The 132,328-nt window shown below is 41.0% G+C and overlaps 3 protein-coding genes across 3 annotated transcripts; 1 reads left to right on the forward strand and 2 right to left on the reverse strand.

The window, feature by feature from the left end:
• The first annotated feature begins 1,510 nt into the window (after positions 1-1,510).
• On the forward strand, positions 1,511-78,053 carry USP7 (ubiquitin specific peptidase 7). Its single transcript, XM_082772698.1, has 31 exons — positions 1,511-2,314; positions 37,754-37,858; positions 43,691-43,889; positions 45,266-45,404; positions 46,133-46,221; positions 46,873-46,981; positions 52,419-52,549; positions 55,473-55,527; positions 56,054-56,134; positions 56,222-56,312; positions 57,175-57,257; positions 58,259-58,368; positions 58,683-58,839; positions 59,923-60,067; positions 60,657-60,787; positions 61,858-61,992; positions 62,167-62,268; positions 62,918-63,023; positions 63,409-63,501; positions 64,464-64,531; positions 66,499-66,599; positions 67,982-68,135; positions 68,860-68,927; positions 70,128-70,236; positions 70,328-70,405; positions 70,689-70,789; positions 71,301-71,400; positions 72,254-72,373; positions 73,657-73,728; positions 74,625-74,715; positions 77,431-78,053. The coding sequence occupies exons 1-31, from the start codon at positions 2,230-2,232 to the stop codon at positions 77,535-77,537; spliced, it is 3,315 nt and encodes a 1,104-aa protein (XP_082628824.1). The 5' UTR covers positions 1,511-2,229; the 3' UTR covers positions 77,538-78,053.
• Positions 78,054-86,455: 8,402 nt separating this feature from the next.
• LITAFD (LITAF domain containing) lies at positions 86,456-90,144 on the reverse strand (the record flags this gene model as incomplete). The annotated part of the gene is made up of 4 exons (XM_082772605.1): positions 86,456-86,564; positions 86,997-87,156; positions 88,276-88,341; positions 90,039-90,144. The coding sequence occupies 4 exons, from the start codon at positions 90,142-90,144 to the stop codon at positions 86,456-86,458; spliced, it is 441 nt and encodes a 146-aa protein (XP_082628731.1).
• Positions 90,145-122,322: 32,178 nt separating this feature from the next.
• LOC309883995 (lysosomal dipeptide transporter MFSD1-like) lies at positions 122,323-125,558 on the reverse strand (the record flags this gene model as incomplete). Its single annotated transcript, XM_082772606.1, is given in 6 exon segments — positions 122,323-122,438; positions 123,987-124,142; positions 124,616-124,759; positions 125,247-125,302; positions 125,394-125,483; positions 125,485-125,558. Coding segments are annotated over 6 exon segments (636 nt in total).
• Positions 125,559-132,328: the final 6,770 nt, after the last annotated feature.

Below are 132,328 nucleotides of genomic sequence, written 5' to 3' on the forward strand. Positions count from 1 at the left end.
TAATGCTTATGATGAATTAGCTTGACTGTCTTTAGGGACTTGCTCCTAAACAGTGAAATTGTTTTTGCTCAGTTGGTCCTTGCTTACAACCTCACTGTCTGTGGCTGAAGAATCAGGTAATAATCTGTAGCGATCTCCTCGTTGTGACATACTCGTTCATCCTGTATTGGGAATCACTTGTGGAGGAAGGACAGAGGGATGAGTTTAAACCTGCATATGATTTAGGAGGTTGGAATGGAAGTCATTAGGAAAGAACAATTGTTCAGGGAGGTAACGATAGGGAAAGGCTGCAGTGCGGAATTCAAAGCTTAGGACATTCAGAAATGAAAGATCTGTGCATAGACCTCTGTCCTAAACCGGATCCCATCTCCCTCTTTATCGGTAACCTGGGTTTTGTAGATTTTCATGTTTTTGCCCAGGTCAGTATCAAGAAAATGCTTGTAAATGATTTTTCTTTAAACAGCTTTTGAGAATTGAGAGGAACAACAGGATGTCGTCAGAACGTCCTATTTAGAAGGCAAACTATCAAACTGTTTTCAGAAGCTGATCTTCCCACTAATATCTTCAGCCTCCATTATTTTTCCACATTCTAGCTCTGGATTTTTACTACTTAAGGCAAGGCTTCAGATGTGGGACATTATTTTCCTGTCCTGCCCACCCTGCAGAGTCCTGTGTTGCTGAAAAGGGACCAGCTGGAGCTCAGACAGACTGGGTTTGTCCCCCAGATTGGGTGTGATTTGCTCATTTTATAAACTGGAAAAATAAACAAACTCATAGATCACTTATCCACTTGCAATCAGAGCAGCACTGCCCGCTGGGGAACATTTTCAGTCCCTTCAGGAAGCCCAATCTTGCACGTCCTGGGCATTTCCCTTCAGGCTATCCTCCTGCCCCGTTTTCCCACTGCTGCGAATTAAATCCTGCTCGGCTAACGCCACGCGTTACAGGGCCCTCTCTGCAGTCTCCCACCTACTCTTCCACACCTCGATGAATTTGCTTCCTCCGCCGCCCTAGCTGTGGGCTGCCCAGGCGTTACCTGTTCATCCGCACCCTTCCCTGCCCTTTCCAGCGTACAAAAACCAACTCCACGCAGGGCCCGTCCCCCGCGCGGGGCCCACGAAACGCAGCGGGCCGCAGGCAGGGCAGGGCCGGGCCCCGTCCCCAGGCCCCCTCCGGTGCCCGCTCCCCCCGCCGCCCCCAGCCCCCCGCCCGCTCCCCCCAGGCCCCGCAGCCCGGAGCCGCGCGGGCCGGGGGGGGCCGAGCCCTGAGCCGGGCCCGCCTCGGCCGCAGCTTCCCCCGCGTGCGGCCGTGCCCCGAGCCCCGACCCCCGGCGGCTCCCCCGAGCCCCGGCGCTCCCGAGCCGCCCGCGGGGAGGCCGCGGCCCTGCCCTGCCCTGCCCGGCCCGGCCGGGGCGCGGGGCCGCGCGCAGGTGGCGGCGGCCCGCGGGGAGGCCGCGGCGGCGGCGGGGCCCCTGTGGCTCCGCCTCCCCGGCCTCCTGTGGCGGCGGCGGCGGCGGCAGCGGCTGCTGTTCCCGGCGCGGCCGCGGCGCTGCCTCCCCCTCCCCGGCTCGCTGGGCCGCCTGCCCCTCATGCGGATGTGACATTTCACGGCGCTTACCGCAGCCGCCATTTTGAGGCGCAGAGCGCTGGCGGCGGCCGAGCGGCACCAGCGCGCCGGGCCACGGGCGACGGGGGCGGCCCGCGGGCCGGGAGCAGCGAGCCGGGCGGCGGTGCCGGGGCGCTGGGGGGGCCGGGAGGGCAGAGGAGGGGCCCCGCGGCGCCTCCCCGACTTCGCAGCGCCGGGGACACCTCGCCGGGGGAGGGGGAAGCGGCGGGCGCAGCCGCCGGGCCCTGACTCCTGATCTCCCGGCTCCCCCCCCCCCTCCCCTCCCCCCTCCCTCGTCCCGGTCCCCTCCCCTCCCCGCCGGCCCCCGGGGAAGCCGCCACCCCCGGCCGGTCCCTCCTCCCCACCCCTTTCCCCCGACCGGGTGCCGCCGCCGAGATTGGGCGAATAGCGAGCAAATACGTGCGCGTCTCGCTGCCTCCCCCGGCTGCCCGCTCCCTGCCCGCCGGAGCCCAGCCGCAGCCCCCCGAGGCGGGTGCCCAGTCCCGGCCGCTGCCCGGGCCCCGCCGCTCCTCCGCCCCTGCCCCTCCCGACGCAGGCCCGCAGCCCCCCGCGGGAAAGGCCCAGGCCGCCGCCGCCGAGCCCCAGCCCCGAGCGCAGCCCGACATGAACCACCATCAGCAGCAGCAGCAGCAGCACCAGAAGCCCGGGGAGCAGCAGCTGAGCGAGCCCGAGGACATGGAGATGGAAGGTGAGGCTGGGCCCCGGGCCCTCAACTCCGCGCCGAGTTCCCCCCCGCTCTCCCCCAGCCTCGCCGCGGGCTCCCGGGGCTCCCCCGCAGCCCGGCTCCCCCCCGGGAGCTCCCCTCCTCGGCCCCCGGCGCCCGGCCCCGGTGCACGGGCGCCCGGCCCTTTCTCTCCTCTGCAAACATGGGCGGCCGGGGCCGGGAGAGCTCGGGCGGGCGAGTCGGCGGCGGGAGGCGCCGAGCGAGGAAAGTTGAGGCTGGGAGCAGCGTGCGAGGGGCAGGGGGGCGCAGGGGGAGCGGGGGACTGGGGGGGGGCTCGCTGCAAGAACGCGAACCGCCGGGGGGGAGCGGCCGGGCAGCAGGGGCTCGGCTCCCCGGGCCGGCTGCGCGGGGCTCCGGGCTCGGCGGGGCCCCGGGAGCCTCCCGCATGGGCCGGGGGCGCTGCGGGTGCCCGGATCCCTGCGGCTCGGCACGGGAACGGGGGGGGGGTCGCGCTCCCGCGGGAGGCGACGCCGATGCCCGGCGGGAGGCTGGGGGGGGGGGGGGGGGCGGCCCGGGGCCTGCTTTGCAGCGGGGCGGGGGGAGCCGGAGGGGGCTCCGCGTTGGCCGGGGATGAATGGGGGGGGGCCGGGGCCTCCCCGCCGCCCCCCTCGGGGCGGGCTCGAGCAGCGCCGGGCCGGGGCCGGGGCCGGTGCGGGGCCGCTCATTGTATGCGCGCAGCCACGCTGCTCGCCATTTTTAATTAACCCTCCTCCCGGGGTTATTTACAGCAAACGCGCCCGGCCGGGCCTAGCGCGGGGTCGGCGGGGGCTGAGCGCTGCCCATGTGTAGCGCCCGCGAGCCGCCGGCCCTCATCCTGCACCGTCATGCAGCTGCGCCGCGCTCGGGAAGGAGGCACTGCGTGTGCGGGCTGCTCCCGAGCGGTCCCCTCGGCCTTTCTCGCCTGCTGCCCTTGTTTTTTTGTTTTGTTTTGTTTTTTGTTCCCCCTCCCCCCTCTTGCAAACTACGAGCTCAGCCCCGTGCAGCTCTTTTGGGCAAACAGCACGTCGGGGGTCGCTCCGTCGGGCAGGGCAGGCACGGCGCTGCGTGTGCCCATGGGGTTTGGCTTGGAGGTCAAAATATTGCCTAAATCTTGTTTAGGGTGGCTGGTCGTGAATGCACACGTCTTGTTATAAGTATTTGGATTAGCAGTAAGGTAACTCGACACAGGGCATTCCACTTGTGAACCACGGAAATTGACGTAGCAGATGTATATTTCTACTAAATAACAGGCCTGGAAATTACAAGTAGCAAAGGTGTTTTAGTAGGAGTTTGTCACAGTAACTGTGTGGCTCCCTTTCAAGATTAAAAGGTCATTACAGGAAGCCTTGCTTTTTTGAATGTAAATCTCTATTTCCTAAAATTATAGCTAAAACCTATTTGCTATTGAACTGATTTTTTTTTTTTGAAAAATCTCCAAATTGGCAATTATGTACTCAGTGACCAATACAAAAGATTTTAAAAATGCTTCATATTTGTTTGTGTGCATGCATGCGCGCACATTAACATTTTGTGGGATATATTTTCCGGCAAACTTTGATAGCCTTTAGCAATCTGCTTTCTCAAAATCCTTTTCAAGTTCATAATGCTATTGACTACCTGATGTTTTTATTTTGATTTTTTTTATGGGTTTGGTGTTCTACCATGCTGGGCATGCTGTGAAATGCTGAACACCTTCATTCAGTTAAAGGTGCCATGCACCTCTAAGGATTGCATCCCCTGTGTCAGTGGGGAAACAGAAGCCCAAAATGCACGTGGAAGTCCCTCTGATGGTTGTGCAGACCTTATGCTCCTTTGGAGGGGCAAGGAAGCTGTCTGTGTACATCAGCACAGCATCCCTAGGAATGCAGCGTTGCCTCAGAAGTCTATTTGCAATCTATTAGGCTGTGCTCAGCTGATTCAGGATGATACTATGAGCTCGCTAATTTGTGAGAGTTTACTGACCTGTCTGTGTGCAAAACAAAAATTGTTCAACCTTTGGAGGCTCTTTTTAAATGCTTTTTTCCACCCCTTGAAATGTGAAGCTTACCAAATTGCTGAGATCAGGTTATTGCTAACTTTTATTAAAAGTAGATATCCTGGGTATACATTCTATTTTGTGTAAAACATTGTTCGTCATCTTATGTATGGGTGGTCATGCTTCCACAGGAGAGATGTTTTCAAGCAGTGAGGAAAATATTTAATAGTATGTATTTAGCTTAATTTTAACGTGCATAAAACAGTGTCAGATGCCATTCTTCACTGAGTGATCACACTAGATTTAGGAGGTATGTGAAGAATGCACAGTGGAAAATTGCACTTCTTGGCTTCAAGCTATGTGAAGGCATGCTTGTTCTCTGTACACCTATACTAGATGAACAGTTCTTAATGAATAAAATAACTATCAAGCAGTAATAAAAGCATGGAATTAAATTCTTCAGGATTAAGCGGATATGATATTCTGAGCGTCTGCTCTCTTGTCCAGGGTTTTTCTCCCTTCCCTTTCCCTTGTGAATATTGTACTCTTCATTGATCTTGTGGACACTAAGTGAGAGTAGCGTGCACGGGGCTGTCAGACTTCAGGAGTGAGGGAGACGTACCCTCTAGAAAGGAAAGCTGCTTAATCTCTGCATCATGAACTAAAGAAGCGATGACAGCCTGGATGAGGGGCAGGTATCTACTCCAGACGACCATGTGTGATACAGGCTCACCTTCCTCCAATTTGGCTAGAATAATGTGATGTTGTGAATCACCTCTATGTATATGTAGTCTTCATGTGGATGTTGTGTTTGAAATCAGCTTTAGCCTTACTAAGGTACAGTGGTAGTGATGCATGGACAGAGAAGCACCAAATCTATGTGAAGTGTAGGAAAACATTTTGTCCCTTCAGCTAAACACGAGAGCTTCCTTAGCTAGAAAACAGCATTTGCTGCTGATGATTCTCTTCTTGTACCCTTCCCCAACATTTGTGCTAGCGCAACTTCTTGTCATCATAAAGTGATTGGAATTGATTTTTTTTTTTTTTTTTAACGTAGCTTTGTTCTTTGCTTTTTAACTTGGTTCTCCCTGCAGCCTTGTTTAGTGTTATATTAATACGGTGAAGGTTTGGCATCGGGATGGGAAGGAACAAGAAAACTGCCACCTCAAGCAGCCTGTCTTTACCAAATTATGTCAGTAGTAATGGATTTTGCCAGCACCCCTCAGCCACTGCTGCATAAAGCATGTGATTCTGGTTCAGCGGCTGCCTTTGCACTGAGACATCCTGGGAGTGTGCGCGTTAGCCATCAGTGCCCGACTTTGAGATAATTGCCCTCTCAAGATGTTAATTTAGTGAATTATTCCACAGAATATTTTATTTGTTTATATACTAGATAAGTTTAGTGGAAAAAAACAAATACTATTTTTTTCTGTACTGAAGGTAGGCTACGTAGGCTGCTTTATCATGCAAAGAGTTAGGGCTGCTCAGTTGCTGGTGAGCTGCTCTGTGAGGTGTAATCAAACCCAAATCCCCCTGTGTTCTGTATGCCTCCTTGGGAACTTCTTTGCACAAATGTGTCTCGTTGAGCTTCAAAGAACTTGGCTTAATACAAATCTACAGTTACGTATTTCATAAGGTTCTTTCATTGCCTCCATGGAAAGTCTCATTTGCAGCTTAATAACTGGAGGTTTCCCTTGTTTATAGTTTGAATTTGCCTCTTTGTAGTTTCAGCCTCTGCCTGTAGTTGTGTACATATGTATGTTTCGCATTAGGGCTGCTTCGTTTCAGATGTAGCAGGCGTAGTGTAGCCTTTGGACACGTGGTGATGGGTAGCTGAGGTTGCAGGCTTGTATTTTCCTTGTGCAGCCCTGCATCCTCCCTGGTGCTGCTGTCCTCTGAGCATTTCCCTACTTAGGCTAGTTTAATGCTGAGATTTGGATTCCAGGTGAAACGATGCAAGCTATTTAGAAAGGAGGAGATGTCTGTGTGTGTGTAAGAAAAATTTAAAATCATGCTTTTTCGCAGCGTCCACGCAACGGCAAGTTTGCGGCCCTTGCTGTTCATCTGTGTTTTGTTGGCTGCTGACAGCATTTACTGGATTTCTGTCCCATTGTAGGAGATTGGACACAAATCCATAACGCTTTTTTTGCCCGTCTTCTGAATACTCTAGTATTTTGTCCTCATTAGTGTTCTCCATCCCTGTCACTTTGGTATCAGCTGCTTACATAATACGGGGCTCAGTCCTTTTCTTGCCTGCCCTGGTGTGCCTTGCTCCTGATGGCCCGTATCCCTCTTCCCTGAGCTCCTCCACTGTCCTCGGCACTGCTTCCAGCCCCGTGCTGAGGAAGGGGGCTGTATGTTCGCAAGGAGAACACGCAGGCCAGGTTCATCATGTGAACACAAGTACCTGCTCGTTTTTCTCTTCTTCCTGCCCCCTCCCCTCTCCAGCCTTCATGTTTTTCCAAGAAATGGATGATGCTCAAGTGAGGGGTGATAAAAGCGCTGATGCAGCAGACAACAAGCAAAATTAAGTTAATTCCGAGGTTATGGCTAGAGTGAAGAACCAGGCCTGGTCTCTTATGCCCTGTAATGATAATGTGTAGTGCCTCTGGAAACGGTGAGCCTGGCCTTGGGAAGTGGCGTGCATTGCATCCCTCCTGGAGAGCTGCTCCGTGCCAGCTGTGAGGAGATGGCACGGAGGGGACTTCAGAAGAATGCCGACTATCTCTGGTTCTCTTCTGTGCTTTCTTTGTCAAATAAGTGCTTAAAAAGCTCTCAGATTTAGTAAACTTTCTGTGAAGGAGAAGTGAACTAAATCAAGTAATGGTAAATGCACGTAAAATGCAGAAGGAAACAGGTAGCGCTCTTCAGGATGCAGCACGTCCCAGTACGTATCAGAGCTCCTTGCTCTATCCCAACTGTTGCTTGCTGCTGGTTGAATTCAGAACAGACGCAAAATCTGCTGCCTATCGGACTCGGTCGCTGTATTTAGTGATGGAGCAAGTTGTGTGTAAAAGCAGCATAGCCCCGAACTCTAAAACCGCAGATGGAGATGGTTGATTGAGACTAACTGAATGGGTTTCAGAGCTGCAGAATAATTTATCACAAAAAATCTGCGCAGTGCATCCAGCCTGTGGCAGTTAAACCAGTTCAGCCAGTACATCTTGCATGACATCATTCAATATTTGGGCTAAGGGTGAAAATGAACTGGTTTAGAGCTTGTGAAGCACCCACTTTTTTCTTAAGTGATTATACATTTAAAACAGGGCATTGTTTGCTTTAGTTTATGCTTTGAGATGTCTTAGATGAGTTGTTTTAGCTTAACTTTGTATCTCGTGGCTGTAAAATGTTGATTGTGAAGGAGGAAAGTACTGGGTAGCTTGCAATAAAAGGTATGAGTAAACTGCAGCGTCTTTTTTTTTTTTTTTTTCTTTTCAAACACAGATTTATGCATATTAGTATATATAGAAAATCTGTTAGGTGCTAGTTTGATGTAACCAGCAGATTAACATTTAATATAAAATGCCTTGGTGTGTAGATTGGGGGCTGTAGGCTGGTTATGTTATTTATCAAGTTATTAAATACTCAGGGTAGTTCTTTAAAATCTTCCTTTATTAGTACTTCAGATACTTAGTGCATTTTGCTCAGATAGTTTTAGTATTGTATCCTGATACACTAGCAAAAAGCTGTATGTGCAGAGTAAAAGTGCACCCAATCAGTGGCAACAGCTGTAGCATAATGTATCTGTGCACAGTGTTGCAGGTTTGAACTTAACACTTGCATTTCAATATTTCTGCTAACCCCTTTTTTGACCTATGCTTACTGATTGTAGTAAAACAAGCTCTGTGGGTTTAGAAATGCTGAGAGATCAGAATAGGTTTTGAATGAATTGCCAGCAAAATGAGGAATGGTCAGCTTGGAAATCCCGTGTGGTTCTGCTTTATATTGCGTACTTTCACTAGGTGGTTGAGCTTTTGTTGACCAGAAACAATTCAGATGGAAATAAGTGGATAGACTTGGAGAACAGCTAAACTGTACTGAATATTTGCAGCTTGGGGAAGGCCATTTCACTCTTCCGCATCTCTCACTATGATGCCTAGGTGCTCTTTGGAGTACTTTTCAGAGTACAAAAGCACACCTGAAGACTGGTTTGTGCTGGACTTAATGTGCATCCAGAATAACACAGCTTGATTGTTCAGTGTAACAGCATGCGTGTATTTGTCAAGCAAAATCACTTAAAATAGCATAGAATAAAAAGATGGTAAATTTTGGTAAAACTAAAATCCTGTGATGTAAGCAGCATAGCATGTCTCAGTTTGGTTTTAATTGGTGTTTGGCATTAGTGCAATAAGTCATTCCTGACCCGTTTAATTGTGAAGATTTAAGCAAAGCCATGACAGTTTGTTGCACCAAGCATCTCAGGAGGCTGGGACACCCAGCACTGGCAAGTCCAGCTCTCCTTGCCTGCTGCCACAAAGCGAGCTCCAGAGCGCTGCCCTGCAGAGATGTGCCCGGAGCATCCCTTGGACCGGGGCAGGGAAGGCACCAGCGTCTCAGCTTGCTCCTGTGTGGACGCTGGTGTGCGAGGTGGCCTTCCAGGTGGCCTGAACACCTGGGGTCCCACAATGAAACCAGCACCTTGACAGCTCCAAAGCGTATTGCAAGCCAGTGGAAGACAGTGTGAATAATGAGCTGAAATGTCCTGTGAGAGGAAAGCTCCGAGCAGGTCTATAGCAGGGCCACAGTAGTTTGTGGCCTGGGAGATAGGATTCATATTATTTTTTAAATGCAGTCAGTTTTTATATGTAACTCCCTAAAAGAGGTGGAAAACAGAACTTCTGTGTTTTGTATGCTAAGGGGTTGATTGCATTCCTATAATACTTGATTTAAATGTAAAGTCTGTGAAAAATCTTAATGCTGTTTTTCCTAATTTCCCTTTTCCTTCTGTAAATCTGAAAGGATGTGTAGGAGTATCATTGATAATAGTGTTTGCCATAGCTCTAAGCTTGATTGTCTAGTGATTTCGCAAGGTGCAACTGAAATAGTGTTCTTGAAAAATACATCTCTAGCTGTCCATGTGCGTTTTTATCAAGATCTAAAGAAAACTTTTCTTTAGGGCTCTAACTGCAACGTTATACGAGTATAACAATTGGATGGACTTCTTTTGAGCTCTGTTTAAAAAAAAAAAAGAAAAAAGGAATAGTTGTGTTTCCCCAGTAGAGACTTTGCTTCCTGTATTTTTCAGAGGTCTGTTTTCTAACATCACTGGCATTGGCCAGCAGAACTTGGATGGAGGTTTGGATAAAAGCAGGAGTGTGTGAAAGTCTGTTCAAACTTAGTGGCAGTTCTAAATTCCAAATCCATCTCTGTGAGTTAATATTCTTCCTGTTAAATAGATCAGGGTTCAGTAGTGGGTATTTCTTTGTTAAAATGGCCAATTCTTCAGTTAAAAAGGCACAGAATTTACATGTATAGTAAGTGCATTGGTAAAACACTTAATATGCAGAGACATTATTTAAGAAATGATGGAAATTTAGGGAATTATATTTTTAAGAGTCTCCGTGTAAGATCAATGCATTTTTCTTTGCCTTGATAGGAAGTTATTGGTGTGAATCTTGCGCTGAGGCTGCAGGCAGGATCTCACCTCTAGGCCATGCGATGATCCTTCTGCACTCCTGAGCATCTCCCACATGGCTGCTGTGGCCATGGGGGGGATTGGTGCTGTGTCTGGGCTGCTCTGCTCCAGGCAGGGTGCTTTCAGCTTGTGTTCTGCACCTCTCCGCTGCGCTGGATGTGGGGGTAACACATGGGGTAACACGTGGCTGTGGCCTGTGCCGGTATGAACGGTCTGGTGTGCAGGTCAGGTCGCAGGAGCAGGAAGGCTGTGGCTGCCCTGCTGCTGGTACCTGGATTTGCAAGCATCACGGGATGCACATTGCTGTTTTGTCCAGCAGCTGTGATGCTGACCATCACTGATCCCGTTCCTGTTGGGGTGCCGCAGCCCCTGCAACTGGATGGGTATTTGTGTGGAAGTGCATTAAGGACTCTGCAGTATTTCAGCAGTGACCTGTTGTGTTTCTTTGTATCACTGCTCTCTGATTCTTGGAAAAGAATGAAGAGGTTACTGGTCAGGTGATGGTAAGTTGCCCCCCCAACTCTTTTTTTTCTTGCCTAGAAATACATTTTGTTTTGGGCAGTCAAGGCACAGTTGGCAGTCCTGGTAGGCAAGGTGGTTTCTGCATCTTCTGTGTGTCTTTTTAAGAACAGAAGCATTACATTTGGATGTAGAGAAAAAGTTGCATTCTTCCTTCAGGCCTGTAAGCCCAGGCTGTTCTGCTGCAGCCAGCTCCTCGTGGTTGCTGTTTAATAGTCATGCAATACATCTCAGTTACGTACTGCCAGGATATTTCTGGTAACTGTAATCAGCTAACAGTTTTTAGACACAAGTTTGCCTTCACAGCATGCCTTAACTATTCTATTTAGATAAATGGCTGTTTTGCTTCTGTTATGGATTTTAGAGATGTCTAGACGCTCAGATGCTGTTATATAGGTTTACAGGCTTCAAATCTGAAGACAACGTGAGATGTAATTTTTCTTAAAGGGAGTTTTGAATTCTGGATCTGCTTAAGCACAGGCTGTGTGAATACTATTTAATTGTTCATTAAATCAAGCTATGGAGAGCTGCATTTCCTTCTTCTTTGGGAAAGAGCTAACCTATTCTGAAGAGTTGTTCACCTAGTCAAGTGTTACTTAATGACATTGAAGGTCGAAGGTAATTTCTGGAGGAGAATAGATACTATTCACAGTTTGAACACAGAGGTAACTCAAGTGTGTCTGTAAATTATATGAATTAAAGAATGGGTCACAAACCACATGCAAAACCCTCCTTGCTAGTAGCAATTGCAGCAGTGGTGTTTCACAATTCTCTTCTGCTTTCCTTTCCCTCTGCTCATTCTTCCTGTGTGGTTTTCAGCTCCTCTATTTCAGTGTGACTGTTTCAGATGCTACTTGGATTTCAACCCTGCACCTATAATGCGATCCCCTTAAAAACTAGTACAGTGCTGTGCAGTATCTCAGTCATGCCACAAAGGTGGTAACCATAAGCATGTGCTTTTTTTTTCTTCCTTTAAGGTGTCCTTACAGCTGAGGAATTAAGTAGTAGTTAAATCAAACCGGAATCTGCCAGAAATAGCAACTTAATGATTTTTTTAAACGTTGTATTTTAAAATCTCGACCGCAGAATTTGATAACTGCTTGTTTCTTCAAATGTGTCATGTCAGTTTCGTACTGATTTTAAGATACTTTATTGTTCTCAGCAGATTTGTCTTGTTCTTCAACTTGTGTACATCAGCTTATGCTTTGGCTTACACCCTCCGCCCTGAAGTGTAGCTTCCGAAGTAGGAAAGGGTTGGCATGGGAGGGATGGGATCTGTTTTGGGAAGGGATTATTGGGGTTCCTCTCTGGAGGAAGGAGTGCTCTGTAATTCATCTGCCTAGCAATGCATCTCTGCTGGGGAAGGAGTCTCGTGATCTTGGTAATGGCACAGAAGGAAGGGAAGAACATGTGGGAAGCTGTGCAGCCATGGATCTTGTTTCACCTACTGCTGCCCCTAAGCAGCCCCTGATCATCCTTGTCTTTGCATGCAGACCCACAGCATGTATCTGCAGACCTGCAGTCTCAGCATGAAACCTCAGCTGCTGTGGTCAGTGACCTCTTGCTGGGTTAAGAAGACATTTCAACTAATTCATTAAGACCTTTCGTCAGCCTTCAATATAACAAACTGAGAGGTGCTGACACTAATGCAGTGAGAGACCGTGCCTCCAGTGGTTCTCGTCAGCAAGTGTCTGCTGGTCATCTTACAAAAGCATTCCTGCACTGGAATCATTTGTATAAATGGACCTTGATAACTTGAATTCACGTTGAGTCAACATTTAGATACTTTGTGGCACCTGTGAAGAACAAAACCCATGGGGAATTGCAGTACTGGATTGATTGTAATGAGCAAATTGTCTGAGCGTGAGCCTCAGCGTGCACACATCCCTCTGTGAGTCGAGCTACGCTGGTAGCACTGACTTCAACACAGAGCACACCATCAAGGCCCACTTCTTCAAAAATACCATTATTGGGACCTAACTTTTGCTTAAACGAGTACAGCAGAAGCCTGCTCGCAGTTAGCAGATGTGATGTGCATGCTGCCAGACCTCGCTGCGCTCAGCGATGCTGAACATCTCCTGCGTGCAGCTGCCCACTGGACACCAGTGTCTATAAGGATGAGGAGCCTGACCCAGTACTGGGCAAAAGCTGCAGGGAAAGGTTTGGATTTTCATCTGGGTGCTAAACCTGACTTTTTTTTAAGATTACTATTTACATGCTACTGAGGGCCAGGAGAAGAGTTTGTGTACAGTTCATGCTGACCCTCCTGCAGAGAACAGGTATCTTCTGGAGCAGTGTTTCACCTCTACACCTCTCTTTTGCCCCCCTCACTTGCACTGTCACAACTGTATCACTGGGGAGGCAGAAATCTCATACATTTGGCAACTCAATTTTCAGCTTGATGAAGAATATACACCTAATGCAAATTGTACAGTAGAATGTGACGCCAGGTCATTTCCTCAGGAGCATAGGCCCTGCCAAGTACAAAAGGTGTCCTATAAAGAAGCACTAGACTCAGCAGAGCTAGAGCTTGTCTGAAGAGACTCACAGAAGCCAGCTGAATTCTTCTAGCAGGTACTCTCCAGAGTGAAGGGGTAATACAGTGGAGAAGGCTCTAACAGATACTTCTGCTTTTCTATTCAGCTTAGTTATAGAACCCAAGTAAACATAAAACCTTATTTTTATAGAAAAATACTGACGGCAGAGCTGAATCTCCCTTGTTTTGCAAAGCCGAAAAGAGCTATTGTTTTTTTCCATGGGAAATACTAATGAAAATGTCAATATACCTCTACTGATAAAAAAAAAAAAAAAAAAAAAAGAAAACCAGGCACGGCGCGCTCTCCAGAAAGTCGGTACACACGCAGACCGACTACCCGTTAAAAGATGCAGCAGTTCAGGTCAGCGGATGCAAGGAGTGTCTGAGCCTGTTGCTGCCATCGGCGGGAGGCAGAGAAACTGCGTGCGTGAGGTGCGAGCAGGTGGATGATCTGGTCCGCATGGTGGCGGAGCTCAAGGAGGAGGTGGAGAGGTTGAGGGCCATCAGGGAGTATGAGCGGGAGATAGACTTCTGGAGTAACTCCCTGCAAGGCCTCAAGGGGAGGTGCCGAGGTGAGACTCCTCAAATGGGGGCGGACCCCCCGCCCTGTCCCCGTCGGGCAGAGGGAGGGGATCTGGGAGCTGAGGAGGAATGGAGACAGGTCCCTGCTCGACATCGCAGGCGATGCTCTCCCCTTCCGGCCCCGCCTTCCCAGGTGCCCTTACACAACAGGTTTGAGGCCCTGGAGCTCGACAGACCAGTAGCTGAGGAAGAGGTAGCAAGTGTTCCCAGGAGGATGCCTAGGGCGAGGAGGTCGACTCCGCGCCTCAGGACTGCCTCCACAAAGAAAGACAGGAGGGTTATTGTTGTTGGTGACTCGATTCTTAGGGGAACAGAGGGCCCTATTTGTCGGCCTGACCCTACCCGTAGGGAAGTCTGCTGTCTCCCTGGGGCCAGGGTCAGGGACGTTGCCAGGAAGCTTCCTAACCTGGTACACCCCTCTGATTATTACCCCCTTTTGATAGTCCAGGCGGGCAGTGATAACATCGAAGAGAGAAGCCTCAAGGCTATCAAAAGGGACTTTAGGGGAATGGGTCGGTTAGTGGATGGAGCGGGAGTGCAGGTGGTGTTTTCGTCCATCCCTATGGTGGCAGGGAGGGGTTCAGAGAGGACACGGAAAGCCCACCTGTTAAACACGTGGCTCCGGGGCTGGTGCCAACGCAGAAATTTTGGGTTTTTTGATCATGGGGCACTTTACTCAGCACCTGGCCTGATGGCCGCAGACGGGTCCCTATCTTTTAGGGGAAAAAGGATCCTGGGCCAGGAACTGGCAGGGCTCATTGAGAGGGCTTTAAACTAGGTAGGAAGGGGGATGGGGCTGAGGCTAGGATTGTTGGGGCTGTGCCAGGGGGAACAATGGCAAGGCCGGAGGATAAGGCAATGGCCCAGCTGAAGTGCATCTACACCAATGCACGCAGCATGGGTAACAAACAGGAGGAGCTGGAAGCCATCGTGCGGCAGGCAGGCTACGACTTGGTTGCCATCACGGAGACGTGGTGGGACCAGTCTCATGACTGGAGTGCTGCAATGCCTGGCTATAAGCTCTATAGAAGGGACAGGCAGCATAGAAGGGGTGGTGGTGTGGCTCTCTATATTAGAGAGTCTTTCGAGGTTGTAGAACTCGAGGTTGGGAATGACAAGGTCGAGTCCCTTTGGGTTAGGATCGGCAGGGACAATAAGGCTAGTGTCCTGGTCGGGGTCTGCTATAGACCGCCGAACCAGGATGAGGAGACGGATGAGGAATTCTACAGGCAGCTGACAGAGGTTGCAAAATCATCAGCTCTTGTACTCGTGGGGGACTTCAACTTCCCCGACATATCCTGGAAGCACAACACAGCCCTGAGAAAGCAGTCTAGGAGGTTTCTGGAGAGCGTGGAAGATAGCTTCCTGACGCAGCTGGTTAGTGAGCCTACCAGGGGAGGTGCCCCGCTAGACCTTCTCTTCACAAACAGAGAAGGACTGGTGGAGGACGTGATCATCGGGAGCTGTCTCGGGCAGAGTGACCACGCAATGGTGGAGTTCACTATTCTTGGCGAGGCCAGGAAGGGGACCAGTAAAACCGCTGTATTGGACTTTCGGAGGGCTGACTTTGAACTGCTCAGGACACTGGTTGGTGGAGTCCCTTGGGAGGCGGTTCTGAAGGGCAGAGGGGTCCAGGAAGGCTGGGCGCTCTTCAAGAGGGAAATCTTAATGGCGCAGGAACGGTCTGTTCCCACGTGCCCAAAGACGAGCTGGCGGGGAAGAAGACCGGCCTGGCTCAACAGAGAATTGTGGCTTGATCTTAGGAGGAAAAAGAGGGTTTATAAGCTTTGGAAAAGTGGGCAGGCCACTAAGGAGGACTTTAAAGAAGTAGCGAGGCTGTGCAGGGACAAAATTAGGAAGGCCAAAGCTCATCTGGAGCTCAATCTGGCTACTGCCGTTAAAGATAACAAAAAACGTTTCTATAAATACATCAACACAAAAAGGAGGACTAAGGAGAATCTCCATCCTTTACTGGATGCGGGGGGAAACTTAGTTACAAGAGATGAGGAAAAGGCGGAGGTGCTCAATGCCTTCTTTGCCTCAGTCTTTAGCGGCAATACTGGTTGTTCTCTGGATACTCAGTACCCTGAGCTGGTGGAAGGGGATGAGGAGCAGGAAGTGGCCCTCATTACCCATGAAGAACTGGTTGGTGACCTGCTACGGCACTTAGATGTGCACAAGTCGATGGGGCCGGATGGGATCCACCCAAGGGTACTGAGGGAACTCGCAGAGGAGCTGGCCAAGCCACTGTCCATCATTTATCAACAGTCCTGGCTATCGGGGGAGGTCCCAATCGACTGGCGGCTAGCAAACGTGACGCCCATCTACAAGAAGGGCCGGAGGGCAGACCCGGGAAACTACAGGCCTGTCAGTTTGACCTCAGTGCCAGGGAAGCTCATGGAGCAGATCCTCCTGAGAGTCATCATGCAGCACTTGCAGGGCAAGCAGGCGATCAGGCCCAGTCAGCATGGCTTTATGAAAGGCAGGTCATGCCTGACGAACCTGATCTCCTTCTATGACAGAGTGACGCGCTGGGTGGATGAGGGAAAGGCTGTGGATGTGGTCTACCTTGACTTCAGCAAGGCTTTTGACACCGTCTCCCACAGCATTCTCCTCAAGAAACTGGCTGCTCTTGGCTTGGACTGGCGCACGCTTCGTTGGGTTAGAAACTGGCTGGATAGCCGGGCCCAAAGAGTCGTGGTGAATGGAGCCAAGTCCAGTTGGAGGCCAGTCACTAGTGGCGTCCCCCAGGGCTCGGTGCTGGGGCCGGTCCTCTTTAATATCTTCATCGATGACCTGGACGAGGGCATCGAGTGCACCCTCAGTAAGTTTGCAGATGACACCAAGTTAGGTGCGTGTGTCGATCTGCTTGAGGGTAGGAAAGCTCTGCAGGAGGATCTGGATAGGCTGCACCGATGGGCTGAGGTCAACTGCATGAAGTTTAACAAGGCCAAGTGCCGGGTCCTGCACCTGGGGCACAATAACCCCAAGCAGAGCTACAGGCTGGGAGAGGAATGGTTGGAAAGCTGCCAGGCAGAGAAGGACCTGGGAGTGATGGTGGACAGTCGGCTGAATATGAGCCAGCAGTGTGCTCAGGTGGCCAAGAAGGCCAACGGCATCCTGGCTTGTATCAGGAACAGCGTGACCAGCAGGGCTAGGGAGGTGATCGTCCCCCTGTACTCAGCTCTGGTGAGGCCGCACCTCGAGTACTGTGTTCAGTTTTGGGCCCCTCGCTACAAGAAGGACATCGAGGTGCTTGAGCGGGTCCAGAGAAGGGCGACGAAGCTGGTGAGGGGCCTGGAGAACAAGTCCTACGAGGAGCGGCTGAGGGAGCTGGGCTTGTTCAGCCTGGAGAAGAGGAGGCTCAGGGGCGACCTTATCGCTCTCTATGGGTACCTCAAGGGAGGCTGTAGCGAGGTGGGGGTTGGCCTGTTCTCCCACGTGCCTGGTGACAGGACGAGGGGGAATGGGTTTAAGTTGAGCCAGGGGAGTTTTAGGCTAGATGTTAGGAAGAACTTCTTCACTGAAAGGGTTGTGAGGCACTGGAACAGGCTGCCCAGGGAAGTGGTGGAGTCACCATCCCTGGAAGTCTTCAAAAGACGTTTAGATGTAGAGCTTAGGGATATGGTTTAGTGGAGGGCTGTTAGCGTTAGGTTGAAGGTTGGACTCGATGACCTTGAGGTCTCTTCCAACCTAGAAATTCTGTGTGTATGGGGGAGTACGTGGTAAATAAGATGAATGAAGAGAATGAAATTTAAAGTAACTTCCTTATTCTGGGTTTATTTTTAACCTAGCTCAGTTCACTGGTCTAGCTTATTGTTTGGCCTAACAAACAAGTGGGCCAGCTTGACTGGGGAGGCAGGAGAGAGACAGAGAGAGAACTCCTAAGCTGTTGATAACTGCTATAACTTCTTTAACTTTCCCAAGAACCTTTGTTTGACACTGGGACCTTTCTCCCCCAGTAAATGCATTAGGAGACAGGGCTGTAGCAAGGTGACAAGGATGAGTAGTAAATCAAAACTTAGTTCTTACTACTGACACCTGCTTTTACCATTATAAAAATTGAATGTTGTTCAGATGCGAACCACGTCTGGGGATGAAATTGTTCCCATTATAGGTCTGCTTCTGAATATCTTTTTTTTTTTTTTTTTTTTTTTTGCACAAGGGCATTCCTTGGAGCTAAAAATACTCCTGAATTCTCCAACTTGAACATACATCTGAAGGATCTTCAGCTTTCTCACCTATACTAAATGGGTTACTATTTTTAGATTAAAGTACGTATTAAGATCTCCAGCAATCACAGTGTAATATTTGGGAAGGAGGGAAACCTCCTGCCCAAGCCAGCTCTTCTTCTAATACAGTGATTAAAAAATTTTAAGGTCATATTCAGACCTGGCATTAGTGCTTACTGTGGCTTTTCCATGAGCCTAGCTCTCTGGCCAGTTTAATTGTCCTCACCTAAACAAGACCTGCCAGTTTCCAAAATGTGGTTGGATCTTACAAGTTTGTAGCAGGCTGTTTAGGAGAGTTCAGAGTTAAACATTTCTCAGAAATAAACAGGTTATAGGAGGAGATGCATGTAATTTTGGTCATTTTAAAGTTAAAGTATCTTTTGCTGTTTGCACCTTATTTACAGGTTAGATTTGGGAATACAAAACTATCTTAATGCTAGACTGGGTCTAGTTAGTGTAGCTTGAGTAAAATATTGGCAGAGGAAAACGAGGCTAATGTTCATTTTTGATCTCTTGTCTTAATATACCTTGAAATGCACATTAAGCACCTCAGCTGCATGCTTTATTAAATCAAAGGATGGGCAGACAGTAAAAATATTTGAGATTTTGGCAGAATACAACTCTGTCAATAAAGAGATGTTTGTGTGTTCTGATCTAAGACATTTTTTTGAAGCTATTGGAATTGTAGAGCAATTAATGGGTCATTTCTGCCCTAAATATCAGAGTGCTGTATACCATGAGAAGCTAGTTAACTTCTGAGTGTTAAACCCATTCTTGGTGGTGTTTCACTTTTGTGTTTCACTTTTGTTTTCTATATCATGCTCAGACATTTGGTGGGGGGCTAATTTGGTAATGTGGCTCTCCAGCTGGGGGTGCCTCGCTTGCCCATAGCTGCCTGGTGTGCAACACCAGTTAACCTGCCCATCACCCTGCCTCTGGCAGCACTCTTTCCTTAGGAGCAGTCTCTAAGCTGGGTGAATTGTTCTGGGGATGGCAGAAGCCTACTTTAAGCCACTGTTTCCTAGATGAGGGTGCCTTGGGAGAACAAGCTCTGAAAATAGGTCACTACTTTGAAAATAATAATTTTGGCCTACATCCTGGTTGAGTTCAGAAGAGTGCCTGGTGAAGTGGGCAGCCTGGGATCTCCTGCTTTTATTTTATGGGCAGAGTCCCTCGGTTTTGGTGGCAGCCCTGTCTAGGTGCTCTTCAGACCCAAAGAGAGAAGAGGCTAGAGGGGTATCAGTTCCTTCTACCCTGCTGCCACTCAGATAGTGCCTTGATCCCCTGCCAGGCTAGGAGTGGCATCTGTGCTCGGACGGATAACGCCGAATTTCTAGCGCTATAGAAACCCAACTCGTCAAGTTAACATATTTAAAGGACTCCTGATTATATTGGCTGAGGCATTCGTTTTCTGGGAGCTGGAACACTTTCCTTGCCCTACCACATTTCTCTGCCATTTATTGGGATCTGTAACTGTAGGTCATGTGTTGGGGGGTGAGGGTATGCAGCTGCCTGCTGGTCTGCTCAGGAGTGTTCAGATTGTGTCTCTTCTATTCACCAGCAGCACAAGTTGTTTTAAAGTAACATTTTAATGGTAGTTCAGTACCTGGACACACCTGAATAATTTAGGTTTTTGGCCTAGCCAGGTTGTTTAACTGTCTTGTGAGATTTAAGAGAAAATAAAATGCTATAGTTCCACTTGTTGCAGTAGCGAGAGATGCATCTCCCATTCCCCAGGGCCCTGCCGGTTATCTTGAATACATTTTTTTCAAGCAGTGATCAAATATGAGGATTGGAGTTAGGCTGCTACAGCTATACTGAAATGTAGATTACTACTGAAGAAGTTTACAGTACCAGTGTAGCCAGCAACAGCTCTTCCGGGGATGTGTGCGTGCCTTGATTTCTACCAATCCTCTCCTCCTTTCTAATCAAAGCTCAAAAACACAATCTGGTCTCAAAAATACTTAAATGACCTAGAACTAACATGCTTTTTGTCTACTGCTTTCCTCCCCCTGACTTCATTTTCACCCTACGATAAGGAATCACAAGGATTAGGAACCACATAAGTGGATGCATGAGAGTTGGGTGTTGAGAAGCTCTGGCTGGCTCCTGGGCTGCTGCCAGGGAGCTCTGCTGGAGACCTGACAAACCAAGTGCACCAGCACAGGAACTGAAGGGTAGCGGTCTCGGCTTTCGTCCTGGATAAAGGATTCATGTAAAGGACCATTGCAAGAATAGTAGTAGTAATAGTAAAATAATACTAAAGAAAAAAATCTTGCTGTTTCTGGTTTTACTCCCTGCTTGCAGAACAGACTGAAAAAGCTACCTCTTATCTGCTCCAATCTTTGACTTACTTGCATCTTTATTAAAATTGGTAACATAAATCAAATGAAAACTTTGCGTGCCCAGCAATGCTCAAAATGGTATTCCTTAAAAACAAACAAAAGTACATTCAATAAACTAAATAGAAAAATGACATATAAAGCCATCCCTAGAGCAGGGCTTGCATCGTGCAATTAATCCAGCACATGCAATGCTACCATGGAACTGGAGGTTGTCACTTAATACAGGTTCTTAACTTCCCACATAGAAGGATCCCATAATTTTGCCAGAGTGCTTTGGACACCAGTGTCATGAATTTTAGTTGGCATGTGTGCAAATGGATGGGCTGGGCTGGAAGGGGAAGCGTTTGGTGGGTGGATCTGGGACAGCCTTTCTGGTTCCCCTGCAGCTGGGCTCCCATGTTCAAGTGGATGCTCCCTGGGGAACCAAAGCTCAGGGGGAGTTAGGAATCGGTAGATCAGGGAAGGAAGGTTGTGGTGACTTGAAGTGCAGTTGGACTTCAGGAATGCTGGATTGGACTGAGTGCTAGGAAGTAAGTACTGCTGCAGTTCCAGCATTTCTGTGTGCCTGTGGAACTCAGGAGGAGTTTGTTGCTACTGATATTTGCAGAAGAGGGAAGAATGAAAATAAAGAACTTTAAAAAAAAAAAAAAATTGGCTGTGAACACTGCAGCTATTAGGTAGGGACGATGGTAGGACTGATAATAAAATCTAGAAACAAAGCGTCTAATAAGTGATATTGGAAGGATTCCCTTTGTGTTCTGGGGTCATGCATTCTGTTTCAATACTTACCAAATACTGTAATAGGGCAGAGGGTGGTACTGGCAGCGGTTTGTTTGATGAAGGCACGCTATTTTTGTCCTGGATCATCCAGCGCAGTACTAATGAGCAGGGTATCTGTGTGCAGCATGGTCCTTGCGGTGGATGACTTCTCTTCTGCCATACAACAGTGTATGGGATAAATCCCAGGGCCTTGCTAGAGAGGCAAGTTCCTAGAGCACAGTAGACAGCCTAATAAAGTCCAGGAGATGTCTAGCATCCCACAGGTTATCATTTGGATGTTTAGAGCTGTCTCTTGTTTACCAAGACAATCCAAGCCCAAGTGAGACAGACATCTGCTCACTCATCCTTTGTCTCTCTCTTCTTGTTTTGGGGGGTTTCTTTGATCTTAAAATGTGCTGAAAATGCATCAGGAATAAAGCATCCACAGGAGTATTAAAATACATAAACTTAGCCATATGAGCTAATCAAATGGCATGTGTGTTTATTTCTTTATTTTAACATTTTAATGGTCAAAGGATGTAGTAGGAAAAAAACAGGTGTATCTGCTAGGTAAAACTATAGACGGTGTATCATGTCTGTTGGCCTTAGTGAACAAGCTGAAACAGGTAAAGAAAGGCTCTCCTGTTACATGTGCACAGATGAATTTCCTTTTGTGTAGCTTAGCTGTTAAAAGTATGCCAGTGTTGTGTTGCCACACCAGTAAACACAACATATTGCCACTTACAAAAACCCAGGTGCTTATAAGGAGGTGAAATAACTGAATATCATATCAAAGGGTTTGTTTTTGCTGGTTCTTTTGCAGGTCTGAGTGCTCTGCCCCAGAGTGCAGCTTCTCCCCCCAGTAACCTCCAGCAAAAAAAGCATTCTCCTTTCAGCCTCAAGTCTATCTTGTCTTAATTCTTTTTCTCTCTTATATCTTCTTATTCTTTACTGCAGAAGCGTGGCATGGCATGTCTTTTCCTTGCAGAAATGGAATAGAGTATCCCATAGAAATGGAAGAGTACTTCACTGTGAATAAAAGTTGCAGCTAAACTATTGCTGCTTCTGCAAATCTACTCTGTAATCCTTCATAAATCCGTATCTTACTCTGACTTTGACCCATAACGTCTGGGTTTTGTTTCCTTTCCTTTTCCCAAACTTGAATGTAATGGCATTCAAATTGGAACTCTTTGCTTCAATTCTGTTATTTCATGGTGTTAACAAACAAACAAAAAACTTGTAGATGAGAAACCTTCAAAGGATTTATACTAGCTGTCGATGTTTTTAATGAACTTTATTTCTTAAGGAAGATTCCTTATTTTGTGTCCTGACTGCTTCTGAAAGGAGAAATAAATCTGTATAGATTCTTAATTGAATAATACGTTTTTGTTGTTGTTGTTGTTGTTGTTGTTTTTAAAGTGTCAGGAATTTCATTCTGAACAGTTTGTGGTATACCTCTCTCTCTGCATTTGTTTTTTGTCCTCTCTTCTGATCAGCTGCCTTGCCCTATCCTACACTCACCATTTCTCTGTTCCTCCAAGGAAAAGTGTTAGGTTTCCAAGTCATGGAAAAGGAGTCTGGGAAGAAGAGAGGAAATGCACTGAGGATCCAGTAATGGGGAGGACTGGAAAAAATAAATCTGCTTTTTCATGCTCCAAGGATATACATAAAATACTGACAGCATCTGTGGGATAAAGGTACAGCTAGAAGTGTAAGTGGCCTAGAAAGAAGAGTGCAACCAGTAAGGGTTTCTGTTCCAGCGGTGCGTGAGCAGTCACCTCGTTTGTAATGTCTGATGATGACACAAGCCACAAGCGATATATCATTTGAGAGGAAAATAAAGGGTGGGGAGAAGACTTTTGGGACTTACGGGTTTCCTGAGACAAAGGAAGAACCATTCATCATCAATAGAATAAGGGGGTTGAGATACAGCTTAATTTGGTGGTGATGTTTGTACCAGCTTCTTGCCAGAGGCAAAGCAGGAAGGCAGTAATTAATTTTGGAAGTCCTCAAAATTTGCTTCAGATGAGTGGTGCAAGCAATGGAGCAAAAATAGCAGTAGTTAGGAAGATTTGCCAGAAAGAATAGAGTATTGAGATTGGGAGTGTATTTGTGGAATTAGGGTGTTTTGCAGAGCGTAAGAAAGATTTAATTCAGTGGCTGACATGCAGTAGTCAGCTGCTCTAAAACACATTTTCAAGTCTGTTTTGTTGGCTTTGTGCTCTGAGAATGGTTGTCCAGAATGCTATTGAAATACAGTCTGAGGGCTTGGCTCGTGGAGCAACAAATGAAATATGCAATAAATAAGAAAGCAAATACACAACAAATGTGTAAACAGTAAAGTAAAACTCACTCTTCAGAATGCAGTTTTGCTCAGCAGTGTGCTAGTTGTTAGCATTGCCCCATGTGAGGTGACTGGCTTTTCAAAGGGATAAAATTTGTGTCCAACTTGGTATTCTTTCTCCATTCTTAAAGAAAACTAAACTAAAGCTTTATCAAGAAGGCTCTGAAGTAAAGAGCTAAATGTTCCTCAGCATGTGGCATGGACACTTTGAAATGCTGCCTCCAATCAGCTGGAGGTACTGGGAGGGCGCTGCAGGTGCAGTGGGGTGGCTCCTGATGGAGGGAAATCCAATGCCTTTCAGGGGAGAAAAGGCTGTGGAGGACATGAAGTGCTCTTAACCTTGGAATGGGTTGGAGAGAGGGTTATGGAGAAATAGTTATTTGGGGTTCTGACACATCGGGGATGTGTCAGAACACATGTGTCAGATTAATGAGAGAGCTGCAATATGCAAGAGCCCCATCGTATAAAACAAAATCTGTCCAAAGCATCACCTCCACACCTGTCAGTCACTTGGTTGGACTGCAAGGTGAAATCTAAATTGCTTAGGTGGATGGCCTCATTTCTTGAATGTCTCTCAAATTTCTGTTTCTAAAATAGTTTTTTTTGCACAGTTTGCATAAACCATGTATTTTTGAGGCGTGCAGCTACAAATGATACTGCATGATGTGTACAGTTCAAGAAGCTGTGTCTGTGATAAAGAATCACATTAAAATGGTTGCTGATTTACAGGTGTTGCAGTGTTTATCAGTAGGTATTCTTTTCATTCTTGTTTGTTTTCCAAGATGCTTGATTTTTGGAGACCTGAGTGTAGCTGTTCTCAGCTGGTGCAGATATGGGGGCATCTACAGCAGTATTTCTGCCTCATTGATTTTGGTGCATTTACATTAGGTTTTGGAAGAGAAATCTGGCCTCAAAATGTCTGCAGCATTGTGCCTTCTGTGTACGTATATTGTTTTCTCTAAAATACAAAGTATACTTCTTTTCTGATTGTGTTTGCTTAACAAATATGAGAAGTTGGCTATGTGGTCCTGTGGCAGCCCTTTGGCACCAGAACAATTGGGTGGATGTTTAACGCTTGAGTAGTCAAACAGGAAAAACTTTTTGGTTACTTCTTAAAAGTTTTCTTATGTTTTCATTCAAAAGGGGAAAAAAAAAAAAAAAGGCTTCAAGCTGCTGACAAAAAAAGCGATAAAATTGTCAGTGGAGTGTTTAAGTGAGAATTAGAAAATTCCTGTCCTGCAGTCTTCTATGAATTCCTCTGTAAATAATGGAAGCCCATGCCAGCGAGTCCTAAAGTTTCTACAGGAAAGGGTTTTGGAGCTGTGGCTTAACTTTCTTTAAACAAAGAGAGGTGTTCTTCATGTAGATAGTATGAAATAATCAACATGGTTTAATACTGATGTTGGTGCCTGCTGGTGTTTGGATGTTTTCAGTGTAGTAAATTCCATTTTTAAAGCAGTAAGGAGAAGCTGATGTTCAGACGCTTTCCAGCAATAACCACCTCTTTCTTGGAGCCCAAGTAATTATTTGCCCACAGTAGCACTGCAGTGGAAAAAAATAGGTTACTGTCAGAATGAAAGGGAAAATCAAGTTTAAATCTTATGTAAAAGTGAATGCTGAGCAAAGCCTAAACTGCGCTGGGACCTGCTGATTCTGTTGTGAAGACCGAGGAAGACTCTGGATTCAGTCCCGTGTTAAGGCTTTTTCAGTGATTGCCAGCATTTGTACTGCAAGGACTGAAAAGGCAGAGCAGCCACTCGGCAGATGATTCATTAAATTAATGCTAGCCAGAAGTGTAATGGCTGTGGTTTCTTGGGAGTGGCCAGACCCCAAAAATCTTTGTGGAAACTGCTGCCCAAATGGGCCTACTTCTGACGTGCAGGATGGGTTTTCTACACAGAACTGTAGGGGTTGGAAGGGACCTCACGAGATCATCGGGTCCAACCCCCCTGCCAAAGCAAGTTCCCCAGAGCAGGCTGCCCAGGTAGGCATCCAGACAGGCCTTGAATATCTCCAGAGAAGGAGACCCAGTAACCTCCCTGGGCAGCCTGTCCCAGTGCTCCGTCACCCTCAGCATGAAGAAGTTCTTTCGCATGTTGGTGCAGAACTGCCTGGGCTCCATTTTGTGGCCGTTGCCCCTTGTCCTGTCCCCACAAACAACGGAAAGGAGGTTGGCCAAATCCCTCTGTCTCCCACGCATATGGGATTTATGAACATTAATAAGATTCCCCCTTGGTCTTCTTTTCTTCAGGCTGAACAGAGCCAGGTCTGTCCTTTTCTGCTTGTTGTTGTTGTCCAGCTGAAGTTTTTATCAAACGTGGAAAAGTGCTAACAAGGGAGATCTGGAAACTTAGCTTATTAAATAACAACCTCAAAAACTCATGGGAACAATATCTTTCCGGAATTTGGGGAACTGGTGGAATATAGAAATTCTGTAATCTGCATTTTGGACAAGAAACTGTTTTGTTCTAGCCCATCATAAAGCATCCCTTCTGAAAAGGGAACGTTTCTTGTTTTGCTCACTCTGCGGTTGTTAGTTTTAGATGACAGCATAATTACTTTTTGTTAATTACAGTGAAAATGAATGGTGAGATTAACCCAAAGCACAGATTTTTGTAGTAGGAATCTCTTAAAATCATCGCTTACGAATATGTTTGCTCGCAACTTGTGTTATTAAACCTAAACATGCTGCAAACTGAATTCCACGAGGAAATAATGCTTTTGGTGGCAGCGCTCCTTGCCTTTCTGAGGAAACCTTACGAGCTCCTCCTTTGGCAGGCGTGGATGTGTGCATGTATGTCAGTTCCCGTAAAGGCCTGAAATCATTCAGGGCTTTTGTTGTCGTTAACCCCCACGTGTAACCATGACCCCAGCACTGGCTGCATCTTGAGGGGCTGGATGCCCGCAGGCCCAGCTCAGCGCCCCATGGCCACAGGTCGAGTGAGGAGGAAACCTTCAGAGGGAATTGGAGGGAGTCATGGGAGGGGAGGCCCCCACGCTGGGTACAGGGCTGGGTGGGGAGCCGGGGCTCAGCCTGCACCCCAAAGCCCTTCCACGTGGGTGCGCCCCAGCAGCCGGGATTGCTTTTCTGGAAGTGGAAGGGAAACAACCCAGGTGCTCCGTTAGTCTGAACACCAAAGTTGTATTCACACTAAGGATTATAGATGGTCTAAAACTGTCTTCTGAGTTAGGAACCTTGGATTTTTTTTCCTACGCTGTTCCTGTTTAGGCTGTTTACAGATTTTTTGGGTCAAAAGCTTCTTATAGAAACCCCACATATCTCCGTAAGATCAGGCATCCTGTATTAAGCAAACATTGTGTGTAACCTGGTGCCTTGTGTCTTGAGGGTTGTCAGCAGCAGATGCCTATGGTGAATGTTAAGCCATGGAGCACTCACTTCTCCACTGCCCGCGCCCTGAGGGTTTTCTGAAGCTCCCTAGGCTGCCTCCTCGTGTTTTAACAGCTTTTGATGGAGTCATCTTCCATTTATTTCTTTGCTTTTGGAAGTGAATGGGAATAATATATGCTTTGTATAAGTTCACCGTGGTTCTGCATCTTGAATACTGAGTGCAGCCTGGTTTAACAGCCTTGCTTTTTTGCTTTTTTTCTCCATTTTGAAAAGGTCCAGGAAAAAAAAAAAGTGCAACAAGGAAAATAAAAATCATCAAAAGTGTTAAATGGCTGTTGTAGCTGTAACGACTATATAGACTAGGAAGCAGCTGTCTGGCACTACCTTCATGGATAACTGAGGAAAGATACGATAAAAGCCTGGAAGGCACAAGTAGCAGAAGGAGAAGAAGCAGCAGTTTAAGAACTGGAGAATGTCAAATGCAACATCAGAGGGTAGGTTGAAAACAAAAAGAAAGAGTTATTTTGTACGACAGCTAAACGGTGGCACTCTTTGCCGGGATCTTGTAAACTCCGGCGATGTGTGCTGATTTGAAAAGTGAGGGACACCCTCACAGGGAATTTTCAAAAGCAGAGGCACCATCCACAGGCCAGGATGTCCCTGAGCTGTAAGACCTGGGGCCTGGCAGGACACCCCCAGTAGCGTCCCTCCCCACCACTGCTCCTTGTCCCCACCAGGCCCCCCCCCATGCCGCTGGTAGCACTCTGCTTTGTGGACCTCCTGTTTTGAACCCACACCGCTGCTTCTGAGACAAAAAGTGCTAGTAAGGTGGCTTGAGCTCCACAGCATCCTCTGTATATTTCATGTGATTCTTGAAAAATTATTTTATTTGCTTGCCTACCGTAATTTAAATTTCATGGAATTTAATGTAATGCCCCTTACTTTGCAAGTGGAAAATAATCATTTTCTTGGGCATCCTTTGTCTCCCTGCCCCAGGTTCTGTCTGGCATGTTCCTTACCCTCATTTAGTCACCTTTTCTGAATGGGGAATGAATATATCTACTCTGTTTTCTCTGCCCTCATTCTGAATTCGTTTTAACTACAAAATAAAAGCTAAGTGTACAAGACAAACCAGCACACACAGCAGCATGTACAGTTCTCCCTTATAAAAACAAAGCGTATCTCTTTGCTTCCGTGTAATAGTTCAGATCATTGTAGCATTCAGCACGCTTAATTAGAGCCCGTGGCAGTTGTTTTTTATACAAGTACCACTTCAAGAACAATGCAGTCAGATACTGTGGATAGCAGGTCCCAAGACCTCCTACCTGTGCATCCAAACTGAGCAGTACGTGCATGATGCTTAAGTGTCCTAGGTCCCCATGCTCTGGGTACCAAGCAGTGTTTACACATCAGAAACTTGCCATAGATCTGCCAGACCAAGTCTGTAGGTGACTTGGCTTGTGGTTATAGCTGCTATGCTGTAATAGTTACCTTTAAAACAGGTTTAGTAGTTGCATAATTAGGCTAAGAGGAGTCATTTCTTGTGAGCACAATTGATTTAGACTCCTTCACAGCTCAGCACAAAAGCCTAGATTTAGAGTTGCTTGTGTTCTCCAGTGAGAAAGAAATACCATTAACTCCATTTTCTTTCTTTCTCACAATCACATAACAGCATTTAAGGTTGTTCTCCGGAGTCTGGTTTGTTTGCCTTTCCTTTTTACTAGGCTGCTCTTAGAACTACTGAGAGCCTGTAACAAGCACATCAGATTTCTGTGGTCCTGCCCTGTGTCCTGCCCCATTTTTCTGCATGTTGCAGTGTGTAAAGAAGAGATGGAACACAATCAGTGCTAGCAAACCTGTGATGGTAAAGGAAGACCACTAAAAGCACTTCTGAGTCATGGGAAGAAGTGCCGATGGTGTTGGATCTCAGGTGTGAAGTCTCCGATGTGCATAGACTGCACTTCGTCTAGCGTGGAGTGATCTGTTAATGGTGTGGTGGTGGTGTTTTTTCTAAACAGACCCTGGGCAAGAAATTACTGATAGTCCTACTTACAGACAAGGTATGAGGCTAAAAGTGGTCCACGTCGTGTCATCCCCCCATCCCGTGTGCTAGTGTCACTGCAGTGCAAAATCTGTATTATCCACTAATGCTCTCTGCTGGAAAATTGGGTTTGCTTTTAAACTCTAACATGGGCAGACGAACTATGTTTTCAGTTTCAGAAAATCATGTCAGTATTATGACAAAATCAGACTTCCTGTGCCCATGCTACCTCTCCATGCTGCCACTGGTGTCAGGAAAGCTCAGTGTATGCCCAGACAGTGTTTAGCAGTGAGCAGCACAATTAGTGATTCCTGTAAGCACAAATGCATCCTCAATGAGTATTTCAGAAATTAAAGTGATGGCTAATGATGTTTTAACTAGGTTACAAAAGTAACTACACAAAATCATCCTACCTTCCAGAGCTCGTTGTACAAGTACTGTATATAATCATACTAACCCTCATTTTAAGAAAGGGTAAAGTAATATTCTTTATTATTGTTACAAGTGCAAAGGTTTTTTGTTGCTCTAAGTTTGTAGCAAGAATTCAGCCATGGTATTTTGCTTTAATAACCCAGAACTTTAGAATCTGAGAAGTGTACTCAGCCAAGATGATACAGAGGTGAGTTCTGGGTATGTATGTAGCTGACTGACAGGTCAAAATTAGGCTGGCTCAGGTGGTGGAGCCGTATGCTTTTCTAAACTTGAAAGAGAAGTTTATCAGGCTAAAGGGAGCATAATCATGAGCCCCATAATGTGTTCATAGTACTACCCAAATAAGCTTATTTAATTATTAATTTGTATCTCTTTAAAACACAAAGAATGTGATCACAGCACTGCGGCATGCTGAGTGTAGCGTCACAGGTAAACAGAAGTGCTCCGTGATGCTTGGACTGCCCTGGCTTCAGTTGAGAATGCATCATTTTCCCTATGTTAGAAGTTCACTTTTCTTTAAGTAGGTTTTCAGCCCTTCTAGTGATGATTGCCGAAGAGATTAGTGTTTGTTGTTGCAAGAGATAAGTCAATTAATTAGTCAGTAGAGCAGTAAAACATGAAGAGGGGTGTGATACTGGAAAAACACATTGTTTAGGGTGTGTTCAGTAGGTTGGGATCAAGTGCCTTGTCTTCAGCAAAAATGTAATCATGCTATCATCTCTGGAATGTGCAGAGACAAGACTTAACGAGTTAGGATGGTTGCTTCTCTAGCCGTGCTCCTCTAGATGCGTGAACAGAAGGCAGTGAAAGTCCAGTGGTTGTTGCAATAATAGGTCGTGATACTTCTGATGTTTCAGCCTTTCCGTGTCGTGAAAGAAAATTATTTGTCTTGTCAACTGTTCTGTTTACTGTTTTGAGTACTACATAGGAGCCAGAAGCAGTCGTCTTTCCTTTTTCTTCCGGGTCCAGTAGTTTTCTACACGTGTAACCTAAGCTAGCAAAGCTCAGCAGACTAATAAAACAAACTATGGAGTGATTCTCAGCAGACTTTCTCTTGCCCAGATGACTGCTGAGGAGCTTGTGGCACTGTGGAAGGGGTAAAAACAGGTTAGTGAGAGGTTGGCATCTTTCAGAGAAATATCACTGTATTGAAGAAAAAAGTCACGCTGGTATTGTTGCGTACCCCAAGTTATTAAACACTTCGAGCTTTAAAAGTGTGTGAAAATTTTCTTAAAATACGTTGAGAAAGCAATCTGTAGAAACTGCTCCAGCAGAAGTATAAAGTTGTAAATATGTTGGATAATTATAGGTGTGTTGCTAGTGTCCAAGCTGAACTCTGGTTCATGCAGTCTTTCATTTGACACTGAATTATTCATAAAGCGATGAGTTAAACTGCTGAAAGCTGGCAGTAATTTAGTCACTGCTTGGTTTAGTAAATTTGGGGAGGTGTGGTGACTTCTTAAATGGCAGCTTTTGATCCACTGAATAATTGTATTGATAATACCTTAAATGATTTATATATGTCTATAAAAAAATTAGTCGCCTTTTTAAGGCTTCAGCATACTGATAAGCATTTTACAAAACAAAATGTTATCTCTAAATATAAGCAATTTGCTGCAGCAACTCATTTATCTGCCTAATTCAGGGAATCGCTTCTATGTAGGCTGTTTGTTCTCAGCTACTTTTCTATTCGTGAAGTTCCATTGTACCTCCCTTTTACTTTCAAGTAATGATAGCTTTCTTAGTAGGATGACGTTTCAGATATTATTTACCATGGTATGTCTCTCATGCACGTTTGGTATTCAGAAGTTTCTTAGGGGAGTAATTCTGGTTTATCTGAGGATGTAACAATCCTGTAACTTACTAAGATCATACCTTTTTGGATTCATTAGGTACACTGACATGCCATAAAAACACTCTTGCCGTCCTGTATTTTGTCAAAATGTTCTCTTTAACAGGCAGATGTAATGATAGGAATACAAGACAACAGCAATATAATGATTGATCAGTGTAATAAGCGGTGGCTACAGCATTACTGTCTGTCTAGTCATTGTTAAATGTTCTGTAGGCATGGCAGGGATGAGTCTGCTTCCAGGAAGTTTTCCCATCCCAATAATGTTTTCTTCATTTACTGTCTTGCGTAGCATCGTTTCTGACTGTGGGGGATTTGCAATTCAGTCAATAGTGCAATAATTATTTGTTTCAGATGACAGCTACAGGGTAAGAGACTTCTGTATAACTCTATTTTTTTTAAAGAACTAACATTGGCTACTTGTTCTCTCTTTAGTGAATAAATGTCTTTTCTATTTTCTTTCTACTAAATTCGCTAAGGCAAATTTTGAAAGCACCAAGGACCATTAAACAATGGCTCCCTCCCTCACTACACGTCATTTCTCCTCCTGTGACCACAACACATTTTGTTTCTTCACGTGCGAGATCACCTCTTGCCTTCTGATGCTTCTCCTTAGGTTTTACTTAGTGTCCTTTATAGCTTTCTAGTTTAAGGGCTTGCACACAGTACCGTTTGACAATGAATCAAGTAATGAAAAAGGGAAGGAAAAATATAAAAATTAAAAGAAAATGGGGGGGGGGGGGCACAAATCGCCCACCATATTGCTAATATGAAAACTCTTTGCTGTAATTGCATGATTTTTTTTACAAGTCATGGAAACATCTGTAGCAGCAACAATCTATACCTTCACACCAGTCTTCAGGATCTTACTGATATAGCTACTTTTTTTCCTTCCTCCTCTACCTGGCCGACTTGAGTTCCATCTCTTTATTCCATCTTTTGAAAATGTTTGGGGTGGCACCTGCTTTATTTTTTGGATGCCTTTTGAAAGGCAGTCAAAGTATGGAAATTGGTTGTTGCATTTTCACGTTTTCATTACAGCAACCTCAGAGTGCCTTAAAAAATGGAGCTGTAGCACACTTTTTGCTTAATTTGCTTTCTCCTGAGTCCCTTTGTGCAGGTAAGAAGTAGTGCTTGTACGCTAACTGCAGGTAGGGATTAGAGGCCAAATATTTTCTCTCACATCTGAAAGACTGAATTCTTCCAGAGCAAGCTGGTCGCTTTCTTCCATCCAAGGAATATTTTATAAATCTTTTCTTTGAACAGTTCTAGTTGTTCAAAGATTGGGTGTTGTAAGTTAAGTTTCTTGAGATCACGCAACTTGTTTGTTTGTGTCTGCTGTGTGTTTAACCCCCTGCCTCCTGGGAGTGGTGCCTGGTACTCTGCCTTCACAGCAGAGCTTTCCAGGCTCCTGGGGAGCAGGTCACTGGAAACCCACAGACTTTTTTGTAAACTTCTAGTGTAATTGTATAAAACCCGGTTCCACTGACTCAGTAGACTTCCTGCACACCACTTACGGTTTGGGGAATCTTTGCTGCAGAGGGCTGTGAAGTAGCCTGTCTGCACAATCGTTTCCCATGGAAGGTGGATATTTATTCTTTCATCTTCTCCACATTGTTGGAAGTTTCTTGTTTGCTTTCAAGAAGTAATATTCTTTAAGGTTATTGGAATGGGTCTCATCAGTGTCTAGTAGAGGTCAGTGTGGTGGCAGAAGACACGATTATTTAAAATAGCACTTAAAATCACTGAGCTCTGTTTCAGGATGATTTCTAGCAATGGTGTGGCTTTTGTTTGTTTTTGTTTTTCAGCTGTGTGGTATTATCAATGTGGTAGTGGTATTTTGAATCATGTACTCCCTAATGCATTTTAATATAGCTACTTTAAAAAATCCTGTAAAGATACCGTATTTCCCTAAATTGAAAAGGACTTGTGATAAGCACTGTGGACCAGCAGTTCAGCAAAGCTGCCTCAGAAAGTCCTTTTCCAACTTCAAGTGGTCCAATGAATTCTGGCACTGAGATGGAAAGTTGGCCTAAGCTTTTATGTTCAGCACGTGGTTGATACCCTCTGATGCTGGTGTAATCTGACTGCTGCAAGACTGATTTCACTAATTTTTAAGTGAGATTTGCATAGTCCGTGTTTTTAAAAAGGTATTAAAAGGCATTTTAAAGTCTTCCGTGAAGTAACAAAGGCTGAGATTCTGGAACACTCAGCAGTGGGGGAGAAAGGCTGGTCTTTTCACTGTTCTCCCCATAAAGGCAGAATCCTGCATCTTGAAGCATCGCAGGGCAGCTCCTGAGGCTGCTGCCAGTAGCAAGCAGCCGTAGGACTTTCCTTTGCCTTGTAAACGCCGGAGCTTCTTGCTTGTCCTTTCTGGAGTAGTCGTGGAGGTTCTGCATGGAGGTCTGTATGAACCGTAGAGACACGGGGAAGTCAATGCTGGTGGTTGCCATCATGAGGCAACCATACATGATAAACCATAAGTTTTTAGTGTCACTGCTATTCCAAAACTGTGGTCTGTTTAACCTCAAAAGGAAACAGAATTTTTTCATAACCTGCTACGGAGACTGCTTCAGTTTCTTCTCTCTCGCTGCCAGATCCAAAAGCTAATGAGAAGCACTGTAATCTTTCAAAATGTGAGTACTTGGTATCACATGAGTCATGACTGAAACCTGTGAGGTTAGTAGCTCACTGCTGTCAGCCTTAAACTATGGCAGAATACTGCTACCAGATAACTGCTGCCATAGCGGGGTCAGTCTGTGGCTTTTGCTTACCTGTGACTGGAAGCACATTTGCTGCTGAGCTACCTATCCTGTATCTTGGAGATGCATGAAATTCTCCATGTTTTTCAGTACAAATATAACAGGCCTCATATTGTTTCAGAGGCCACATTATCTTGACAAAATCTTTTTTTGCTTTCTCATAAACAGGAAAAAAATACAACATTCTCTGAGTTTTCTTTCCCTGTAGATTTGAATCATTGTGAACAGTAAAACAATAGAGCAATACATCTTACAGTGACACTGAGTTCATCCTACTAAACCAGCTGAATCCATCTGAAGAGCTTTCTTGAGTCCAGGCTTTCTCAATCATTTTGCTATTTTCATTCTGATTACTTAACATTGTGAGTATTTACCTATGTTGATGTTGAGGTCACTGTCCATAATGAGGAGATTTTAAAAAATGCTTTCCGTCAGAGCTGGCATCCTTGGGCATAATTGTAGCTCCAGAGAATTCTGACTTTCGAATAACCACTTTGCTTTCAGGCTTTCATCTGAACTCTTTAGTGATAGACTTCGTTAATGAGTGATGAGTACACAGTAATTTGATGCACAGTAATTCGTGTATGATCCAGTAACTTATCTGTGTAAGGTGACTTGCTTCTCATCACTTTCCTAAACTGTACTGTCATGTCCCACTGTCTTTCTGGTTGCATACGCCAGTTTCTTAGACTTGATTCACTTCAACATTTGTGATCTTTCAGAAAATAAGCAAAAGCTGTTTTGCTCAAACTTGCTAGTATCTGAAGTGTGTCTTTTCAGATGCTAACAGAACCTCCAAACTGCTGAAACCCTCTTCGAACATCCGGAGCTGTTTTGTTTCTTAGTAGTGCAGTAGCATGAATAGATAGAAAACTGCGTACAACCCTCAATGTTTGACTTGTCATCACTGTTTGTCATGTCCTACATTCTTTTTTCTAATAATACAATATCTAAACAGTTGTAAGTGTTGCATTTTAGGAGATAGAAAACGAGTGTTCTTTACTGACACTGTCTAAAGTATTGGAGGCTACAGTAATTTAGTATTTTGTAGTACTGTATTTCAGGAGTTGAAGACACTCCTTATTCATAAGGCCATTTTATGCTTTGTTGTACTACCTTCTTCATTTATGTGGTTTATGTTAAATTTTGGTTGATTATTTTGTGCCTTTATTTCAAGGATACAATTACAACTGTTTGTTCTGGTCTAGGAACTGACGGGTGACATGACTTGGGTGGTGTTGACCCAATGTGGTTTAAGCTGTGCTGAAGACAGCAGTGTGTTCGGGAGGAAGGCCTTCCTGACCTGTGTGGACAGGTGTTTTTTCTTCATCCAGTCTTGTACAATGCTAAGAACTCTTTGGCTTGAGGCTAAGAAAAGTTTTGGTTTTTGGTGGTGTGGTTTTTTTTTGTTGTTTTTTTTTGTTTGTTTGTTTGTTTGTTTTTTGTTTTTTGTTTTTTTAAATTAAATCTTGGTGCAATTTGACGTTTCTTTCCTCTTAAGGACAACAGAGAAAGACATCAATACTTCAATGCTTGGTTCAAAAACAAATGTTGTCATACTGCTTGCTAGCAAATCTCTTAAACAAGGTCTGTGTTTGCTTTGTGCAAAGCATTTACAGTAATTGTTGAGTTTTATTAGAAATCATAAACTTCCTTTATTCACAGCAGCCGAAAACATTTGTTACTATTATCTGTCTTCCCTATCTTAAGGCTGTGTTACAAAATGTGTGTCAATATCTGTCAGGAGAAGCAGCAGCAGCATGCATTGTGATTCAGTTTATCTTATCACTAAGTAGTATCTCTCAGAAGCTGCATCTCTTGTATCTTTTCAGTTGATTGCTTTTGCTGTGATAGCTTGTGTTTTCTCCCTGCGTGCGGATCGTAGAGCGGTATCTCACAGACAGCTCTAGAGTTGGCTAAGGATGGATATTTCCCAATAAAACATGATTTCAACATTTAAATTCTCTGCGAGAAAAATAGTTTGTTGGTGAAGAACCAGCTATTCCTCAACGGTTTGCTTCAATTTGTTTCTGGATATGAAGTTAGCTCGATGGCAACTTTGATACTGGGCTTTGACTGTTCCAGTTCGGTGTGTGAGCAGCAGTATGGCTGCGAGCAGGCTGGGTGCTCCCAGGGAGGAGAAGTGACCCAGAGGATGGATGGCTTCCTTCTTAGGCTTGTTCCGTGCTGTTAAACAAAAAAGAAAAAAAAAAAAAAAGAAAAAAGAAAAAAAGAAAAAAGAAAAAAAAAAAAAGGCAGCAAGCTGTGGAAATAAACTTAGTGATCTGTACTTTTTACTCTCCTTTTTGTCACCCTCTTCTTGAATTGCAGCAGTTTAAACCTCTCCCTCCCTGATTCTGTTGTAGTTGGGTTCTTTTTATTTGAACTTTCTGTGCTGTAGCATTGCTGGTATTGATGCCTACCAGCATGGGCTTCTTTAATCTTCTGCAAACCTCTGTCTAGTGCAACCCAGACTTTGCTTCATAACTGATCCTGCTATCATCCTTCTCAGGAGAGGTGAGGAAGGCACACACTTTAGTCTGGGCACTGCATGCTGTGCGTCTGCAGCATTTAAATAGCACTCACGCCTCGGTGAGATGTGCTGTAACCCACCAGGCCTCTGATAGTCAGGGGTCAGTGTCACAGTTTATGGTCGTTTGTGTCTGGTCCAGGAACAAACCTCAGGTGGGTTTCTGCTGATGCCCAAGGCAGAGGCTGTTTGTTCTGGGGGTTTCCTCGCAGAGCTGCTGCTGCAGTAACACCAGGGTAGGAACGCCTGTCGTTTGCATCTCTTTCCTTCTGTACTGTGAACTGCAAGAAGGCAGCAACACCCAACGTGATGGGAGGATTGAGGCAGCCCAATGCTACCTTGCTTCTCACTGAGCTGGCAGCAGCTTTGGCCTCAGCTCTGGCTTCTCAGGACGTCCAGGGTCGGTGAGCATCGTGCAGTGAGTGCACGTTCTTCTAGTCGCTCCTCTGGCACGAAACGGGCAAAGGGAGAGCAGTGTGTGGAGGAGGGGCCCGAGTGACCTGTCCCCTGTCCCAATCCCCCCAAACGCCCAGTCCCCAGCCCCGCTCCTCCCCTGGGCACTGGGGGCTGTGGGTGCCCGGGCCAAGCGGGTACTGCTGTCCAAGGTGCTGACGGGGCGCGGGGAGGCGCCGGGTGGCCGCTGACTGGGGGCTGCCCACGGGCTTCTTCCTCTGGGGTCATGTGTGCCCATGGGCTGGCAGCAAAGGAGGGCCGAGTTTTGATTCCGTAATGGGAAAGCGTTTGTTCAAGAATGTATATGGAGGAAAAGCACATGGCAGTAACTGTGCTGAAGTGATCAGTCAGCTTCTGGTGCAGAGCAGTGCAGCAAAGTGGTGTTCTGTTGTTGGGTTCATCGGGAAGATGCTGAAGCAATTCATCTCTGAAACTCTGTTCTATGATTCACAGAGTTGTTTCACATCTCCTGTTTTAGTGGCATTTACATGTTTAAAATGGTTATCATAGCAAAACTTAGTAGCAATAGTGGCTAGAAACTGCAAAATCTTACCTCTAAGATGATCCTGAGAGGGGAAAGGATTTTCCTTCCAAAGTTTTCCAAGTAAGATTTAAAAACACAACTTTAATTAAATGTTTAGTTTTCCTTTAAAAAGCAGTGGCACTGAAGAAGACTTGAAGTAGATTGTTAATGTACATGTCTGATGTTAGAAGTATATCTATAAAAAGGTGGAATGGCAGGAAAAAAAGCCATTTAAAGGTTCATTTTTTTTTTTTTTACAAGACATGATTAAGAAATACTGAGTGTAATGCCATTTGCAAGTTTAAGAATCAAGTTGTTTTTTATATTTGTGTTCTGTATTAACATGGACTTTTTGCTCAATCCTTAAGTGTCTATCTCTTTGAGGAATTTTACAGTTAGATGCATACCTGTGCAATAGTTGCACTACAGCTTCAGTGGATACTGCTCTGCAGGAAAAAGCATGCCTTTTGTGTCTTGTCTATCTCGTAAACATTGCTGGAGATAGAAATGTTAATACAGCTGAATAATATACATATTTTTATTTTTCTGTGTTAGCTGGAGATGCAGATGATCCTCCAAGAATTACTCAAAATCCTGTCATTAATGGGAATGTAGCAATGGCTGATGGACATAACAACACCGAAGAAGACATGGAAGATGGTATGTAAATATTTGATGAAAACATGCAGCTTGCTTATTTCTTTATTTTTAGGAGTTTAAGAACAAAATGCTCCATGTCTTGTGTGTCCTCTAAACTACAGCTCACTAGAAAATCAAAGCCTCAGTAGTTATTGCTTTTTTTCTGTTTAGGTGTTCTTATGACCTAGCTATACAGTAGGATTAGGCATCTGAGGGTTTGTTACTTGTTTTTCTTTTTTCATTTAAAAATTGCAGGAAGTGATACTGTTTGTTGTTATATTTTGTGATATATTCCTTTAAACACACTGCAGCTGGTGCTTTGCTGAATTGTAATTTTGTCAGTTATGCAATCCCTTCAGGACGTTTAGAGTTCTTATCTGTCCTATGCTGTTGTCAGGTGGCAGCTGTGATCAGTTATGATCAGTCACTGCTAACTATTCGTCTGAGGAACACTTCTCCCCCCAACTCTCATGTACTTTCATTTGTGATTTGCAAGGGAACGAGTCTGTACTACTGCCCTGTTAATGAAAGGGGAAAGCAGTTAGGTTTTTAATTTTTGTTTGGCTTGCTAAATAAAAATTAAGGTGTAAACTTTCTTTCTACTATAAGTAGATATGTATAGCCTTACTTAAAGAAAGATAACACATTTTTAATTCACTTAAATCTGTTATATCTAGTGAAGAAAGTATGTAATACTATTTCTTATCATAAGATATTAGGAGGAGAAACTGCTCCTGTTTCAAAGAACTAAAAATTAAACTGGGGGAAAGGAGACAAAATCTGAATGGGACCTGTTTCTCTCTGATTCTCTGTCCCATGCTGTCTTGTGAGAGTTAGGAAGTCTTACGTACTCAAAGACATGCTGAAATATTTGTGGATAGTGTTTTGTGTTTTTTGTTTGAGGAAAAAAAACACAAATTGAGTGTAAAGGGCAAAAAAAGTGCTTGCTGTCATGTGTTCAAGGAACCCAATAGCAGATGGAATGCTGATAAAAAACGGTAGTGTTCCATGAACAGAATATGGTTTAAATTCAAGACAGAAACATCTCATGGTTGACTTGCCTCTCTAACACTGGCAAAGATAAAGCTTCCTAAGATCAGATTATTGCAAAAAAGTAAACATGTCTGTTTAGCTTATGTTTTTGTTGTTGTTTTTGTTGATTGTCATTCAAGGGGGCCTTTGATTTCTCAAATCGGGAATTCAAGAGTAATTAACCAAGACTAAAAGAGATTTTTTTTTTTGTCTTGATCAAAACCAAGTTACCTGCTGTTAAAAGATGTTATGCATCTTTTTTTGGGTCCTGGTATTTGGGTAGCAAGAGGAGATCAAGTGGATTGACTGGCAAGGATGGCTCTGAATTTCATGCTCCTGGTAAAAGTGTTTATAGCTAGAAGACCTGATAGCAGTGAACCAGTGTAGCCAGTAGCTAATATTATTGGTCAGTTATTACAAAAAATTTTCCAGATGTTTGACCGCATATACTTGCACAAATTAAGCAAAAGGAAGTTAAGCTGCTGAAGCAGCTACTGAAGCCCAGGCTGCATCAAAGATGGCAAGTAATCAGCTATGCACCTCTCTTCATTCAGAATGACATTGACTTTTTAATCAAAAAGCTACAGTAACAAAGTTGTCATCTACCAAATATTTGAGTTATCTCAGACAATCAGTGTGCTGCTGTAGGAAAAGAAGTATCTGAAAGCATTCAGCAAAAGGCTTGTGAAAGCTTCTGTGTTTGTGGCAGTACTAATGTCGTGGTGGACTTCAAGTTTGGTCAAGAGCTTTGGTCCATTCTGCTGTGGGACACCTTTCAGGGGTAAAATGTGATGATTTAGCACTACTCTGGTATTTCTTGACTATCATGTTTGATTAAGGAGTGTCTGGATACATCTTGGTGTTATGATACTTCTACATTGACACAGATAGAAAGTAGGGTTATTGCAAAACGTAATTGCAAAAACATTCCTGAAGACTTGCATCACATAAGTGAATGATGCCCTTTCCAAGCCTTGTAAACCAGATTAGTTGCTTGTTGTTGCATTACTTACACATCAGTGCAATTGCTGCCTTGCTGTTTGTTCCTAGGCTATCCTGGTTTGCAGCATGGTGTATATGCGTAATGGACAGCATGGGAGATTCACAAGATAGGAAAAATGCAGGGAGGAGGCACTGGCCTCTTTAAACATGCTGTTTTCCACTGCTGTTTTTTGTAGCAGTGAGACCAATCTGAGCTGAAAAGCAATGCTTGAAGAGAATTCAGACACTGCTTCAGTAAGAATATTCACAAGTGAGTTAAATGGTTTCTGCAACAGTGAAAAGCAGGATAAAATGTTGATGCTGCTTACTGGATCATAGAGACCAACTTTCTAGTGAATTTCTGAGTTCAGGAAACTTTTAAGGTGATTTTTTCCTCATGCTTAGACCACAAAAAAAAAAAAAAAAAAAGACTGATAAAGTGGGAAAAGTGCAGCTTTCATCCCTTTTGCTAGGTAGCTCTCTGTTGGCATTGTAACATGTGATTGGGGCAGCAGTGGACCGCCAACTGGACTTTCAGACAGAGCTGTATTCTTACAAGGGGTTTGACTGTAACCTGGTGTTGCCCTGTATGATGTCTTGGCAATTAAAAAGAACCAGCTGAAGGAGTGTGCCATGCTTTGTACAGACAAGGACTCCATGAACCAAGCCTTGTGAGGTGGAATAGCAGTTTTGCAAATATATGTATACATTTGCAAATAATAAAAAGGGGGCTCTGATCAAATTTGTTTTGGAAGTGCATCAGCATTCCAATCAGTAAATAGAATAAATTCCCTCTGAAGCTGAGGTTCAGGCAGAAGGTCTCTAGCAAAATAAACTCACAGCATTGAAATTACCCACTGAGTCTCATTTTGGTGAAGAATTACGGAGGCTAGGAGGGTTTCAGAAGCATAAGTCTTAGCCATATGCTAGTATTGCATGCTGTATTTGGATCACTATTGAAATATTCAGAGAATATCCAGTCAATTTCTCCATTAATAATTCACATTCAAAATATTTTAATGAGCCCAGTGTACTTTAAAGGTAGCAACATCTACTAAGAGAAAAATCTGCTTTTCTCAAAGGTAAAAATACTTAAACATGTACAAAGTCTTGAAACGCATCATGTTCTGTATTTGGATCTCTGATTTGAAGGATCTTTGTTGTATCACGATGTTATGCGTGACATTCATCTCACTGGTGACCAAACCTTTTCCACCTACCAAACACAATCCATTGCATGGAATTTCAGCAGGCATTGTTAGCTGGGTCTGTTCTTTTTGTCTTGTGTTTAAGTTCATGTGTCATATTTATATTTCAATGATTTATGAAAGCCTTACTTGCCAGTCACTAAGAAATTATCCTGCTGCCAGTTGCAGCCTTTTATTAGAAGTTGTTGGATATGTTTGTGGTGTTGAATAAAGGTTTTGCTTATGTGCTCAATATATTAATCAGACTTAGCATTTAGAAATTTCTTTTAAATACAATTCTTGTTTTTAATCAATTGCACTTGTTAAAAATGTGGACTTTCTGGAAGGAAAATAAGGTTGTTGTTTTTAGGGATTGTTTGTATTCATAAAGAAACTTCTATTTTAGGGTTGACCTTTGCTGCGAGGTTGAATTTCTGTGGAGTGGTTTCTAGTGATTGTTCAAATATTCTACCGAGAAGAGTGCCCTTCCCTGGTGAGGTCTCACACACAGGCTTTCCTGAAAAGAATCAAGAAATACAGGCAAACTTGCTCTGAAGCATCTGCAGATGCTGCGTGGGCTGCCTTTTTTTTTTTTTTTTTTTTTTTTTTTTTTTTTTTTTTTTAGCAGATAACGTGGCAGCACTGCTGCATCCTTGTACTGAAGTGCTCTGAAAGCTGCATTAAGGGAGGCAGAAAGCAAACTTGGTCTGCTCGTTTTTCGGACGCCTAAACCAAGTCCAAAAGGACTGATCTTGGTAGTGAACAGGGAGGCGTTCTCGAGCTGTTCTGAGAAACATGATGCAAGACTGATTCTTAAATTGTTAACTCTTTGAAGGATTTTCTTTGTGTCTGCAAAGAAGCTTGTAAGCGTGGAGCTGCTTTGCTGGTAGAACAGCAGCTGCCTGAATTCTCTCAACAAGCAGTGAGTAAAATGGGTAGGAAACAGGTGCAAAGTAGGTGATAAACTACTGGTTAGCTATACTTGTGTGTAGGGAAAAGGAGGAGAAGGCAATCCTTTGAACTCTTCTGTCGTTGAGGAAGCTGAGAGCACTGAGTATTACCAAGGCTATTACAGGTGTGGAGGGGAGAGGAAGCAGATCGGTTGGCTGGTTTCTGTTGTAGTGCTGCTACTTTTGAGATCTAATTAGGAAAGCTTAGGGATAATAAGACCAACTGTTGTTGCCAAGATCAAAATCAGCAGTAGAATAACTGCTTGGAAAGAAAACCATTTTGCAAGGGCGAAGAATGAAACCTGTCAAAGCTTCTGCACAGTTAGGGACAAAATTTGTAATTTTCTTTGTGAAGTGTATAATCTTTACACTGTTGCATGTTGTAATCAAAAGAGTTTAGTTTCTTAAACAAGGTAGCAACCAGGACTTGCCTGCATTAAAAAAAAAAAAAAAAAAAAAAAAAAAGCACCATTCAACACAATCTTTGGTGTTACACAAAGCATTCCAAGTGAAAGACTGCTTTGCAAGTACCAAAACGCAACCTTTGTTGTATACTGTGCACCTTGTCACTAATTTGATGGTCCAGTTTCTGGTTCCTTGTACCTCAGTGCTTTTGGCTTCGGGTGTCACTGCATGTGACACATCTGCTCCAGTTCTGCACCCCTGTGGGTGACATGGGAATAACATTGGGACCCCGCATGCCGTGTGCCACCCCCTGTGCTGCTCGTACTTACCCACACCCAGAAGCAAATCTTGCCATGTTCTGCAGATGTTAAGTTGGAGCCATGAAAGTAAAAGGAGGGGAGCGTCACGTGCACGCACTGTACGTGTTCCTTGCCTTGTGAAAATGTTGAGAGAAGTTGCAAGTTTTTTCTCCCTATATACAATATGAGGCATGTCACAACAAAAAAGAGCCCAGTCTTGTGCCTTCCTGAAGCTGTCGCAGTCTCCAGCACCCTGTTACAGCTTTGTACAACAGAAGTGGAACAGATTGTGGTATATGAAGAAGCCGGGATGTGGGAAGAAGGCAAAATTAGTTTGTGTGTCAAAATAAGCAACATTAAAAACTGTCTGATTTAACTTTTAGACCGCTAAAAATCTCTAAAACTTGCATACAAGAGCAACAGGACCCTAGTCTTGAAAAAATTCTTCATTTATCTGATAGGAAAGTCAAAGAAAAGTATGAGGTTGATCTGTTTTAGAAAAAATACTCTTGCAACCAGAAACCAGCTAAGTGGTGACTTGGTATTGACAGGCCAGTAGAACAGATTGTGAAAATCCTTCAAATGTCTTGGTTCATGCCAACAACTGACTTGAACTGATCTGTGAAGACACTGCAGAACAAGGGGAGGTAGTGGGATGTGATTTTTGTTGTAACGCATTCAATATTTCTGTCTTACTGTACCTACAGCTTTAGAAGAAACTCAAGTGGTAGCAAATTCTAGTAATAAAATGATTTAAGAAGAAACAGTACAGAAGGAATGTGTCTTTCAATGTTGTTTTCCTGAATGCTGTTGCAGTGTGTTTTTCAAAATAAGAAAATTGAAACTTCAGTTGCTAAAGAGTTAAACGACACTGGATTTTGGACTTTTGGTTGCTTTCAGAATCTCACTACAGAAAACACACCCATGTTGCAGGATTTTTGAAAATTATTTTGAAGGGCAAACCATCAGATCTTTCAAATGCATTTGTGTACTTTACAGATACAAGTTGGCGATCAGAAGCAACATTTCAGTTTACAGTCGAACGCTTCAACAGATTGAGCGAGTCAGTTCTCAGTCCTCCCTGCTTTGTACGGAATTTGCCATGGAAGATCATGGTTATGCCACGACTCTACCCGGACAGACCACACCAAAAAAGTGTAGGATTCTTCCTACAGTGCAATGCTGAATCCGACTCCACGTAAGACACTTTTAATTATTTTACAAGTCTTCATTTGATACTACTTAATCTGTATTGCAAGAAATGAAGACATCTATGGAAAAAGAAATATCTACCAATCTTTCTTTGAGAGGAAAGAATGCTTGTCAGATTTTGAGTCATGTCCTGTCCTGCCCTCCCTTCAAAAATAAAAATTAAAATTAAAAAAAAAAAGTGGCATATAAGTCTTTAGGCAAGTTTGTGGTAGAATTTATATATATATATATCTGTTTGATTGCTGGAGGGAAGTCTTTGACTGACAGTTGTCTTAGCATGTGAGAAGTCCTGAGTTTACTTCAAATTGAAGAGCTGCTGGAGTTTCAGTAGCCTTGCTGAGCTATAAATCCTGCCTGTAAATAGCATGAGCAGGTAATTCTTAGCAGCTGAGGCAGAACAGTGCATTGAGGTATCTCCTAAACAGAGTTCATTGCTCATTGGCCAATATGAGGACATGGACATGTTCTTAGATTCCTTTATGCCAAACAAAATTGGCTATCTTTTACCCCTTTGGCAAATAATGCAGGAAATTAGGAAGGTAAATAAAATTTCTAGGCATTTACTGCACCTTATCCAGCTAGAGAGCAGATGTCTCAAAGGTATCTTTTCCAGTAAGATAACTTTATTCTTGCATGAAATCTTGCACAGTTTGCAGCTCAGTGCATAACAGCAGTTGTTTTTTCACATCGTCTTTGTAACCTAAGAGGTGAATGCTCATCTCACACACGTTTAATCACAGGGAAAGAATAATGTGATCTTTAAAAGTATATCAAACAAGGCACAGCTGATGGAGCACTCGTGCCACTGTATGAGACAGTGATAAGGCATTGTTTGAACTGTTCAGTCTGATCGTTTTGCATAAGCGAGATGAATTTTAACAGGACTGGTCACAATGAAATGCTACTGAAGACAGATTAAGAGGATAGCGGAATTTATCTGGTGGGAGGGAACGCAGAAGAATCTCTTCCTTTCCTTAGAGGCTGAGTTACCACACTCTGGAGACACCAAGACCACCTTCAGTTGGCTTACCCATCTGTGCTGAAGTAGGTTAGAAACAGCTTACCTTGAGATCAGTTAGCTTCTTAAACTACTGTTACCTGTGCTTGCCCAGCAGTACTTTATTAGTAATATTGTTGCCTTAAGAGAACCTCTGTTGCAGCTTCAGGTTCATAATACACCCTCAGAAGCCCCCAGGAATTCATACCCTTGAAAATAATTAACCAAATCTTAACATCTAATAAGAAAAAATAAAAATGTGAAAGTAAGGTACCAAAAAAAAACCCAACCAACTAACAAAATGTTTTAATGACTATAAAAAGCTGGTTTTGAATGAGTTTCAAATGTGTCTTCTGTGTTTATAGGTCGTGGTCTTGTCACGCGCAAGCAGTTCTCAAGATAATAAACTACAAAGATGATGAAAAATCATTCAGCCGTCGTATTAGTCACTTGTTCTTTCATAAGGAAAATGACTGGGGCTTTTCCAACTTCATGGCCTGGAGTGTAAGTATTTGGACGTACATTAATCTATTATGTTGTAGATACAATATTGAACTTGCACTCCTGGATCCTGAGATACCTATAGATTTTTTTTTTTAAGCTGTTTTTTAATCATTGCTGAAGATTTATTTTCAGTTTCATATGAATTCCCGTACTTAGTTATTATAGATTGATTTTACTTTCAGTATGACATAAACATTCCTTCACTGTTATTTTCTGTGTATCTGAATGCCTATTGGGGGGGAGGGGGAAGTGGCATCATCATTCTGAAGCAATGCAGACTTTCTTCTGTTTCCATGTGTTATTTGTATATGTATATAGATACTTTAATGCACTAATAATACTGCTAAGGCTTATCTTAAGTTGAGACAGCTTTTTAAGCCTTTTCAAAGGCTGGCCCTCTAATCTTTCATCTGGCTGGAATAATGTTCTTCAAGTAGAAGCCCAACTTCTGATTACGGATTCTTATTATCTACAGGAAATTGAAATAGTACTGTAAAACCTTAAAAGCCAGGAACAAGTTTCCTGTATTGAGACATTAAAAAAGAACTAAGTGTATTAAGCTGAAAAACAGCTTTGCCAATGTTCTTCTTTTTTCCCTTCAGTTTATTATTACTGGTAGGTTAGGCTTGGAAATTAGGCAATGCCTAACTGGATGCTTCACGACAGTCATCTTGTAATATAGAGAAGTTCTGCAGTTCTCATATTCCTGTGTCATTCTGGTTTTACAGGAAGTTACTGATCCTGAAAAAGGCTTTATAGAAGAGGACAAAGTTACTTTTGAAGTCTACGTTCAAGCAGATGCTCCACATGGAGTGGCGTAAGTATCTTTGTTCAAAAATAATTCTTAATTTTAATATTTTTACATCATTGAGGTTTTCAAGTACTTTGTTATTAATAGTTGTAGCTTATTAGACACTTTGTCACGTTTACTTGATTATTTCTCGCAAGCAGTATTTTTCGTCAGTCATACACATTTTTGTCAAGATTAAACTTCAATTAATATTACAGTGTTGTAGAACTTTTACTTCTGTACAAATTAATTTGTGATTTAATGTGTCTGCTAATGTAGCCTCTATATTTCTGGTCTTACAACTGATAAGAGTTTCAGATACAGTCAGGTGACTCTCCTATCTATCTTCCCTTGGTTTACAGTTTTAAAACTGCTTTGTCTGAGTCATTCTGCTTCACGTCACTTCTAAACAAATTGGTTCTACTTGAATGCAGACTTGCTTTTAAAAGGATAGCTTTGGATTTCAGTACACTTTCATAATAAATATTTTTTCCACCATATAGAGCATCTTGACAAAGAAAATCTAGCAGGCAGTAGGAAAGCATATGTAGTCTGTTTTTTTGAACCTTAAGTAATAGTGAAGAGTAGCTGATACCTACCAGCAGTGCTACCTTAGAAGAAGTGCTCTTTACAGTTAATAAAATTCTTTTTTTTTTTTTTTTAACTGCTATTTTCCAGGTGGGATTCAAAGAAGCACACAGGATATGTTGGCTTGAAGAACCAGGGAGCAACTTGTTACATGAACAGTTTGTTACAGACTTTATTTTTCACAAATCAACTACGAAAGGTAATTAGTATGTGGAAAAAATGACATTGCTAATTGAAATATCTAGAACATTTATATTTAAATGCTTCAGAATGCATCTCTATTCCTTTTGCCTCCTTTATCCTATTACGGAAGTGGTGACATGCTGATGCACGTCTTGCTTCCTGCACTTCAACCCCAAGTTTCCTTTTCTAGTTTGAGCATAGGCTCTTGTTTTTTTTTGTGAATGTAGTCAGAATACCTGGTAGAAAAACCTGAGTGAAGGGGTGTTTCCTAGACTTTCTTATGTGCGAATGTTGCTTTGAATTGTTGAAGGGAAAACAAAGACTGATTCTACTTCTTGCAGATGGGAGGAAAGTCATTTTCCTTTCTTTAAATAGTTAAACTAGAAAACTTACTTATGACTTCTCAGCCCATAAACAACATAAAAAGATAAATAAGTACGTCCTGTGAGGTTCATTTGTTCTGTCTTTTAATTTATATTGTATAGCTGAATTTTCTGCTGTTGTGGTTTGAATCTTTGTAGTGATGGGAAAGCATTATAATTTCAGCAATTTAAACAGCTTTTATATTTGCTTCATTCATATGTTTTCTTATTTACTGCAGATGGTACTTCTTTGCTGGAAGGAGTAAAATTTTGGAGTATGCGTTTAATAAATATTTCACTGAAACAGGATGAAATGCACAAGATAATGTTTAATTTCAAAATAGTGCAGTAGCCTTAATGGGGTAAAAAACGTAAATTACTTTATTGAAGCGTGGCTAGTTAGAAGATTATACTACTTGGTACCATTTAGTTTATTGGAGTGTCCTATTGATCCTACTTTATCCTTCTACTGTTACTAGTTACTATTATTCTTTACAAATAATAATAATAAACACTTCACTCTCAACTATTTTTGAAGTTTATTTTGCCATTCTTAGTGTTCTGTTGTATTTTGTTCTTGTAGTTTTACCTAAGTTTTTTGTGTTCTTGCCATTTGCACCTGTTGTATCTCTTAGTGAAAATGAAGAATTCTGACTTCTTTTTTGTGTGTGCTAGGTTGTTCCATTAAGCTTTCTCTTCTCCAGTACCTATTTCTCCTATACCGATTCTTCACTGTGATACAAATAATAATAAGACAGTGGCCTGTAAGAGCCCCAGTTGGGATTTTTTTTCTCTTTTACAGTGTGCTGCTTACTCTTCAGAGTTTCAAAAAAATGGCATGTTGAGCTTCAGTAGACTGTAACTGAGATTTTACCAATGCCATGCACAAGAAATAAGTACTTGACTTGTTTTATGTTGTGCACCTGTTTCTTTTTTTTTTTTTTTTTTTTAACAAGAGGTGTAACTTACCCATTCAGCTTATTTGTTATAATGCCTGGTTTTTGCTCAGCATTCATAATGTTTGTGCATTTTTTTTTTTTATTTGGACAACCTCATATTTCTTGAAAGAAAAATGTGTTTTTATAAGAGCTACATCTAATCCAATTGAGTGTTTCCTTTCTAGAATGTCTTGCAGCCAGTAAATCAGTATGTACCACAAAGAAAACTTGTTCTGTGACGAAATGCTTTTTGTGATACAGTTTTGTTTCAATTGAACTAGTCTTCTCAGGCATTCCCCTGCACTTCTTCCCCAGGCTGTAAAATAAATACCAGCTGTTAGGGATTGTTAATGTCTGGATAGCAACCATATGAGAGAGCTTAATTTACTAGCTGGTAACTGCAGATACCTTAATGGAGATGGTACTGGATGCCTAATTCTCTGCTTATTCTTCAGATTTTCAGAGTCCCCCAAACCAAAAGAACCAGTAGTGGTTGTTTTAGGCAGGTTTTGGTACTCACTTGCTGTCACTACAGATAAAGAAGAATCACTACCTATCTGGTCTGAAAAACCAACCAACCAAACAAACAAACATGAATTTCTACAACATATTTATTTTCACTTTGAACAAATTTGTTCCTTTAAAAACAGCTAATTATCACCAATTCCATTATTTCTGTTAATCCTCCATACTTATGAGAAATAATTATTTTTATTACTGTTATTCAGAGGTTTGTTAACAGAGAAAATGCTGTCAGGAATAGAGCTGGGAAAGCACGAACAATATCAAGTGCAAGCGTATATTTATGGGAAGTCAAACCCTCTGATGAAGCGTGGGAGAGGATGAATGCAGACATCTTTCCTTCTTTGCTCTGTTTCCAAACAGCAGTTAGAGGGTTCCTTGGTACTTGAAACAAAACTTCCCTTTGTTAGCAGCCGGGTGGCTTCTGTGGTAGGGAATAAAGCAGGACATATCTTTGTGACGGGTAATGCGCACCTAAGTTCAGTCTACTCTAACAAAGGACAGTGGGGAGTCCAGATTTGGTCTCAGACCACTTCATGTTGTTTCCTGTGCCTGTCATCAGTGCCCCCAGCCAGTCAGTCAGTGTTGCTTCAGCCAGTCAGTTAAAATTCTTTGCTGGTTCTCTTGGAAGAATTCCCTACAGGTTGTGAGCATGTTGCAGAACATTTACATAACAATGCTAAAATTTCAAGTATAGGTGCAATACATTTCTCCCTGATCTGTTCTCCTTAATTTAGCTAATGATTTAGCTAATATATTTTACCATACCTTCAAATGTCATGCACAGTGCTTTCTTCCCTTCTTTAAGTAACTGTCTTTGACTCTAAGCACTGTCTTCAAGCTTGTCTGTAGCATTCTTTTACGACATAAAAATATAAAATTTTCCTTGTATCCCAGTCTGTTGCTTTTAGCCATTGCCTCTACATGTTCCTGTCATTCTTGTGTGTTCATTTCCTGAGGGAACTTCTCAGGTGTTAAAGATGCTGCTTTTTTCTAATGGATCGAAATGCCTGACTCCTTGATCTTGAGATCAAGTTTTCAAAGTTTGTGAGGGCTAAACGTGAAAATAAAGGTTTGTAAAGGATTGTGGTTTGTTTTAGCTTGAAGAAACACTTAAGCTTTTTGAGATGTGTTCTTCAGTTGTGCTTATATACACATACAGAAGGAAAAACCAAAGGCAGGCTGTATGTTAGATGTCAGTCTGTAGTAAAATATTAGAACTTCAGAAGAAATAAAACTGGTGCTTTTATCCAATTGCATCTGGAATGAAGTCATTATAAATAAATTTTAAATAAATGATTTAATATTATTTGAGAGATACAGGAAAGGATTTAGTCATCCAGATAGTACAAGAGGAAACCAAATAAGAACTAAATGCAAAGGACCTGATTTTGTTTAATCATCACACTATTCTGAACTCCCATTTATCTCATTTTGGAAGGAGATAGCTATAGTGACAATCACTAGGTTGACTTTTAGCCTGCTATAGTATCATCTTGGGTTTGTCACAAAGAATGTTCATGACAATAGCATTCGAATACTTATTATTGGCAAATATATACGGAAAGTATTTTAAGAACATGTATCTGCACTAGTTACATTTGATTTTTTTCCTTATGTGATTTTCAAATCCTGTTTGCCTAAACATAGCAAGCAACTTCTTAAATTTTTGCTTTTTATGAGTGGTTGTTTACAAGTTATAAAAAACAATTAATACAGGCTGATTAGATTTGAAAGATGGATTTGAAACTTGGTCACTCAGGTATTTCCTGTTTCTTCTTTGGGCCAGCGACAACCAGCTTATAAAAGGGTTCATAAGCTGGGGTTGGGGAGAGGTTAAGTTAATTCTGCAAGATTCTGACAGTGCTTCACAATCAGGGTGGTCAAACTTAATGTTAGCGTGTGTAGAGAGCTTGTGGGTCTCCGTTCATGGAGATACGTGGAACTCAACTGGGAAGGGGCCTGAGCGTGTTTGCCCTTCTAGGTCTGTAGATATTGCTCTTGACAATGTAGTTCACAACTAACTACAAATGTAAATTTAAATGCTACTAGTGTTCAGTCTTGTTTTTATTTTATATCATCTCAGTTTACTGCTAAATTTTGAAAGTAAAATATAAAATTCAAAAAGAAATAAAATGACGCAAATTATCACATTGCTTTACTGTTGCATAATTAACTTTTTTTAAAAATCCAAATGTCAGGGGTTTGCTTTCCTTGCCAAACTAATCAGTATTTCAGTAAAAAGTTACGAAGGAACTTCAGTTTGTTTTATTTCATCTTACTACTGTGGTTGGTCTGCTGATAGTCTCATAGAGTTCTCATCCTTCAAGTGTTTGTTTCTGCATGTTTGAAAACTCATATTGTGGACGTTCAGAAATTTTTAAATCTTAACTGGCCAGTCAATATCTTAACATATTTTATTGCCTTTTTTTTGGCATTTTTTTGTTTGACATTAAGTTGTATTTTTCTGTCAGCCGTGTCTGTATCTAATGTCTGTCTTGTAGCTCCCATTACCTCTGCACTGAGCATTTGTGTTAACAACGAATGTGTTTACCCCAGCAGTTGAGCAACACACTGGAAGTACCAACCTCGTTCTGTACGCAGGGAACATAAGGCGCAGGGTGGATGTGCTGAACACATCTGAAATCTAGGCTGACAGAAATGGAGTGAGAGGAGCTGAGGTCCAGTTCAGTGCTTCGTGCACAAAGCTGTATGCTTCTCTTGTTTCACAGGCAAAAACTCAGCTGGCAATATTCCTGTTTCTTAACAGGATGTTTCTCTTATACTACTTAATATCAGAGTCTATTATTTCAAGTGTTATCTCCTTTTGAAGTTGCCTCTGTTTTCTTTTTACAGTCGCAATTTTTAAATGAGCATTTCTCAGTCAATACCTTTTCTTTGCTGTTACTTTTCCCTAGATATATTGGTGTACAATTTCTTCAATGAATCTCATTTCACTGCCAGTTCGAACTTTCTGAAGGCCTGTTGGTCTAGTTGTGTAACTTTTGTTTGCAATCCTTCCTGGTTTGGTAGAATCAGTGAATTGAATTGTTGAGCTTTTACTTCAGTTGCTACCACTGGTGATGTTAAGTAGGAAGGAATGTATCGGAGAATCTGAGTGTCCTTTGGCATCCTTCTCCTGCACGTAGACCCTTTCTGTGTTCCTGATTGATGCTGTTTGTACTTCCATGTGTTGTTTTCCCCCAATGGAGATGGCAGTATTCACACAGAACCAAGCTAAAGCACAAAAGCAATACTATTTTTAAAATCCTATAGCGTTGTTCGGTGTATCTGGTCCTACTGTGATGATTGCATAGGCATACAAAGCGTGATAAATTGTTCATGTGTTTTGAATGCTTCGGTGTATTTACTTTTCTAGGGTGGAGTTTAACTATTTAGATAACGTTCCCGTGAATGGAGTCTGTTCAGATCCCTTTAACCACTGTGCTCTAAGAAGAGTGATTCCAGACAATTAATATTTTTACACTACAGTAAAAGATTTTTTTTCAGACTCTTTTGGAGTGATTAAATGGAGTTATATGAAGTAAGTCACTGAAGAGGAAAGGATGTATTCAACAATATGAGCAATGAACTTTTCCATAGATACTAATTGAACTGAATACTTTTTCAGGCAGTGTACATGATGCCCACTGAAGGAGATGATTCATCCAAAAGTGTTCCTCTAGCATTGCAAAGAGTGTTTTATGAGCTACAACATAGTGACAAACCAGTTGGAACTAAAAAGTTAACAAAATCTTTTGGGTAAGTTTCAGAAATTTCAATTATTTTTTGTTTTCATATAGCATTTATTTAAAAAGGCTTTATTTAAACTAGACTTTTTAGAGAAGTGCAGAGAAATATTAATACAATATGTTAACTGCTAGTTTTTCAGTTTAGTTGGATAGGTTTTTAGTAATAATCGTTCCTAAAGCTGGATGATCCAAAAGTCAGATTGGTGGGAGGTACACAGTCATCAAACAAATCAGTAGTGGGATTGGGGTTCGTGTTACCTGAAAGTTGTGACACATTTATCTAAGTAGGATTGAGAACAAAACACATCGCTGAAATATTGAAGTTCGTGTATTGTTAGTGTCTGAGTTGTTTCTGTTTTTCAATCTAGGGAAATAACAGTAACTTGCATTTCCAGATTGTTAGTTCAGCACTGATGACTGTTGTAATGCTTTGTTATTATACGTCAAAGATGCATGTCTTTTTGCCTGTCCACAGTTTAGAAACGCTTATCCCATATTCTGTTTCATGATTTAAAGCTTAAAAGGAATACCCATGGTGTGAACTGAAGGTGTCAGAGCACACACACAAAATATTTCTTCGCTATTTCTTTACTCTTGCACCCTCTTTTCCTTCATAATGCATCTATTAAAAGCTTGGTTTTTACTTTAATTTTTCCCCAGTATCCAGTTTGTTGCCCAGTATTTCTTTGGTCTGGTACCAATTCTTGTGAGACAGTGTTACAACGTATAATTTTAAATCTAGAATGTACAGATATGTGGAAGACAGAATTACACAATATAGCTGTGTTGAGGATGTTTTTGTTGTTTGTTTTTTACACTAGTTTGATATTTTGGTTGAGCAGAAGTTGAGAGAAGATGAAGATTAGCATAACCTCTACAAGCTTTCTCTTTGCACATCCTATGAATTTGGAGGGTTTTTAGCTAAAAATTATTCTAAAAGATTATTGTTTGCATTATTTTGCTACATCTGTATTTATAAACTAATCCTTTGTAGTAGTATTGAAAGGATTTTTTGTTTGAAAACAAGTTAGAAAATTAAATTATACGATCTTACATGATCACATAGCTGTCCTAGTGGTCAGCATGACAGTCACATTTCTGAGGTCTCTGATCCTGCAGCTTCTGCTAAAACTTGTAGAAGAGGTCTGTCCTGATAAAATTCTCGTAACCTTACAGCTATTCTCCTTTTCTTTTCATGTTTTGAGGTGACTTTAAAATGAAATTTTGTTACATTGTTACATTGAGGTTACATTAAAATGTAACCTCAGTGCTGTATCTTTATCTGGTGGTATCCTCTTCCAACTGGTACATTGTATGCTTAGTTTATCAGCACTCCTGCTGTCCTATAAAGACTTGCTGATATCATAAATACTTCATCTTGAGTTAGTATCTTAACTGTGTCATCCTCAGGTGCATGAGGAGATCTTTCCTGAGGGTGTTGCACATGCTTAATTTTGTACCTGAGAGTAAGCTTCTGAAAATGTGCTCATGCCTGCCTTTGTTCTTGGGAAGGAACTTCTGAATGTGGTTGAAGATTTGCTCTTTTTCCTCCTTTAAGTCAGAGAGGGAGGGTTCTGACCTTGTGAGACCTAGCTATATGCTGTGTATATTTATTGGGTATTATGAGTTTCTGTAGAATCTAAATAAGTTTGGATTTTTTCAGCAGAAAGTGATGCTGTCTGCAGGACCTCCTTTTTAAAAGTCCTAATATTAGTATGTAACCTTTTCTTTGATTTTTGTCCTTCAAGCTGGCAAGCATTAAGGCTTGGAGATTCAGGAGGCTATTTTCCATTCTTAATTACCCAATGGATTACTTCATTGATCTTGTTCCAGTGGGGACCCCCACACAGTTGTTTTGGCATGCTTTTGGGAGCAGCATGCTGCAATGTGACAATGCAGATGAGTCACTGAGAAGAGAGTGGGAGGGGAAAATAAAGTTAGTATTGCTCCTGATCAGCCCTGTGCTTCTGGCTTCAAGAGCCAGGGCTGAACCTTTGGCTCACACAGGAGCTGAAGCCTACGGTAAATATAGCCTTTTTTATATAGTGGGAGTGATGGCTGTTGCAAAAGGAATTGTCAGAGACTTGAACTCAAGGATGCTTTTTAAATATAAAGAGTTTTGAGGAGCAAGTATTTCACAGTGAAACTAAAAACAGCTCCTTTATGCTTTTTCCCTTTTATTTAAGGTAGTAGCACTGAACATCTTTGCTGCAGTGTACCATTTCGGCTACTGTGGAGGCATTTTGACTATGTTGCACTCGTTCCTTCATTCGCACAACTGCTTGCAAATGTACATACAGTACAGGTGGTGTTCAGGCAGCTGGCTACATCCTTGGAGTTACTGTGAATCCAAGAGTAACTGTTCAGATGAGTACAAAGGAGCCAGGATAAGTCCAGTTGCTTCCTCTGATGTGCGCAAATAAGCCCTGAGCACTGCTTAGCTGCACCTGAAGGGCGCTCTGTACAGAGGCAGCTAGAAGTTTGTTGTGGGAACTTTTCTGACAGAAGTGAGTTGGTCCAAGGTCTTCTCTTGAGTTTTTGACATGAACTGCAAAAAGTTTTTAGATCAGAAGAATTCTGTTACCAACTGCCTGACCCTGGCCTCTTCCAGTGGCATGGGCTGCTTTCCTGTTACCAGGACCACAGAAAGAAAAGGCAGGTGCGTGCAAAGCAGCTGCCAAAATGTCCCACAGGTTCACTGCCCCTTCCTCCTCTGAGCTGGGCTTACTGAAAGGAAAAATGGCTTTAGAAGCAGGCTGTAGGCCAAGTAAATGCTGTAGAACTAAAAAGCATGCTCACCAGGCAGTACTAAATCTTAGTCTATACATCTTGCTATATATTAAATTCCTGGTATGAGAAGAAATGAAAATTACTTCTGAGCTGTAAATTTTCTTTATGGTATAGTAATTTTTCTATTGATTTGCCTTACAAAGGTGGGAAACTTTAGACAGCTTCATGCAACATGATGTCCAGGAATTATGTCGAGTGGTATGTTTTTGCTATTTCTTACTCATGTATCATAGAATTGTCTCTTGATATTGTGTGTATATAATACAATACAGTAACATTCCTAGTAATAGTGATGCTTAACTGATTAAATTAAGGCTATGTGCCTTGGTTTATTTCTCTCTTTTAAGAATGGGATTAATTGTGACCTTTTGAGGGTGAGGAGTTTGTGAAGGATAGGGAAGGTAGAAAATAAATAGAACACACCTATTCTAGTGATCCTTATATTGCTGTAGAGAGGAATGTAACTTTGAACATGCAGGTGCATCACTTAATTTGTGAGGTTTTCCAAACCCAAAAGACGGTAGCTGGGGTAGCCCTCAAAACATTTTCTAGGGGAAAGAAGAGAATTTGGAGGACTAAAAAAGGAGATGCCAGTATGAATAGACTAAAACTTTGTTTTTATGCAAATGAATTAGTTTAATCAGTATAGTAATCATTTGTATGTGATGACTGAATTTAGCAACTGTGCATGTTTATCCTATGTAAAAACTAATCTTTCTTTCAGCTGCTTGATAACGTGGAAAATAAAATGAAAGGCACGTGTGTAGAAGGCACTATTCCTAAATTGTTCAGAGGGAAGATGGTGGTATGTATTTAACCTGTTAGTACTTCTTAAAATTAACTCTGTTATTTGCGTACATTGAAATTCTATGGTGTTTGTTTTTGTTTACAGTCTTATATCCAATGTAAACATGTAGACTACCGATCTGAACGAATAGAAGATTATTATGACATCCAACTAAGTATAAAGGGAAAGAAAAATAGTAAGTGATGCGTTGTGATATGCACCAATCAAACACTTCAACATGCTGGGCTGTTTGTTTTGTTCTGTTTTGTTGTTACCAGATGGGTTTAATACCTGTTTGTTTAGTGCCTGCTGATTTCAAATGGGTTAGATGTTGCTCATCACTTTGAAGGATCCTTGTTTTAATTTCAGAGGAATGGGTCTTACTTTTTGACAGATCGTTGAAAACATTTTCTGTAGAAAATGTCTTTGTTTATGTTACTCTTTTTCCCTTTCTCCCTTTTCACTACGCTGTTCCTTCCCGCCTAATTCTCTGAGATATTTTCATGAAACTCTTTGAATTTAGAGGTTTTACTAGTGTCACGGAAGTGCATCAGTGACATGTTAATAACAGTAGTGTTATCGCTGTAGGTTATAATTTATATATGGAGATGAACTTATGGGTAATAGGTTCATTGTTAGGCCTGACCATAGCATTAAGAAAAAAAAAAAAAGAATAAACTAATCAGAATAGCATGACGTTGATCATTTATCAGTGGTCACCAAGTATTTGGCATACAAGACATGAAAAAGGATGCGTAAGACTCAAGCAAACAAAATTATCTAGTTTGCTACTTAACAGTTGTAGAGAGAATACATTTGGCAGGCAGTTCTAACTGATTTTAAAATCTTGAAATTTTATACCCCTCCAATTTTGGTGTGTTTCTTGATATTCTTGAACAATGTAAAACTTTAATTTTTATTTTTATAAAGACAAATACTCAAGTACAAGTTCTAGTGTCTTAAAATGTTATTTGATAAATATAATGTTAAGCCCTTAGCTAGAGTAAACTTAACTTTTTCTTCCTCTTTCCATATTATTCCCAATCCTTTTCATTTAGTTTTTGAGTCCTTCATTGACTATGTTGCAGTGGAACAGTTGGATGGTGATAACAAGTATGATGCAGGAGAACACGGCTTGCAGGTATTTTTCTTCTTTTAATTTGTTTTTTAAATTTTATTTTTGTGTCCTTGATAAAGCATAGCTACAGTGGCCAATAAACTTTGCTACTGATACCTACATTCTAGGTTGTATCAACTGATCTTAGCCATTTTTCTCTTCAGGCAAGCTTGTACATAGCTTCTCTAAGTTGCTGTTAGACTTCTCAAAACAGAGCTTAGATTTTAAAAGTCTACTCAGCAGTGAATTTTGGTTTTGTACCTGTAACAGTTTCAGTGACTAGAATGATTTTACTGTTAAATTCTCTACTGATTTTCAAGACTGAGAAATTATTCAAATCCTTTCTCTAAGAGTGGCCCACTTTTCTGTGTCTAGTAAAACAAAACAAACAAACAAACAAAAAAGCATAGTTCTGAAAGTTACTTTAGAGAGGAAATTTCTATATCATCATCAAGTGCACCTGTGGAATTTTGACTGTTCACATGCACATTTCTGAGCTTTTCAGTTGTACTTTGCAGCATCCACTGTAGAGAGTAGTAGTCCTTTTACAATTTTTCTTTTTCTACTAGAGCTTATTTTTGCAGCTTCCCTATAGCAGTTTCTGTCAGTAATGTGGTAAATATTATTAGGTGTTCTCAGAAAGCAGCATAATAGTGAAATATTTGTTGTCAGGATACAGTGGACACGAAATTCAGAATTGATCAGAAATGAGATTTTGCCTCAGTATTCTTTTTAATTTCATTTATACCTGAGTTGCTCATAACGTAGTGCTATGTTCACATGTGCTTCATGAATGACCTAAATTTAAATGAAATGTTTTCTTGTATGATGTTACTGGAGGAGCTCATGGGAGGACTGCAGCATTAAGATGGTTCAAAACTGGGGTGGAAGTTAACTATTCTTTGCACATTATGGTGTCAAGTCTATAAAATAAAAGTTTAAAGAAAAATATCTTCAGCAGGCAGGTGTGTCAAATTGCTAAAAATCTTACAATTTCAACCCTCTGTTTCCTTTAAAACGTCTAGGAGGCAGAGAAGGGTGTGAAGTTTCTCACATTGCCACCAGTATTACACCTACAGCTCATGAGATTTATGTATGATCCTCAGACTGACCAGAACATCAAGATAAATGATAGGTGAGTTTGGGGTGGATTTTTTTGGTGCATTTTTCTTCATGTGCTTTTAGTTTTGGATGTAGAATTTAGACCAGCCAATGTATTTTTGTAAACAATAATAATAATAAATAATAATTAATAAGGGCAAAATCCTATTTTTGAATCAGTTCCAAGGGGGAGGTGTGTGTCCAGGCATATGTTAGAGGTCCCCGAATTGAATGTTAAAGTGTTGAATTTGTCATTCAGAACTGTAATTGCCATTTGTAGCTGTTGTTTTAAACATAATGCAAACAAATGTAGTTTTTTAATGTAGTTTTTTTCTTCTTCAAAATTAGGTTTGAGTTCCCTGAACAGTTGCCACTAGATGAATTTTTGCAAAAAACAGATCCTAAAGATCCTGCAAATTACATTCTTCATGCAGTTCTAGTACACAGTGGAGATAACCATGGTGGACATTATGTTGTTTACTTAAATCCAAAGGGTGATGGCAAAGTGAGTATTCAAAAACAACTAAACACATTTGTGTGATGTAAATAGATCCTTGCAGTTTTCATAATGGGAAAAACTTTGCAGCTCTTCTTTCTCTAACAGAAGAGAGTACTGGCATGGTCAGTTAGTGAAGTCATATCTCTGTTTGATGTAGTTTGTAGGTTGATACTTGTCATTGTTGTTTCTATTCTAACATATTTGGGAAACTTGCTTTGGATTTACAAAGACAAAGCAGCAGCCCTCATGTCTAGTTTTCTTTTGCTCTTTAGGGGAGAAGTTTGCATTTGGAGGCATCACTTGCCTTATTAAGAGAGCACCTTTATATTTGCTGTTGGCTTTTGGCAAAAGACTAAGGGAAGCCCTTCAGTCTTCTGTCTGTGTGCTGAATTTCTACAGTGAGCAACTTTTATCCAGCATTTCTCAGACTTAATGCTGAAGCAAATATGAGTCTTCCTAATGTTTCTGTGACTCATAAATTCAGTGTCTTTGCATGTCTGTTACAGGTTTAGATGACTTGATCAGATTCGATGTTTATGGGTCAGGTGCCTCTTCCCTTGAGCTTACTGGTTTTGTGTGTCTATGACTGTTCACAGTAAAATGAACAGTCAGGTTTTACTGTGAATTTGTTTCTATTTGTCTTTTCACTATTAATCGGTTTTATTGGTTTTATTTAAAATTTCCTGTAAACTATGTCAAATTTACAAATAATTACCAGGTATTTGGTGCATCATTGCATTGTGTTATTTAATAAAAATAAGGCCAGCTATCTGAACTTCATATAGAAATGTGAAATACTTCAGGAATAGTCTTGAGATGAATCCTTTGTATAATTATCTGGCTAAAAGCTTTTGATATTCAGTGTAAGATTTTCAGATGAGTCGGAGGTACTTATGGCCTCCCTTATGCTGAGTGCAGATAGCAGGTAACACAAATTACAGCGAACTGTAGAATTTTCTAAACTCTTGATGCTTGAAGAGAAATTTTAATTACTTGGAGCTGAAAGGCATGCCAGAAATAGGATTAATTTATCATTCAAGAACATGTTTTTGTGTAAAACGTTATATTTATGTAAAATTTTCTCTCTAGTGGTGTAAATTTGATGATGATGTTGTATCAAGATGTACAAAGGAAGAAGCGATTGAACACAACTACGGAGGCCATGATGATGACTTATCTGTACGACACTGTACTAATGCGTACATGTTGGTTTACATCAGGGAATCAAAATTAAGTATGTATACCCTGTGTGTGTTCCAAATTAGATAGGGTAGAGGGATTTAGATATGTATTTGATTTCTGAATTGTTGACAGCCTTCTTATACAAAGGGGCTCCATTAGTTATAGATGGCATCTATAGATTCTGTGGGGATCGACCAGACTTTCTCTCACTTCTAGAAAGTGTGTTCTAATCCTCCAGCATCTTGTCTTAGCACAGTAAGACAAGACTGTGTATCAGCAGAGTGCTTCATCCTTAATTGTTTTATAGGATGAAAAATCAGTGACTCATGGAAATTAAATCCAATCCATTATAAATATGTAGATATATGTATATTAAAAACAATCAGGTGGTGGTAAATTTTTTTTTTAATCCTGAAGTGAATATCTAATTCAGAAGTCTGTGATACATATTTCATGGAAATCATGCATTTTGGCTCAGGATAGAAAATACTTATTTTGCCAAAACATGATGATATCAAATCATGTTTTTAATTAAAAGATGAAAAAGGCAGGTTTTTTTTTTCTTCAGAGAAAAGTCAATTGTGCATGAAAACCCTGTTTGATGTAAATTTCAGAATGACATAACAAAATTTGTCTTGTAGGTGAAGTTTTGCAGCCTGTTACGGACCATGATATTCCTCAACAACTTGTAGAAAGGCTACAAGAAGAGAAAAGAATAGAGGCTCAAAAGAGGAAGGAGAGGCAGGAAGCTCATCTCTACATGCAAGTGCAGGTCAGCTTTTGAAATAGATCAAGTTACAATTGTCTTCCAAATAAATTCAGAATATTTTCAACTCTTGAATATGTGTTGGAAGTAGCATTTGAACTGAAATAATTTCAGTGCCTGTAAGTATATTTACATGTGCACTGAGTACTGATGAAACAAATTGTACAGTGCTGGGAAATAAAAGCATGTTACAGGCACTTCTGTTTTCTCTAGAAGGCTGTGAAAAGTTACTTGCAAGGAAAAATAGTAAGTTCAGGTGAAAGGAAAATGAGTAGGTTATTTTAAATGGCTGCCCTGCCACTGCACTTTTATCTCCTTCAGGAATTATTTTCTAAAATTAGAATGTATCTTGCCATAGGCAGCAAGGCTGGACTTCTGCCAAACTGAGCTCATCAAGTAGAAGCAGAAGGAGAGAGTGCTTATATTTGCAATTATCTCTTTGGAAAAGCCAGATGGACTAGATTGTTATGAATTGCCTTAAGGAACCCTGTTTAGGGCTCTTTCCAGAGCCCATCTGGCAGAAGAAAATAAAACCCATTTTCCATTTGCTTCCATGTTTCTTTGCATGTTCTTTCTAGAGTTCTTATGTAGAGCTATTGGTAAAGGTTGGCTTGTTCCATACTAGATTTACACTACAGCTATTTCCAGTGGAGAGATTAGCAGAGTTGTGTGGACTTTCTCTGTTAAAAAAGAATACATGGGATTTGTAGCAGATGCAGGGAATGTTTTAGGTCATCCTCTGTGTATTGCACAAAATAAAAATAAGCCTTTTTTTAAGCGCCAACATTTTTAGAATTTTTAGAACATGTACATGTTTCCAAGATTGGGATCTAAGTGCAACTGGTGTCTTATTGTTCAGGATTTGTACATTGATTACTTACACTGATTTGATTCACAATTTTTAAATTCCATTGTAATCTGTATGCTTTCAAATTTTCTTCATGAGAACACAAATAGTGTCAGCAATGTGATGCCAACAATAGAGTCAATGACACTGCATAGGAAAGCATCAAAAGAAAATATTGTATTGTGGAGCTGAGTAATACAAATAGTAACCTTTAAATGTAATTTTTCAGATAGTAGCAGAGGATCAGTTCTGTGGCCACCAAGGCAATGATATGTACGATGAAGAAAAAGTGAAGTATACTGTTTTCAAAGTATTAAAAAACTCCACGCTTACGGAATTTGTTCAAAACCTCTCTCAAACAATGGTAAGCTTTCTGTGACTGGCTATCTATTTTAGTATATTATGATATGTTAGTTTTTATCTTCTCCATGTATTAGCAGCAGTCATAGTTTAGACCTTTTAAAATAGAAGTTCTATTTGGTTTAATAAAAATATCTTAATCGTTTTTGTTTCCTGTCACAACTTTTATTTATTGCAGGGATTTCCACAGGATCAGATCAGATTATGGCCAATGCAAGCAAGAAGCAATGGAACGAAAAGACCTGCAATGTTAGATAATGAAGCAGATGGCAATAAAACAGTAAGTATTCATTGATAAGTAACATGCATGTCCATGATTCTTGGATTTCAGATTCTAACTTTGGGACATCAGATTTTTAAGCGTTTTAATTTAGCCTTTGTCTGGTAAAGTTTCATATTTGAGAAGATTTTGGCTATAGTGGGTTGATTGAGGTGGAAAGGGGGATTGTGGTGCATAATTCTTCCATGAAGAAAAGACATGATAATGGTTTATATCCTAGATTTTAAACATAAATGTCTTTTTAGTCGTCTATTATTTGGGCAGAAGCAATGGATTTAACAAAATGTATCACTTAAGATGTAAAACATTGTGCTTAAATGCCACAAGAAAGGGATTGGTTTCCCTGTCCTCTATTTTTATAGAGTGAAGTAATTTTCTTGCTATAACAGAGATGACTGTAGGTATACTTTTAAATGAAAAAGAAATAGGTCCATTTTAAGTAAAACCTATCATTTGTGCTTCATTAAAACTCTTTAATTTTTTTCTGTTATTGTTTCTCTTCTCATAAACTTTCTGTCACTAGTGCAGCTAAAAGAAAAAAAATCTCACTCATAAAGTATGTCAGAAAGTTCTCCTATCTGATGAAAATGCAGATATTAGTTTATATTACATTCTCTAGAGACTTTTTTCTTCTTCCACATCTACATAGATGATTGAGCTCAGTGACAATGAAAATCCATGGACAATATTTTTGGAAACAGTAGATCCAGAGATGGCTGCTACTGGAGCAACATTACCCAAGTTCGATAAAGATCGTAAGCATATATGCTAAAACTCGAGTAAATGCAAAATACTTTGGATATTATGTCAAGAAACCTTGTGTACTTGTGTTTTTCAATGATGTCAATGATGTACCCATCAAACTACAGTGCTGAAATTAGTTTGTCTTGTGCTTTTTTTTTCTTTGATTCTTCTTTAAGTGCAAGGTGTGTTTCAAATGCTTTTAGAATCACTGAATAATTTTTCATAAATGCAGGTAGATTTATATAAATTCAGTATTTAAGAATATTTTAAAGGCATTAATTAAATGAATAAAGGAAAGACACACTTTGCTGTTTAAAGAAAAGTACTTGGGTGACTATTTCCAAACATAGTCAAATACTCCTTAGAAAAAAAAATAAATCTTGTCTTAATTTCTAGATGATGTAATGTTGTTCCTGAAAATGTATGATCCGAAGACTCGGAGTTTGAATTATTGTGGACATATCTACACACCTATATCCTGTAAAATACGTGAGTTCTGAAATTCAAATTTATTATTATAATTGAAAAATTTTAGAGACGATGGATTGTATATCTAATTTATTTTTAATAATTAGTTGTTTTGTTGAAGTCAAATGTAGGCCACAGAGTGGAATTTTGATTTCTTCCAACACCAGTGCTGGTTCTCTGGTACGGTTTTCTTTCCCATGTTGTCAGTGAAACAAACTTTCTGCAAGCCTGACAGTTTTGCCTTAACGCAGCATTGGCTGGCAGGTGTTTTTTTTTTTTTTTTTTTAGTTTAACAGTATTCTTCAGGTGTTGCTGAACATAAAAAGTTGTTTCAGACTTACTGTAAAGTTTTGTGATATGATATTGCTCCCCAGTTTGTTTTTTTTTATTTCAGGTTATTTTGCTGAATGGACCTTTGCAATCACTCTTAAAATAGTCATATGCAATCTGAGTACTCTTGTACTCATTGTCACAATGGTAGCCTGAGAATAGCTGCTTGGGTTTACTTAGCTGTGAGCCTTGGTTTTCATATGGATCCATTTAAAGAATTCAACAAGTGGCCACCAAGTTAAGATACTTTGTCATTTTGAATATCGCACTCTGTTGATTTGTACAGTGCTTCATATTTTTGCATTTTATCCATGTGATTTCAAAAAAAAAAAAAATAAAAATCCATCTCTGAAGAAGGAATATTGTAATTTAATTTCCTTGATCTTGGATGGCCTTGCACATTTTTTTGTTGTTGTTGTTGTTCAGATGAAGTGGAAGAAAACCTTAAAATCTCTCTCTGGGTTAAATTTCAATATTTAACCCAGATATTAAATATCTGGGGCAGCTTTAGCCTAGAAGGTTCCATTCCTTAGAAAGGCATTTTAAAACTATTTAACCAGAACAAAAGAAAATAGATTCTCTGTTACTTCACAGATAGGTCTTGCAAGCAGTTACAGTGCAATGCATTTCACACTCCTTTTCTTTTCCACTAGGTGACTTGCTTCCAGTTATGTGTGAGAGAGCAGGATTTCCACAAGAAACTAACCTTATCCTCTATGAGGTTTGGATCAATAGACTTGTTTATTGTAAAAATCATTATTGCTGTACCGGTAGCAAATTTTGGGGTCTTTTTCTTAAGGATGGACCACTGTTTGATAATGTTCTAAATTGTGGATAATAACAAAGAAATAACCAAGTAGGTTGAGATGCAAAGCTTAGCATGGCAGTTGTGACCTAACGTTTTCATGTACAACACAGACACAGTTCTGTCACTCATAAATCCAGTCATTCACACAGAAGGGAACACTTGCATCAGGAGAGTCTGTGGAGTTGCAATCTGGGACATTTCCAGCACCTGAAGGAATGAGGCCTTGAGCAAACTGCTCTAAACTGGAAGTTATCTCTGCTTATAGTAGGAGGTTTAGCTAAAGGCCTTCAGTGGTTCCTTCAAATGAAAATTATTCCATGAATCAAAATGCACATTTCTGAACTTTTGATATTGCACATCTGTTTCACTGTGTTATCTTATATACTTAAGTACATTACTAGTGTTCCCAACTCTTTAAAAGAAACCGGTCAATCTAAAAGAAACCAAATGGTGAAACACTACTTGAAAGTTGAAGCTCAATATTTAAAAGGTGCATAAAAGTGACTAATAATGTACACGTATGTTATAATACACTGTGAGGCACAAATCTGTTAACAAGGTTCTGTCAAACCAATACATTTTTCCTGAGAACTGAAGGGATGAATATTTTGACTTGATCAAGTAAAGTGGTAAAGTATTATGATTTACCATTTTTGTCCCTTACATTCTGTAGCTAGAGGGTGGGGAAAAAAAAGTTTTATTGGTTAAAAAAAAAAAAAAAACAGCAATAACTTATAAGTCATAAGTACTCTAACTAGTAGTTTTGAGGTCTACAGTGCTGCAAGAGAGTATCAGCAGATAGTGAACTTTGGAACAGATTTAAAATTAGAAAACTAGAAGTCTGAGGCTTTAAAAACCACAACAAAAAAAAATCTCTACACAAACTCCTACATGTACAACTTTGCTAATACTAAATCTGTGCATATCCTCCAAATCTCAGTGTTAGAGGAGCTATGATGCCAACATTATTGGCCGTTGTATTTTCAGTGCCCCTCTTAGACGGATGAGTTGAGAAAATGTTGCATCTTCTTCCTTCCTTCCACAAGTTCAAAGTCAGCAGACAAAATACTTTACTATTTCTGTAATAGAAATATGTTAACAAATCTTTGCAACTGCTGTATTTAATGAGTACCAAAGGTACAGATCTTGCCAAGGCAAAGTTCTTATTATAGTAAGAACAAGGAACTGGTTTTTTGTTTTGTTAGCTGTCCTGCTGTTCTCTCTGGTGGTTCCAGGGGCACACATGCAGTTCCATGCTATAAAGCAGACCTGTCAGGTACTGCTGTATGTATTTCTTTTCAAAAATCACGTGCACCTTACAATACGTAAAACGTTTTTACTCCTTTACTGGTCAGGGTTGCATTTGTTTCTAGTTATAGGCAGGTGCTTTTATCTCAGGAGGTTATCCTACAAGTAAAAATAATATGTATATATATAATTTTATAATATAAACATTTGTTTGGGCTTTGTCTTTTTTGTGTGTGTTCCTTTACAAAAATACTGTATTATTAAAATTAGTAAGCATGCTTAGTATTCTCCAATCTTTCTGGAAGCTGCATGAGTAGAAAATTAATCTGAAATTTACAAAATTTCAGTGGTATAATAATACTGAATGATAAAATACTTTAAGATAACTTGAGTGAGAATCCTAAGGTAAAGTATTGGTAAAATAAGCATTTTCATCCATAATAATGAGGTGGCTGTGAACCTTACCTAAGATTGCATTTAATTAAAAAAAAAAAAAAAAAAGTATACACGCACACTTCTTTCAGTTGAAAGAAGATAACTTTTATCTTGTCTGATTACGTTTACTATTGTGACTTTTGTTTTTGTCTCTTGTTCATTCTGTGTGATAAACAATTTTTGTTTTTTTGTTGCAGGAAGTTAAACCCAATTTAACAGAAAGGATTCAAGACTATGATGTATCTCTTGATAAAGCCCTTGATGAACTCATGGATGGTGACATCATAGTGTTTCAGAAGTATGTATTTTAAGGGGCAGGCTTATGATTGCAATTAAATCACCTGGTTCACTTTGAAAACAGAACTTCCTTTAATTTAGTGCTCTAACAGGAGAAAAGTATAGTTTTCCAGCAGTAGACATTCTCAGCAGTTCTCACTTGTTCATTCAAAGGGGAAATTAAAAAAATATCAATAGCTGTTTAATTATAACTTTACATAATTTAAGGAAATTCATCCTAGTTTAGAAAACTAATGCTCATAAATACTGAAATACGTCTCACTATTACCAAAGAGTGTGGTTCAGCATTACTTCTGCGTTCTGCAGCTTTTTACTTGGAGCCACTGTAACCCAAACAGTGAAGAGCCTACCAGAATTTCAGACCTTGGGTTCTGTACCACCAGTGCTGTACAAGGCTCTTGACTTGGAGCTCCTTTCAACTTAGAACTGAACTCCTCTCCATTTTTCCTTTTATTCATGCTCACTTTAAGTTCCATATTGGTCTGCGGTGATGAGATGCTCCCAGTTTGCCTGAGTGTATGCAACTCTTGGGTGTACTGGTGCTTCGACTGGAGTTTTCTCTAAGGCAACAGGAGAACTCCTGCTTCTTTATACATTAAAGGGATCTTTCCTAAGCTTGTCAGGGCTATAAATCAGCATTTCAATGCTCTCACTCCTGATGGTCACACCCAACTGTGTTGCTCTGTTTCTCTCCATGGGCTGACAGTGGGTGGAAGCCAGCTAGTCTATCTTCAGCACTCTTACCCCAGATTATGTGAGATGAATGTATTTCTCATGTCATGCCTTGGAACTCGCATTCCCTGTTGACCCAGTTGGTGTTATGCACCTTTGGCTGGCTGCTGACTTTTGGGTAAGTGCACAGCTTGTACCCTGGTGCTATTTCTCTGCTGAGAAGATAGGGGTACCGGTCAGTAGTGACCCAAACCAGCATCTGTGCAGGTTGTTTTGCTTCTGTGGTTCAAGGAGTGCTGTTGTACATCTGGCCTCTGTGCAAAGCAATTGATACAGGGGTATACAGAAAGTTTTGGCAGCATTAATAAAGACACACTCTAATGTGCCAGGGTGGAGAGGGAGGGAAGAGCGTTGTTAGAATGCTGCTGTGAAATGAGTGGAAGTGTCTATTGCCAGATTGCCAAATGAGAGAGCACGGTGTGCAAGTGCATTGACTCGTGCACCGCACAGAAATACTCAAGGGTGTGAGTCACTACTGACTGTATTAATTATACTGTGTACAAGTGGTGGCTCCTTAAAAAGGTTTCTTAACTTTATTTCTGTATTTCTCAACTGTCACTGATTTACTGTAGAACCTGTTTAAGAGCCCTAGCTACGTGTATCTATAACAATGTAATGTGTAATGGTGTTATCATTTGTCTGCTCTTGTAGGGACGATCCAGAAAATGATAACAGCGAACTACCAACAGCTAAGGAATACTTCAGAGACCTCTATCATCGAGTGGATGTCATTTTCTGTGATAAAACCATCCCCAATGACCCTGGCTTTGTAGTTACTTTATCCAATAGAATGAACTACTTTCAGGCACGTACCCTATTTGTTTCTTTGCATTTATTTCCTTGTGCTGGAAGTGACTTCTGCATTAGTTCAAAAGCATGTTATAAATATTTTTAGGGAAGAGTAGATACATTCTTGTACACTTCTTGCATTATGGTAAGAAAAAAAATATAAGAAAACCACTAATGCTTCTGAGAAGAAAATACTTAAAAAAAATAATAAAAAATAAATATTATTTTATTAATTGGAGTTCATGCTGTGGCATGAAAATATTGATGGGAACAACATGGTGATATAACACAGCAAGCAAATTTCCTTTGAGTGAATTAAAGAACAGTGAAAATCTTCAAAGAACAAAGAATACAGGTTTCCTAAAAAATATTATAATGAAAAACAAGAGGAGTACAGCTATTGTTGTGGCCCTTTGGTGACAGTGATTTATTGTAATTAGAGACATGTTCCCCTCCCATTCCCTTTCTTTCTTACTCTGGGTCACTTGTTCAGAAGCTAGCAATAGTAGTTTCTTCTTTTCTTGGAGTAGACATAGTGGGTCTCTCCCATTATTTCTCTAGCATGACATTTTTGAAGTAGAATAATGAATGATTGGGGTTGGACCAAATGACCTCTAGAAAATGACCTTCCAACCTTAAAAATGACCTTCCAACCTTAAGCATTCTGTGGTTGTATGACTGTAGAGCAGTGCCACAACTGTCTGAAAAAACACAGAACTTAAACAAATTTTTGTTTGCAGGTTGCAAAGACAGTTGCACAAAGACTTAATACGGATCCAATGTTATTACAGTTTTTCAAGTCTCAAGGGTAAGACAAATTTTCTAGTTTGGTGTTCTGCGTCTAAAGTATTATTTAAAATACTTAGCCCCAAAATAAGTAGGTTTCAGTTAATTTGTAGCTTTTCCATGTTGTAAACTAATTTTTTATCGTTATAATGTTAACATTCCGGCACACACAGCAAGTTTCATAGACAATTCACTAACTATTACAGTGGTTGGCTCTAGAGACCCCATGAATTGTTCATTTTATAAGAATTGTAGTAAGTACAATTAAAAAAAAAAAAAAAAAGCATTTTAAAGAATTGTTGTTTAATTAAAATTTCTGAAATTATTAATTGTTTCAGAGCCTTTATGGTATGGGTCAAGTTTATTAAACTAATGGAAGTGCTATTTCAGAATATGCAGATGTCTAGAATGGAGGACGCCAGAAATAAGTGCATACGTGAAAGCAGGATTTTTGCTGCTGTTAAAGCTTTAAATGCAGGAGCTACTTGTTTCTGACTTTTATTTTTACTATTTATTTCCTGGAAGTCTGCAAATAAGGAAAGATAACTTCATCCTGTCCAGACCCTGTACAATGACAGTGATCCCACAGAGCTGCTAAAAGGGTTGTTTCTGTTTGAAGTGGTGGTTTTGGGCACAGTTGTGTAAAACTGGATTTGAATCTATAGAAAACTGCAACTGCAGCAGAAAACAGCATACTAGTAGCTATAGGTATATTCTGCAGGAATAACGTGCACACAGATTGTATAAACTTTTTGTATGTATGTAAATGTAGAGTGCTCTTGAATCGTTAACCTTCAGGTCTCTCCCTTCCTCATCAAGGAGCCTGTATCAGTATGGATAGCTCTGTAGTTTACTGGGCTTCGGTCACTCTGGAATTTTGCTGTGTCATATGGCCCCACAAATTAACCTTTCACAATCTAAGTCAGGTGACTTCAGTGCTGCTATACTAGTAGTTTCAGAGGAATGTAGGTCTGCCACTCTGCAGGATTAAAGGTGAACTCTTAAACATCCAAGTGAGTTAACATGTACAGCAATAGTATTTCTGTTGCCCTGTGCTTGCCTATTTCTAAAAATCAGTAAAGCATTGGATATAATGCTGCTTAGCCTGTACTAGCAATTACGTGAAACTAGTAGCCAGGAATAAAAATGTTCTTGGTACTTTGATTTACTGAGTAGCAATGGATTGTAAAGAGATGTTTGTTTTTCTTTTTTTCTTCTGTAGTTATAGGGATGGCCCTGGCAATCCTCTTAGGCATAATTATGAAGGTACTTTAAGAGATCTTCTGCAGTTCTTCAAGCCTAGGCAACCTAAAAAACTTTACTATCAACAGGTAAGAGTTTTTTGTTTTTGTTAGTGTGAATAATAATAAAAAATTGCCCTGTACAAAGTATGCCTAAAGTGTTTCTCTTTTCTTCTTTAAGCTCAAAATGAAAATAACTGACTTTGAAAACAGAAGAAGTTTTAAATGCATATGGCTAAATAGCCAGTTTAGGGAAGAGGTGAGTGAGGTTGGCTGTTGTTTGTTATAATTTCTTTGTAGAAGAATGTTCGTACATTCTGCTGCCTCTGAAGAACACCAAGTTAGAACAGAGATGCACCTTATAGAAAACAATGCCAGTTCTTAACAAAAAAATAAATAAAATTGAAGCAGTTGTTCACTTCAGTAACTTTTATGTTTTAAATATGGATTTTTGATGAAAAATCCAGTGTTTTCTGTGCTTTAATATGGTTGTTTACACTTTCAGGTTTTCTAATCACTTTTCTGTTCTAAATACCACCTAGGAAATAACAGTATATCCAGATAAGCATGGGTGTGTGCGGGACCTGTTAGAAGAATGTAAAAAAGTTGTAGAACTCTCTGAAAAAGGTTCAGGGAAATTAAGGTAAAGCTGGAAGATTTTGTATTTCCTCTATGTGATTGTATGTAGAAAAGTATCCATAGAACTTAAAATACTGTGAAAACTATTATTATGTAATGAAGTCTAATATTGTGTTAACAAATTAAAAGATTCAGGAGTCCCATTTAAGAGAATTATTATTAAATACAAATAGGAATCTTACATAGCTATGTAAGTTCATGAAATAAAAAATAAATTCTTGAGATGCTTAAGATTCATCAATCTCAACTATTAATTCACAATTTAATAATTGTTTCCAATTCATGCTGTTCACTTTTCAGGAGAGAAAAGTGAGATCATTTAAAGAGAGTTTAAAAATTAGTAAAACCCTTGCACTGCTAAAATTGAAAATTCAATCCTAGTATCTGTTTACGTTCTGACTATACTAATTCTTCTTAAGGTTTGAGAAACTAATGTTGCATTGTTTTTTGTCTTTTCCTCACCACCCTTCATCCCTCCCCTTTTAATGTTTTTTTTCTGTTCATGTGTTTTTAAGGCTGCTAGAAATTGTAAGTTACAAAATAATTGGTGTCCATCAGGAAGACGAGCTGTTAGAGTGTTTGTCACCTGCAACAAGTCGAACGTTTCGAATAGAGGTAAATACTACTTTCTTTAAGAAACTTTAAAACTTTGAAAGAAGAAATTATCTCAAGTGGTTATTGTCTTTTCCTAGATTCTGTTTTTCAAATACTGTGATAACTTGCAGCAAGCAAGAATACATGATTATACATATATATTTTAAAAATGATCCTTCTAAAATCTCTGTTCCATCTCCTACCCTGTAATGGTTCCATTCTTTCAATCTTTACATCTGTTTATATAACAAAACATGAACAATTGGCAAGGGCCTGTCTTGAGAACATTTGCCTTCTTAGCAATAATTAATTCCAAGATTTGTATGGGGACTCATCATGCAAATTTTCATGCTTGGAACCCACATTGATATGCAGAATCGTATCCTAGAAGACTGCTTCCTTTTCTTTTTAAGTTAGAGCTTCTGAAGTCAAATCTTGTTACTTAGTGTGATTTTTCTAAACATTTCATCTTGCAAATCTGTTAACTTGCCTCAAAGATAAAAAAAAAAAAAAAAAAAAAAAAAAAAAAAAGAATAGTAAGCTTCCAATGTAAAGCTGTCATGAAAAGATGACAAGAGAAGGTCTGTAATATTTTTATAACTACAGATGATGGAAGATTTCATGTCAAAAAAGCCATCCAGGAAAGCCAAGAGAGTATTTTACTGAATAGGGGAAGCTCGAGTGTTGTTGTGACAGAGATGAATGGGGGTGGGGAGATGACACTGTCAAAAAAAGGTCTGTCTTTAATTGTTTTTAAATAGACTTGTTTTGCATCAGTAACAATACATTAATTGTGCATTTAGTTACTTAATATGTTGGGTTTTTTAGTGGAATCTTTAGCTGATTGCAGTCTTAATTTTATGTCTGTATCTAGGAAATTCCTCTGGACCAGGTAGATATAGATAAAGAAAATGAGATGCTAATCACAGTGGCACATTTCCACAAAGAGGTTTTTGGGACATTTGGAATTCCATTCTTGCTGAGGATACACCAGGTACATATGCCTCCCTTTTCTCCTTATGCGATAATCTTTCTGATGTTTCTTAAAATACTGTAAAAGAAATAGAGTTCGTAAAAATTGTTCCTGTTTAAAAAAAAGGGGAAAAAAAAAAAGTTCTGCCTCATACATGCATTTTTGTGGTTAAATCCCTTACTGTCTTGATTCTCCTTTGATTGTCCTCAGATTGTTCAGTGTTTCAGTGAGCCTTTTTAGGTCGTGAACATCAAGCTGGTGATTGACATGCTGTATATGTAATATTAAAATAAAAGTAGAATCTGATTTCTAATACTGTGTTAGCAATTCCGATGTAAACTTAGTGGCAGAAGTGGTGAAGCCAATGTTGTTCGGCTTCTTATTGAGACAAATGATTATGACAAATTAGTGAGGTTGCTTTCTTGAACATTTTCTAAGATGACTGCGTTTTATAATTTATTTCATAACTTTAATAATTTGGTATGCTTTATCTTCCAGAGCTGGAAGTTAATATAAGAATGAAAGCTAATTTTGAAAGTTTAATTTATATTAAATTTTTATGTGTTGCTACTCTAACCAAGTGTCACACTATTTCTTTCAATAGGAAAGTGTTTTTGTGAAGGCAGTTAGCACTTGTGCTTTTAAATAATTTTTCTGGTTTTTGTTTGCTAGTTTATATGAAAATTACATAGTTTCATAAAAGTTTTGGAGTGAGAAATGAATCTCTGAATCTTTGTGTCATTTTACCATATTTCCATATTTTTGACCAATGTAGAGTAAAATCTTTGTGTTAATTTTTGGTGGAGACTGCATTTCCCTAAGATAGCTCTATTGATCTTTAAGTTAACACTGTCTGGTATTATATTTCAAGCAGCTTATATACACAACATGCAGAAAAATACTATAAAATTTACCAGTTGAGGGGAAGCATCACAGCTGTAGAGGTTTGAAGAAGCAATATGCTTAGGAAAGATCACTTAAAAATAATAATATGTACATTCTTTAAATCCCTATTTTGCTGCTAATTTTCTAACTTTGTTTCTTAACTTTAACCTGACTTGTATATATTGAGCAAGTCAATTTATGGGATAGATTGCATGAAGATGAATTGATAAGACTCGCAGATGCCGAGTTTATAGAAAGTTGTACATTGTATGTACTCTATTGTAGTAGTGTTGACACTTCAGTAATTTTGGTAATAACTGAGAGATTAAGATATGCAATGTATTCTGATGTAGCTTGAAGTAGGACATGTTTACAGTACCCCTTTTGTTTTTTGATGTTAAAAATCTTGTAATCATTAGGGTGAACACTTCAGAGAAGTTATGAAGCGGATTCAGACAATGCTGGACATACAAGAAAAAGAATTTGAAAAGGTAATTGCAAGTTGGAAGAAGTTTTATTGCTGAAGGCAGACTCTTAAGTTTATTTCAAGAAGTTGGAAAACTGTAAATTAGGGATAAGTGTAGATGTTGATCAGTAGAACAGTTGCTTGCCCTAATGACCTTTCTGAGAATAATTAGGCAGAACATGTAGGACTAGTACTGTGTAAAAGCAAAATAGCTGAACAACCTATAAAAAGTTTGGATAGTACAGAAGCTCAAGAGGCCATGCACTTTAGTTTTCTGCTCAGAGTAGAACTAGCTTAAAGTTAAGTCAGGTTGCTCAGGATTTTACCTAGTTGCAATTTAAATATTCCCAAGAGTGGGAATTCTGCCATGTTCTGAGCAGTTATTTTAGAGCTATATCACTGTCATTGTGAAGGTCTTTTTCTTACTTGAGATCAGAATTATCAGAATTTGTCATTTTTGCAGCTTGTGATAGTAGCCTCTTGTCCTTTTGCTGTGCACCTCTTGGAAAAGTCTGCCTCAGTCTTCACTGTATCACCCTTCAGTTGGTGGAAGACTGGATGTTCCTGTTAGCCTTTAGTTCTCTGAGTTAAATAAACGTTTCCCTTAGCTGCTTCTATGCCTCGTGCTACAGCCCGCTAACTGTCTTACTGGCCTTTGCTGGAACCGCTGCAGTTTGTTTCCAACTCACTTTCATTAGAGGGCCTGAACCTGGACACAATATTCCAGATGCAGTCTCAAGATTTCCTGACTGTTCATTTTATCCTGCTGTCTACGTAGCTGATGAAGATCTTAAACAGGATTGACTTTGGTATCAGCCCCTGAAGAATACCACTCATAACCAGCTGTGTTTTATACTGTGAAGTTAGACTTAGAGGCTTTATTTCAGTACAGTATCTTAACATTTTTCTTCCTTTTCATAGTTTAAATTTGCAATTGTAATGATGGGCCGACACCAGTATCTCAATGAAGATGAGTATGAAGTGAACTTGAAAGATTTTGAGCCCCAACCTGGTGAGTTGTTCTCAGTCTGACTATTATTCTGACCTGCTGAAGTCAGGTTTGCCAGTTATAAGGCAGTTATCCTTAACTCAGAATGCAGAAACAGATCGGTTGTTCTTTGTATGTCAAGTACACTGTATATAGTAACTAAGCAAGTGTTTGCCTATACTTGTATTCACACTTAACTGTTTGTCTTGAGAATATATACATGTATTCTGTAGACATATAAATTACTGCATAGTGTTTGCTTGTGAGCTAAAAGTTCGCGTTTGAACAACCAGCGTTTGAGCAACCAAATGGGTCAAATATCCATACAGCATACTTTACAGAAGAGAGTTCTGTTACTTGCACTGTATCTGTATTGCCCATCTTCTCCTTTGTATATTTGATTCTCACATTGTTATTGGAGTAGGTGCTCATGTTACTCCTAAAACATAAGAAGGTGCATCCTCATAAGCTCCTTAAGTGTGCCACAAAGAGGTATTTGAGTTCTCATATTCATTGAAGACATTTCTTGTTCTTTCCTGATACCTTTAACGAATCTGTAGAATTTAACAAGAATATTACATATGTGACTAGGATGCTCTTTAGATTCTTTAGACAAGATTCACCAAACTACAAATTCGGCTCTGTTCTGAATTTGTCAGTGGAGGTGGTCTACCATCTTATTTACTCAACTGATATTTAAAGCGTTATTCTCTGAGGAATATACACATGCAAGAAACCAGGTTATTCATTGAGGAGTCTCATCACAGTCATCTTTGGGGAGTTTTAGTTGGAAATGACATCCTTGAAATTGCAGTTAGGGCTGTATTGAAAGTCATGAGTTGTCTTCCCCCCCAAATTTGCCCAGATGTTTTTCAAGCTCTGGACTTATATAACAGTTGTAAAGATTTCCTGTGACTGTCCATTTATTTGAAAATCCATATAGAATTAGGCCTGTAGTGTTAATGAGTACTTTATAGGGACCTAGCAAGAAGTCATCTCATTGGTATGTCATACAGCCAGGTTTAAGGCTAACGTCTGTGAATATGAGGGGACTTGCCAAAACTTTGGATGTCTCCATGTGAACAGGCCATCAGTGAGCAGAGGGAAGTGTGGTTGATGTCACTGGGGGGACCTGGTTTTCTGCACGCATTGTGGGGGGTCTCTGGATGACTAACTCAGAAGTAGACATTTGTCAGTGGGCAAATAAGCCCTTTCTTGTGTGTTCAGATCAGGCAGAGTCCTGATTTTGTTCTAAGTCATCTTTCTGAGTGCAGGGAAAGGGAAGGCAATAGTCCAAAACAAGTTATTGGACTTTCTGAGCAAAGCTAGAGCCAGTATTGCTGAGGCAATGTGAAAGACTAGGTAACTAGGTCAAAAGTACAAAACATGGAAGAAATTGGAAAGGGGAGAACTTAGTGTTTGAAGCAGCTGCAGGGAATCTGAGACTAATGGGCTTCCATTTGAGACTTGCCCTTTTGGTATTATAAACTTTGATAGAATTAACTCCCCACAAGATTCTCCTGTTGGGTGATATGATGTCCTAATGACTTCTTATCTAAATAGTATTTCAAGGTGTAAGGCTCACAAGTTTCTACAAATACCAGATTTTAACATGTGCTGAACTTACTGAACTGAAGGTTTGGCTTTCACTAATTTTATCAACATAGTTGGTGTCAATCAATGCTGTCCCTCTCCATTTGTAAAGATGCACTCTAATGACAATTGTGCTAACAGCGTATGATTTCACTTCTTTCTTTAAAAGACATTAAGGTGATCTCAGCCAGATTGGCAGTACTTTTACATTGGACATTGACCATTACGTCTAAAAGGAAAATTATTTTGATTTGAAGAAAATACAACCAAAAATGCAGATGCAGGCAACCAGAAAGGTCAAGTGTTTTATGCTTTAGTGATTGCAGACGATGTCCTGAAATATAGGAGTGTGCTCTCTTGCTGGGGGGCTATTTAGTTTGTGCCATTATCATTTCACTTCAAAGAACATTTGATGCTCTCCATTGAAGACATTTTAAAAGGGAGTATTTTCCATTTGCAAGAAGTACATGGAATGTCTTTTTTCATGAAAATTAGCAGTAGGTAAAAACAATATTGGGTTGAACACGTGAAAAATTTTGTATGGTTTCTGCATAGTCCAAATATGACTAATTTTTTTCTCAGAAAATGAGTACAAGGTCGGTTACATGATTTCTTAATAAACTCATAATTTGCGTTTTACATGTTTTTAAGAATGTTCCTACTTAAACCAGGTGATAAGAATAGCTTAATACAGCAGCAATCACTTATACTGTGGCAAATACTATAGGTTATCATATTTAGATTATGATTTCCTCTTTCAAGCACCGCCTGGCACTTCTGTGAAAGGTGGTATTCCAGTTGACTTCAATTGGCATGCTTCTAGCTATAAATCGCAAAAGCAAGGGTTGTTTTTTGTTGTTTTTTAACTTTAGCATATACTTCACTGCTATAAACTCCTGTAAGTGACTGAAGAGGAGGAAAACAAGCTACCTGATGCAGAAAACAGTTGTAGAAATATTACTGGGAGGAAAGTTGTGGTCAGGAAAGCAGCTGTTATGGCTGGGGATTATAAGAGTGTTCTGCAGCCCTCTTCCATGCTGTATGATTCCTAGCAAACTGAACAGGGGCATGCATGAGTAGTTTGTGTAAAGGAGTCTTTTCAACTTACTCTTAAAAACTTCATTTTTTTTCTCTTTTCTTTTCTAGGCAACATGTCTCATCCAAGGCCATGGCTAGGGCTTGACCATTTCAATAAAGCCCCAAAGAGAAGTCGCTACACTTACCTTGAAAAAGCTATTAAAATCCATAACTGACTTACTTAACCAGATTGTCAAGGCAAGGGACAAAAATAAGTGTGTGTGTGCACCTTTTTAACAACTGTAGAACTTTGGTACACGTGCACTATATCTGAAGTCTTCAGCAAGAGGATTTGCTGCTGATGTTAATTTTATTTTGTTGAGGCTGTTCAGTTTGGCTTCTCTGTATCTATTGACTGCCCTTTTTGAGCAAAATGAAGGTGTTTTTATAAAGCTTGGATGCCAATGAGAGTTATTTTATGGTAAACGTAATGCAAGGCAATTGTCAGCATAATGAGGGAAGAGTTTAGTAGAACAGTTGACATTGGCAAAATATTTGTCTGTAGTACGTTTATAGATGGCATAAGCTGGCTGGCTGCCCTTCCTGGTATGGTATTCACCATCACTGCAGCTAGTAAGTCTTATGTTTAGACTCACATCAGATTTATTTCCTTCAGTTATACTTTAAATGACATTTTTGTGCATTTGTAAATGCAAAAAACTCACATCATCAATAAATAGCAATCTCTACTTCATTGTGTACATTGTTGGCACTTATTCGGGATTTTTGTCTCCTCCAGCTGCATAGAATCTTTTTTAATGAACTAGTTTTCATTTAATTTAGTCACTACTTTGCATCCTGTTTTGCCAAGTGGATGCCCTGACTCCTAAAATGAGATATTTGGGTCTTTTTATTAAATTATCAACCATTGTTGAATACAGTTGCAATTTATTATGCCATCTTCTGGGAAACAGAATGACACTCAAAGTTGGCAAAAGCAAGTGAAAGGATTATAAATATCATTAATTTAGTTAACATGGGAAGAGATGGGGAAAACACAAGAAATAGCCTTTTAGCACAGAGGGGCATGCTCACTAGTATTTAGTAAGCTGTTGACTTTGTATAAAAAAGGAAGAAAAAAAAAAAAGAAAAAAAGAAAAACTGAAATTGTATATTTAATGAATGAACATGTACAATTTAACACTTGGAGGTTAATTTTGTTGGGTGAGTCTGCAAGTGAATTTCACTGATGTTGATATTCATTGTGTGTAGTTTTATTTCAGTCCCCAGACTGCTTCCTTTTATTTTGGAGCTAATGCCAGCCGCGTGTCTAGTTTTGAGTGCAGTAAAGATAGAATCAGCAATCCACACTTAATTTTACATTTTTTTCCAGTATTTTATTTTGTTTCTGTAGCCGCAGTGTACAACAACTCTTCCTGTATATTGCCTTTTTTTGCTGGAAAATGTTGTATGTTGAATAAAATTTTCTATAAAATTTTTCTTCGGTGAGTGATGACATGGAAGTTGAAGAAGATTTTCTCTTCTCCCTGGAAATAGTGTTCTGGGAAAGTACTTTTATTTGTGGGGTTTTGCTAAAGGTGTGTTTTCTTGTTTTCAGTGTTGACAATTGTATAACCCTCATATTGGTTGTTTTGGAGTTTGGGGGGAAATTTGTGGGGTTTTGTGTTCAGTTGTTTTAGGTTTTGGATTTTTTTTTTTCTTTTTTTGTTTTGTTCTGTTTTTGGGTGTCTTGTTTTTTTTTTTTTTTTTTTTTACCTCCTAACTAGTTTCATTTGAGCTTAACAAATAGAAGGGTTTTCCTGGAAGGAACCATGTACAAATACTATGAATGGAAAAATTATTTTGCTAGTTTGTTTGTAAAGCTTGTAGTAGAGTCTTTGTGGTAGACTTGACTCTGCCTGCCTGTACAAAATTTTGTCGTCCAGATTCTCAAGTCTAATATTATAAATGGTGTGAAATTAAAATCTGGAGTCTCTAAAGGTAAGCTCCCTTAATAGAGTGATAGGTTTCCTCTGTAGTGTGCTCCCTGTATTCATAACCAAAACAAAGTTCTTAGAAGCTTCCTTTTCTCAGACCTACCAATAAACATTTAGTAGGGGTTGTATACATGTGATGGCCTTTATACTTTCTTTTCTGAGATGTGGGTGCTGGTGATAACTGAAAACACCAGCAAGTATTTTTAAATTGAATTTTAAGATATTTTGTTCATTTAGCTTTAAAAATGTGTTAATCTCCAATATTAGGTGTGTTTAAATTTCTTTTTAATTTATATGCCGTGGTGCTTTTAACTGTCTCCAATTCCCAGTCAAAGCAAACTAGTTTACATTGCTTTTGTCGTCTGAGTACATAGATTACAGGTAGAAGGAAGTGCTTAAATAGCATGCCTTAAATGGATCAAGGTTTCCTTTGACTTGTATTTGCATTGAACTGGTGAGAAAGGTAACGCAATCCAAGACAACTGGTACTTTCACTAGTAGTACTTGGGTTGTCTCTACAGGCTTTCAGTAAATATCAGGGTTTGTATTCAAAATACATCTGTAAAATTAGGTAACTCCAATCAGCGGTAGTACGCCCTAATTATATTTTGTGAATTCGTTGTTATGGTAGACAGATACGAAATCGAGTGTCTGAATGTCACTAACTTTTAGCACTAATTTATGGAATTCTGGCAGCTTCTAGGGAATATCTTATGAAATCGCAATACTTCCTATTTCAGAAGAAAATACTGCTAACAAAGTAAATTTTGTGTGCCTTTTGATTTTTAGATGACTAGTTCTTACATGCTTCAGTATTTGTGCAATTCCCACAACAATTTTGAAAAGACAATACATTAAGGCATTCCGTATGCACTATTTCCAGTAACTGAAGTTTTTTATGGGGAAAAAAAAATGGAGCACAAATAACTTACTACTCAAATGTAGAAACACACACAGCTATGAAGAGGAAGAATGGAGGTTTTCTCAGGTGCAGTATCTTTGTTTAGCTCATTCTAAAAATTTACAATAGTGCAGTCTTCAAAGCTACTGTGCTTTCCATTTCTAATTCAGATATTGGAATTATCTGGATAAGAGCAAATGCATTAAAATAACTTAATGATAATAAGTGTTAAGCAATAAGGATGTAGATTCATGGTACACAGGATCAGAGCACCATGATGTTAATGGCCCATCTGAATTCTTGAAAATAGCAAGAATTGTTCCTGTAGATTTACATAGTGCCTTTTATTCTAAAGGAGTCCAAAGCATTCTGTGAAATCTAAGCAAATCACACCAGTGAAATAGTTTGACTAGAGAGTGACAGCCAACAAAAACACCCTTTATACAAGAAGGCTTGCTTAGCAGCACCAGGACGAATTCATACTGCTGCAAGACACGTCAGAGGGATCAGGCCGATGTCATGCCACAGGACATGCAGTGCCCGGTGCTGTATCTACCTCAGCTGCTGCCCCTCGGAGCTGGGACCCAGCCTGCTGCTCCCCAGGGCCTCGGACCTGGAGCTTGGACCGCCCTCAGTCCTGCAGGCTCTGTGCTGGCTGCAGGCATCAGTACGTAGATCTAAGCGATGCTGTGTTTTGCTATTTGATAACCTTTGTGAGAAATCTTTTTTTTTTTTTTTTTCTGTAGGAACTGTATATATTGTAAATAAAATAGATAAGGGTAAACATTGGATTTGTGTCTTGTCCGTTCCTTTTTTGAAAAGAAACAAAAGTGAAAGGGTTGCTCAGAAGTCAAGGTGATTTTGATTAGATGGAGGAGATGAATTTTGCAAAACTCAACTAAATCATGTCAAGAATGACATTCATAATGTAAGTAGACTTGGCCAGAGGGTAAATACTGAGTTCTGCAGCAATTCCTAGGGTTTCAGCTCTTCCTGTTTTTCCTCAGAGGATCTAAGCAAGCATTTAGATATTGAGGTAGCAAGGGTCAGGGTTTAGCATGTGCGTGGCCTGGTGTCATTTATCCTTTGCTTTTACATGAGCCTGGCCTTTAGGATCTGAAAAAGGGGCTACACCAGGCAGTAGCTGGAGTCTGCCTTTCTTATAAAATACTTGCATAAGCTATTGTGCCTCCAGATATTGGAGCAAAAATGTTTTGACTACTTTTGCTAATATCCTCTGCACATCTTAAATCATATGCATCATTTCTTTCTGTTATGCATATATTCAGGGTTATTTGTTTCTGCACTTGCCTTCTAAATGTTATCCAACTTGATGTGTATTCACTGTTATTTAGAGGTAAAGCTTATTCTTTCACAGACAGATTTTAAAATTGAGAGAAAACCTAACATTTAAAAATATTTGAAATGGTGGAAAAAATCTGGCTGATGTCTGTTTGGCTGCTTGTGGATTTTACCATCGTGGTGTTACTTCCTGTTAGGTCAAAGTGATTAAGGAGGCTGTGTCACCGGAGGATGCAGATTTACTGACCTTGTTATCATATGAAAGCCAGGGCAGACCCTAGAATGGCCTTCCTTGCCCGTTACTTCTGCCACTGGGTTGAGAAGGCCGGAGGTGTTGGGTCTGGCCTTTGTGCAGGTCCCTGGGATTCACCATGAAGGTTCCTGTATGGAAATAGCTCACCAGAGAAATTTTACTACCAAGCTTGTACTGCTCTCAGAGCTTCTAGGTCGATGTTTATGATGTCAATATTATAAAAGCCTTTGTATTCTTCAGTAAAATTCCCTGCATCCAGCTAGTTTAATAGCTTGGTATTCACTGGTATGCCCCCCCCCCTTCCCTTTCTCCCCTCTCCCCCCAGTCTTCAAATTGTTTGAAATCCTTTGTGGTCTAGAGGCCTCTTTTTAGCTGTATTCCTCTGACTGGAGCCTTGTGCTGTTCTGCAGAGATCCTACTGTAGCAAGGTGACCAATGTGTTCAGCCTGGGAGCTGGCTGATGATATTGAAGGCCTTTTACAGCCTAGATGATTCTGTGTTTCTGTGATGCCGGGGACAGGGAACAAGTAGCTGGGAGAGGCCAGTTTAATGAGAGCATTTATACAAGCCGTAGACGAAGAGAAATGCATTGGGGTCAAGATGTACCGCTGCCCTCAGGGCTGTACCGAACACTTCTATCAGATTGTTTAATGTGAAAACAATTCAGATACAGATCATGGACAGTTTGTTTCCAGGTAGCATAATTTGACCACCTGCTGTGCTCAAGTCCTGAGGAAAATTGATGACAGGTTTGTTGCATGGGATCATTCTGGCACTAAATCACAGCTTAGGCTAATTGATGCCCAGCTGCATCAATTTAAGCATGATAGGTGATGATCTGTGGAACTCTGAATTACACTTGCTCTGTTACTAGCAACAATTTTCAACAGTGCCTCTTGCTTTTTGCTGTTCTCATCAAAAAGGTGAGGTGTCTTCAATTTTTGGTGTCTGCCAGGCTGAAACATCAGCCTGCTGCTTGCTGTAGCACAGACGTTAGCTTGGGCTACACATGAGTTTGATTTGTCTGGAAAATAGTCGTGTAATGGTTTTTACTTACCTCATACAACATGGCAAAAAAAGTACACTTGTATTATTCTCTGTTCAAACACTGGAGTTCTCATACTTATATATGCTCCTCAAAAGCGCATGCACAAATCTACAGTAGTTCAGCTGTATCCATTTGAAAATGTGCTACTAGCTAGATAGATGCTATTTGTAATAAAGACAAGCTCCAGGTAGTTTAAGATGACTGCACGAGGAGGAATGCCACTCTGAGAACTAATTTCTGATGCATTCTTCAAATCTACAGCTTTCACTTTTTCAGAATTCAGAATTGTAACACTGCCACCCGCTGGAGCGCTGGCAGCACAGCGCGGGTATCGGGGCTCGTGTACAGCCGGTACAAACTGCGTCCTGCTGGCGAACGCTTACTGGGTGCCATTGGGGCAGTGTTAGGCTGTAACAGGGACAAATTCAGGAAAAATCAAGAGTCGATGCTACCTAGAGCTTATGATTATCTGTCATACGTGTGGTATTGAATAAGCTGCGTTGCCAATGTACACATGTAGGCCAACTCTGGCTGGTATTTATTTACATATTAAAAAAAGGTCTGTTTTAGTTTTCTCATCAGATTCACAGACAAAATAGAATGACTGTCTATGGAAAAAAAAAAAAAAAGTACTTTTTTTTTTTAAAGGACCTTCCTGTAAGCGTGTATCTAGAGTACATAACCAGTGGAAGCAAAACAGTCCCTAAATTTTAGGGTGTGGGGAGGTCTAGTTATAGAAAACAAAAGAAATCACAACACTCACTTTTTGAACTTTTTGAACTTCCTTCTGTTAGCAGCAGTGATATCTTCTCTGTAGTCGCATTTAAATCCTTTCTGGGCTTTTTCAAGTTAGCAGTTTTTTGGGTGTTAAGACTGTCAGTAAATACAGGCTCTATGTGTGGGTTTGTTTTCTTTCTTTTTTTTTTTTTTTTTTTGTTACAACTCTATAGTTTTTGAAAGCACATCATTAATTAAAACCTCAATCCCTTGTTATTTTTTTTTTATTATTATTCAACCTTCCCAAAAGCAGCTGCAATTATAAAATTCATTAAAAACATGACCCCATGTTTCCACAAGGAAAATGGCTGCTACTTCCAAAGCAGGCCGGAGTTGTTGTTAAGCGTTCAGGCTGCAAGGTTTTACTTCTGTCACACAAGTTACTTGTTTGCAGCTTCATGAATGCAGTGTTCATGTGCTGCCTCCCCTCAGCCAGTGATCTGGACATGTGCGATCTGCACGGGCAGCAGAAGGGAAGTGAGGTGTCTGATCTGGGCAGGCAGGCCTCACGGTTCCTTTCTCCAGAAGCACAGAAGGTCTGAGGAAGCCCATGGAAGATGTAAGCAAGTGCTGACAACACACCTCAGCTATGGTCTTTGTGCCTGACGTGAGGAGAGGGTGCCCCTGTTCAGACCTACCCTGTCTGTCCCTACAGCCTTAATGCGTCACAGTTCGTGTTAGTGTTCGAGGAGTGAGAGGATGTTGCATTCAAATACAACAGCGTGGCCAACCTGGCTATACGGTAACCTGTAAGTACACTAAGAACTACAGTAAAATAGTTGCTTGAAAAGACTGTGGTCACTTCTACATGGTTGAAGATCGCTATAGTTGCAGATATGTAGAGGGATGTGGAAAGACAAATTTAGAAGCTGTAACGATAATGCAAATGGAAGAAGCTACACCAGTGAAGGAAACTAAAAAGTTTTGAATTATGTGCTTGCTGTGTACAGGGCATTGGTTGCACCTGGTTCACCATGTTCTTCATTTCTAGTCTGCTTGTATACCTGTGGCTCTCCTACAACGAGCACAACCTCAAAGCTAAGTAGAGATACTGCTTTCTTTCCTTAAAAGTAGGCTAAAGCATGATCACGCTCTTACTGTCCTTGTGTGATAGCCATCACAGCGTCACTGATTAACAAATCTGAGTCTCAGTCCAGAAGAGATCCCGTGCACGTCTGGTCGGTGCAGCAGTTTCGGCAGTGGCAGTAGCTCTGAATTTGAGGGACTGAAGCTCCCCCATGGGGGTGCTGGTGGGACACAGACACATGGAAGTCCTGGCACCCTCAGGCTAAGAGCCTGTGGGGTTGCTCTGCCTCTCCTGTGTAAAACAGCTGGAGAAGGCCCAGCGCGATGAGGTAGAACAGCGTTCTGCTCAGGCAAAGCGGGTTTCGAACGGCACCCAGGAGCCGGGGTTTGGTGGAAGCCGAAGGCTGCCGCGTGCCTCCTCTGTCCCCCTTGCTCCAGCTGGGCCCAGCCCCGTCCCTCCTTCCTCCCTCGTGGCTCGGCTCGGGGCTTGCCCCGGGGAGGAGCTCGGCCCCGCCGGGGGCCTGCGCCCCCCAGGGGGCGGCCGAGAGCCGCGCGGGAAGGGCGGGGGCCGGGTCTGAGGCGGGTGCCCCAGCGGGGAGGCCGGGCCGGAGGAGCCGTGAGGTGGCCGGGGAGCGCGGCTGGGGGGCGGGAAAGGAGAACAGGGGCGGTCCGGGGGTTCCCTCAGGTCGGTAGCGCAGAGGCGAAAGCTGACTAGGGAGTTCTGGCTGTTTTATTACTGAAAGTTTGAATTTGTGATGATTTTGTATAGAAGCTGTGGGAAAGAGCACAGGTAGATCGTATGTTCTGCTGAAAGAATCACAAGAAGCAGGCTTGGCTCATGAACAGCGTGGTGTGGTCAAATGCTTTGGGAGGTTTCCTGATGTCGCAGGTGGATTGGAGCAGCTCTGCAGCAACGCGCTTCGTGCTCCCGGCGAGCTGGGTCGTAGCTGGGGAAGTTTTTGCCTTGCCTCTGGCCTGGCCTCCTCCACACCGCTATGCAGGCTGGTGGTTTCCCCAGCTTGCCTGACTCCGTTCCCCAGTGGTATGAGGCTCTTGCAGCCGCCCTGTCCTTCAGGAGACGTCGATGCATCAGTGCTTGGGTTTGGTTCTGTGAAGTGGATTGGAGTGGGTGAGTGCTGGGATGCTGCCTCTACCCCAGTCTCTCAAGACTACCTTCTTTCTGTGGCTTATTTCCCTGAAGAACTAAAACACAGATTTTCATCAAATAATGTCAGGCTAAATGGGACGCTTTATAGTTCTTCTAGCTGCGTGGTTTCTACAGATCTTCCGGAGCATGAGCAGGGTGCCTTCAGCCATGGGAAATTTGTTGTATCTCATATGTAACACAACAATGAAAACCTCAATAAATTTCATCAATAAATAATAACCAGCTACCCCTGTACCACTCACAGCCCTGCAGGGGTAGGTCACATACAAAGAACACAGAAAAAATCCCGACCAGTCAGTTTTAGTGCATATAAGGTAAGTGCTTCTCTAACATGTGCTTGTCCAAGCCTCTTGGTTACTGGTGGGTTGAAAAGTCTGTGTCCCAGCTGGGTTGGAGATCTGAGAGTAGTAGTAGCAGCACTGAAGTATTCACTAGCTGGTCACTTTATAACTCAAGAGAACTATTCAAACAGAGCATGAAATAAGTGAAAATGTAAATTAGTCTTTAAGGCTTTTCATTTTGAAGTCAGTCCAACCATGGGATGGTAAACTCCAGATGACTTAGCCAGAGAGCTGCAGAACCAAAGCCTACTCATAGGTTTCCTGGCAGTAGTTTGACATGTGGAATCTTACACCATTAGGGAACAGAAACTTGGCATCATCTGGTTGCATAAACTCTGTCCCTATAGTCTTTTGTATCTATAAATATGAAAATGGCAGCATGGGCAGTAATGGTCTGCATCCTTGAAGATCTTCACGAAGAAAGGTACAAAGCAGCATCCAAAACAGCACCTACAGGCAAAGAGGAAATGGACATACATGAAGTGATTTACTAACTTTTCTTTTTATTGGCTTCCTCTATTTTTTGTCTGCCATTTCACAGCATGAATCCTCTTGTCTCCCAGGTTTCTTAATATTTAAATTATCTTCCCAAAGACTAATCATCTTCACTGCTAACACCTTATGTGTTAGTCTGATTCTGAATTATGATAGGGAAGTGAATAATCTTTTACTTGTCTTATGAAAAGTAATAACATACTTGATTAAATTTAGCATCCCTGGCAGCCATGATGACTGTGTCTAGTACGGACAGACTGGCTTCTTAGGTTGTACAGAGAAGGGCTAACTGTCTATATAAGCATTAACTAGAATTTTATTTTTTAATGGATCTATCTTTTTAAACTTCTGCTATGAAGAATCTCTGATGTATACATGAAAGCTTACCCAACCATACACAAGCTGGTGCACAGAAGGTAAGACAGTCTGCCCAGCCTGTAGGTGACCTGTGTGGTGATGTGCTGGCGGCAGGAAGGACATATTGTGGATGTTGGTCTGCTTGAGAAGATTCCTGCTACTATGATCGGAGGCTGAGACACCAGGTAAACTGAGTTTAAGAGGAAACAAGAAGCAGCAAAATTAGAAGGATGTGGAGTATTTTACACATTATCAATCCTTAGTTGTAGAATGTAGGTTCTTAAAATGACCAGTCTAGAGCCACTTCTGTTACTAGTATCGACTAAAGGCATATTCACAAGAGCTACTATAATGTTTGTTCCATGTATCCCAACACATTCCTTCTACCAACCAGTATCTACATGGATAAAGGCATATGCAGGGAACTGCCTACAGGAAAATCTCTACAGTCAGGCAATCTCCACTGCTAAGCGGTGACACTGAGAGTTTATCTTCTGATATTTAACATACTGTGAAAAAGTGTGTTCTCCCTGAAGAAAAGGATTTGAAGGATATAGAGGAGCTTTCTGGATCGGCTTTTCAGTAACTACAAGAAATTCAGAAAAGTAGTTACTACATTATACAAACGTCATCAGTCATATGCCAGCATGACTCCAGTTAGTAACATGTGTAATTTCCCTCGTGTCTTTGTAGTCTGGATTTGAGTCAGTTATACCTCCTTGAGAAGTGTGCACCTTGTAGCTACAAGAAAGATTTTACAGAAATATTTTCAGTGAAAAATCCCATTTTAAGGCTCCTAAAACAAGTTAAGGGTACATTCAAACTGTAGCCTAAAACAAAGATCTGGGAGTGGGAAGGTGGTGTCTGTTAGACAGGTAGGATGTATGATATCTGAGTTTGTCTCCTGGTCTTAGGTATTTTAAAAAACACACACATCTTCCTTCCTTCCCATAAGAGATGGTATTTGACTTTCTTTGAAGCCTTTCCTCAGTGTCTCCTTTGAGCTTGTCCACTTAAATAAAGGTTACTAGAAAAGGAACAATAAAATAAACTGGACTTAAAATAATTATTATGAAAGTCCTAGCTGGTTCAGAAAAAGAGTGCTTCTGCAGACTGGCAACTGCTGGAAAATGAGTCTGAGTCTGTCATCTTAGGTTATCTTCCAACATTTCTGGGGAAATTTTCCATCTTCTTAGATTGTGATTGTTCAGAAAACTCCATCTTTGTAGACTTGAAAACCAAAACCATTTTGCTTTTGTTAGCAGTAGAATTATGATCGTTGTCAGAAACACAGTCCCCCAGCACATACCTGGTTGTTCAACAGTGGTTGTTTCATGATAGGAGTAAGGTGGAGGAGGAGGATATTCATAACCCCCTGTGAAAAGAAAAACAGTAACACAAAAATATGTCCCGCTCATGCCTCCCAAAAGCCCTGTTTGGAGTCAAAGCAGATGCATTGGAAGGTGCCTCACAGGAGAGGCTGACATGACTCAGTGAAGTACAGGATAGGGAACAAATTATATTGATTTGATTCACAGATTTTTAAAGCCAAAAGAGCCCACAGTGACTAGCTGGTCTCATTTTTCTGTACAACGTAAGCCAAGAAATCAAATCCTTTTTTCAACATGAATTCTTTGACTGCATCTACTCTAGCATAGCATCAGAGTGACGCTTTGTCTAATTTTAAAAACAAAATCAACAGTACCTCTAACTAGGTTGTTTTAATGATTACTACCTTTACTATTAATATTTGGAATCTTTTCTCTAGTCTGAATTTTATCCAGCTTCAGTTTCCAGCCAAGGAATTCCAACATATCTTTGGCTCTACAAAAAAAATTAAAAAAAAAGTACCTGATGAGTGACACCTCATTTTTAGTTTTTCTGTTGTTTTTGTTTTTCTGGGGGGAGATGGAAGGCTTAATTGTAGAAAAAGAAATTTGTAAGAAATTACAAAGTAAAGAATTTCCTCTCAATCTAAAAGAGGAATTTTTTTTGTATAAGAGGATTATCACTTGGGATGTTTTGTGAAGAATCTGCTTCCTCTGTGGCTCTCTATGCAGGGACAAGACGGTGCAGCTCAGTGTTAGGTGTGTCAGTGCCTGTCTCTAGGAAGTGAGGCTTTTTGTCCCCAACCTCTTGTAAGTTCTTCTGAGTGTTTAGAAAGAAACCAGAGAGCTCTTTGTAAAGAAAAATATGTACAAAGTGCTGATCAGAGTAAAGTGCTCTGAAATGAGTGACGTTCAGAAGCCCCATGCTCACCCATCTAGCCTCGTTAGCCACCTTCTGACCTCCCCTTCTGGTTTCTGCTCCACTCCTGTCTGGTGAGTGGCTATTTCCTCAATAGCAGGAAGGCAGAAGAGGTAAAACCATTGATATCAGTGTCTTTCAATGAGCATGGGCTCCAGCAGGCAGAAGACAAAGCAGTGTTGAGAGACTTGTCATCGTGAGAGCAATGCCCAGTTTCAGAGCAAAAAGCCAACCCAGCAGTACAGCAGCTCTCGGTGCCCGCTTGCAGTCATGGAGCTGCAATGCTAGCAATTCAGTCGCGATGTTCGCTGTGAGATGGCACTGGGGAGGGGTTGCTCATTGCTACGCAACCCAGGTACAAAACTGACTCATCTAGGAAGAGCAGCTCCGGGCAGCAGGAGTGTTTGAGAAGACACCAGTCCTCTGGAAAACTAGATCACGGTTTAAGTAAGACCTAGCCAGTCTGTGTACAGAGTTTGCTGGCTGAACACTTGCTTGTTAGGAATACGGAATTACTGTAGAAAGACGTCTGCAACTCCTTTTCCAGTAAAGCAATTGTTGTTAGGAAAATGAATAACTAAACCAACACAAATATATGTGTTTTCCATTTTAAGTGGAGTGCCCATTAGGAGACTATACCAGCTTGCCTACCTCAAGCTGGGTTTTATACACTGGCACAGGCACCTTCTAAACCCATCATGTCCTAACAAAGCCAGGCCCTTTATGAGGTGGCTTAGTTATGCTCTGGAAAACAGCTATCAGTGTCTGCCCCACAGCCACAGGGAGCACGCTCTTTCCGACCCCCTCCTGGCAAAATTTGCTTACCCTCTTGGCTGCAGTACTCTGGTGCAGAGGGTTCTTGCCTGTAGGGTTCTTGATGCTGTTCATACATAACCATGGGAATTTCCACCCGTTGCTTCTCACTAGCCATCTCTGTAGTTCACCTGCCAAAAGCAGTACAAAACATCTCCTGTAAGTGACTTTCAGTGCCCTGCACTTGTCAGTGCCTCCTTCTGTAATTCCTAGTTCTTATACTTGGCTTTCACACAGAGGAAAACCAGCAGTTGTAATGTTCTAGCTGTTTTACAGACTGAAGTGTGGTCAGTTACTGTTACACTTCCTCATAAGGAAAATGGGAAGGAGGAACAGAAATTACAATATCGCTTTACTTATTTCTTTGTGTTGGAAAGATAAAACTGTTCACCCAGAAAACACTACGCAAAGTGGGACTGAAAGTGTTACCTTCAGAGAAAAGTTGTATTTTTTTTCCTATGAATTGTCAAAATGATCAAGGAAAGGAAGATCACACTTCAGAGCATCTGTAAAATCCCTTCACGTGTCATTAAGTCAGAGCGTGCAACTGTGCAACCCATGGCAATTTGGATCTTTCATGTGCTTATTGTGCAACCTTATCACCATTGCTATGACCAGTTCTGTACCGTGAAACTATTGTCTCATCACTACTGTGACATGCTTCTGTTGGGCAAGATCATCATTAAATATGACTGTGCTACCTGAGGCTCTGAACAAGATTAGGCCACAAAGTATGTGTGTTTTGCAGGTGTTAGCAGGGACTGCTCACAACACAGGAGAGGGGGAGGAGGAGGAGGAGGAGGACGCAGCTACAGATGTGTGTTTGTATTACTGTGAATAGAAAGGTGTTAATTACTCATTAAGCACCAAAGCTTAATGGGGCAAAAAGCACCAAAGATAGAATCACAGAATGGTCTGGGTTGGAAGGGACCTTAAAAATCACCTAGTCCGTGCCCCTGCCATGAGCAGGGACATCCTTCACTAAACCAGGTTGCCCAAATCCTCACCTGGCTTTGAACACTTAGAGTGGTGGGGCTTCCACAGCTGCTCTGGGCAACCTGTTCCAGTGCCTCACCACCTTCATCGTGAAATGTTTCTTCCTCATATTCAATCTAAATCTCTACTATTTCAGTTTAAAGCTATTGCCCCTTATCTTATCATACAGGCACTATTTTTTTTTAAGCTTGTCTTTGTCTTTCCATTGTCTTTCTTACAAGCCCCTTTTATATATTGAAAGGCTGTGTTAAGGTCTCCCCAGATCCTTCTCTTCCCCAGGTTGAGCAGCCCCATTAATCTCTGCCCCTTTTCACAGGAGAGGTGCCCCAGCTCTCTGATCATTGTTGTGGCCTCCTCCGGACCTTCTCCTACAGGTTCTTGTCCCCCTTGTGCTGAGGGTCCCAGCAGCACTGCAGGTGGGACCACAAGATAGTAGAAGGCGAGAATCACCTTCCTCAGCCAGATGCTTCTGAGGGCTGCCGAACGAGTGTAGCACAGGGTTGCTGCTGCTCAGGGAACTCCACGGAGCACCTTGCGGTCCAACTACATGTCCTCTGTCACCATGCAGGTGCCTTCCCTGTTTTGGGTCAGGGCTGTGGCCATCCCACGCAGTCATGAGCGATTATGTTAAGAGACATTTGGGTAAGTGAGTAGAGACTGAGAAATGTAACATGTGGCAAGTCGGCACAAGCTGCACATGAGGTCAAACTGGAGGAGCATGGAAATTTCTGAACAAGGCAGAATTTCTCAGCAGGCCTGCTTTCACTGTGTGTTGGGGGGCAAGATGTAGGGGGGAAGTGCAAAAGGGGGGGGTCTGGGGTGATGAAATGAAACACCAGCCCTAGGGAGGAAGAAAAGAAGGAATTTAAAAGAATCACTAAGGAAGAAGTGCTGCAATTGTCACAGATCTGGATGAGTGGGAAGTGAAAATGGTAGCAGAATGAATAATAAAGCTAGTAAGTGGGGTGGTGTAGAGAAAACATCAGAAACACGATATTGGCCACGTTGAGGCCAAGCAAGTTGGAGAAAATTGCTAATATATGGATTTGAGAGGAGGGATGGGGAAAACTGTATCTCAGTATACTTGATATAGAGAAACTAAACCTGACTGGGAATGTCAGATGTATCAATGGGCTGACAGGTAACCTGCAAGAGGATCTCACTGAGAATAAAAAAAAAAAAAAGCTGAGAATTGAGAGGCCTTGGGTAAGATGATGCAGTGAGAGCCAAGGGAGGGCCATGATCAATGGAGAAGAGTCTCAACAGTGACTGCAGGTTCAGAAGTGCGATAACAGACAAATGTTGCATTAGCCAGTGTTGGTGCCCCTGTGAGCTGTTTCTTCAGCACAAGGATCAGTGGGCAAAAAATTAGGGAGTGTATTCAATTTTTTTGGCTTATTGCTATCTTGGTACTTAAACATCATACACTAAATACTGGGTGGTGTCCGTTCTGATGACATTTCTGTTCAATTCATCTCACTCGTAAAACAGGAAAAAGAAGGAAGGGATTTTGAATTTCATCCAGTGACTGAAGGCCCAGGCAAAAGGCCTGTCATGAAGCCCAGAGCAGGAGGGAATAATAATAATAATAATAATAATGGTTAACATAGCGAGAACACTGCAAGCTAACTGACTAATGCTTACTCCACCCAGCAAGGTATTGGTACAACAGCTCCAGCTAAATGCATAGGGCAGGCGATGCAGGAGACAAACCAGTGACGTCTGACTTGGCAGCAGAACCAGAAATACGGGAGGAGACCCTCTCTGTGCTTCAGAGGCATCGAGCTCTGAGGCTGTAGGTGTTGGTAATGTTGGTGCCCTGGACGTGCATCGCCCTCAGTGTCTCGTTAGGCAGCTCATAGTGCTGCCCCATGTGCTGTGGTGGAGCACCTGCCCCAGAGGAGGGCAGGAGCTGCGGGTCCCTTCTGGCTCGGGATATCCTGCGCTTCCAGCCAGACGGGCAGCTGGGCCCAGTGTCTGCAGGAGTTCCCTCAGCCTTCCTGCGAGGAAGTGCCCCGGGATTAGCTAACCTCCAGGCCTGAGCGCTGCAAGCTCAGAGGCTCAGAGCAGTGTTCCTTGGAGCGCGCTGTGCAGCTCAAGAGGCCCTTTTATTTACCACAGAAGCGGTCACTCTCAGTTCTTGGTTGCTACTGGGCCTGTTATGTCTGAGAGCCCTCTGGGGTTGCAGACCCCCAAATCTGTAAGTGTTACTGCCATGGGTTATAGCTGGAGCCTTTCCTCTCCACTCGGAGGTGACTGCTGGGAAGGAAGGCATGGCAGAGAATGGGCGGTGTTAGTAAGGAACCTTGTAGGAAAAAAGGGTAAGGAGAACTGTCAGGCAACAACTCCTGAAGAGGAATAGGAAAGAATAGGAAAACATCCTATAAACATATTATAAACATGAGGTCATCTGGGTCCTCCAGAACCCAGCGCAGCATGTAGGAGGCCCGCACTTAATACAGAGGGAGGTGGTGTAGGTGTCTTGTCTGCAGCCATGCTGAGCAAAGAGCTCTCTGCAAGGGCAGAGCAGAGCCCTGCGTGCTTCTGACATGGGGGCTCCTGAGATTGGCTTAAGGAATTAAGGAAAAGTACCTAACTTGCAGGCAGGAACATGCAGTCCCAGGAGCACAGAAACAAGTCTGTGCCTTCTCTACTCTGAAGTCTGAGTCTCTTCTGCATGTGGGCAGGTTCAGTTTGCACTGGAAACTAAAACTCACTTTAAATCCTGTGGAAATTAGTATTATATATATAAAAAAGGGGGGGGGGAGGGAAAGGGGGGAGAGAGAGTAAGCAAATCCTGCCCTGAGGCATATATATGAAGATCCAATTCAGAGAAAGGAAGGTGCAAAGTCTTTATGTTCCAGGAAGGACGTGTCCTAGGGGAGAATAGGCAAGGGCAGTTTCCATCATCTTCCTCTGGGTTTGCTCCAGGCCCTCATGTTCTAGTGTGAAGAGCAGTGCTCGCACAGCCAAGCAAAGCTGGTGTAATGCAGAACTCCATGGCAGGGAGCACTCTCCAGCACTCACCCACACCTCTGCACATCCCCTCCCGAGCATCCCCAATGACTAAATAACCCCATAGATGAGACTAGTCTGACATGCGTCTCTAGGTGCCTGCAGAGAGGCACAGGCCCTATCATCTGTGCTATACAAAGGGGAAACTAAGGCACACAGGACAGTCTTGTCAGGAGTCCTGAGAGAATTGTCATTTGGCCTCCCATGTATAGGTGAAGTAGTTGCAAAGAGAACGAAGATTTTCCTCCTGTCTTTACTATATCTTTTTCAGAAGGGGTTTTCAGTTGTTGTGTATTTGCAATGATGGGCAGAAGTGCAGCCATTTGCGTGTATGAAAATTGGTCGTTTTTTCACTTTTCAAAAGCATTTTTTCCAATTTTGATGGGACTATGCTTTGCCACAAGCACCTCTCCTAAGGTGACATTGTGGTACTTGAAATGGAGGTGTTCGTGAGACTGGAGTGTCTCCCCCATGGGATTTGTGTCCATTTTGACTGAAGTGTAGCTCAGCAGAACATGAACTGGGAGTTACTGAACTGTCATTTCCAAAATCTCATCGCCTGAATGCTGATACCTTTGTTTTAGCCTTATGAGCCTGTGCCAATGACATATTTATGATTTCATTTGAGGAACTGAAGTTGACTGCAGCACTAATTCCTCTCCATTCATATTCAGCACCTATAGCCTGGAGAAGAGGTGGATGGGATTGGCAGGTGTGTGCGTGTCAGAGCCCAGGTAACGCTTCCTTTGCCCCTCTGTTCTGTTCTGTGGCAGTTCTCTGTCAGAAGTGGATTGGTCTAATTAAAAATGATGTGGTACTGTGGTGAAAACTGGTCAGGGTTTTCTAATCATTTTCATATTTAACTGAGTCTTTTTTAGCAAGAAGGTTAACTGTTGGGCTTGTACTGCAGACTCCAAATGAGGTTTCCAAAGTGTTTTCAAGAGCACTTGACGTTGGCCTGCCTCTATTCCAGATGAAGCAGTGGTGCTACTCCCAGAACCTAGTCGTGGATGTAGCAGCACAAAACAGCCAGCACTTCTTCTCAAGTAGAGGAGAAAATGTAGGCAGAAGTGGTTATGTGAGAGGGACTAAAGTGGCAAAGGCCTGTCTGCACCCTGTCTGTGCTACGGCTGGCATTAGGGGCTGGATCCGTATCATGGCAGCTGGCACGAGGCTATCCTATCTGGCTGTCACGTCATCTACCACGATGGCATCCAGAATCTTAGGGAGGACAGGAACAAGAGGCTTTGTGAGAAACATGTTTATTCCCTGTTCCAGCTGATGTCAGTGTGGGATTTGACATTGACTTTAGTTTTGTGTGTTGGAATATTAACATTAAAATCCTATAGGAAGTTATCTGCAGGTTTCACGGATGCGTGGAGGTATAGCAGTTTTCACCAGGGATCTCTTGTTTTGGAGGATACTAGTCCAAAGGCTACTTTGCTGTGATGTGTTCTTGCTCTCCTCTCATTGCTGGTTTCATGTTTCCTTGGGCAATTAGCCCTTCCAGTTGCATTTATGAAACAATTTCAATTTCTCTTATTTTAAAGATTGACCATTAAAACACCATTGTTGGCATGCAGTTGTATCTGTGGCTTGAATAATATTGAGCGCATCTGTTTTACTGTATTGAAGCAGTTAATTCTAGTTTTCAGCCAGCAATGAAACACCAAATTCCTCAGTGGAGAGGTCTTCTCCCATTAGCCCAGAGTTTGTTGTTTAGGGTAACATTCACAATGTGCCGAGGCTTTTCAGATGTTCAGGAAGGAATGGTTCCAGCTCTAATACAGATAAACAGAGTTGGGGAGCAGCATTCAGGTATATGTTTATTTGTATTCTTAAAATAGAAGCTTAAAGACATGACAGCAGGCAGCATATAAAAAGTTGGACACTAAAAAAAATATTCAGCATGTCTGATGTAGACATCCTGTCAATTAAATCAATGAAGGATGCTCTGAAAGTACTGTGCTACCCTGCTGCCTTTTCAAGTTCTTTACTCTGGAATTGCAGTTTTAATCCTGTGGTTATTCTGCTTTGTAAGCCTATATCAGGCTACCAGCTTCCTCTCTCAAGTGCAGAGGATGGAGCTATGGGGGATTCAGCTGTGTATGAACCATGTTGCTTGTTGCAAGCTCTTCACTTGGTTCCACTGGCTTGTCGGTTGGCTGCATTGACTCACCAGCCAATATGTAAGGGCCCTGCTCCAGGTGGTCAGTGGAAGAGGTTGGTTGTTCATCTGTTGAAGCCATCAAAAGGATTTCATTATTGACCCAGAGAGCTGGGCAAGAACCCAGAATGTCATTGCGTAGGTAGATGTTGCTCCTCCTCTCCCTTGTGTACAAGGAGATATTTATGTGTAATCCAAGTCACAGTGGCTTAAATGGCAGTTCAGAGCACAAAGAATAACTGTTGTTCACAAAATTAGGAAACATTTACTGAAGAGTGAAATGTTGGTGAGCTGAGCTCCTCAGAAAGAGCTCTTGGCTCTTGGACCAATCTGCAGCAAGACCTTTATCCTTCATGATACTGTAAATGGTTACAATAATGCAAATGTATTTGAAACCTTTTTTTTTTTTTTTGTGTGTGTGTCTTCTTTTAGTGCATTTGCTGCAATGTGCACCTGGAGGGCTGGTTGCCTGGTTGCTGGGCTTGCAGAGGCAGCTGTAGCATTTGTGCATGCAAATCAGTGTGCAGGGAAGCCTGGCCCTGCCTACATGGACTCACCACACTGCTGCCTAGGCAGGGACTCCCTGGATTTTCCAGTCCTGTCCCAGGTCAGACGTTTAAGTTAGGTTATTCCTCCTTGAAGGGAGTTCAAGTTTATAATTTAGTACATCTGCTCCTGCTGCTCTCACCTCTGAAGCAGTTCAAAATATTGTAAACTTTTACAAACTTTCTGGCCTAAACTTATTCATGGGAGCTTATCCCTGCTTCTTATTGTGCCAGAATCACCCTTTTAGAAAAGTCCTTCTCCCCCAGAGAGCTTTTCAGTCTCTTTGCAGCCTTTCACAGCACTACACGGTTTGTTGTGTCCTCATTTCTGTACAGTAAATTCATCCTTCTTGGACATAAGTGACCAGATGAGCTCTGTCCTCAACCTATATAGTGGTATAAATGTTTTTTTATATTTAGTGGAAATGCTGTCTGTAGTATAATCCAGAGTACTTCTTCCTCTTCTACAGTCACATTGTGCTGGTGACTTGTATTTATGCTGTCATCAGCCAGTAGTAGGTCTTTCTCCTCTGATGTAATTTCCTACTAATGAACTTGTAGTTGAAATTCCTGATAGTATTTTCTAAATGTATAGCTTTGTAGCATTACAACAGATACAAATTCTGTCACGACAATTGTCTAGGCTGTCTCATTCCATGTGCAACAGTTTTTATGCTTCCCAACTTTGTGTCTTCATTCATATGTTTTATTAGCCACTCCTATATTTCTGTGAAGGTTATTAATTAAAATAGTAAATAAGATCTGTCACTGATTTCTGTGTGAACCTTTGATGTAAACAAGATGTCTCTCTTAATACCTGCTCCTTAATTTACTGTTTGAGGCATAATCCCTTGCCTTCCTCAGATGACCAGCCGCTCATTTAAAGGGCCCTTGTGAAGAACGAGGAGGATTGGGCCATGAGATTGCATTAGACCTTCTCCCTCCCTAATTACCATTCCAAAAATAGAGTACTAACCACCAAAAGGAAGCATTGTTCAGTGGTTTGTGCGTTAACCTGTGCTGAGGGGAAAAAAAGATGGGTTCAGTTCCTGTTCCGCAGCAGTGATGATAAGCAAATTAGTCTTGGCTTTGCTCAGCTCTGTTGTATACAGAAATACTGTATCAAGGAGATACAATGTCCATTCTGCAGTAACATGGTCCAAATGTGGTTATGTTGTGTCTTAAAATTTGAGCAAGCAGCAGAAGATAGGAAATACCAACTTCAGTCTCTGCCTTGGCACTGTCTTGGCACGGTTTTGGCTGTCACATTCCCTTCTAGCTGCCTGAACTGAGCGCAGCCTTATACAATTGCTTTCAGCACTTCATCCTTACCTTAAAATGGTAAATATTTGCACCTTTTATTTGATTATTTTACAGATTAACATTCCCTACCGAGAGCATTTAATCGTGGGTAGCCAGCATTTCATTTATGTCCAGCTAAAAATAATGTCCAGAACTTGTCCTTCACTTGAAAGCTGATAGAACAGCTTAAGTGACATGATATAGCATCCGGACTAGCAATTAGCAGCCAAGTTATGGATAAACATCAATTTGTAGAAAGCAGGTTTGTGCCCTGCTTTTGTGTGTGAGCTAAGCCCTTTCCTATGGTGCATTAATCTAACTTTCTATTCTTATTACTTTTCTCATCTTCATGTAAAGTATCCTTGGAACTATCTTTGCCTCCATATTTCCAAAGCTTGGTGAAGCTTGACAATGTAATTATAAAGAGTTAACATTTAACAGCCCAGAGCCACAGCTGTCATATTCCTTGAGCTCCCTGCCCTATCCTTCCCACATCCCTCTCTTTATTTTGTAAGGAGTAAACACAGTACTGATTCAAAGTAATTTGAAAGCTCTTACCTTTAGGTAGCTCTGGCAAGTCTTTGGAGCAAAAATGCTTCAAAAGTTGTTCACTTCATCCACATCTTTCCAGTGCAGCTGTGTCTAGGAAAGCAAGTAGCACACATGATCACTGACATGGCCTGCCGTCATGCCTCAGCAGTGTATGGAGCTGAAGAAGCCAGCGAGTCAGGTTGGTAGACACTGTATAATTATCCCAGCCTACAGCTCACACCTGCTTTGCAGGAAAAGGAATGTTGCATGACAGGCTTGCACCAGAGTTTTTCCCAGATAGTTTTCAAATATCAGATTGAGTTTATTTCATGCTATCTTGAAGCCTACATGAGGATAATCAGAAGAAATGTGGGGTTAATTGGAGGACAACAGAGAGAAGAGGATAACCTAACCTGTCATACTTCTATACCAAACCATCACACAGAATGACAAAAATCCATAGGTACTGTTGGGTCTGGGGCTCTGACATTTTGTTCTTGAAGTCAGTGATCAGTTTCGCTTTCTGACTGATAAAGTGTTGATGCCTAGATCGGCAAATACACCTGGGCCAGGTGGTAGACATTGACATTATAGCTATGATCTTCTTGGTAACTAGGTTTGTGTCTGAGCTTGACTTTCTGTGCAAACAATGCTTTATCTCTGTGCTGGGTGACCAGAGCTGGCTGCCAGACCCCCACCCAGCTGCGCTTTCACTCCACCTTCTCAACAGGACATGGGGAGGAGGTAAGATAGAAAAGCTCATGGACTGAGATGGGGAGATCACTTGCCAGCTGCCATCATGTGCAAGACAAGAGGTGACCTGGGGAAAATTAATTTAATATATTGCCAATTAAGATAGAGTTGGATGGTGAGAAAGACCAAAGCTAAAACTCATTCCCTCAGTCCCTCCTTCCCAAGCTTAACTTCACTCCTTTGCTCCCAACCCATCTATCTGCTCCCCACCCCAAGTGGCACAGGACAGTCAGGAATGGGGACTGTAGTCAGGCCATAACAGTTTTACTTATCCCAGATTTCATCTTCAACACCTTTTCACTACCTATTGTAGTTATACATTATAGATATACCTCTTGACATTTAACCTCATACACATCTTCCCATTAAATCCAAACATCCTTCATTGCCTACGGTATTTAGCCATACACATGGGAGTGATCTTCTTTCTCCTTCAACAGAAATGACCAGTGGACCCTAAGAAATAAAACATTCCCTAAGAAAATGTTGTCAAGAGACATCTACTCAAAGCATTTCTCTTTGAATAAAGCAGCAATTTAACGTCTCTGTTCGAATTAAATTGTGTAATAATATTGTGACCATTCCCTTTACATGAGTGAAGGAGTGAATAACTTGCTTGGTATCACACAGGAAACCTGGGGAAGAGCAAAGACATGAAATGCAAAACTAGGATCAGCCAAGCTTAGTGTCTGCCATCCCTTCATATTTTGAGAGTAGCCTAGAGCTGGGGCTTGTCAGGGGAGTCTGCTGCTATTCTGAGGGCGGTTAAAGGTAGCTCATGCATTGTGCAGAAAGTGCTGAGCCTCTGTTCCTGACAGTGAGGCAGACTTGGGCAAGTGTTCTGGTCTTTGAGTCCAGGTGAGAGATGAATGAGATGTGCTTTCATCATTAACATCATCCATTAACAATAAATCATCCATTCTCAACAACAAATCTCTGTTTACGTGACTTTACAAGCCATGCTGACAAAAGGAGCATAAAAACCTGGAGGACGCAGCTCTTTGCTCTGTTCTTCCCTTACTCATGGGCAGTTTGTCAGCCGTACCTTAGTTTTAAACCTTTTGCTAAGTATTGTTAATTCCTGATCATTGAAGGTCAGGGTCTTCCTGCTCTGCAGCCCCTTCTTCAATAAGACTGCCAGCGCTGATGGGCAGGGGAAGTAATCCTCGTCCCCATGTGCCTGGTAAGAGCTCAGCACACTGCTGTGTTTTCACTGTGAGCCGAGGGCAGGAGGGGCTCCATGCGCAGAGACGCTCCTGCAGCCCGGGCAGCCCTGCAGGGAGCAGGGCAAGGAGCAGCAGGGAGGAGCTGCTACGGCCTCCTGGTAGCCCCCCGTTCCTCTGCTCCACTGGGGTGGGTAGGAGTCAGCAATGAAAGAGCAAAGCTTTGAAGTGGAGGGAGGAAAGGTGTCTTAATATTTCTCTTTTTGTTTCTAACTACCTGAAAATACGTATTTCACATGGCAATAAGTTAATATTCCCAATGTTGAGCCTGTTTTGCCCAACGTGATAACTGGCGAGCGATCTCTTTGTCTTAATCTCAATCCATGAGCCTTCCCATTCCGGTTCCTCCTGTTTTCTCTGCCTGTCTCACTGAGGTGGGAGTGTGAGCAGCTGGGCAGGAGTGTGGCTTTTAGCGAAGGTTAACCCAGCACAAGCTCTCACTCTGTCTCTTTACTCTTTCTGTCCCTTGCAGATGCAGTCATTAACAATGCACAGTTCCCATGAGATACAAAGATCAGCACAAGCTATTCAGTCACCAGTTGTCTCAAACCTTTCAGCTACAGATCCACCTGCAAAAATCTGACCCTCTGCTAGCACACTAGGGCTGGTTTAAGGTTTTCTTAGAAACACCTTATTTATTTTCATGCATAACATGCTTTGCACTGGTGAAAATCAAAAATGAAGGAATGATGTTGATGAGCAAATAATAAAATGAATGAAATGGAGGGGATAGTGAGCCTTCTGAAACTCTGCCTGGCACAGAAATCCAGAAAGTTACAGGGTAGAGAGAGTATGTGTTAGAATGCATCTCAGTGTATTCAGATATGTACTGGTGAAAGTCCTGCTAGCATTAGAGAAACGTGTAATGTGCACCTGACTTTTTAGTGGTTCCATACAAGAACTTGTCAGTATAGGCAGAGGCTGGATGTTCATACAGTTGCATGTTCATGCTGCAACATACATTCCTTAAAGAGGTGTTTTAGGATCTAGCAAGAAAGCTCTGTACTGGATAAAGAAATGAGGGAGGTGACAAAGCAGTAACAAGAATAGTCTCTTTTTGTTTCTGTTATTTATTTTTGTTTATGATAGCTAAATATCTGTGAAATGATGCTTCTGAGATGGTCCCTGCAATCTGAACCTCAGCAACATGTTTGTGAGTGTGCATGGGATAAAAGTCAGGGGTACAAAAATGTTCATTTGTTTCTCTTGGTTTTAAAAGTAAGTGTTCGTAGCATGTGAGACAGGGGAGTATATTATAATATATATACAAATTATATATGTAATATATTATAATTTGCATATAAAAATGTTAGCTTAGTGATTATGTATGTTCTTCTTGTCATGAAGCTGGTAATCAGTAGCGCTGAAATCTTTCACTCCTTGCTTTTCAGTGACTTCACCGTTGCATTGGAGATGCTGCCATTAAACAGGAAATTAATTGGTGGGAGAAGGGGCTCATTTCTTGGGGAGAGATGTCTTTTTTCCCCCTTCTCCTCCACCCCCTTTTCATTTTTAACTCCTGAAGAGTAGAGGGGGAATAAAAAGTGGTGGAACCCTGAGTGCATGCAAAGGTGCTCGTACACAAAAAATTCTTACTGCGGTGCAGGGCAGCTTAAGTGCTTAAATATTTAGGACAGCTTTAATGCTTAACATACTGCCAAGTTGATGCTTATGAAAGAAGTAGAAGCTATTTAAGCTCCTGGGGCTGTTTCTAGGCCTACAGGAGGCAGGCACTCACTTGAGAGAGAGGTCTGTTTTGCCTCTTTCAGGTGCTATTTGGCATCCACGTTATCACATCTCCAGCCTTTGTTATAGGTGGGATGGGAGGATGCAAAGGTACCTCTTTTTTCCTCACATACCCACCTTCCTCCCTGCTGTGGTCACCCACCAATCCCACCATGATTCTTCAGTCGGTGGGGGAAGTGAGTGATTTTAAACCTCTGTTTACCTGCGTATCGCCGGCTTTCTTTTGCAATCTTAATTATGCTGTTTGTTCTAAGAGCAACTATGTAATGCTTAGCAAAGAGAGAGATTGCATCGGTCCCCTGAATAATTATATCATTCCCCTGAATATCACGTATGCTATCAGAAACAAACAAGGGTGTAATAATCATTATAAATGAGTCCATCAGAGCTGATTGCTTTCTCTACCATCACAAAAGATCGTTGCTATGTTGACACTTCTTTATTTTTTTCCCCTCTGTTTTTGCTTACAGTCTTTCATGTGATGGGACAGCTGGAATCAAGACTTTTCTTCTTTTTTCTGTGTGTGGTTGATTACACTAGGTCTGACTGTAGATGCTGTGAGCATGCAGTTAAGATCAGAAGGATCACTGTATGTGATGCAGGCTGTAAAACCTCACCCAGGGATTTCTGCAAAACTGCCAGCGGAGCCAGAGCACTTCTGGATATTGAGCACTCAACCAGCTAGGTTACACTGTACTCCTATCTTGTAGGTGGATGAGACTGAGAGATGTATTCCTGCATTTATTCCCTTTTAATAGCTCCTGTGTTCTTTGAAGCACGAGTGTCTCTTGCTGGTTGGTGTTCAGGGTCTAGCCCAGTGGACTTAAATGTCTCTTAAAACATGACAAAAACAAGGTTGAATTTAGATCTTCTTGCAGACGATGCATATTTTAATATAGTCTCTCTGATATTGGAAAATGTATAATGAATGAAGGCCCTTTCCCAATAAAGCAACTGTCTGTTAGCTTGGCGAAAAATCTGAACCATCTTTGCAGTTATAAAAAAGAGAGACTTCATGCGCACAATTCCTGTCCTGTATATGTCAGGAAACATTTATTTGCAATCAATTGTATCTAGAGCTGACTGTTTTGTAATTCAAGAAATCTCAATACCTGTGAATATTGCTGCTATTGTCTTCTAAAATCATAGTGTAGATAGAAAAACATTCCTTTCCCAATTAAAATGCCAATTCACTATTGATGAGCATACATCCTATTGACTGGGAACTTACCTGTCCTGTTTGCTATCTGAATACAGCCTATTTCTTAGAACACTGATTACACAAGAAGGATAACAGTGACTCAGATAGGAAACATCACTCTTTTCAGATAAGATCTACAGATGTTGCTGGAATATGCAAAGTAAATGCTTGAGTGACACATAGCTCAACACAAAGCAGAAACTACTTATATGCAATGGTTTCCAGATGAAAAAAATGATCTGCAATATGAAAAATTGTACATGGGCTTTTTCTAGTAATATGCCTATTAAAATAAGATGTATAAAACAGAACCAGCCACGTGTGATTCGGGAAACTGAAAAATCCATTTATGCTTTGTAGCTAAAGCTGATCTGAAACCTCAGCCCACTGTAGCTGGATTGTGTGCCTAGCCACAGTGGGGACCACTACCTAATTGTGTTAGCAGCGATTTTCCTTTCTGTTTTTCTTTTAATATAACAGTTTTAAGAGCTCTGAGCCAGATGTCAGAAAACATGATTGGAGCATTCACACAGTCTTACTCATTGATGATGTGAGGTATAAAAAGCTTAACAGTTTAGTTTAAAGTCAATCATTGAATCATTGAAAGTTATTGAAGATTTTCCTTTGTTTGCATGGAATATCTTTATGAAAAATGATTTATTATTTTCTTTTTAATTTTGATGCTTAATGTGATATCTGAAAATGGTATTTCTGAAACAGGACATGGAAAAAGTCAATGATGACATTTCAAAATTGATGGAGAAGTTATTTAAAGTATGTTGTTAATACTTGTTCTTTTTGACCAGCTTGGCTGTTAATGGTTTTCAAGGGGAGACTGTTCTGCTAGCTGAGGAGTCCTTATATTTACAACAAAAGTTACTTTCATGTTAATACATCCCTGCTACCAACAGTAATATTTGTGCTTCCAACCTGACATCCCACACTTTGGCCTGGTCAAGGCAGACAAGATTCCAAGAAGTCAGCTGGGAGCTGCAAGATTACTGCTGAGCTCTTCATGCCTTGCCGTAGTGTACCACTGCGTGAAACACTGCAGCAGAGAAATCCTCCTGTAAGAATTAAATTGCATTTCCTGGTTATTATTACAGCTTAATGACTGCAAGAGGCAGAACCACAAAGGAATAGACTCCCAAAATGGAAAAGATAAAGAATCAAGAAATTTCATGCAGAGAAGACAAAGCTCATTTTGCTGGCATGACTGCAGTGCTGACACTGGTGATTATACACTTGGGATGTGCTTGGCATGTCCAAGAGTTGTAAAATTTTCTGCTCGAATTCATTGGTGTTCTTTCTTTTCAGGAAGACAATGGGAATCTAAAGAATTTGTCTGTGATACGTGAGAAAACTGCCTTAGAGACAGCACACTGATCTCAGAAGAAGCAGGAGTGGACCTTTAGCCCTCAGTGGCATTTTAGAAATTTATTTATAAAGATCTACAGCCAACTAATTAACTTCAGTGGTGAAGACTGAGATGCTGGAAGTAGCTCATCGCTAGAGCCAGGTTGGAGGCCAGAGATATTTCTGATGTAGGGAGATGTATGTGATTGGACGACTGAATTGTTGTCTAATTACTAACTTTGGCACAGTCAGAGGAGTAAACATCTAACTTGTTCCTAGAACTCTCTGTTTTAATTAGAAAACTGAGCAATATGGAAAGGAAATTGAGTATGCTTTAAACAGGCCCAAAACACCCGCTCTTTTGCAGACTGTGCTGAGTCAAGGCTGCAGACTAGTTCTGAGTTCAGTGAGGAATCTTGCTACAGGTGTTTGTGTCCCCTGCACGGGATCCTCCATACAAAGAAGGCCAATGCGAACATATCAAGTACAACAGGAAAAAAAAGGGACTTCAAAGGCAGAAATACGGCAGTGTCCCACAGCTGCTGTTTCTCAGAAGAGCTTTGGGTCCGTGAAGCCAGGAGGAGCCAGGTGGGTGCTGCAGGGCCCCATGCCCACACTGATGGGGGATGCTGCCAGGGGTAATAGTGAGTCTCCTAATTAACTGGGCCAATAATTAACATTACTCCCAGAGTGGAGTACTACACTGACTGGGAATGTGCTTGCAGCAAGAACAGACAGTGGCTGTAGCGCAGATGACTATTATGGCAAGGAGATTTTGTGTTAAGAAAAATGGAAGCAGAAAGTTTCTTCTGAGCAAGACAACGGAGTGACAACAGTAAAGTCCGACAGTCCTAAATTGAGTAGGAAAAATACTAATTGGAGAAAAATGGAAGAATTTTTGCATGTTTATCCCATTTGGGAGATTTGACTGAGTGAGGAACACAGTTGAAGACTAAAATATAGATTAATGATACAATAATTATTGGACTCTATATTGTATCAGAATGGAAAATGAACGGAAACTGTACAGAAACCAAGCTGTAGTGGTACAGGACACAGAGTCAAACCCAGGAAAACCCTGTGTTGACTTTAGCCTGGGCTCAGCTCACGCTGCAGCTGGGTTACTGGATGCTGCCACCTGCAGTCTGCGTTGGTCCAGCGCTTTCTGATTCAGCGAGTGACAGGACAAATACACACACACATCAAGTCTCTTTCTCACTGTCAGAAGCTTTGGGTTTAAATATATTCACATTTGCTATCCTGAGATATCTCCTTAGTGATTTTATGGAATAACTTACCAGAAATATAATTACAATAAATAAATAAGTAAATAAATAACATTTTTTTAGAAAAGCTATCTACTTAGATGTTTTACTGTCAATTCCATCAAAAATATGAGGAGAAAGAGCAATGTCCTTTAGTGGTCAATTACAAATAGTCTTTAGTCCAGTATTTCTTCCTGCTGTATGCTACGTGAAGACTACCATTTGAAAGCTATGAATCCTTTCCATCACTGAGTTCAAAATAGAACATTCAAAGATCTGCCTAGGGATGAGATTGTTTTTTTGTTTCTTTGTTTATTTTTCCCTCTAGCTAAAGTTGAGGCCAGAACCTACAGTCCTTCATAATCTAGTTTGTTATAATTTAGGTACCTTTCAAGTTGTTTTTGGATTTGATTCCAGAGCCCACTCACAGCTGAATGTCCCTATTCCTGAGCACCAGCTGAGGTATCAAGTCCTTACTAATCAAAATGATCCCATCTACTTTATATTCAGTGCTTTTCTTGATGGAAACAGAAGAGGTGATAGCTTACTGTAAAGGAAGGGTCTTCTGCCTGAAACAATTCCCCTAAAGCACTGTCCAGCAACGTTCAAATATTTATTAGTCTGTGCCTAGAACTGTGCCAAGGATGACTCGCAGAGTTAAATGTGTGCAGGAGTAGTACAGGAGATCAGCGAGGGAATTATCCCCAAATCAGCTGTAAGTAGGATGGTTGTTAAGGTACTTACTGTACTGTAGAACTTGCTTAATGTTCTCCTGTCAGGCTGTGAAAACACATCCTCATGTTGGTGTATGTCCCTTCCGCATTTATAAGTCATTTCTGCTCAGTGGAGTAGTTTAAAACAATTTTCTGCTATTTCAGGTTTCAATCCTATTTAACTGCTGAAATTCCACCCTTTCTAATGCAGTCCTCATTCTGCAGGCACTGTGACATGAAAAAGTAGGCACATAGCCCGGAGAGGATGGTAGATGTGATCACTGTGGCCAAATGAAAACCAGACTGATCCACTTTCCTTTGCTATGAAAACACAAGGACTTAGCTGTGCATAGTGCATCATCGTTGGTAGCTAGCATGTTACACACGTGCATGGTGAACTGCTCTGGTTTACTCAGAGATCCATTAAATGTTCCTGTGTCTGGTGACAGTGAAATAGTTGAAAACCATCCCCCAAGGACCAGAAATCACGCATCCTTAAAAATCCACCAGACTACTTAGGCCAATAAGTACAGAGACTGGGGATCGTTCTGGCAGGTTGTGTGAACGTGTGCATTTGTATGCATGTATAGAAACAGAAAGAGAAGACAAAAAAAAAAAAAAAAGTTATTTTCTCTAAAAGGTTGTTCAAATGTCAGCCCCAGCAGATGAAAATATTGCCAACAAAGTGGAACTGAAACTAATTGGTTTGCGTGAGCGTTGTTAGGCGGCAGCATTAGAGAGATGAAGCCATCGTTGTGGCAGCACAGGGGTATGCTGGAGATGAATGGAGTATTTCAGTTACTTAGTTTACCTTAGTTTTGAAATCTCTTAAACTCTGTAATGTAATCTTTATTTTTAAGTGGTTTGGAGTCATGTTAGTATGAAAAAAAAAAAAGAAGAAGATACGGGGAACTGCTTTGGGGTGAAACTTTGACATGAGTCAGCTGGAGCAGGTTGTGCTGTGCAGGAGGCTGAAGCTGTTACTTGATTAGGAGTGATATGAGATGAACCAGAGTCCTGAGACAGATTCAGTGGCTTTGAGTCACTACCGAGCAGCCCAGTCCCACTCCCAACATCTGCCTTCAGTCCTCTTTGTGATCCCTGGTCTGGCAGAAAGGAAAGACTTATGTCTCCCCAGTATGTACATACCTGCCTCCTACTTCACCTGGAAACTAGGTGCTAAATCATCAATATTTTTTAACTTAGAGACCATTCCAGAGAGCAGTATTTTCTGTGAGGAAAGTTAATCAAGAATACCTGTACTGCCTGCTTTGCATCTATGTGCAAATTAGGATTGTGAGGAGAGAAGTGGCAAAATCGGTTCTTGGTAAAAGACGTCTGTCCTTTGTTTGCCTTTCTTCAAAGGTAACATGCTTCTGACCTGAGGAGTCCTCCTTCAAGGACTGAAAGCAGGAGCACTCGGTCGCAGCACTGTTACTGTGACACTGTGGCACCAAGCCCCTCCTTACTGTCAGAAAACAACCAGCCTCCTTCATTCCCAGATCTTTCTGGTCTTTCACTGTGCACTGTTTTTACAGGAACTTTGTTGCTGTACCTGAGGTTCTCTGTTTGTTTGTCAGATATTTCAGACTGAAGGATCAAAAGAAATACTGGTGTTCTTAACCAAATGGTCTCACTTCTAGAAGAGAGGGAATTCATGCAAGTGACTGATCAGAGAGAGGTTAACTCGAACACAGCATGATTCTTTCAAGCAGCCTAGATTGGAGGGAGTCCTTCTTCTCAATAAATAATAATAAAGCAAAAGTAAGTGAGGTTAGGTACCTTTGGAAATGCTTTGCATTGCTCTCACATTGGCTTGTGCAAAAATAGTGGTCACAGCAACATATTATAACACAGCTGTTTCCTGGTACCTCTGTCTGGTAGGATTTAGGCAACAACAAAGACATTAGGCAAGAAATACTTTTTTTTTTTTTTTTTTTGTCAGACCCATTTGTCCCTGACATCCAATTCATTTTATTTCTTAGGAAAGGTTAAAGTGAATGATAATGATAAGGAGAACTGTCAGTGGCATTGCTGTGAAATACGTAGCTTTTTCTGCAGAGCAAATAGAAGTATTTCTCTTGCTCTGCTGTTGTTTGAGTGCTGTTCTCAATGGCTTATGGTAAAATGGCTAATAGTTTCTCACAGCAGTCAGATAGGCCAGTGCATTGAGAAGCTCACAATTATTACTTTTTAATTTTTTTTTCTCTGTCAGCTGAGTGAGACTTTCCCATCTGCCATCACAACCTGTCTCTGGATTGTTGTAACAGTATTCATCAGCAGAATTGACAAAACCCGAATTACATGAATGACAACAGAGAAAGACCCAGATGTTACTTCATGAACACTTTTGCATGGGGTGATCAGCCACGTTCTGCTTGATCTTGTCAGCTTGCTGTTTGCTCTTAACAAGCAGCGTTCTTGCATTGGGGCGCAGCATGGGGCTTTGTCAGGGTAAAGCAGAGCATGGAGGGCAAAAAGAGGGAAAGAGAAAATGAGCATTGACCTTGTACATCCCAACAACCCACTGTAAGGTCTCCCTTTTTAGGGCTTAGGACAGTGTTTCTTGGTATTTCAGTAATTCTGTGAGAAAGTGTGCACACAAGGGATCTGGAGCTGGGGAGTTTGGAGTTAGATCCTCCCTCTCATCCTCTCATAAGGAGAGGCTGTAGCAAGATCTGTTGGAAGGAGCTGTGTTCATAGCGTGTGTCCCTCCCTGCAACACACCTTGTGCAGAACATACAGCAAAACTAAACAACACATCCTCAAACACACACACAAACTGCCCTTCCAAGTTAATCTGGAAGGGTGGTTTATCAGCACTGTCCTGTTGGCATTATCTGAGAGCAAAAGTCACTTTCAGGATAAAGCCAGGGAGTGTTGATTTAGACCTTCTACATGTACTCCTGACAAAGTCTTATGCCATGACTATCAAAATAAGTTCAATGAAGAAGAAAACTGAAAATGCTAAGATTGTTTTCTGTGTTGCTGGGAACCCTGTGCCACCATCCTATGCTCCTTCTGAGCCAGCTGGGTGTGCCAGCTAGCAGTACATCCTTTCTGGCTTAAGTTTAGAACAGGATTTAAAATCTTTTGGCATATTTTTTTGGGTAATGACATTGTGCTGTCATTTTGAGCATGCAATCCTGTCCACCACTCAAACACAGGTTTTGAGGTGCAGCATCTAATTAGCAAGGGATGGCTTGTGTCTAAAACAGAATACACCCAAAGACAAAACTAAAAGCAAAAGGCAATTTCTGCTGACGATTATACAGTAGAGAATGCATTTAGCCTTAATTGTATTTACTTAAGTGGAGCCCATGAGGGAAACTAATACAAGCAGTTTCTCAGTCAAGAATAGAGCCAAAAGATAGGTGTGTTTCTTAAAATTCACTCTCTACTAGTGAGCTTTTAAATCTTTTAGAAGGCAGGAACATGGTGTGCAATAACAGCAGAGTAAATGTTCAGCTGTTACCGGGATGTTGACCATAGAAGGCTTGAACATAGGATGCACAATCGGCAGAAATGAAAACATCCTGGCCTTGCAGCTTTACAGTTTTTGTGAGTGGAAGACCACTGAGCTGTTGGCCTCGGGGCGGTGCATTTTCACAGCTGGCAATATCTTACTTTTCTATGTTAACTTAAGAAATAACCCCTAATATCCCGAAGGCCTGCAGAACGGGCACTGAAAAACACTGATATATAGAGCAACATGAGAAACCAGACCTTTAAAATACCTGTGTCTGGATAGTTACATGAGATCATCTGTTCCTTTATGTATTGGAGTATGTTTCTTTAATTAATTAATTAATTTCCTTAACTCTTCTGACCTGACATTTGTAGAGAGCACTTTGCTTCCACTGAGAAGGAATGGTAGAGCACTAAAGCTGAACTCACGCACGTGGAGCCCTGTAACATGTTTGTGCTTAAGTAAGGAACACAGCAATTGTAATCAGTGGTTGTGGCTGTGTCTCAGATCAGTCCCAGCCTCTGGAAAATTGTCCCAGGCTTGGGATCTCAGCAAACTTGTTTTTTTTCAGCATCTTCCACTTGCTGTTCCAGCTTTCCACAACTCAGCTATAAACAACCCTGACACTGATTTCAAGAGAGATACAAAGCTGGGCTGGCACACAGCATGTTTCTACCATGCCAGTCAGCAAAGGGTCTTTTATTATGAATGCTTTTAGACCTCATTGTGTAATTCATTTGTATAATCCCTGGGGAATCAAATCTTTTGAGATACACATGACGGACTGGTGCTTGAAGCTCCCACTGATAGATCTGAGTTCCATAGGCACAACACGAAATGTTTTCTTTCCATGTTACCTGCCTGGAGCTTGTGTAAGCTCACCACATTTCCACTTTTCTCCTTGTATAATGGAGAAAATAAAAGACCCCTGTGTTCCACAAGAGCTTGTGAAGGGCTCAACGTTTGAAAAGCATTTGCAAATTAAGATGTGACTTGAGTTAAAGCACTCTTAACCACCCAGTTTAGGTCCTTTTCATCTCCCCACTGCTGCTTTCCATCTGTTCCAACATAAACTGTATTTGAAATGCTACCAAGATCCTACCTAACTTCTGAGAGGGTAACTTCACACAAGTGACAGGTCCTTCTGCTCTCATTATTAGTGTGGAAGTTCCTTCACAGGCCAGTCTTGCTTTGCTCTGCATTAATCTGTGATATGTCTCAAGATAACCACAGAATTACACCTGAACTACCAGGCAAGACATTCCATTTCGAAGGACTGTTTGTATCAAATGATGTAAGCTTACTGATTGTTCTTTCTGACTTGTATCATTGCAGCCAAGTCGTTGACATGGGATTTTCCATCAGTGTTGCTAACACATGCTGTAAGCTGGCACCAGTTCACCCGTGGTCATTCTGCACACTTACTATCAGGTATTTCAGAAGAGATGAGCTGCTGGTGGCTTATTTTGTGCTGGAATATCTCCTGGCATGCAGTTATGCAAAGATCCAGAGTACTGGTCTAAAAACAGGTGAAGTACCATGTAATTTATACACTACATAGGTTTTAGTTGTATTTATCTAGCAAAAAAATGGGACCTTTTAAGGCTGAAGAGTATTAACTTAGCTGCTCTTCCTAGAATATGTGTTCATATCTAAATGACGACACTCATACCTGTGGGGAGTATTTTTCTTCAGTCACTGTAAAGGCACATTTCCCTGTTCTGGTGACTGCCTTCATGTGTCAGTGCTGTTAAACACAAGTTTCCTTCCCCTGCTTAACAGACCTGTTTTAAAATACCAAACTTTCTTTAAACTAGAAAATGTAGGTTCAGCTTCCCTTGTGGATATCTGCATTTTATAAACCCAGTGTGTTTATTGGTCATTAATCAAATATATCTGTCTTCTTTATTGTGTTCAGATGAGGAAAGCTTTGTCTTCTCTTACAGCATCTTTAGCACTTGAGAGGGTCTTGTCACTCCTGGTTGACCTCTGCAGCAATGCTAAATGAATTTGTCGGTCTGGTCCTATGTGACTCCCTGGCTTCCCTCTGAAACAAATGACAGGAGGGCTGCATCAGTGAGTGAGGGAAAGGAATAGCAAAGATTTTGAAGGTTGTTTGGGAGGAAAACCAATCTGATTTGTAACATTCAGCAAGATGCCTAAATGGAGGGAGAATGTAATGCCTGACAATGCTTCCAGAAAGACCTCAGGCAGGCCTCTTTGAAGCCATGTTGGCTTTAAAACTAGGTATGTAAAACAGTCTCTCTACCAAATCCTTGAACCCTTGACAACTGGCAAGTAATTAGACCTCACAACACCTCTGCTGGCTTCATCACTGCAAAGCAAAGCTCAGACAGGAGTTAAACACTGGAGTTTCATCCTGCTTTTCAGAAGATAGTGGGAGATTGGTCATAAAGGTAAACTGAGCCCAAAAGCAATGCTGAGGCTGCTCCAGTGCAAGAGCGTTTTTCATGTTCCATCGAAAAAGTAGGCTTGGAGTTAACTAACAAGAGAAAAGGAGTGAGGGGAAACATCAAAGCTGTGAAGCTGCCTTATCAAAGGCACATCACTTCTGTGCTCTGTCTGGCTCTCTATCTGCTCCACAGAGAATGTACCAATTCTTTCACTGCCTGTGGCAAACAACTGGCTGCCATAAATCTGCTCAAGAAACAACACAGTACTTAACAAGTAGAGAAATGCATGCAGTTTGAGAAGATGGAAGAACAGCATCAGTTTGTGGCATGGGACTTGAGGAGAGGGAGTTCCTCAGATAATGTGGAGTAAATCAAATGAAATCAGAGAGCTGGCTGATGCAAACTCTTCTGCTATTTGAACTGAAAGATTCTTCTTTATGACTTCTTCCACATGATGGTATGAAAAGCTAAGACATAGATTGACCAGCTTTACCAAATCAAGGAAAATTAGGAGAGTTAATGCTACAACTTGGGACCGTGCAATGTGTCTGCTGATTCCCAGTTTTAAAGAACAGGTTTTGCTGGGGTGGCTACATGCTGTCAAGTTTAAATAGCTTCTTTTGCAAATCATTTTTGTCAGCACGTTTTCCTTTGCTACAAAAACACCTGCAAAAATAATTCTGAACTTGAAAATATAAATAATATCTAGTTTTTGTTCTTTTCAATACGTATAGATCATGAATAGCTTCAAACAAGTGATATCTGAGACTCTGGCTAATTTCTTCAAAAGAATAACTGAGTCTGTAGGTCATGACTGAGCAATTTGGTACCTGGCAACAGAGTGGTAAGTCTGAAGGACTGGTTTTTTCGATTGCATGGCCACAGTGAAAAATTGAAAATAATTTCACTTTGAATCAGCTCAAACAAAAAATTAATTGAATTGAAAAATACAGATTGCACCAAATGGAGCATTTTATCTGGCATAAAACATGTATGCCATAATGCAGAATTTAAGACATTCACAACCTAATAATAATAATTAAGCTTAGCTGTCTGAACCTATTACTGAGATGGGATTGCCAGAGGCTGTTGAAGGGTAGCATTGGTGGAATAGGAGCAGATTTAATGTCAGAGTGTGGAATCACCCTATTGCTCACTGTAGTTACTTCAGTGAGTGCTTCCTTCTGTGTCTGCCTTAAGATTTTATTTCTCTCATGTATACAGACCCAAGGCGACCGAAACACTTATGAGTCTGGGCTAAAAATTGCAACACATACAAAGACTTGTATGATTAACAAGTGCATCCTGTTAAAGCAAATTCTAGTTTGTCAGTCCAGAATTTGAGGCTACATGTGGAGGGTTAATGGAAAAACACAAGGCTTCTGTTCTTAATAGGAGGAAAAAAAAAAAAAAAAAAAAAGAACCAAGAGGAGTACTGCATTGCTCTGATCACCCAGACACATCTCTGATACATACTGAAAGCCTAGAGAAGAACAGGAGCCCTCTTCTTTCTTTAGTGCTTATTATGTGACATTGATTCTGCTGGTAAGAACGCTCCCATTTATTTAAACTGAAACAGAAATAATTCTGATATTGTCTTATTCCATACCTGACTGAATACAGTGTCATTCTGAAAAAATCAGAGCTAGTAAATGTTTCTGCTTCACATGTATTTTCCCTCTTTTCAAGAGGCTTAAGAATATAAGACACTTTTCAAAGCTGTCTCTGTCATTAATACATCATACGTTAAAACCACGTATGCATGCGTATGTGATTATTGTTCTTGAATATTATCGTAGAGGAGTGGCTATCTATAGACTTACCGTGCAATCTTTTCCAGATTCTCAGCAGATATTTACAGATTAATGGAAAGGAGTTAAAAGCATGAAGACAGCTATGTGGCTGTAAGTGTGAGAAATGGATGAAATGGAAACATTTTGACAAACTAGTAGGAAGTATTAAAGAAATTTCCCTTTAAAAATATAATTTAATTCAAACAAGCTATCTGGGAATTTCTTATACTATCCCACTGAATATATTTTTTCTGAGGTAATATGACTGGTGGAAGGAGAGCAAGTATAGAAAATTCCTTGATGAAAGCATCCTTATCTTGGCCTTTTTCCTGTCAGCTGCCATGATGTTGGCATTGAAAAAAATGCAATATCCCCTAAGAAAACAACAAGGATGTGACATTTCTGCAACACAATATCCATCTCTTTGAAGCTCGTCATAAGCAAAAAAAGGAATCATTTTGAGCAACAAAGATATTTTGTATGTGCCCATTCTTGTCTTTTTTACTACACGTTCCATACTCTAGTGTGATACAAACACAAAATCCTTTTTTCTGCCAAATTTGTACAGATTTGGACTTGTGTCATCCCATCCCCTCCATTCCCCCCCCCCCCCCCCCCCCCCCCGCAGTATTTCTGAACATCTTCATATTTGATCTTCTGATGAAGATTCAAAATTAGATGAAAGCTTTTCACTCAGTTTTGTTATTCCCTAAGCTTTTTGTCTGAGTTTGGAGTCTTACCTTGTACAGACTTGCAGAAACTATATTGAATTATTTGCATCAAGGACAGTTGACATATTACTGAACCTTATAGGAATTTTTCTGCTGATAAAAAAAATACAGAAAGTGGCAGTTTCCTGCATTTCTCAGTGCAGTATCTGATGCATTTAACAATGTACTGATGTGTAAGTTTAAATGGGTTACTATACTGGAACCTTTCTTTCTACGATTTGAGGGATTTCTTCCAAGGTGAACGCAGCACCAGTTTAAAAGGACAAGTATGCAGTTACAGGAGAACATGACTACTAATGTCACCATGCATTTTCAACCCCAATAAACTAATATCAGCCTTTTAATCAGGCATCTGATCTATAAAAACAGTCTGAGGACTGTGCAACCTTATTTAAGTGCATTCACCTTTATCAGCTCATCCCACTCATCTCCTTGCAAGAAGATAGATCTGACATCAGTTGTCACCATGGTCCTGGACTTAACCCAAAGGACACTACAATAGTCTTTATTGTACAACATTTTGAAATAAAACACATTTTTTCCCAGTCTCTGTTCCATTCTGCAGTTAAGAAATATGAAGTGCCATAAAAACAGCCTACAAACATTGTGGAAAAGTATAAACAATCTTCTTTCATAAGGGCGAGCTGCAGTTACAAAAACAGCAGCACCACTGTTTACTGGGTTGTATAATAAGCCAGATCAATCCTGTTGCTGTGTAAGGAGAGGTTTTTATCCTTGTATAGATCACTTCTCTACTTCTGCAATCCAGAAATCTGACTCTCTTTCAAACCAATTTTTGATGCCCTTTGAGTCATCACATAATAAATCCCTTCTATTGTTTAGACACGAGTATTTGCATCATGATCTAAGTGTCAAATGTGGAGTATAAAACTCTGGGCCCAAAGGAAAGCTGTGCTAATGTCACAGTTAAACTTACATCCATGGTGCCCATAACAGTGGTCTCCACCCTAGCATTTCTCTTATCTATTAACTTTGCTATTCTCACAGTTTTTTTTCTTTAGCTGTTGAATGCATTATGAGCCTTGCTGGGATCCCAGTAGGAGACAAATTTTGTTGTCGGCTTCAGTGAGAGCAAAATAATATCTTGGGAACTATTCTCTGCAATGGAAGCTGTCATAAAACTCGACACTTCACCCAAGATATAGGAGAAGTGGGATTTGATCTGTTTTTCTGTCTGAATGGATTTGAACCTACATCTGGCATCTACATCCCTTGTGGATATCTGTGTTCTTCAGTCCTGGAGCTCTTTGTTGATGCATTCCCATTTGCTAAAAATAATGTATTTTTTTTGTTAATCCAGATGTGAATTACAGTATCATCTATTGATGAGGGGAATCTTCTGGATGAGAGGAGTCCTGTACTCAAGAAACTCTTCAGATGACTTGTAGAGTCTATTTGAGCTAACAGGCACAGCCAAGAGAGAAAGGCTGAAGAATAGTATCATCTTCCCTGGGAATCACCTCAGCTGAAAGCTCTCATATTCAACTCAAGTGTCTTGCCCCTTCAGCTAGTAACTGAGAGATTTGCTATTAAGAGAGAGATTTGGCTCTAGAAGGGAGGAAGGGAGGGAGAGAAGGAAGGAAGAAAGGAGAGAGGAAGGGCTAGGAATCCCAGTCAGAGGAGGAGGGATATTTGGATGAAAGTATTTTAACTTCAAAAGGTGACTTAAGACACTTTTCTGACTGTCACTTTTTTTATAGTACATCAGCCCACGCATACTCTATGTGTATTGTTGTTGTATTGTAACTTATTCCAAGGCCAAATCCAAAACCTGTGCCTGCTTTTGCATGCATCCACTGTGTGGTTTACACATGCCAGATCTGCAAGCAAACATCTCTTAGATGTTCTTCTTTATATGTGGAATTTAGACCTGCCCATTACCTCCCAAGGCAGAGTTCTGCCTATTTCAACTTTGTAAAAGTTTCCTTTTCATTTACTTCTAGGGAAAAAAAAAAAAAAAAAAAAAAGCCACCAAGATGAAGGGTATAAAGAAAACACTTTATAAAAGCCAAAAGCCAATTTATTTCAATGCAGTCTACCCCTTTTATAGCTTCAACGTGCCTCTAATGGAACAGGTCAGTAAGTTCTGCCTTATTCATTTCCTAGCAAGTGTAGCTAATTGCTGTTTGGTGTAAGAAGCATCTGCAGGTCAATCAAAAAGAATTGATTGGGAGGATTAATGCAATATCTGATCATCAAATATTTAAATCTGGCTGGCTTGCAAGAGTGGCAGGCTTGCTAGCCTGTGGAAACACCTTTTTGGCCAGACATGACTTGCCATTGTTAATTTTCAGAGGACTCATGGTAATGTGTACACAATATTTTATATGCAGAGATTTTTAAGAAAGAATGAGGGCACAGATGCAGACAAAGAATGTGTCGTTACTCGTGTCTAGATTTGAACAAGTAACCGTACATTAAGAAATGTTGCTGGGAGAATGTATTTGTCTCTTCCTGGTGTGGGAGTGAAAATGTTCATGGGATTGATAGCTAAAATGAAACAAGCACAAATATTCTAAAGCCATTTATTGCATTGATCATAAATACAGGTAATAGCATCTTGTTACATGGACAATAAACACAGTTTCTACTACAACCTTCTAGTTATAGGAGAACAGAGAATTCTCTAGATGCTACGACACCAGAGGTTTGTGCTGATTTCTCCACCATATTCTCTTCCGTTTTCTTTCACCTAATAGTTCTAGCAAAAAAATCCAGTTTTGTTGTTGTTTGTTTGTTTGTTTCTGGCTGGGAAGATTTTAAATTTACAAGAGTGACTTGGAAGAATCTAGCTGCCCAGTCTAGTCATACAACCAGAGCCAGCCTTTTTCCAAAAGAAATAGTAACCTCAGCTCTAGGGATGTAAAGTTATTTTTGCCAGTTTAATCTTAGCTATGACAAAGAATCCACTGATAATGAACAGAGCTCTTTGCAGGATGTAAAGTTGAAACACAGACATGACCTCTGTGCAGTTTGGGATCTACATAGAATAGACGGCCTAGGAAGTGAGGAGAATGGAGCTTATTCTGAAGATAGCACTCCAGTTACTCAGAAGACCTCAAGGTGTTTTTTTTTGTTTGTTTGTTTGTTTGTTTCCCCAAAATATACTTTAAATGTCACCTTCTGCGCAGTCACCTTATTGAGATGGTTATCTTTTAAATAATGGTCATCATTTCATTATCCAGTGACATATTTGAATGAATGCTTAGCTCACAGAAAAACCTACCTCCCTATGGACTAGGAGAGCAATACGTGTCTGTGCATGGTAGATAATAGAACTGAAATGCGTTTTTTCTGAAAGGCCATCAATCGAATGAACAATCCTTCCCTAGTTTATTATTATTATTATGTAATATCACATTATAATATATATTGCTGTTTACCAATCTGACAAGAGAGATGAAGGAAGTGGGATTTACATCACCAGCAAATCTCTTTTCATCTCAAAGTAAGAGCTAAATGGCTTCTTTTATCCCTCATTTACAACACAAAGATGCCTCTGGAGTCTGATGATGGAAAGATAAAGACATTTCATGTAAGAGATGCCACTTGAAGTAATTATTGTCTCTCAGTAATCATAGAATTAGCTTATTACTTAATCACTTTTCTGTTAAACTGTTCATTGTCACAATTCTCTAAAATTTCTCCTATTCTGAATTTGTGGTATAAATCCCAAATACCTGCATGCTGCTGCAGGGTTCTTCCTCCCCCTGTGCCTGGTTGTCTGAGCTCACCACTTAGCCGATCACACAACTGTCATGTGAGGTGATCTATCTGTAACTCATTTTCTGATCTTCTGGTGGAAAGCTTTTTGCCTAGATTTGTAACAATTCTCTTTTAAGCCATAAAATTAAAGAGGCATTAACCATGGAGCTGACAACTGCCACAAATCATCAGCACTCAACAACAGCTGACCTGATTTGAAAATCAAAGATGGCAGTGGTTCAGAGCACTCAACATTTTCTGACTGTGTTAGCCTCACTTTTCAATGCAGGATATTTGAAGAAACTGAAACAGATTAATGCTTGATGTGAAAAATAATGACAGTATCAAAGGTATGGCAAAATGGATTGACTTACCCCTTCTTATGGAAGCGTAAGTCAAGGGAATGGGCTAAAACTTGAAAAAAAATATATTTTAAATATCTTCAGGAGTTCTTTGCTGTTTTTGTAAACATTCCTGTCATTATAAATATCCTTTCCTGAATGGTCAAATAGTGAGGGAGTAAGAAACATTCTACCATAAACTGTCCATGAAAACCACCAAACTTTTCATTTCAGTTATCAACAGCTGCAGCTATCAAATGTTCAAGTGATGTTGTCTACACGCTCACTCGGTGTTTGTGGTTTTCCCCCAGGCAGCTGCAATCTGTGAAGGCAGGTCATAAAAACAACCCAGCCCACTCATGTGCGATAGGATTGTTTTGTAGTCTCTTTTTCATGATAAAGATTTTGCTGTGTGTTAATTTGGAGAGAACACAGCTTCCATTTTTTCCCCCTATAATTAACTATCAGTATGTCATCATTATGAATTGCATGATCATTATCATAATTATTCATCATTATGAATATTATTATCAAATGTGTGGTAAAACAAAGGTATTTAAATAGCTGCAGATAGCACAACATTATATATATGTTATATTAGTCAAAAGCCATCTTAGTAGTCTAACTGGTTAACTTGCAGTCATCTTTTGATCATCACATCTCTCAGCCCTAGGAAAATATGAGTCAATTTGATCCCTCTTCCAGCTGAAAATTGGAAATCTGTCTAAACATAGTAACGTTTCTTGAGCAACTGCTTTTATGTTTTATAGTCTAAAAAGCTTCCTAATTTAATACTGTAAAGTAGTGAGATGTAGTATATTAGTGTCCGTAGTGACATGCTGTAGGTTGTATACTAAGCACTGTTCAGTGTTTATTGATTGTTTTGTGCCCTGTATCATTCTTGTAGGTAAATTTCTCCTTTATACTCTCTACCTCACAGAGGAAACTTCAGCTGGGATACTGCAGCTTGTCTTCAAATGTTATTGATCCTTGCCTCTCGGTTCTTGGCCTGACACTCCAGCATGCATAATGCAAAACTTGGCACAAGCTCACATGTGGATCCCTGTAAAGAATGGCTTCTCAACTTCTTGTGGCAAGTTCATAGCAAATTGGCCTGATACCAAATGCAGCGCTGAGTCTACTAGGACACCCACTGGAAATGTAGATGCAGTTTTCAGGAAGGGCAGAGACTGGGGCAGCTTGAGGATGTGAGTCTGCAGGGAGCAGCTGAGCAAGCAGTGGTGGCTGGTGATGCAACTTGCGATAATGATTGTGAGTAAATATAAACACAGGAGTAAGGGAGAAAAAATGCTAACTGAAGGGGAAGCAGGGAAGAATATTTTATTTCTGACACGTATTTGGTCCTTACAAAATAAAAAACAAATGGTAAACTGTTATTTAAGGTTTTCTTTAAGGCCACTAGAATGGGGTTTGGGTTACTTTAAGACTGCCTAATGCACGTGAAGTAAAAACACAGAGAAGACAAGTCATATTGGTCCACAAACAATGCAAATTCCCCAGAGTTTACTTTGCAGAAAAGTTTATCTTTGTTGTATTTCTACTTCAGCACAATTCATACACATTATTTTTCCTGAAGTAAAAGCCTGTATTCTTTTGGCTGTGAAGACAACTGGTCTGAAAGAATAGGTTTGAGAGCTGAATATTATGTGTCTATCATGGGACCAATGAACAGACAACATGCCTAACCCTAAAATATTTGGCAGTTTCTGTCTGATTTCATGAATTACTTGCTGCATGAGTTTGCTGCATGAATTACCTGCTGCTCCTTTTCTAAAGGAGTACAGCAGGTAAAAGGGAATTGAAAGACAGCTCACACACCTTTAATAGAAATTTGGCATGTGCTATGCCTGCAAAGAATACCTCCTTAAACCCTATTCAGTTAAAAAGAAAAACAAAACTGCAAAACCTTAGGTGAAACACAGCAAAAAAATAGTTTAAAAAGGTGTCACAACACTGACATATATAAATCAGTAAGAATGTCATAATGAGAAGGAAGCTGTCTAATTTTTGATTTTTTTCCCTGCATATACTAGCAACTTTCTTGTTCTCTCCCCAGGTTGCCTGTCCCTTCCTTCACTGGACATAAACTCTCTTTTTCTCCCAGAGACTTGGCAAAAAATTCCCTCCCTATTCAGCCATGCCAGTTTTCTTCCCTGCTAGTACATCTTATGGCACATAGGGACACCCTGGTCCTGTGCCTTGAAGACTTCCTTCTTGAGGAGCATCCAGCCTTTCTGGACCCCTCTGCCCTTTAGGACTGACACCCAAGGGATGCTCCCTATGAAGTGTCCAAAAAGTTCAAACTCTGCCTTCTGGAAGTCCAAGGTAGCAGTTTTACTGACCCCCCTCATGACTTCACCAAGAATAGAGATATATCTTAGTCATGATATATATCATGATACAGATGTATATCATAATCATGATCGCTCTGCACCAGACAGCTCCCAACCACCACACCTCCCACCAGTCCTTCTCTGTTCATGTACAGCAGGTCTGGTGGGGCACCCCCCAGTAGGTTCCCTAACAGCTGAGTCAGGAAACTGTCTTCCACACACTCCAGGAACCTCCTCGGCTGCTTCCTCAGGGCAGCATTGTATTTCCAGTACGTGTCTGGGCAGTTGAAGTTCCCCATGAGAACAAGCGCTGGCAATTGTGCGATTTCTGCCAGCTGCTTGTCGAATGCCCCATCTGTCTCCTCATCCTGGTTTGGCAGTCTGTAACAGACCCCCACCACGAAGGCCTTGTTCGCCTTTCCCCTGATCCTTACCCAGGATAAATATATATGCTCTAAACAGAAAACCTGCGTTTGCCTGGTGGTTTGCAGATACCGTATCCCCAGATACACGTGAAGTACTATGCAAGATTTAATGATGCCCTCTTCTGGTCAGGACCAGCTCTTACCACTGCAGGCTTCCCTGCACTGCGAAAGCAGTGGTCACACAGCCCAGCCTTTCAAAGATTGCAATGAACAAGCAGTCTGTGCGCAGCCTACCACTTTGGGTTCTTGCTGGATAACCCATCCAAGCCAAGTTGTTTCATACCCACTTTATCTAGCACGCTGACTGTGAGTGCTGAAACAAAACCAAGCACATAGAGCAGAGTACCTGGAACAGACACAGTCAATGTTAGAAATTCCTCAGTGTAGAGAGCTGAATGACGGCATCAGCTGCATGTAATACACAGAATTCTCTGTGACTCGTATTCCTGGCTTCTCTCAACATTAATACTGCAGTCTCATAGTAAGACCATTACCTCTTATCATCCTCTCAGACAGTTCTCAAGGCCTTTTTCCCCTAAGTTTCCCTGTTCCAGAATTGCCTGAGGCCTGTAACACTAAGGCCCTACCCATCTCTAAAGACAGACACTTTGTTGGACTATGGTCATAACGTGGCCTAAACTGCAACAGGTCTGTGCATAACGAGCCCAAGGTTAAAACAATCCAGACACTCAGAAACTTCAATGGCCCCATGAGAAGGAAGAGGTACTGGAGGCCAGGTTGTATGTCTTCACTTCTTTGACCAAGTGCAGTTAACACAGCAATTTGACCTGATAGCACGCTCAGCTCCGGAGAAGTGAGTCAGGTTACACTGGAAATGCCAGAAGCAAATTTAGCAATGGGCATCTTCTATCAGAAAGATCGATATTTGTTTTGTTTTCCAAAGAGTCAAAGCAATATCTGTGATGCATACACACTGTCTGGTGTGTCTATCCTTGTAGGAGCTACTGAAGTCACTGTGCTGTGCTTGCAAATGCTGCCTGAGCACGAAACTAATGGTGTCAGTATGGGATGCAACAAGCCATGCCTGTCAACTTCTCTCTGAGAGCTGGCAACAGCAGAAGAGAGCAACAAGGGGTTCAGTTTCTTGAAGAGATTTATCTCACATATGCACCCCCTTTTTCATCAAGGATGGCCCATATTGCTTCGTTTTTTGGGAAATTACAATTTCCTATAAACCCCGAGTCCAAAAAGCACATCCTGAGGCAGGTCTTCATAACCACCATTCCAGCATAACAGAGTACCTAAGTCACACTACTTAACTGAAGTGTGAAATAGATCATCCTTTCCCCTACAGACAGATCTCATCTCACTGCACAGAAGAGAGGACAGGAACTGAAATTTTCTAAAGATATAGGCCCTAGAAGAGATTCACTAAGAAATATGTAAGGCAGATTCTGCTTCTTACAGTAATTTAAACCTGTGTTTTAGTTCAGTCCATGTGCAAGACAGCTTTCACCGAGACCAATACACAAAATGCTACAGAACCAGCAGTATTCTCCTAGCCAAAATACAGAACAAACACATTAGATCCTTTTATTTTGTTTCACTCTTAAGTTTCCATTCACTCAGTGGGAGAAAACGTACAATAAGTACTGAATAACTGTGCTTGTAGATGTTAAAGTATTTGGAGAAAGCTGCAGACAAAACTGTTAAGCTAACACCACAGCTTTAGAGGGGATTTCCAGGCATCTATGAAGAAAATACAATTCTATCACATAGTCATGCTAATGACAGAAAACAGTACAGAAAACTGGAAAACAATGTTCCCCTTACCGCTAACTTCACTATCTCTTTCAGGTACTTTTCATAACTAGACAAAACAGTCTAGCCTCAGGTCTGGAAAACAAAAAGCCAAAGCCCCAAAGAAACTCACCTCCCCAGAGTGTCCACTGCATTCCATACCATGACTCAAACTGCTGGGTAAAGAAGTTGAGGACACTTCCAAGACAGGAGAAAGACAGAGTCAGTCCAAATGCCAGTGCTAGTTCTTTCCCCTTGAACCAGAAGGATGTGATACGATTCTGAACAACTTGGAAAATAAAAAAATATTTTCTTGAACAGACCAAGAGCACTGCCCAGAAGCAGTGAACACAGCCTCTCAAGCTAGTGTTTTAGCTGGAGTAGGAGATCTCTGAGCATCCCAAATGGAAGTAGTACTTGTCAACTTTGCTGTCAATTTTAAAGTGTACTAAATCATGCTGGGACATGGGAGTTGAACTTATTGCTCAAATAAGGCAAGCAAAAATAACCCCAAAGGCATAGCAGTCACAGGGCAGTCCCCACCTCTGGGAAAAGGACAAACTTGTTAGAAGGGAACCTTTCAACCATTTCAGCACATACAAAATCTGTGTAATCCTTCAAGGAAGATTATTCTTCTGTTACCAGCATAAGTTTCTGGTGCAGAGCAGGTGAAGAAGACTGATAGAACTAGGGTTTAGGAGGCAGAATAAAAATGTATCATGACCTTCTGGTGAGGCTTAATTAAGAATGTGAGTTTCTTACGAGTAAGTGACCCATTCCCAGAGCCAAAGAGCAGTCTTCCAGTTAGCATCATTGGTAGGTGATATGGTGACCCCTTGAAATGTGAGCCCAGGGCAAAGATTGATGATCCCAGCAGAGTCAGAAGAGAGAAAACAAATACACCAATTAGGAAGAAACAGATAAAAAAAATTCACAAACCTCAACAGACATTTCTTTCTTTATGCCTCTATCTACTCATCACCTGTAAGATGCTAACTTTTGTGACACAGACAGAGCATAACTGCATTTGCTGGTACTGCTGGGCCTTAGTTAATGGCACATGCTAGAACAAATGTCAGAACACAGAACAAAACACTACTTTATCAGTTTGTCCCATCAAAAACAGATAATTCCCTGTTATATGCATGCCAGAGAAAAGCATGTTTACTATATTGCTCTGTAAATTGAGGTAAGTCAGTGGTCAAAAGATTAAAAGGTCTCAGTTGCATTCATGGAACTGCTCAATTAACAGTTGTGCACTCACCACACAAAGCTGTGACCCCTCTCCCATACCTCTATTATCTTACCAAAATGGATCATCCTTTTGCACAGAAAGGACAGTCTGAAATACCACTTCAGTGCACAAATAAAATAATTAATCCTCAGGACTTACAGTGATTTCTTAGTTTATCAATTAGGAATCCAGCCAAAATAACCACTACTGCATTTCTAGGAGAAAATAAGAACAGGAACATTTTTGTTTTGCTGCTAGGGAGCAACTAGCAAACTGCCCCAACCCTCAAAGAGAAAAGTGATTTACATCCAAGCGTAGATTGCATACAGCAAATTGTATTGCGTAGGTGTCATTCCCAATCCTGCAACATAGTGCAGCGTGCTGTTGTGTCCATATTGTGCCATTGGGGCATGTCAAGTTGCAAAACAAGTCAGAGAATCTCTGTTTGGCAGCAGACACGGACCTAAGCATTCCTTTAAAACTGAAGTCCTTTCTTGCCTACCAGATTTTTATTTCTCCCACTCAGTTCCCAGTTCCATGACCAGGACTTAGAGGACTCAGGTCTCCGAGAAAACCAGCCCTTGCTGAATGAGAAATGACTGGCCCTTGGCATGTCTTTCTTTTCCTTTGCTGTGGCAGTCATGGCTGGGCTCAGCACTTCTATACTGTGGGAGACTGCAGCACGAGATTTATTTGATTCATTTGTTTCTTGGCTATAGTTTAGCTTGATCTGGCTCTTCGTAAAATACTATAAAGTCTTAAGCAGTGTGTAAATATGAAACTTAACAATAGTCAATTTTAATTCACAGCTATAAAGTTTTTGCTGAACAGTAGGAAACTGGTAGTCATAACATGATTTAATAACATTGCTTCTACTACTGGAGAGCAACATCTTCTCAAAAGCAAAAGCATGATCAGGGAAAAAAAAAAAAAAACAAACAACACTAGGTCTTCCAACTACTAAAAATCTACCTGTATTATTAAATGGATGCCAGGTCTTCCACACCAGAAGGCACAAACAAGTAACTGTTTTCCCACAGACGTACAGAAGTTCATATGGAACAAGGACTAAGTACTGACCTTATTTATTTATTCGTTTATTGTTCATGCCCTTTTCTCTTAAGCAACAAAAATCTGCACCCAATTTACTCTGGAATTCACTGTCTGAATTATGACAGATTAATTGCATTAAAAAAAAAAAAAAAAAAAAGTAAAAAAGTTACATGCAAGCTGTACATACATGTACATGTAATCCCATCCTTGGTATGGAAGAAGACAAAAGAACTGGACAGCGACTCTGAATTTACGCACACTAACCTACCAGCAGGTGGCACACATCTCTCTCAAAAGGTATGAAACAGACTGGTAATGGCAGGTAAACGAGTCGGGTAAGAATTTCTATCAGGTATTCAGGAATTCGTTAGAATTTTGGGCTCTGGCACCCTTGGATGGACTGAAAAAGAAATTAACCGGGTTATCAGTTTAACCCCTGAGCACCAAAATTCCCTAGTCCTTGCACATACTGCTAGCTGTTACATTGCCAAGTCCTTAGAGAGTTCCTGTGATCTCACAGCACAGCTCCCTCTTTCAGCTAGCTGCTAAACCTGTGATGTGGAACCTGCAGTTTGGATTTGAGGACCCAGAAAGCCTTTTCCAGACTTTTACCTCCAACATCTCTAGTCTTTCAGTCCAGTGCAGGTACTAAGGATCAATTCTAGCTGTCTTCTAATTGCAAAGTGTTGTGAACACCTCTCAAACACTGAGCTTCGTTAGTGTAGCAAACGGTCCTCTGGACAGAAAGCTGACAATCACTGGACAGCAGCAACAGGTTTCAGACTTCCAGATCTCCTGCCAGTAGCAAGACCTCTCAGATACCTTATGGCCTGTCCTGGCTTTGTCCATCTTTTTTTACAGCAACAAGTAGGTCCATGTGGTTCCATCCACCAGACTGAGCACCTGGCCCCGCTGCTCGGCTCCGGGACAAAGCGGGGACGGGGACGGGGACGGGGACGGGGACGGGCCCCAAGCACCGCCCGCTCCCCGCCGCCCCAGGGCAGCGCCTTCAGTCCCAGGGGCTGGCAGGGAGCGAGCGCCTCTGCCGGCCGGCAGGATTATCCTAAACTGAAAAAGAGGAAATACGGTAAACCCAATTAAAACTCATACCCGTAAAGGGAAGAACTCCAATGCATAAATACAAGATTAAGGACAGCCGTGTAGGCAACAGCACGGAATAAACCGGCTTATAACTGGCATCAGAAAATGCAGGTAAATCTAAAATATGATGCTCTAAAAAAGCGGACATTTTAGGGTGTATTAATAGAAGTCTCTCATGTAAGAACTTGAGAAAGATCAGTTACTTAAGCCAATAGACAATACTGCACGAGAGAAGATAGAAAGAAATCAGACACAAATAAATTAGTTTCATAGTTATCGGAAAAGCAGGGCCCTGGTAGTGAAAAGACATAGGGGAAAAATATAAAAAGGTAAGTATATTTGTCTTTCTCACCCTGTTGTCTGAAGAATATTTTATGCCCAAATGATGCATGAAGAGGAATTGAATAAGGCAAGCCTCACAAGACAACAGTGAGGGCTAGTGAGTTTCTTGATTTTAAAATACAGCTCGATGAAGATACGAGGAGGGTTACATGGCATGCTTCTCCTTCATAGCAGGCAGCAGGATCTCATAATCTGAAATTTTCTTCTTACTCCTGTATCACTGGCTTGACCATGAACCATACACAGCATGAGATAGGAGCAACCCTGAAAAACAATAGTAATAATAAGTTGTATAATTGGATACACGTAGCAAAATGTTCTTTATGGTTTTGTATTTATGTATTCAAAGAGACAAAGCTTTTTCAGGTAGCAAATGCAACATCAACAGCAGTGTGTACTGACAACAGTTCGATAATTTTAAGAGCATATGACTTGTGATGGGAGTCAGATTGCAACATGTACTCCATTTTTTAAATTCTGTCATTTTAGACATCACTTATGCTACCACGTAGAAATTTTTGATTTTATCCTAAACTATAGTTTCTCACTTCCTTGGCCTGTAGGACAATGCTGAAGCAGCAATTTCTTCTCAGAAAGAGCAGTAAGGCATTGGAAAAGGTTGCCCAGGGAGGTGGTGGTGTTACTGTCCCTAGGGGTGTTTAAGGAAAGGTTGGACGTGGTGCTTAGGGATATGGTTTAGTGGGTGACATTGGTAGTAGGGTGATGGTTGGACCAGATGATGTTGGAGGTCTTTTCCAACCTTAATAATTTTGTGATCCTATGATTATCTTACTTGCACAGAATGCATCCTATCCCATTACCTGTTGTGCTGGCCCCGGCTGACAGGTAAGCTCCCAGCCCGTTGCTTCCTCCCTCACAGTGGGATGAGAGAGAACCAGAGTGGCAGAAGAAAGGGAATAAACCCCTCACGGGTTGAGATGCAGACAGTTTAATAAATTAAGGGTGGGGGGTGGGGGGAAAACACAACAAATGATGCAAAAGCAGTCTCTCAGCATCAACAAAGCAATGTCAATTCAGCCCCTGAGAAACAGATACCTTCAGAAAAACTCCCCTCAAACTCTATGACACTATATAGTGTAGAAAATCCCTTTCGTCAGTTTGGGTCAGCAGCCCCACCTGTGTTGCCTCTCTTCTTGCAAAAGAAACAGAGAAGGCCATGGTGTTATGCAAGCACAGCTCAGCACCAGTTAAAAAGCTAATGAGCTAATGCTGTTTCCATTACCAGTTTAAAATACTGCACCATATGGGCTGAGAAAAAAATTAAATCCATCCCAGCCGAAGTGGCTACACTGAGAACTAGATTGTGATTTAAACTTTTGGTCAATTAAAGAAGTTTTGTATAGAAGCATTTAGTGAAAATAAAAGTGTCCAGATAACAATAACACACATGCGTGTGTGTATGTGTGTGAATATATATGTATATACATATATAAAATAAACAATCGTGTGTGATTGCTTGGAAAACTAGACTTTCCTAATGGTTTGCAGGTTTTCAGGAAACTAACTAGGTTTAATTCCAGCTGCTTCCTTACAAAAGCAATGAAATGCTCTTGAGTACACTTTTTTCTAATAATGCTGCCCCCCATTTTGCTTCTGTTTTATATTTCCATGAAGGACACTTGCGGGGAAGTATTATAAACAACATATGAAAGAGCTTTTCAGCTGTCAATATGTTGCTACAGATCTATGTTTTAAATTCAAAGAACAGATCAAAGATTCCAGACTTGCAAATAATATGTATGTGTAGTATCCTGTAGCCCACAGATCCTCAGATTTCTCATTGGGCTGTGAACATTGCTAACAGCAGTAATACTGCCAGGAGCAGCATCAGTTTCCTGTCCTGTACCAGACTTTGTATCACTTCTTGTGCCACTAGAGATATTAGTATCACAGTTCAGGAACCTGTGTTGCAACCATATAGGTTGTGAAGATTAATAATATGCTGGAATAAAAATTGATTTTAGTTGTGGGTTGTTTGTTTGCCATATACATACACATATATATATATATTTTCCCCCTTCCAATCAAACTTTGCCATACTATGTGAATTGGATGTGTCACACAACCTTTCGAATTTTACACCACCACCCCTGACCCTTTCAGCACCAGCTAATGAATGATCTGAAGCAAAGACTGGAAGTGTGCTTAATTCATGAGACCTTAGGAAGAATTAGTGTATAGGACTAGTAATGTTGAGGTCAAATACTTGTGAGAGGTTTGTGATAGAGGCATGAATGTTTGTCTCAGCTTATATTATTTCTAGAAGGCTCTGTGGTAGATACAGTGTCAAAAATTGTACTTCTTAGCTGAGCTGCTTGAGATAACCTGCTTTTTTAAGATGAGCTGCTTTATCAATCGGGTTAGTATAGAAAGAGGCAAAACTGTTGCTGTGCAAAGAAATTGGAAATGCAGTTGGTATTCTTCACCAACTGAGAAATTACTTAGATTCAAGGTAGTTTCCCAGGAGCAGGTAAGAAACAATATGTTGCAAGACGTTTGTCTTTGAGAGGAAAGGGACAGGCACAAACATAGTTCAAGTGTCTTGTCAGTTAAAGGTAACTTTCTGAGTATGACCTAGTGAAATACTTTCCTGCTGAATCCATAAGTAAGGATCTAGACACGAATTATGGGAATACTGAACCTGAAATCTATGGTTATTTATTCTATCCAATAGATATCTATTTCTTCTGTAATTCCTTTTTTTTTTTTTTTTTTTTTTTTTTTTTGGTAACTATTGTCTGGTTCCTACAACTGTACATCTGTAAAGGTATGATCATAATATTTTGCTTTCACTGTAAATTTATTCCAAAACTGCACAGCTTTTGTTATTTCCTGAAGCTCTCAGAAGTCCCGGTTACAGAACTGCCATAAAAACCTACATAGATAATTCTAAATTGGTTTTACAAAAAGCTTGTCAAAAGTAGTATCAAGTCCTTCCCATGCCCTTGAAGTCCTTGTGCCACTTTTCCTGATTTTACAGCTTCAGTTTTATTTCTTAAAACAGGCAATCTCTTCTGAAATATCTTTTCCCTTGTTTGTCTGGATTTTATATTACCAAGGCCTCAGTCTCAAGGACTCCTTATGTCTTGTGTACAGTCCTATAAGTTTAATGCATAACTCATTAAAGCATGTGTCAATATTTGCATTTTGTTTCCAACTGTCTGATTTATGTGAGAGAAAACACTGAAATTGGCTTTGTGACATATTTTGTTGCATCTTTTTGTAAAGAAAAGATCCTCTATTTTTGTTTGCTTGTTTGTTATATCTTCAGTCATAAATAGTTGGGTAAAAGTATAACTATAGTAAGTACAACGTTTTTAGGCTGTTAAGTGATTTTGATTTAACAGTCTCAGTGTAATATGTGTTTTAATTAATAATGTAATGAATTGCATATTTTTTCTGGAAACAGAGGAAACTGGAGCATTGATATTTATTCATTTAACATATTTTGCTATAACCTTATCATGACTTCATATTTTTCTTACTGACCAGCAAATGTCTTCTCTCAGGCACTATGGGTCCCCAGTGAGGTCATTCTGCTGCTGAGCTCTGAGATGCCTTTCTGATGCTGCCAGAGGCTCCACCATCAGATGATCTGTGCTGTTCACCTCAGAGCCTGAAATGGCTGTAAGAGAGGATAATCCTCAGTGCACACATTAAGCAGGTGGAAGAGGAGGCATCTTCACGGTGGCAGGAAAACCCATGCTTCTGTGTATTTGCTTACTCTCAAGTTGCTCCATGTTTCTCTGTCTCTCACTAGCATGGAAGGATATCAGGTCTAGAAGGGCTACAATAGAACATTAAATAGCACTGTTTCTGAAAACATCAAGAGCTTCTGTGCATTTTATTACACTTCTGCTCTTCTAGGTGTTGTGCTTTAACACAGCACGCAGCTAAGTGTCCCATGGCCATTCACTTGCTCCCCATCCCCCACCCCTCCCCCGCAGTGGGTCAGTGGGATGAGGGAGAGAACTGGGGGGAAATAAAGTAAAACTCATGGGTTGAGATAGTTGAATAGGACAGAAAAGGAAGGTAAAATAATAACAAAAGAATATACAAAAGAAGCAACACACAACACAATCACTCACCATCAGACGACAAATACTCAGCCAGACCCTAAGCAGCAGTAGCTCACCCAAGCCAACTCCCCCCCAGGTTTTACTGTCAAGCATAACACCATATGGTATGGAATACCCTTTTAGTGAATTGGGGTTAGCTGTCCTCGTTCTGTTCCCTCTTAGCTCCTTGTGTACCCCCAGCCTCCTTGCTGGCAGGGCGGTGTGAGAAACTGGGAAGTCCTTCCCTCTATGCAAGCGCTGCTCTGCAACAACTAAAATGTTGGTGTGTCATCAGCATTCTTCTCATCCTAAATTGAAAACAGAGCACCATACCAGCTACGATGAGGAAAAATATCTCAGCTGAAACCAGGACGCTAGGTGACACATCTTAATTTACCATGAGATACCCTTCCTTGCATTTGGCTTTTGTATGGAGGGGTAAATAGTAAGTGTCCAAAGGAATACTGTGTGGCTACACTTCCCAAATTTTTCTTACAATGTAGCTTTCTTTCTTTCTTTTTTTTTTTTTTTTTTGTGTGTGTGTGTGTGTGTGTGTGTGTGTGTGTGGTTTTTGTTCTTGTTGTTATTTCTTGTTGTTGTTTTGCTTGTTTGTTTGTTTCTGCTCTATGCTTCATAGTCCCGGGAGCAAACAGACCAAAGTTATTT

Source organism: Aythya marila, assembly GCF_965140915.1.
Source record: "Aythya marila genome assembly, chromosome: 15".
NCBI classification, from domain to species: Eukaryota; Metazoa; Chordata; class Aves; order Anseriformes; family Anatidae; genus Aythya; species Aythya marila.

Bases quoted from the DNA above. Each gene is read 5' to 3' on its own strand.
- USP7 (XM_082772698.1), top strand. From the start codon at position 2,230: ATGAACCACCATCAGCAGCAGCAGCAGCAGCACCAGAAGCCCGGGGAG. The intron at 2,315-37,753 runs GTGAGGCTGGGC...TTTCTGTGTTAG, and splicing joins CGAGGACATGGAGATGGAAG to CTGGAGATGCAGATGATCCT. The intron at 70,790-71,300 runs GTAAAGCTGGAA...TGTGTTTTTAAG, and splicing joins AAAGGTTCAGGGAAATTAAG to GCTGCTAGAAATTGTAAGTT.